The sequence below is a fragment of the Phoenix dactylifera genome, chromosome 14, assembly GCF_009389715.1.
Source record: "Phoenix dactylifera cultivar Barhee BC4 chromosome 14, palm_55x_up_171113_PBpolish2nd_filt_p, whole genome shotgun sequence".
In the NCBI taxonomy this organism is placed as follows: Eukaryota; Viridiplantae; Streptophyta; class Magnoliopsida; order Arecales; family Arecaceae; genus Phoenix; species Phoenix dactylifera.
The window spans coordinates 18,251,703-18,395,881 of record NC_052405.1 but is presented as its reverse complement, the minus strand read 5'-3'; the positions used below and the strand labels follow the sequence as shown (position 1 = coordinate 18,395,881).

At 39.2% G+C, this 144,179-nt stretch overlaps 8 protein-coding genes and 1 pseudogene across 13 annotated transcripts in view; 2 read left to right on the top strand and 7 right to left on the bottom strand.

Annotated features, from left to right (window-relative positions):
* Positions 1 to 289, bottom strand: part of LOC103720455 (tryptophan N-monooxygenase CYP79A68-like) — a 1,973-nt gene extending 1,684 nt beyond the window's left edge. Inside the window, exon 1 of the mRNA XM_008810161.3 lies at positions 1 to 289. This exon is cut by the window's left edge and continues 695 nt beyond it. Coding sequence (XP_008808383.3) covers positions 1 to 289 — 289 coding nt within the window.
* Positions 290 to 34,410: 34,121 nt separating this feature from the next.
* On the bottom strand, positions 34,411 to 36,393 carry LOC113462733 (annotated as a pseudogene).
* Positions 36,394 to 41,294: 4,901 nt separating this feature from the next.
* LOC120113095 lies at positions 41,295 to 57,704 on the bottom strand. The gene is made up of 6 exons (XM_039133859.1): positions 57,324 to 57,704; positions 54,683 to 55,869; positions 42,617 to 42,808; positions 42,365 to 42,550; positions 41,780 to 42,047; positions 41,295 to 41,647 (listed from the first exon to the last, which is right to left on the bottom strand). The coding sequence occupies exons 2-5, from the start codon at positions 55,836 to 55,838 to the stop codon at positions 41,812 to 41,814; spliced, it is 1,770 nt and encodes a 589-aa protein (XP_038989787.1). The 5' UTR covers positions 55,839 to 55,869; positions 57,324 to 57,704; the 3' UTR covers positions 41,295 to 41,647; positions 41,780 to 41,811.
* A 5,918-nt stretch (positions 57,705 to 63,622) lies between these two features.
* Positions 63,623 to 76,484, bottom strand: LOC103707259. Of its 3 annotated transcripts, none has more exons than XM_026804731.2 (6): positions 76,090 to 76,484; positions 75,167 to 75,430; positions 70,739 to 70,912; positions 70,547 to 70,653; positions 66,016 to 66,350; positions 63,623 to 64,561 (listed from the first exon to the last, which is right to left on the bottom strand). In XM_026804731.2, the coding sequence occupies exons 1-6, from the start codon at positions 76,246 to 76,248 to the stop codon at positions 63,909 to 63,911; spliced, it is 1,692 nt and encodes a 563-aa protein (XP_026660532.1). In that variant the 5' UTR covers positions 76,249 to 76,484; the 3' UTR covers positions 63,623 to 63,908. The 3 variants fall into 3 exon arrangements, with proteins under 3 accessions (XP_026660532.1, XP_026660533.1, XP_008789898.1); XM_026804732.2 differs by having other exon boundaries at positions 75,167 to 75,427; XM_008791676.3 differs by having other exon boundaries at positions 75,167 to 75,433; positions 76,090 to 76,483.
* A 4,537-nt stretch (positions 76,485 to 81,021) lies between these two features.
* On the top strand, positions 81,022 to 82,209 carry LOC120113180. The gene has a single exon (XM_039133995.1). The coding sequence runs from the start codon at positions 81,022 to 81,024 to the stop codon at positions 82,207 to 82,209; it is 1,188 nt and encodes a 395-aa protein (XP_038989923.1).
* Positions 82,210 to 117,119: 34,910 nt separating this feature from the next.
* Positions 117,120 to 120,673, top strand: LOC103707256 (probable folate-biopterin transporter 2). The gene is made up of 5 exons (XM_039133994.1): positions 117,120 to 117,495; positions 118,284 to 118,543; positions 119,272 to 119,367; positions 119,450 to 119,620; positions 119,685 to 120,673. The coding sequence occupies exons 1-5, from the start codon at positions 117,120 to 117,122 to the stop codon at positions 120,279 to 120,281; spliced, it is 1,500 nt and encodes a 499-aa protein (XP_038989922.1). The 3' UTR covers positions 120,282 to 120,673.
* Positions 120,674 to 120,737: 64 nt separating this feature from the next.
* Positions 120,738 to 127,526, bottom strand: LOC103707258 (sister chromatid cohesion 1 protein 3-like). Of its 3 annotated transcripts, none has more exons than XR_005514942.1 (14): positions 127,272 to 127,526; positions 126,479 to 126,740; positions 126,338 to 126,384; positions 126,200 to 126,249; positions 126,037 to 126,104; positions 125,567 to 125,961; positions 125,345 to 125,456; positions 123,117 to 123,253; positions 122,589 to 123,019; positions 122,398 to 122,434; positions 122,194 to 122,236; positions 121,969 to 122,099; positions 121,486 to 121,626; positions 120,738 to 120,999 (listed from the first exon to the last, which is right to left on the bottom strand). XR_005514942.1 is itself a non-coding variant. In XM_008791675.2 (14 exons), exons 1-13 carry the CDS (start codon positions 127,393 to 127,395, stop codon positions 121,528 to 121,530), a joined length of 1,941 nt encoding a protein of 646 aa, XP_008789897.1. In that variant the 5' UTR covers positions 127,396 to 127,526; the 3' UTR covers positions 120,738 to 120,999; positions 121,486 to 121,527. The 3 variants fall into 3 exon arrangements, 2 of the variants coding, with proteins under 2 accessions (XP_008789897.1, XP_038989786.1); XM_008791675.2 differs by having other exon boundaries at positions 121,969 to 122,104; XM_039133858.1 differs by having other exon boundaries at positions 121,969 to 122,104; positions 126,338 to 126,381.
* A 5,295-nt stretch (positions 127,527 to 132,821) lies between these two features.
* On the bottom strand, positions 132,822 to 137,990 carry LOC103707255 (ubiquitin C-terminal hydrolase 22). Its single transcript, XM_008791672.4, has 4 exons — positions 137,829 to 137,990; positions 136,176 to 137,722; positions 134,116 to 134,231; positions 132,822 to 133,757 (listed from the first exon to the last, which is right to left on the bottom strand). The coding sequence occupies exons 2-4, from the start codon at positions 136,952 to 136,954 to the stop codon at positions 133,072 to 133,074; spliced, it is 1,581 nt and encodes a 526-aa protein (XP_008789894.2). The 5' UTR covers positions 136,955 to 137,722; positions 137,829 to 137,990; the 3' UTR covers positions 132,822 to 133,071.
* A 178-nt stretch (positions 137,991 to 138,168) lies between these two features.
* The window catches only part of LOC103707254 (ER membrane protein complex subunit 4-like), an 8,622-nt gene continuing 2,611 nt past the window's right edge, over positions 138,169 to 144,179 (bottom strand). Inside the window, exons 4-6 of one of the 2 annotated variants that reach the window (XM_008791671.4) lie at positions 141,767 to 141,864; positions 141,605 to 141,670; positions 138,169 to 138,518 (exon numbers count right to left, since the gene is read on the bottom strand). In XM_008791671.4, the coding sequence (XP_008789893.2) occupies positions 138,489 to 138,518; positions 141,605 to 141,670; positions 141,767 to 141,864 (194 nt within the window). In that variant the 3' untranslated portion in view covers positions 138,169 to 138,488. Of the gene's footprint in view, positions 138,519 to 138,807; positions 139,092 to 141,604; positions 141,671 to 141,766; positions 141,865 to 144,179 lie in introns of those variants that run through there. The other variant, XM_026804730.2, reaches the window with a different exon arrangement.

Sequence of the window (144,179 nt, the reverse complement as noted above, 5' to 3'; positions counted from 1 at the left end):
AGTTCACAACAATGACATGAGTACTGCCAAGGCGGATGCATGTGATGTCCTTTCCCTCAGCAATTTTTAAGATCCAACGGAAGTGAGGCTTATGGCGGAGCATTGTGAGGAGGCTACCAAATATTGTCCAAGATGTCGAACCTGGAGGAAGACGACAATCCTTGAAACTCATAAGTATGGTTTGGACGGAGGGGTGGAGAAGAAAAAAGAAGAATAGAAAGGTGAGGAAGAGGAGGGTGGGGCTGAGGAGGGTCTCGACAGTGAATTGGCTCATTGAAGGCATGCCCATGGTAAAGAAAGTGGATGGCAAGAGTTTGGTGGTGATCATATTGTTCATTGTAGTTGTACCTATGGTACTAGAAATGGAGGTTGTCTTCAACCAAAATCGAGGAAAAGAAGAAATGGAGGTTGTTTGGGTGCTTCTGGATGGAGGGGAAGAGAGGGATGGTGGTCTATTTATCTCCAATAAAATGGGGTTTGAGATAAGTACAAATATAAAGAAAAGATTTACTCAGATTCTGTATGGTTATATTTTACAAATCTAAAGAACATTTCACTGAGATTCTATTATGGTATTCTCAAATATGTCATGGTATTTCATATTTTAATAATTAATTACTCTCAAAAAATTAAATCCTCTTCTTTTTAAAAAAAAGAAAAAGAGAATAACTTTCTTTATAATATTTAAAGTTTTTAGAAAATATTTAAAAATATCGATAATTTATTATATTCCTACAAATCTACTTTTTTTGAAAACTTCTTTAGAAAAGATAATTCATGATTCTTTTCATTCATACTATAGTTAGAAAGTAATAATGGTATTTACCGGAAAACATTGAACACTTTGTATTATATATGTTATGTTTTAATTTTTAATATATTTTAAATAGAAATCAGATTAGATAAATATTCAAATTCTTGGTTTAATCCATTTTTATGTAAGTTTTATAATTATATCGTAGGTAATAATTACCTAAGGTGCATCAGATGCAATGTGGATTTTGTATCTATCTTTTATGGCCATGTCATCTATTTAGCTTTTATTATTGTATTTCACTCGAGATCTGAAATATATCCAAAAAGTATCAGACTTATATCCATATTTAGATAGAAAAAATATAGATATAATTAATATTCAATCTCTATCAATTTTTTCTTAAAATAAATATGTATAAGCTTTGTGTACGATTAATTATCCTATCTATTTAATATATTTATGTGGATCATAATACAAACATGTTTGATATGTCATCTACCTTTCTTTTTAGGGGCATATTATGTGGATCAAGTATTATATATTTTTACATGGGTTTTATGCATGTGTTTTGTTTATATAGTCTTTGATACAATGGGTCCTTCATAGCTGCATGTGGCAATGCACATTTATTCCACGTACATGTTCCTCAAGCTTCATGTTGCATAGTATGTTGGCCACACGGCCATAGAATGACCATTTAGTAGTGTTTCTGGCTACACCACAAACTAGGACTATTTACAAGTGTCAATGTGCATGGGCAAATGTATCATTTACAGATCTAGTTATGCATTAATAATTATACATTTTTTTAATTTCTTGATCAATTCAATTGTTTATTGTTTTTCTATATTTCTCACCATGCTAACTTTTTGAAACAATTGAAGTATGCACATTTGGAGAATTACCTCCATGAAGCAAGCGAGGAAGCTCATAGTAATCAATGTGCTGCAGATAGAGGGGACTCATAATGTAATACTTTGCATACCACTGTAGGAAAAATGTATAGTTTATTTGAAAGATTTTACAGACTCATGGTGTTCTATAGCTCTTTCTTTGGCTAGGTATTCTTGCACAATGTTTATTCACGTGAACTATTTTTGGTGTTAATGCCACCATCTTTATAATATTTGTTTCCACTCCATTGGATCACACCGGCTGAAATAAATACATAGTGGTCTAGCCTAGGGCTGCGGAGAGAAAGAAGGTAGCGTCACATCCTATCTTATGAAAAATGAGTATTATACTTGAATGAGAACGAAAAAGGTATGAGCATTGTTCCGTCCTAGTAATAACTCTGTCTTTTTTTTTGGATATAAAGATGGAGAGGCTATTGTTGATGGCGGATTTCTGGATATCAAGATCCATACCGATCCAACGATGATAGAGGCAACTGGATTTAGGCTTGGCTACACTCCAAATTTGACTCCCTCTTTGTAGTATAGACGTATAAAATATGAGTGATTATGGTTGTTTGGAATATAATTTTGGTTGTTTGGAACAGATGCTGGTTATTTTGAATTTGCCAAGAAATATAATATAAAATTATATTTTCTTTTGTATGGATGATGTTGAACAATTTGATTTCTGAATGAGAGGATTTTGACAAGACACGTTATAGATTGCCAGTCACAGAATGAATTGTGACACATTGGTTTGCCATCTTGGGCTGATATATAGATATTTTTGTTTGCCACCATAGCCGAAACACGATATTATGGTTTGCCACTACGGGCCAAAGCACGGATATTCTGGTTTGCTACAATAGACTGAAGTGCAGAATTGTGCTTTCATAGTCACACGCCGAAGTGTGACCATCGATAGTCCAAATCAAAAAGATAATTATTAATTAAAAATCTGATTAATAATGAAAAATAAGTTATATGAAATCACCGTTGAATAAAAAGTTTTAGTTTGATGATATGTCTGATATATTTTCTTGAAATGAGTTCTATGTTTGATGATTTACATTTATGTGTGCATATTTATATGGATATATTTGAGCTATGTTGAATAATCAGCAAAATGTTTTGTGATTTTTCTGCATTTTGATATGGTTTACAGCTAATCTCTATTTTAAATTTAGTTTATCAATATTGGTATGAGTGTAGAGAATTCTGATTGGGATATAAAGCTTGCACCATCTCTTTTGTTTTTTCTTTTAGAGCTACAGGGTGCTTAGCCTCTGATAAGTCAAACATAGAGTTCGAGTCTCAGAGTTATTTGTTAGATTATTATAATTAAATTTATAATTAATTTAATTATTCTAGTTCTATTTAAAATTTTGATATTCCTAAAGATTACTTTAGGGGTTATATGGTAAAAATCACAATGTTATTTTGATGTTTACAAAACCATGAAGGCCATAGAAAAGTACCAATATAATTAACAAAGTTAATCAAGTAAATAGATACTCAATGAAGAGAGAAGTGATACACTCTCGATACATCCAACGAACTTAATACATTCATCTACAATGTTTAATATGACCTTCGAGAACTCATCCAATGATAATTCTACTAGAGGAACTTGAGAGAAAATATAATTTTCAGTTTGATCAAACTAAGAGTGAAGTTTCTCTTGATAAGGTATTTCCGTATTTCTGTTAATTAAAGAAATGAAACTTGAATGTGCCATACTTCATCACTTTAATTGGAGTATCTTTTTATTACTTCAATGTGCTAAACTAATCTTTAAGTGCAAAAAACAGGGTTAGAGTCGACCCCAAGGAGTTTGGAGTCGACCCTGATGAAAGGTTTTATCATGTTATAATGGGCAGCGGAAGCTAGAAATTTTAAATTTTTTTTAATAAAGTCCCTTAATATGAAACCCTTATAAGCCTAGATCATCTTTATGATAATAATCAAATAATATATAAATATAAATATAGGAATAAAAGAATACCTCTAATGCTAATCCAATATGAATGATCTCCACGAGGCATCCAAGTGTCCGCCCTTCAATGATGATCCACACGAAAACTTGATTTAAGACTTTAGCTCCAAAGACTTTGATCCTTAATGCAGAATTCTTCTAAAGAACTCTAATAGCTTGCTTTCCTTCCTTTCTAATTTTCTTCTTCTTTCTAAATTTGCTTCTAATCCTCTTGTCCTAAAGAAGACCACCTTGTCTTGGCTTAGGACACTAGCTTTAGCAGTATTTTGAATCAGTGATTAGGTCTTATCCAATCAATTCTTGGAAACTACTAGTTTTAGCAGTATTTTGGAGATCTAAAGCCTTAGCTTGTATGTGGTCCAGATATCATCGAGCACCCAAGTATAAATAAGCCTTACAACTCTTTAATAGAAACTTAATGACTTCAACTTAAATTTCATACTGACCTAGAATTTGGGCTAACTTAGTAATTAAAATTTTGTGTGCTTTTGAAATTCTTGGCAATTAATGCATTTGAAATTAGATTTTATAAAATAATAAAATAAATTCTTTCGACAGCAGTTTGTGGGTAGCTGCGCCGGAAACCCTCACGAGACAAAACTTATCCACTAGGGCCACCTAGGAGTTTAAAGCCTTATTGCATATGGTAAATGCAATCGCGATTCCTGCAAAAATGAGTTAGTTTTTTATTTTGCTCGAGGACTAGCAAAATGTAGGTTGGGGGTGTGATAAGTGCTAAATAATGAATAAAGTTATCTATTTTACATAGCACTTATTATTATTTTTAGGTACATATTTTAAATTTAAACATGAGAAAATGTGTTCTCCTTTATCATTTCATTTTAAATAAATTATTCAAGTTTGATTGATTTTCTTTATTTTTATTGGTCGAGTCTAATATGTGCAGGTCAAGTCATCCCATTCACCAATTAGTCCCAACCTGTTCCATGTGTGGATTGCTTTCCTCCACGTGTGCATGAAGTTACCCTTTCACGTGCAAGCCATCCACATGTGAAGTCTCACACATTATCTCCCATGTTCCACGTCACTCTTCCCTCCGATGTCCAAAGAACATAACAAACTTCTCTCATCCATGTTGGAACCCAACCGACCACACCCATTCGCATCTCAGTCATGTGCACGTCCTTCCCTTCCGCATCCAAAGCTTCCACGTCATCCTCCCCTGTTTTAGCTTCAACCAATCTGAGTCTCTCTCTTCAGCCCGTTTGCATGTCACTCGGAACCAAGATAGAGCCAAGATCCCATCTTCTCCGGATTGTTCTCATTCGCGACAGCCTCTTTCCTCTTCTTCGGATCAAGCCAGTGAACCTTCCCAGATTTCCCTCGCGCCCATCCTCTCACGAAACCGAATCCAGACTTTCTCCCGTTCAGATTACAATCTTATCCCCTGCTTCGGATAAGTCCCAAACTCCCTCCCATTCTTAATTCTCCAGCAAATCTAAGATTTCCAGCAAGATCTTCCAGATCTTCTAGATCTTAATTCTCAAACCATCTTCCAGATTTGATCTCCTTCCAGATCTTCTTCCGGATTCCTCCCATCCAAGATCGGCTTCCACATCATCTCGCCCCTATTCACGGATGAGCTCACAACCTTCTCTTACTTCGGAAGAGAGTCCCAACATCCGGATTAACTTCAGCACCTTCACTCCCTGATTTTTATCCAACGCCCAAGCTGCCGAATCCCATGAATCATCTCCTGTTTTCCAGCCATTCCGAGCATCACGGAAGAGTTTTTCTGTTCCCAGCCGAACGAATCTTCCCACTCGAAGCGTTCGAGATCAAATCCCAGCTCACGGCTCTTCACTTCTTCCGAACCAAATCCAAACCAGCAGCATCCATCCACTGTCCGCATGGATCCGACTCCATCCTCCCAGCTGCTCACCCATGGATCTAACTCAAAAAGCCATCCGGATATCCCACTCCCAGCAACCAGATGAGCATCCCGAATAGCTCTTTCAGCCGTGTGCATCGTCCCCGTTATCCACGCCCCAGCAATCTTCCGGATTGATCCTAGCCAGCTGCAAGTAATCGCCCGAGCTAGCCAGCCATCCGCAGCTATAGCGATGAACTTCTGAAGCCGAATCCCATGATCTTCGCTCACGCGTCTTGCCCGCGTGCATCCCAACATCCGCGGATATGATCAAGCCTCCACTGGGAACAACCACAAAGGAAACAGGGGAGGAGAGAGGAGGAGTTGGTAGCTTATAAAATGGGGAGTCGACGTTGAACAGGGGCAGCAGTTTTGAGAGCATAGAATATTCCATCAATTGTTAGTTCTGGAGAAGAGAAAAGCCAGTGGGGATGAGGTAGGGTGGAACCCGATCGTGATGGCCTTCTGCGTCGCTGCTGCTACCCCCCATACCATGGAAGGCTAAGCTCTGCACTAGGGCTGGATGCAGCCCTAACAAAGGCGACAACGGTTCTTGTATTTTTTTTATTTTATTTTTGAAATTGTATGAACCTAATTGATCTTATTGAATATCCTTTTACCTCATACTTAGGGTCTGTGATTTTAAGTATGATGTTTATGCAAGTATTCTTCATGATCACTAAGTAAGAATGAGATAATCCATGCTTAGGAAAGATGCGGTATCCTACCACTTTAGTTTAGGGTTGACATCTCATGCCAACTGAAGATGGATTTTTCTTAAATTGCTTTTGTGAATTTCTATTTGAATGCTTATTAGGCTTGTAGCCAATTTGCATGTTAATCCAAGAATAAATTAAAAATATCATTAATCTTTATTCCTATGATAGTGGTGAATTCCTTACCCTAGGTTTCCTCAAACTGATATCTTTTTAATTGTATTTCTTATTAAATTGCTTAGTATAGTATTCTTCACAAACTCTCCTTTTCAAATATTTTTAAGAAAACAACTGACTCCAATTTCTGTGGATCGATACCCGTAATCACTATTCTACCAGATACGTGCTATTGCGTGGTCTTTAAAGTTGACTATCAATTTTTGGCGCCGTTGCCGGGGATTGCTAGCATAGTTGTTTTTCTCTTCATAAAAAAAAATTACTTTCAAAAATAATATATATCTAAAATAAAATAAAAATATTTTCTATTTTTGTTGCTTTTCTTATCTCTTTTTTTTTCTTACTAATTTTTGATTTTTCTCTTGGTATTATTTGATCAGGAATTGAAGAAGAAATCTAGGACGATCAAAAAGGGAACTGCTGGAAAAAGAATGCTGTAGAGGGTTTGCCTATATAAAAAAAAAATTGCTGGAAAAATTCTCTTTGGTAATTTCTAAATCTTTCTTATTTAAATTGATTCCCAATTAGCTTGAAATTTTGTGGTGATTGTTTGATTTTAATTTCAGCAAAAGTGTGAATGCATGCTTGATACACATACACCAATAAATCCGCACATAGTAAGGGCAATCACCCCAACAAGATAAGAACTGAATTTCATCACCAGATTCTTGCCTAAATTAGATGAACCAATTCGCACATAGCTATCACTTTAATTAAAAACAATTAGACGTTGGCCCCTAGGGACATTCGAGCTCAATAGGACGAAGATCACCGAAAGTTGTACCAATTTTGCTTTGTGGCTCAGTTGATGTCTAGGCAAGGTTTATCCCTATAAGGGAGACAGTTCATCTGTTCGAGGCAAGTGGTTTTTAAGTGGGACCTTTGCAACGCATCGTAACCCCCCCACTTACTTGGGAGCTTACCTGGTCAACTCAGTTCATTAGACCGGATTGGAGGCTTAGGTGCCCTCTTCAAACCAGTTAGGAGCTGTCTAGTGATTTTAGGGCAAATACAAGGATTTGATGTATTTTTCTTTTAGTGCATGCTTGACTGTACTCGACTGATCCAAAAAGTATTAGTGTATGCTAGGGTGTCGTTCTAGATCTCCTGAATAACCTTTTGATTCTAAAATAGAGCGTTATATTAGAGCCCTTCGAGCCGAAATCCGCACCTATAGAACCATAGGATCTGCTCCACCTGTTGAGATAGCTGAAGAACAACCCAAGTTGTTAAAGGAGTACTTTACTCCTTCCATTTATACCGCTCCATCTTATATTCGACTACCTGATACCACTGTTGCTGTACAGTTTGAAATTAAGTCTAGTGTCATCCAAATGCTTCTCTCTTTTTATGGACTCAACAATGAAGACCCATACAAACATTTTGATGAGTTCCTTGAGATCTGCACCACTGTCAAAATTCAGAACTTCACTGATGATGCTCTGAAACTTAGGTTGTTTCCTTTTTTTCCTTAAGGATAGAGCTAAATAATGGCTCCATTCATTAGAAGCCAATTCTATCCTCTCATGGGCCCAAATGCAACATGAATTTCTAAAGAAATATTTTTCCATAGGAAGAACAAATCAATTTAGGCGTGCGATCACAAGCTTCTTCCAATCTGACGGAAAAGAATTTCATGAAACATGGAAAAAATTTAGAGACTTACTCCAAAAATGCCCGCATCATCAAATACCTAAATGGCAATTAGTGCAATGCTTTTATGATGGATTGTATGAACGAAACCCTCAGATGGTTGATGCTTCTTGTGGAAAAACTTTCATGCTCAAAAGTGACCATGAGGCATGGCAATTGTTTGAAAATCTCAATAAAAATTTCCTCCACCATGCCTCCTCCACTCGTCAAGCACCCCCGATGTTGTCCAAGGTGACAAGCCAAGAGGGGGGGTGAATTGGTTTTTCTAACTTTTTGATTCCTTAATCGAGTTAATTGATGAGTAAGTAATTGTAGTAAAGTAAGACAATACATAAAGCAAACACACAAGAAATATAGTGGTTCGGTGCTCTCCTAAGCACCTACGTCCACTCCCCAAGCGACCCCTTGGGAATTCACTATAATCCCGCGGATTACAGTTGGATTGTTTTTCGGGCTCACAATCCAAAAACCTTTACACTTTGGTTTTTCGGGATCACCAAAAATCTATGTTGGTTTTACGGGTTCACCAACGAACCTTCACAATTGGTTTTACGGGTTCACCAACAACCTACGTTGGTTTTACGGGCTTACCAACAACCTACGTTGGTTTTACGGGCTTACCAACAACCTACGTTGGTTTTACGGGCTTACCAACAACCTACGTTGGTTTTACGGGCTTACCAACAACCTACAATGTTGGTTTTACGGGCTTACCAACAAATCTTACAACAAGAATAAAGAACAAGGAACTAAAGCTCCTAAATGAGCAAATAAAACAATTATGAGCAACAAAGAAGAGTTTAGAATATAGTTATCCCTTTAATAAGGCTCTTTTCTTCTTTGTCACGATTGCTTCACTCTTCAAGGGTTGGTGGAGCTCTTAATGTCTCTTGGAATCTGCTCAACCACTTCCTTTTGGCTCTTTGAATGAAGCAATTGAATGAAGCTTGCCTTGCTAGGGTATTCTCTTGAATGTACTTGATGTATTTTCCAAAGCTTACTTCCTCTGATGAATACTCCCTCTTAAATACTTCTCCAACCTCCAAATAGTCCTTCCTGACCGTTGGATTGAAGAAACTAGCCGTTTATAGCCGTTGGGAGTCCAAAAAGTACTTCTGCACAACTAGCCGTTATGCTTCTGCCCGTGCTTGGGTCGACCCAAACTTTTCTGGGGTCGACCCAAACCACTGTTCATCAGACTTGGGTCAGCTCAAGCTTTTCTTGGATCGGCCCTCTCAGAAAATCCAGAACCTTGTATTTCAGCCTTCCTTCACTTGGGTCGACTCAACTCTTTTTGGGTCGACTCAAGGATCAGTTGGGTCGACTCAATTTCCACTTGGGTTGACCCTCTCAGGGATTCCAGAGACTTGTTTTCTTGACATTTCAATCTAGGGTCGACTCAACTTTTTCTGGGGTCGACTCAAGGTTGGGTCGACTCAAGGTTGGGTCGACCCAAGGTTGGGTCTACTCAAGTTCAGTTAGGGTCGACCCTCTCAGGGATTCCAGAGACTTTATTTCTTGAGGCTTGAGGATGGGGTCGACTCAACTTTCACTTGGGTCGACCCAAGTACTGTTCATCCGTGCCATAAGTGCTAGAATATGCCAGAATGTTTCTTGATGTGCCGGGATCGACTCCACCTCTTCTAGGATCGACTCCTACTTTGTGCCAAGTGTTCCAAAGGCGTGCCAAACGTATCGGGGTCGACTCCAAACTAATTGGGGTCGACTCTAACCATATTTTTCTGCACTTTGAAGGTTAGTTATGCACATTGAAACAACAATATGATATTCCAAGCAAATTATGATGCATGGCACAATAAAGTTTCATACCCTTAACAGTAGAAATTACCGAATTGCCCTTTTAGGTATTTTTAACGTGAAACTTTGTCAAAATGAATTCTTAAGCTTTCTACCATTCTCTATTACAAATTTATATCGTTTATCAATCTTGAGAGTGGTTTTGACCATATAATCCTAATGTATCATGAGTGTATCGAGGGTGTGCCATTTATCAATGATGTATCAAGTTAATTTGCATTTCTAATTTGATATAGCCTCAATAGTTGTGTTAATTGTTCGTCCTTTCCTGTCTAACTAAAAATATGTTAGACAAATCGTTGTTAGAACCGACGAACAGAAGTTAAATTTAAATTTCTACTCTTACCTTTCCTACTCGAAGAATAGTGGTTGTAAGAGGTCGATCCACAGGGAGGCGATTGGAGTTGCTTAAAAATAAAAACGTTCACTCGGATTCAAAATTGATTTTTGAATGATCAAAGGAAAACATTACGTCGGGGATGTTTGAATGATTCTCTGGTCTACTAGAGAATGTTTTCTACTTGAAGAATAAACAAAAGAAAGAAAGAAAACTTTGTAATTGAGAATGTAATGCAGAGTAGCAGTCAAGCAGCAAAGAAAAATATTTAAATAAGATTTTCAGTACAAATAAAATAAATTGCAGGAATTAAACTGAAACTTAGAACATAGATTGCATAAAAGAAAATTGATGGATTTTATAAAAAGAAAACTGATTACAAATAAAAGTGGAGATTAGAGGCCTAATACTCCCCTATTTTGCAAATAAAATAAAGAAAAGAAAACAAAGAAAAAAATCACTTCTCTTTCTCTCCCACTCCCACGGTGGACTTCCAACATAAAATAATTTTTTTATGTTCTTCTTCTTCCCAAGAACAGAGCACTTGCTCTGTTTCTTCTTCTCAACACCCAGCCGACTCCTCTCTTGGCCTCCACCTCCAACCGAGCTCCCCCCTCTTCTCTTCCTCCTTCTCCTTTTATAGCCGCGGACGGGCCTGATGCGGAAGGAAGATGGCAGACGCGGTGAGGACGCGGGGAGGAGTCGATCACGGACGAGATCCGGGCGCTGGGAGCATGTGGATTACGGGATGCCGTGGATCCATGGGTGCAGAGGCGGGATGAGCTGGGATTCGGATCGTGGAAGGAGTGGATCACGGCTGGGATTCCGATGCAGAGGAAGGAGATCACCGGATTGGAAGCGATGCTGGCACGGGATCTTCAAATGGAGAAGGAAGATGGCGACGCGGTGCGGGATCACCGGGAGGAATGCTTCACAGATGGAAGAATATCCATCTTCTTCTTTGGCCCACAGACGGTTGCTGGATGCTTGATGAACGCGGACGGGCTGATGCGGAAGGAAGGCGCTGGGATCTCGAATCCGGCTCGGCCGCGATGCTGGGAGCTGAGATTTGCTGTGAACGCGTTGATGGCGTGGAGGCTGGGATTCCGGCTCATGATTCCTTCTTTGGACCTTGGTTGAGAGGCGGGCTGGTGCGGAAGAGAGGTTTCCTTCTTTGGGTCAATGGATTGGGGCGTTCATGGCATGGGAATCACTGGAGGTATCGCGGAGGAAGCGGTGCGGGATCTGGCACGCGGTGGAACGGGAGATGGACAGCTGCTGGAAGCTTCCTACTTCCTTCTTTCATTCTTTAGCACGGGGTGAAGCTGGAATGTGCTGGGATGCTGCTGTGATCGCGGTTGAGGGGCTGGAGCCGCGTTGGGTGCAAGAAAGGAAGGCATGGATGATGCTGATCTGGGTCATTGGATGCGGACATGGAGGTGCTCGCGATGTTGTGATGTATAGTGGGATGAAGTCAGGATGTGCAGGCCCTGGAAGATGCTGGCTTGACTTGAGCTCGGGCTGCCGGGCATTGGGCTCAAACCTAATGTTAATTGGTTTCTTGGATTACTGCACTCAAACACAAATACCACGTTAATTAGTTAATTTTATTATTAATAATTAGCTAAAATACTAATTAAAATGGTCAGACGATTGCACTTTTGTGCTCTCATCACACCCTCCTACCAGCTTATTGCTAGTCTCTAGCAATTTAGTGCGACAATGATAAAATGAGAGTGCAAAAGTTTTATTTATTACATATATATAAATATACATGAACTAAGATAAATACTCACTTTCGTAGAGCATTACGACTGCACTTAGCACGTGCAACAAGCCGTTAAACCCCTAGGTTACCCTAATGGACGAGTGTTGTCTCGTGAGAGTTTGCAGTGAAGTTACCCACAAACTTCAATCCCAAAATAAAATTTGGTTTGTGAAATGAAAGTCTAATTTCAAGTACATAACTGATAAGAATTTCAAAAGCACACAAGGTTTTAATTACTAAGTAGCCCAATTTCTAGGTTAGTATGCAATTTAAGTTGAAGTTATTAGGTTTTCCGTTAGGAAGTTGTAAGACTTATTTATACTTGAGTGCTCAGTGAAGTTTGGACCATGCACAAGCTAAGGTTTTGGATCTCCAAAATATCGCTAATATTAGTAGTTTCCAAGAATTGGTCGGACAAGACCTATTTGCTGATTCAAAATCATCTTTTCTGCAGGATTTCGAGAGCTGTGGATGTTTACTTTAATACCTCATGGGATTTATCTGTAATATTCCAATTTACTCGAATTTTTACAACGACGGCTTTCACACTATTGTCTTTCTTAAGGTCAATATACATTTTTTTTTTTCATTTTCATTTTTTTTTGTTTTTTTTTTGTTTTTTTTTTGCATTAAAGAGAAATGATAATGTATATATTGTGCACTTTTACTCCTGTGATGATTCCTCCATGTAGCGAGCAATTAGTCGACAATTCTCACACCAATTGGCATGAGGTGTCGGGCATTAAGACTCCTCTACGGACCTATGCTCGGGTTCCTCATCACAGGCCTGCTGACCTTTGACAGTAGGTAGCCCTTTTCGATGTACCTGACTAAATCCACCATTTTTTTTTTTTGGATCAGAAAAAGATGGTTCATCAGGATTCGAGGTTGCTACCATATTCTCAACACAATATCGAACCTATACCTTAGAAAATGCAGGCCAGATGTGTTGTGAAATTCAAAGCACTAATTAGCTTACAACTCACTAAAAGGAACTTAATAAAAAGAACTTACTTTGCACTACTTCCAACTAGTCATTGGGCTCTTAGATTTTATATACCTTGTGTGTTGTATATATTTTTTTTTTTCAAAAATTTTAACTAAAAACCTTTTTTTTTATAAAATGCGTAAAAATACCCCCAAACCTAAATCTAACATTGTCCTCAATGTTAAAGAAAATTTAAAGCAGTAAGAGGACAGAGGAGAAGTACCTGATATGGGTGGGTTAATTGAAAGTTGGGGCAAAATCCTCCAAACCTGCATGTTAGTAATTTATTGATGTTTTTTTTTTATAAAAGAAACTTACATGTTGGGTTGCCTCCCAAAGAGCGCTAAGTTTTATGTCTTCAGCCAGACAATTATAATTCATTCATGATAAACAGGGTCGGTCAGAAGTGTCTCCTCGACTTCTGGACTCAAATACTCAAGGTATGGTTTTAAACGATGTCCATTAACTTGAAATGACCTACCATCTTTAGTATTGCATATTACTACTGCACCATGCGGGTGTACTTTCTCTACTGTGTATGGGCCAGTCCAGCGGGATTTAAGTTTTCCAGGGAATAGATGTAATCGAGAATCATATAAGAGAACTTTTTGTCCTTGGTAAAACTCTTTACGAGTAATCATTTTATCATGCATGACTTTCATGCGATCCTTGTACTTCTTAACACACTTGTAAGCATCGTTCCTAATTTCTTCAAGCTCGTCGAGCTGAAGCTTTCTATGTTCTCCTGCCTTGTCGAGATCGAAATTTAAGCGTTTGATTGCCCAATAGGCCTTGTGTTCTAACTCGACAGGTAAATGGCAAGCTTTGCCATAGACAATCCTGTATGGGGACATTCCAATTGGTGTTTTGTAGGCCGTACGATATGCCCACAATGCATCTGTTAACCTAAGGGACCAATCCTTTCGAGATGGATTGACAGTTTTCTCAAGGATGGTCTTGATTTCTCTATTGGAAATCTCAACTTGTCCACTCGTTTGTGGATGATATGGTGTGCCGACCTTATGGGTGATGTTGTACTTCCTAGCAAGGGCTTTAAAAATTCTATTGCAAAAATGTTTCCCCCCATCACTAATGATAGCACGAGGGGTGCCAAAGCGAGCGAAGACAGACTCCTTAAGAAACTTGATCACTACTTTGTGATCATTGGTCTTACACGCGATAGCCTCAATCCACTTAGATACATAGTCAACAGCTAGGAGTATGTACTGGTGCCCAAATGACATGGGAAAAGGACCCATAAAATCAATACCCCAAACATCAAAGATTTCTACAATTAAGATTGGGTTCAGGGGCATCTCATTTTTTCTTGAAATTTTTTCTAGTCTTTGACATCGGTCACATGATTTGCAATACTCGTGTGAGTCGTGAAATAGTGTGGGCCAATAGAATCCGCACTGCAAGACCTTTGCAGCCGTCTTTTTACCACTGAAATGACCACCACAAGCGTGGTCATGACAAAAGGAAAGGACATTCCTTTGATCGTGTTCAGGGATGCATCGTCTGATGATTTGATCAGGACAGTATTTGAACAGGTATGGTTCATCCCAAAAATACCATTTTACACGAGCTAGGAAGCGAAATTTCTCTTGTTTGGTCCAAGAGCTGGGCATTTGCTCAGTAACAAGGTAGTTGACTACATCAGCATACCATGGAACATTGGTATGGAAAATCATCATTAATTGTTCATCAGGAAAGGTCTCGGACACAGGCATGGATTCTCCAGATGATTCAACAATTAATCTGGACAAGTGGTCAGCTACAACATTTTCAGATCCTTTTTTATCTCGAATTTCGAGATCAAATTCCTGGAGCAATAGGATCCAACGAATGAGCCTTGCCTTAGCATCCTTCTTTGTGAGAAGGTACTTAAGGGCGGCATGATCGGAATAAACAAGAACCTTAGATCCTATCAGGTAGGGACGAAATTTATCTAGGGCAAAAACCACTGCCAACAATTCTTTTTCAGTGGTAGAATAGTTAAGTTGGGCGTCATTCAGAGTTTTGCTTGCATAATGAATCACATGGGGAAGCTTCTCTACTCGCTGACCTAAGACAGCACCTATGGCATAATCGGATGCATCACACATGATTTCAAAAGGACGACTCCAATCAGGACTCCTTATGATGGGTGCTGAAGTTAGTTCAGACTTTAGTCTTTCGAAAGCAGTTATACAAATTGGCGAAAAATTAAAAGTAGCATCTTTCGCCAACAAATCGCATAAGGGTTTCGACAATTTACTGAAATTCTTGATAAAGCGGCGGTAAAAACCCGCATGCCCTAAAAAAGATCTGACTTTCCTAACAGTTTTGGGAGGTGACAATTTAGCAATTAATTCTACTTTGGCCTTATCCACCTCAATTCCCCTTTGTGACACAATGTGTCCTAAAACAATACCTGATTCTACCATGAAATGACACTTCTCCCAGTTAAGAACTAAGTTTTTCTGTTTACAGCGTTCTACAACAAGTGTCAAGTGGTGTAGACATTCCTCAAAATTGGATCCGAATACAGAAAAATCATCCATGAAAACTTCTAAAAATTTCTCCACCATGTCGGAGAAAATACTCATCATACACCGTTGGAATGTAGCTGGTGCATTGCATAGCCCAAAAGGCATGCGACGATAAGCAAAAGTGCCATAAGGACAGGTGAATGTGGTTTTCTCTTGATCCTCACGTGCGATAGGAACTTGGTTATATCCAGAATAACCATCGAGGAAACAGTAATGGGAGTGGCCAGCTAGCCGTTCTAGCATTTGATCGATGAAGGGTAGAGGAAAGTGGTCTTTCCTAGTCATGGCATTAAGCTTCCTATAGTCGATGCATACTCGCCATCCCGTTTGGACTCGAGTAGGGACTAACTCATTGTGATCATTTTTTACCACAGTGATGCCAGACTTTTTAGGTACGACTTGAACTGGGCTTATCCACTGACTATCAGAAATAGGATATATAATCCCTGCATCTAAAAGCTTGATGACTTCGGCTCGAACTACGTCCTTCATGATTGGATTAAGTCGCCTTTGTGGTTCTCTAGAAATTTTTGCATCTTCTTCTAGATGGATTTTATGTTGGACCACAGAAGGACTAATCCCCTTAATATCAGCTATAGACTAACCGATAGCTTCCTGATTCTTTCGAAGGATACTTAACAGCTTCTCTTCCTGTTCTTTAGTTAGATTCGATGCAATTATAACAGGTAAGGTCTTGTTTTCTCCAAGAAATGCATACTTCAAGTTTTCGGAAAGGTCTTTAAGTTCTAGTTATGGAGGTTTGACATTGGATGACACTAGCTGAGATTCCAAAATAGGCAATGATTCAAACTTGGTGGCCCATCTGCTAGTATCCATCACAGGAATGGAATCTAACAATGCATTAACCTCTTGACTTGACTCACAATCTTGACCAAAATTAGCCAAACATCTTTCTATGGGTCAGAATAACTCAACTCTTCAAAAGAACTGCTAATTATATTCTCAATCATGTGAATTTCTTCCAAATCGTCCATCTCAGTTGACTGACTACTACTATGAAAAACATTGAGCTGGACAGTCATGTTTCCAAAGGCTAGAGTCATTATTCCATTTCGGCAACTAATCACAGCATTTGAAGTGGCCAAAAATGGTCTACCTAGGATCACCGGGATGTGACTTTCTGGATTTTTTACTGGTTCAGTTTCAAGGACTACAAAATCCACAGGGTAGTAGAATTCATTAACTTTTACAATCACATCCTCTATAATTCCTTTGGGATACTTCACAGTCCTATCTGCTAATGACAAGGTAATGTTTGTGGGTTTTAATTCTTCCAAACCTAGTTCGATGTAGACAGAATAGGGTAATAGGTTTACACTTGCTCCTAAGTCTAATAGGGCTCTCCGAATGATGGTTTCTCCTATTTTAATTTCAACAGTGGGGCAACCAGGGTCCTTGTATTTTGGGGCAACCTGTTGTTGAATAAGAGATGAGGCTTGTGCAGCCATCACAGCTTGCCTAGGAATACTGGTTTTCCTTTTTACCGTGGTTAGGTCTTTTAAAAATTTTGTATAGGAGGGAATCTGTCTGATGGCATCTAGGAAGGGTAAATTTATCTGGACATTTTTAAAGACTTCCATGATTTCATCGTACTGAGATTTTTTCTTTGAGTCTTGTAGTCTACTAGGAAAGGGAGCCTTAGGTGTGTAAGTTTCTATTGGTTTCTCCCCTATTCCTTGTGTTCCCTGTTCTTGTGCCTTTTTCTGGGTGGGGTTTGGTTCATGCTTTTCTTCTTTTTCTTGCACAGGAAGTTGGACTTTGTTGTCCACTTGCTTGCCAGATCGTAAAGTGGTAATTGCCTGGACTTCATGGGTAGGGTTTCCATTAGAATCAATCTGAAACTGGCCTCTCGGCCCTTGATTCTGTTGTCTACTAGGGTTAGGTACTGGCTGACTGGGCAATTCACCTTTCTTCCTATCTCCTAGAGAGTTGGCTATTTGGCTCATACTAACCTCAAGTTTTGCAATCGCTTGCGCATGGAATTGGTTAGTCTGGGTTTGAGCCATGTTGGTCTGTTGTTGCTGTTGGATGAAGTCTTGTTGCTGTTTCATCATGTTAGCCATCATGGCTTCCAATGATGTAGTTTGCTGAGGGATAGGGGCATTATATGTAGGAATAGGTGGAGCCAATGATTGGTTTATTTGTGATGGACCTATCCTGGAAAAATTTTTCTGAAAACCTGGTGGACCACCTTGATGCTGAATAGGTTCATTTTGCTTGTATGAAAAATTTGGGTGGAACCTATTATCAGGGTGGTAGACTAGGCTGAATGAATTGGGAGTGGGCTTCTTGAAGGCACTATATGAGTTAAGAGCATTTGCCTGCTCAGCCTTAATGTTGGGTAAACTGGGGCAACACTCCACTAGATGCTCAGAACTATTACACAAGATACATAAACTATGTGACTCGTGATCCACTTTCATGATAGGATTTAACTCTTTATATGAACTCGGACTAGTGGAAACAGTGAAAGCATCAAACTTCTTGCTTAAGTTGTTCATTCCAGTCACCAGATTGGACATGACATTTTTTAGTTCTGGGTCTGCTTTCATTTCATAATTACCCAGTTTTCTAGACCCGAACTCATCTCTATTTACTTCATCACCATAGCTACTCCAATTTTGGGCGTTCTCGGCTAAGTCAACAAGAAATTCATAGGCTTGATCCGGGGTTTGGTCCATGAACCTACCTTTGTGCATGGACTCGATCATGTTTCTATATGCCGGAGGTAGTCCTTTGTAAAAGAAATGTACTAGATCAGCCTTGTCAAGCCCATGGTGGGGGCACTTGACCAAAAGATCATGGAATCTTTCTCATAGTTGGGAAAATTCCTCCTCAGATTTTCCTCTAAAAGTTCTGATTGCATCCTTAATTTTTTCAGTTTTTACCATGGGATAGAACTTAGCCATGAACTTCCTAGATAGTTGTTCCCATGATGTGATGGAATTTGAAGCTAGGGAATACAGCCATGCAGCAGCACGATCCTCTAAAGTCATGGGAAATAACCTTAATTTAATACCCTCTTCATCTAAATTTTGATTTCTAAATGTTTGACAGATTGTCAAAAATTTGTTTAGATGAATGTAGGGTTGTTCACTCTCGAACCCATGAAACTTGGGTAACATGTTTATTGTTGCAGCCCGAATCTCGAATTGGGCTGCATTATTAATTGGTAATACTATGCAAGTAGGGGGACTAGCGGATGCGGGTGCGAACAATTCATTCAGGGTTCTAATATGATCGCCCATTGTAGAGATTGACGGTTGGTTTACAGTTCGCAGGTTGTGATGAAAAGTTCTGTCAATCTCAGGATCAAATGGGGTTAGCTTATCCCTTAATGACCTTCTACCATGCATACATTATCAACACTTCATTATATTTGACTCCTAAAATGAACGAAATCCTAAGAGAAGAGAAGGGCTAGACACAGATGACCACAACCAACACCACACAACAATTTGACCCTATTAGTCTTAGAACTAAGTGAGGTTTAGCAGCTTCTTAAATCTAGTTGCACAGAGATGTATCAGGTTAAAAAGTTCCTGAAATTCTCTCCTAGATTAGACAGCTCCTAATCTCCCTTTCAGATTAAGCTTGAGCTTACCAGTTAAGCAATCCAGTAATCAGTGACCAAGAAAGTCCCGGAGTGTGTGGTGGTGCCAGAAGGGATACACCGATACCACAATACCCGTAACAGTTCTCACTGTTGTAAAACTTTCTTAGACATCACCAATTACTAAATTCTCACTGGAGTGGCTTTCAGCCGCTTCTTTCCAAGAGCCTAATTGAGCTCGAAAATCCTAAGGCCAATGTCTAATTTGATTTTAATTTAATTTGGCTTAGGATAAGTATGCAAGGTGGTGATTTTTGGGCTAAGGACAGGTAATGACTTCCCGACCTTATCTTTTTAATGGATTTTGCCCTTAATTACTTTATGTAAATGCTTAATACTAAATGCAACAAATAATCAATGATTTTTTAAAGTTTATGCAATGTCATTAGGTTGTACTGATTAAATGAGCAAGCAATTTTTTTTTATTTTTCTTATTTTTTTAAAATTTTATGTTGTTTTTTTTTCAATTTTTATATAGGAATAACTTGAATGTAAACTAAAACTAATCCTTATGCGTCAGTCAATCTCCGAATGCCCGTTGAATAAGCTCTGGAGATTACTCCGTGAGGAGTCCCAATAGAGGTATGATCACCTCGGGGGATTGCACCCTATCAATTACTAGCAAAAATAATATATATTTTTTGAATTTTTTGATTTAATTAATTTTTTAAACTTTTTTTTTAAAATTTAAATTTAAATTTCAAATTTCGAATCACAGAATTCAAATTTTGAATTTAAAATTTTTTTTTGAATTTTTTTTAATTTTGGAATTGTTTTTTTTTAATTTTAATTTTTTTTTTTAAATTTCGAATTTCAAATTTTAGAATTTAATAACTACGAAATTATTAACTAGAAATTATCAAAATAAGGAAAATTAATAAAAATAATAAAAAAAAACTTACTACCGGAGTGCGTTCACTCCGGGCATCCAAAATCCGATTTGATCTTCGTGATCGTTCTTGCTTCTCGATTTGCCTCCCCGGCAACGGCGCCAAAATTTTGTTCGTCTCTTTCCTGTCTACCTAAAAATATGCTAGACAAATCGTTGTTAGAACCGATGAACAGAAGTTAAATTTAAATTTCTACTCTTACCTTTCCTACTCGAAGAATAGTGGTTGTAAGAGGTCGATCCACAGGGAGGCGATTGGAGTTGCTTAAAAATAAAAACGTTCACTCGGATTCAAAATTGATTTTTGAATGATCAAAGGAAAACATTACGTCGGGGATGTTTGAATGATTCTCTGGTCTACTAGAGAATGTTTTCTACTTGAAGAATCAACAAAAGAAAGAAAGAAAACTTTGTAATTGAGAATGTAATGCAGAGTAGCGGTCAAGCAGCAAAGAAAAATATTTAAATAAGATTTTCAGTACAAATAAAATAAATTGCAGGAATTAAACTGAAACTTAGAACATAGATTGCATAAAAGAAAATTGATGGATTTCATAAAAAGAAAACTGATTACAAATAAAAGTGGAGATTAGAGGCCTAATACTCCCCTATTTTGCAAATAAAATAAAGAAAAGAAAACAAAGAAAAAAATCACTTCTCTTTCTCTCCCACTCCCACGGTGGACTTCCAACATAAAATAATTTTTTTATGTTCTTCTTCTTCCCAAGAACAGAGCACTTGCTCTGTTTCTTCTTCTCAACACCCAGCCGACTCCTCTCTTGGCCTCCACCTCCAACCGAGCTCCCCCCTCTTCTCTTCCTCCTTCTCCTTTTATAGCCGCGGACGGGCCTGATGCGGAAGGGAGATGGCAGACGCGGTGAGGACGCGGGGAGGAGTCGATCACGGACGAGATCCGGGCGCTGGGAGCATGTGGATTACGGGATGCCGTGGATCCATGGGTGCAGAGGCGGGATGAGCTGGGATTCGGATCGTGGAAGGAGTGGATCACGGCTGGGATTCCGATGCGGAGGAAGGAGATCACCGGATTGGAAGCAATGCTGGCACGGGATCTTCAAATGGAGAAGGAAGATGGCGACGCGGTGCGGGATCGCCGGGAGGAATGCTTCACAGATGGAAGAATATCCATCTTCTTCTTTGGCCCATGGACGGTTGCTGGATGCTTGATGAACGCGGACGGGCTGATGCGGAAGGAAGGCGCTGGGATCTCGAATCCGGCTCGGCCGCGATGCTGGGAGCTGAGATTTGCTGTGAACGCGTTGATGGCGTGGAGGCTGGGATTCCGGCTCATGATTCCTTCTTTGGACCTTGGTTGAGAGGCGGGCTGGTGTGGAAGAGAGGTTTCCTTCTTTGGGTCAATGGATTGGGGCGTTCATGGCATGGGAATCACTGGAGGTATCGTGGAGGAAGTGGTGCGGGATCTGGCACGCGGTGGAACGGGAGATGGACAGCTGCTGGAAGCTTCCTACTTCCTTCTTTCATTCTTTAGCACGGGGTGAAGCTGGAATGTGCTGGGATGCTGCTGTGATCGCGGTTGAGGGGCTGGAGCCGCGTTGGGTGCAAGAAAGGAAGGCATGGATGACGCTGATCTGGGTCATTGGATGCGGACATGGAGGTGCTCGCGATGTTGTGATGTATAGTGGGATGAAGTCAGGATGTGCAGGCCCTGGAAGATGCTGGCTTGACTTGAGCTCGGGCTGCCGGGCATTGGGCTCAAACCTAATGTTAATTGGTTTCTTGGATTACAAACACAAATACCACGTTAATTAGTTAATTTTATTATTAATAATTAGCTAAAATACTAATTAAAATGGTCAGACAATTGCACTTTTGTGCTCTCATCATTAATCATCAAAATAACATTATCATCCTCAATCTCCCCCTTTTTGATGATTACAAAACATTGAGTGTAAGCAAATTGGTATTCATATGAAAAGTTAGATTTAATATTCATAAAGTACTTTTGGTTCAAGAGTTTCAAAATCGTCTTATTTAGAGTTTGTATAAATGAACCAAGAGCTCCCCCTATCCTATCCAAATGGATGCCAAATGAGTTTTAGCTTTGCTCCCCCTTACTCTTGTATTTCATTAACACAAAATTTTCAAAAGTTTGTGTCAAAGCAAGAGTTTCAAGTCATGTATCGAGGCAAGAAAAATCTCTATGATTATGTGCCAGATTCAGATTTTCTCTTTGTTAAATGTCTCCCCCTTTAGTGTATAATACATGTCTCCCCCGTAAGTATACAATATATACCTTTTATATGTTCTTCCTTATACGGTCTTTGTTTATAGAATTATCTTTCCTATAGAATTTGCTTCTAGTTTCTCTCTTATACTTTCTCCCCCTTTTTGTCATCATCAAAAAGAATGAATGGCAATGGATAGTATTGTTATGACAATCACAAAGATCATGACTCAAGAGAAACATTGTCTATGCCAAAAGCACTATGTTTTAGAGAAGAAATACAAACTACCACAAAGAGCAAATATAAGTCAAAACAAATACAATGTTTGGAAGATACTTTAAGAACATACTTCATGATAATGCTTTAGAGTTAATCAGCTTTAACATAATCAACATATTTCAATCTAAGCTGATTTATATTCAATTCAAAACATAAAGCATTATGAGCATATACTCAGATATTTTTTTTTTTTTTGACAATATCAAAAAGATTGCAAAATAATGAAACATTAAGCACAAGGCAATATTTCATTCAATGGATGTCAAATTATTGCAAGCATATGAATCACGTAACTCAAGGCAATAATGTCAGGACAAGATAATGAGTATAGATCAGAGCCAATTAAGGTAGTTTCAAAATTATGACGAGATCACATCAAATTTGATGATTTTAACATTCTTTTAAAGTTCTTTTACCTTTCTTTCAAAAAAAAACATTAAACCTGAAACAATTTCAGGGGTAACAGATATCATCAAAATCAAGAATGAAAAGTTTGTCTTTAAGAATGAGACATTTAGGATGTGAGCCAGAAGTGATCTCTAAATGTAGATTCCAAAGATAGTTTTCAAACCAAGTGTAGATGGAATCTTTTTCAAGTTATTTCAAGAAGTATCAAGAATAATATTCAAAGAAAGCACGAATGAAAATCCAACACCCTTTTTTTTTAATATATTAAGTATATAGCAACATGAGAGCAATCTAATTAATTTTTAGAGTATAGTATAAGAGCAGATAAAGATCAAAACTTATATACTCGAAAAACATAAGATTATGTTGAATCCTTAATTCTTAATGACTTCAAAGTTCTTTCATGATATAAAAGTATTGGGACATAGATACTAAAATATGAATTTATGCAATGTAAGATACATAAAATTCAGGGCTTTGAAAGTTCTTTTAAAGCTTTCTTAAAGACTTTCTTTTACTCCTTTAAAGATCATAGCATCAAAATCAATTAAAATGGATTGGCTCAGGATTGAAACACTAAAGTGAAAGCCAATAAGAGCTTATTCGTAGATTCCAAAGTAAATTTCCAATACTAAGACAAATGGAATTCTTTTCAAGTGATTTACCAATTAAGTACAGATGAAAATCCAACTTTCAAAAGATATTCAATAAATCACAAAGTCTAATACCAAAATATGCTTAAATTTGATATCAGTTTTAGATCAGTTAGATATTAAAAACATACTAAAAGTTCTTTGCCAAATTTACATAGAGTAACCTTTAATGATTTAGCTTTAAGAAAATTCATTTCTCTTTCATTTATGTAAGGCTCTTGATATTAATTCATGCTTTGTAAGTAAAGCGGTTAAATTTAGAAATTGACAAGAATGATTATGAATCAAACATAAAAAATTCAAAGTATGCATCAAATATAAGTGACTTTTGAAAAAGATGCAGAATGCAAGAAGATTGAATATTTAAGGCTTTCCCTCAAAAGATACATTCTTCTTTAAATATTCTTTTCTTTTATTGAATTTCAGATTTTAATGATAAGCATGAATGAACTGAAATTTTGTGATATAGAGTGATCTAGAGTTTTTCAAAATTTAAAGCAATCACTCTTTTAAGTCTTTCAAGAACAAGTTATGCTTCCTCTTAACTTTTGAGAATATGCACTGAAATATTGATCTGAAAATAATTCTTTTGAAGCTCAAATTTCTTTCAAAAGCAATTACATTTTCTTTTCTTTATGAATCATTTGAGTGAGCTAAAATATTACTAGCCTTAAGATCATTCACTCTCCTCTAAAAATAGCTTTTTCTCTTAATGATAGAAGCACTTAATTATGTAGGAGAAAAGCATATAGAAAATCATTCAAGTGTATATTTATAAAATTCAATTTCTTAGTCATGTTTTTTTAGCAATATATACATGTAGCACAATAAATCTTTTTAATATCAAAACAAAATCATATGCTTAGAACTATTTGTTCGCAATCAAGATTATTGAAAAACACATCATTTAGACCAATTTCAGTATACTTATAAGATAGAAAAAGATATATTTCATATGCGTATCGGAGCAAACAACCAAGGCATCAAAATTAATTCTATTTTTCTTAAACCGTAGTTTTCATCTAGGAATCATATTGAGTTATTCTCCAAAATCTTTTTTTTTTAATTTCTTTCTTTAACCACTCAATGAACATTTTGATTATCTTTATTTGTTTTTCGGTTTTACTTTTCTATGCTCTATATTCTATTTGCTCCCTATCCGGTGGAGTTGGAAGGGGCATGAGGTACTACCACTAGCCTCCCTCTTGTGCCGTCCCTAATATACCCTACACCGAATAGTTGGGTCAAATAGTGCCGGGTACTACCACTAGCCTCCCCATTGGCACCATCCCTACGATGAGCAATGTAGAAAGGTTAAACTTTTCTCTTTAAAAATGTTCACTCCAAACTCTTCCTATTATAGTTGATTATGGATTTTATCCCATCCAAAGGAATGCTCACATAATTCTTACAAATGTGCTGAATATATTATGCTTGTTTTGCTTTTACCTAAGATTGGAGTACTTACTTAGTTTTATTATCTTAACAGATTTTTATGAATCTTTTGATATCAATTAGATGTGATTCATTAGAATTAGTTTGATATCTTTGCATATAAGCACAAAATGAGCATACAATTTGGCCTACAAGCTGCATGATATAGTAATACAGCTTCAAACAATAAAATTACCTTGCTCATTATTTTTAAACTCTACAATATGGGGTCATAGATATACCTTTCTTCATGCCAAACTTCTGTAAGAATATTCTTGTGAACTTACTTTGGCCAATGAAGATCCCCTTTCTTATTTATCTTAGTTTGGAGTTCGAGAGGAAAGATTAGTTCATCCATTTTACTCATTTCGAACTCACCCTGCATGAGCTTAGAAAAAAAAAAAACTTTACATAAAGCTTCATTAGTAGCACCACAAATAATGTCATCCATATATATTTGAGCAATTATGATATCAGAATTTTTCTTTTTGATACATAATTTTATCACTATTACTTTCTATCAAAAAGTTACTTAATCAAATAGTATTTTATCATGTTTGTAATGAATATTTTTTAAATATAGATGGTTATTTTTACATAAAAATTTTAATAATATAACCACACAGAAGTTCATTCTACACATTCATTTGACAAAATACAAGTCTCATAAAACAATCAAATGAAAGTGGTTATCTTTGGCTTCTAATCATGCAAAGATTTCATCAAGATCTATTTCATCTTTTCTGATTAATTCTTTTAGTAATCACAAATTCTTCTTAATTAAGTGTGTTTCTGAAAAACTCAGTTTTGTTCCAAATATAAAAAGTTTTCAGATTCTTCAATAAGATTTCAAATTTTATCCCTTTCAAAATGATTTAGTTTAACTTAACCAATTATCATCTTGTTCATTCTTCTTAATGTCTTTTAAATAGAAGCAAAATGACAAACTATATTCTCAATAAAAGATCTAGTTTTAATAAGAATAATATGAATTGACATTTCTACAACTAGTATCTTTTCATTGAATATTCTATATACATTGCTTAGAGAGTAATATCCAAAGAAACACTTATTTTATCAGATTTGGCATATATTTCATTCTTGAGAACATAACATGTATAACTGAAAAACATGAAGGTATGCACCATTTGATTTTCTATTTTTCATGAGTTCACATGGGGTTTTCTTCAAAAATAGATTTAATAGAAACCTTATAATATGACAAGCTGTGATGATAACATTAATCAACTGCTATCACAAAGCATTGTCCTTACATAACAAAGGTTCTATTTTTATATTTTTATAACCCCTATATGTAATAGTATTCTTGGTGCAAAAATAATTGTATTCAATACCGTTTTCTGTGCAAACCTTATTAACAAATTAGTTTTCAAAACTGTGCCATGGTACTTTCACAGTTTGCAAACCCTTTTTATTTGAAACCTTTTGTAAGTTTGTGCCAAAGCAGAGAATATTTCAATTTAAGTGCCAAGAATAAAACCAACGTTAGCTTTGAGAAATCATCCATAATTACAAAGTCAAGAAGCTTATCTTCTAGGCTCACTATCCTAGAGATCCAAATAAGTTCTTATGGAGAATTTTCAAAGACTAAGAGGTGGAAACAATGTTTTCAGATATCGAAATGATTCTAGTTTGTTTTTCTAGATGACATGCATAGCAAACTTTGACCTTTTAAAAATTAATTTAAGTAAGCCAATGACAAGGTCTTTTGAGATTAAGTACATACTAGTATGAGTTGATTTTATATGCCAAAAGTGGTTTCTTTAATCTTGGTATTCATAGTGCATATATTTAAAGGCATACCAAGTAAACATACTCATGTCTATTATCAATAAAAGATAATACCATTGATAAAAACTCTCAATCAAGCATATAGAGAATTCATAGAGTTATTCTTAATAAATTGATTAATCATTTAGCAACTTATCCAGCAGTAAGTAAAGCATACTATAAAATGAAGTGATTTGATTATATTTTTAAAAATATTACCTATATCACAGAATTGATTAATACCTGCAATTTATGTTTTAATTGGATACTAAGGCAAAGAGAATGATGAGATGCAAGGATTACTAATTTCATTATTTTTTTCATTTTAATTACTTTTCTTAAGTATATTTTAAGTTTTATTCTTTAATATATGTTTAGAGCACCCAATATCTAAATTAACATCTTTTGTTGGAGCCTTGAGTGCTAGACACACCTACAGAAAATATTCAGATTTTCAACTTAGGAACCCAAGCTCTTTTGGGTCCTTGTAGGTTAGCTATTATTGTTCCTTTTGGAACCTATATTTTCTTAATAGCTATTTTGTCCATAGGCTTGCAGATTTTAGGATTATAAGGAATGTATTTCTGCATACTCTTATTAAATTTAACAAACATCGATTTAATATAAGTAGATGATGGATTTTTAATTTTCTGTTTTTGTTCATTAGGTTCATCAGATAAATTAGAATCCGTTTTAGGATAAATAGTGGAGGATTTAACACATATGTCAATAAGGGATTTTTGTATGTACCAAGATTGATATCCTAATCCAGCCTTTTCAAATTCAGCTCTTTGATTATTTATCATTAAGTTCAGTTTTTCAGAGCTGATAGTAAATTTTTCAACTATAGGCTTAAATTTGTTAACTTCTTTAGTTAGCCTTTCATTGTCTTCTGAAAGTAATTTATTATTTTTCTGAGTTATATCATAGCTTTCAGCAAGAGATAGATTTTTCTGATTTAGCTTTTTATTCTTTAAACTAAGCTTCTTATATTCTAAGTATAGATCAGAAAAAGCATCATGAAGTTCATCAAATGTAAAATCAGATTGAGTTTCAGCATGTACTTTATCTTGAAATGAGAAATCACTTTGTGTTCCAATACATACCTTATCTTCATGTGCCATAAAGCAAGGATTTTTAATTTCAGTTTGCTGCTCTTCTTCTTCAGAGCTAGTTTCAGATTCACTAAAAATATTAGTGCATTCATATTTACCTTCAAACATATTCCAGATTTTCTTAGCAGTTATGCAAAAAGATATGCTATTAAGTTCACTATCATCTAATGCACAATATTGAATATTCATGGCTTTTGCATTTTGCTGAGCCATTTTCTTATCATGATTAGTGTTTGTGTGTAGCCCGTTGACTATGATACTCCGTAAATCATAGTTATGTGCTTGAATGAAAATGCGCATGCATGCTTTCCAATGTGTGTAGTTTATGCCATTAAATAGTGGAGGTCGATCAATTAACTGTCCCTCTCCTAGAAAACTGTCTATTTGAATTGTCATGATCTTTGGCTCTTTGACGGTTAGGTCAAAATCAAAAAGGCAAGGAATTATAGAGCACCTGCTCTGATACCACTTGTTGCCCAAGGTGACAAGCCAAGAGGGGGGGTGAATTGGTTTTTCTAACTTTTTGATTTCTTAATCGAGTTAATTGATGAGTAAGTAATTGTAGTAAAGTAAGACAATACACAATACAAACACACAAGAAATATAGTGGTTCGGTGCTCTCCTAAGCACCTACGTCCACTCCCCAAGCGACCTCTTGGGAATTCACTATAATCCCGCATATTACAGTTGGATTGTTTTTCGGGCTTGGTATCAGAGCCATAGGTCTCGAGTTCGAAACCCAGGCATCACGTTGGGGGGAGGATTGTTGGCGGAGGCCTGAGGGGCCGAGTCAACGTTGGCGGAGGCCTGGAGGGCCGAGTCAGTCCCGCCGCCTGCCAACGTGGATGCGCTGGAGGAGTAGGGTGGGTTATACCATTAGGGGGTCCCTGAACCTACTGGCAAGGCCCTGTCGGAGTCCGGAGTTGGGCGAGGCTTGGTCGGAGTCGACTCGTGGCGCTATGGGCCCCTGCGCTAGTTTAAGGAAATAAAGTTGCGCCTTCACTAAGACCTGCGGGTTTTGGTGTAATGGTAGCGCTTGATCCTGACACCCGAGTTCTCAAAGGAAAGAGACCATATATGAAGTTAGCCAGTCCATAGGTCTATCTAACAAAGTCGATGCACTGTCCTGCAAATTGGATCAGCTAATGTCTAGAGAATAGCTGCCAAACTTTCCCCAAGCACAAGTGTGTGCTCTCTGTTCTAGCCCATCTCACCCTATTTTTGAGTGTCCTTCGGCGGCTCAATTTCTTGAATTTGTGCAAGAATAAGTAAATGCTGCCCAAACACAATTCCGACCGGGTAATGATCCATATTCTACCACTTATAACTCGGGATGACGCAACCATCCAAACTTCTCTTGTAAGCAGCAGACTCCCAATACCTCCCAGCCTTATTTTCAAAACTTTCAACCCTTCCAAAATGTTCATCCGAACTATTCTCCTACTCACTATTCACAATTCCAGCATATCTCTCCTCCAGCACCCCAAAGAGATATGGCTTTTGAGCAAAAAGTATTGACTGCCCTTCAAGGACTAGAAGCCACAATTGTTGCACTCCCATACCCAATCTATTGCCAAATTAGAAACCCAGCTAGAGTAGCTAGCTAGTGCACTGAATAAGAGAGAGGAAGGCAAGCTTCCAAGCCAACCAGTGAGTAATCCGAGAGGGCAGTACATGGCTCAAAAGACTCACCCGAATGATGTTCACCATGAACAAGCTAATGCCATGACTACCTTAAGAAGCGGACGTGTAGTGGACAATAAGGTTGGAGAAAAAGAACATAAGAAAAATGAAGACAGAAATATGACTGTGCCTAAAGAGAACCTAAACCCTTCTTTGTCACCATCTAGTCCAGTATCGACCACACCTTTTACACCGAAGGCTCCTTTTCCTCAATGTCTGAATGCACCTTCTCCCTTTGGCACGAAAGGAACTTCGTTAGAAGAAATAATGGAGGTTTTCAAACAAGTCAAAATCAACCTCCCTCTCCTTGATGCCATAAAACAAGTTCCATCTTATGCCAAAATTCTCAAAAATCTTTATATCCAGAAACGAAAATGTAGGACACATGTGCCTAAAAAGGTCTTCCTAACTGAACAAGTGAGCTCCATCCTCTAGCATAAAACTCCTCCTAAGTTCAAAGATCCTGGTGCTCCTACCATCTCTTGTATCATAGGAGATAATCTTATTGATCAGGCACTCTTAGATTTAGGAGCCAGTGTTAATATTCTTCCTTACTCAATTTATGAGAAATTTGGACTTGGTGAATTGAAGCCTACTTCCGTGTCCCTGCAATTGGCTGATCGATCTGTAAAAACACCACGAGGAACAATTGAAGACGCCCTAGTCAAGGTAGACAAATTTTATTTTCCAGTCGATTTTATCGTCCTTAATATAGAGCCTGTGTCTAACTTTAGGAAACAAATCCCTATAATTGTAGGTCGTCTCTTTTTAGCTACAGCCAACAATGCGTGTATAAATTGTAGAACTGGGATGATGAATTCATCTTTTGGGAATATGAAGGTCAAGTTAAATGTATTCCGTGCCTCTGATCAACCCTCAAAGGAAGTTGAGTGCTTCCTAATAGATAAAATGGACGATCTTATAGAAGAAATCCTTTCCTATATTTTGGCAGATGACCCTCTGAAAACATGCTTGGCCTATTTTGACTTTGATATAGACAAGGCCATAGAAGCAGTCAACTCCTTGCTCGATAATCAGTCTTCCACAAATTTTCTTCCTTGGAGAACTCGGCATGAACCCGGTATGATTTGATAAGGATGCGCTGCCTCTGGCTGAAGACGTTAAACTTAGCGCTTGTTGGGAGGCAACCTAATTTTCGTAGGTCATTTTTGATTTTTTTTATTTGCATTTTTCAATGTCTTAACAGGATCCCTCATATTACTGATGCAACTACGGTAAAATGCTACTATCCTTCATATGCATCATATCTTCATCCAAACTAAAAAATAAAAAAAATAATATAATAATAATAATAATAATATATTATTAAAAAAATATTGAGGACAATGTCTGATCTAGGTTGGGGGTATAGGATTCAAATTTTTGAAGAAATTTTTCGAATTTTTGATTTGTAAATAATTCGAATTTTTATCTCAAAAAAAAAATCTATGCATTAGTGCTGAAATGATAAATGCACAAAGTATATAAAATCTAACAAGCCCAATGATTAGTCAGAAGTAAGACAATTTGAATTCTTTTTATTAAAAGTTCTTTTAACGAGTTGTAAGATAATTTTTACTTTGGCATTTCACAACCCATATGGCCTGCACTTATAAGGGTTAGGTTCAACATTATGTTGTTAAGTCTGGTAGCAACTTTGAGTCCTGATGAATCATACCTATCTAATTCACTATTATCTTCTTTTACTCAAATAAATAAAAAAAAAATAAATTTTGTCAGGTACATCGAAAAGGGCTACCTATTGTCAAAGGTCAGCGGGCTTGCGATGATGAACCAGAGCATAGGTCCGTAGGGGAATCTTGATGCCCAACACCTTATGCCATCTGGTGTGGGAGTTCTTGACTGAATGCTCGCTATACGGAGGAATCATTACAAGAGTAAAAGTGCATAATTTATTTATAAATACAAAATCACAATATATATAAAAAACACAAAAAAAAAAGAAAGAGAAAATAATATTGACTTTAAAAAAGACAATAGTGTGAAAGCAGTCGTTGTAAAAATTTGAGTAAACTGGAATATTACAGATAAAGCCCATGAGGTATTAAAGTAAACATCTACAATTCTCGAAATCCTGCAAGATAGGATAATTTTGAATCAGTGATTAGTTCTTATCTGATCAATTCTTGGAAACTACTAGCTTTAGCAGTATTTTGGGGATCTAAAGCCTTAGCTTGTGTATGGTCCAGATATCACCAAGCACCCAAGTATAAATAAGCCTTACAACTCTCTAATAGAAACTTAATGACTTCAAGTTAAGTTGCATACTGACCTAGGATTTGGGCTGACTTAGTAATTAAAACTTTGTGTGCTTTTGAAATTCTTGGCAATTAATGCATTTCAAATTAGATTTTATAAAATAATAAAATAAATTCTTTCGACAGCAGTTTGTGGGTAGCAGCGCTGGAAACCCTCACGAGACAAAACTCGTCCACTAGGGCCATCTAGGGGTTTAAAGCCTTATTGCATATGGTAAATGCAATCGCGATTCCTGCGAAAGTAAGTTAGTTTTTTATTTTGCTCGAGGACTAGCAAAATGTAGGTTGGGGGTGTGATAAGTGCTAAATAATGAATAAAGTTATCTATTTTACATAGCACTTATTATTATTTTTAGGCACATATTTAAATTTAAACATGAGAAAATGTGTTCTCCTTCATCATTTCATTTTAAATAAATTATTCAAGTTTGATTGATTTTCTTTACCTTAATTGGTCGAGTCTAATATGTGCAGGTCAAGTCGTCCTATTCACCAATTAGTCCCAATCTGTTCCATGTATGGATTGCTTTCCTCCACGTGTGCATGAAGTTACCCTTTCACGTTCAAGCCATCCACATGTGAAGTCACACACATTATCTTCCATGTTCCACATCACTCTTCCCTCCGATGTCCAAAGAATAGAACAAACTTCTCTCATCCACGTTGGAACCCAGCCGACCACACCCATTCGCATCTCAGTCACGTGCACGTCCTTCCCTTCTGCATCCAAAGCTTCCACATCATCCTCTCCTGTTTTAGCTTCAACCAATCTGAGTCCCTCTCTTCAACCCGTTTGCATGTCACTCGAAACCAAGATAGAGCCAAGATCCCATCTTCTCCGGATTGTTCTCATTTGCGACAGCCTCTTTCCTCTTCTTCAGATCAATCCAGTGAACCTTCCCAGATTTCCCTCGCGCCCATCCTCTCACGAAACCGAATCCAGACTTTCTTCCATTCGGATTACATCCTTATCCCCTGCTTCGGATAAGTCCCAAACTCCCTCCCATTCTTAATTCTCCAGCAAATCTAAGAGTTCCAGCTTCTTCCGAGTGGCATCAAACCATCTTCCAGATTTGATCTCCTCCCAAATCTTCTTTCGGATTCCTCCCATCCAAGATCGGCTTCCACATCATCCCGCCCCTATCCACGGATAAGCTCACAGCCTTCTCTTACTTTGGAACAGAGTCCCAACATCCGGATTAACTTCAGCACCTTCACTCCCTAATTTTTATCCAACGCCCGAGCAGCCGAATCCCATGAATCATCTCCTGTTTTCCAACCATTCCGAGCATCACGGAAGAGTTTTTTTGTTCCCGGCCGAAGGAATCCTCCCACTCGAAGTGTCCGAGATCAAATCCCAGCTCACGGCTCTTCACTTCTTCCAAACCAAATCCAAACCAGCAGCATCCATCCACTGTCCGCATGGATCAGACTCATCCTCCCAGCTGCTCACCCATGGATCTAACTCAAAAGGCCATCCGAATATCCCGCTCCCAGCAACCGGATGAGCATCCCGAACAGCTCTTTCAGCCATGTGCATCGTCCCCTGCATCCACGTCAACGGTTTCCACGCCCCAGCAATCTTCCGGATTGATCCCAGCCAGCTGCAAGTAATCGCCCGAGCTAACAAGCAATCCACACCTATAGCGATGAACTTCTGAAGTTGAATCCCATGATCTTCGCTCACGCATCTTGCCCGCGTGCATCCCAACATCCGCGGATATGATCAAGCCTCCACTGGGAACAACCACAAAGGAAACAAGGGAGGAGAGAGGAGGAGTTGGTAGCTTATAAAATGGGGAGTCGATGTTGAACAGGGGCAGCAGTTTTGAGAGGATAGAATATTCCATCAATTGTTAGTTCTGGAGAAGAGAAAAGCCAGTGGAGATGAGGTAGGGTGGAAGCCGATCATGATGGCCTTCTGCGTCGCTGCTGCTACCCCCCATACCATTGGAAGGCTGAGCTCTGCACTAGGGCTGGATGCATCCCTAACAAAGGTGACAACGGTTCTTGTATTTTTTATTTTATTTTTGCAATTGTATGAACCTAATTGATCTTATTGAATATCCTTTTACCTCATACTTAGGGTCTATGATTTTAAGTATGATGTTTATGCAAGTATTCTTCATGATCACTAAGTAAGAATGAGATAATCCATGCTTAGGAAAGATGTGGTGTCCTACCACATTAGTTTAGGATAGACATCTCATGCCAACTGAAGATGGATTTTTCTTAAATTGCTTTTGTGAATTTCTATTTGAATGCTTATTAGGCTTGCAGCCAATTTGCATGTTAATCCAAGAATAAATTAAAAATACAATTTATCTTTGTTCCTATGTTAGTGGTGAATTTCTTGCCCTAGGTTTTCTCAAACTAATATCTTTTTAATTGCATTTCTTATTAAATTGCTTAGTATAGTATTCTTCACAAACTCTCATTTTCAAATATTTTTAAGAAAACAACTGTATCCCAATCCCTGTAGATCAATATCCGTAATCACTATTCTATCAGATACGTGCTATTGCATGGTCTTTAAAGTTGACTATCAGACAGCCGTATCGAATGAGATGAATAGTAGGTCTGGTTCAGCAAGCCCAACATCGGTTGAGCCATTCTTCAAGTGCTGGCCTAGGTTGAATCAGGGTGCGTCATCCCAGACCTTTTCATTTCGGCCCAGCCCAACCCGATTCAGCAGAACTTGGCTCCCCTTTGGTTAGAAGTAATTGGCAACAGTGGCATCAGCCAAGGCAACATGCAATAGATTGAAGGGGGACACAGGGTGGAGACGAAAGCCTTCACGAGCACATGCCCTAAGGTAAGAAAGTTGGGGAAGGTCAAACTCTTGGAGCTGCTTGTCCTTTCCAACCACTCGGTCCAACTCTTCCATGGCTTTCTGAAGGATCACAGGTCGGTTCAGTAGCTCGGCCAATAACCATTCGGCTATGTTGGATGTGTCTACAATTGCAAAGACTAGTTCCTGCAAGGTGAGATTGTTTTTCCATTCATCAGCCACAACAAATTAAAATTCATCATCTACAAGGTTATATAAAAAATCAACAAGGTTATGGAAGATCGGTGATTCTAAAAACAAAATGTGTAACAAGTAGGCAGTAAAACTATTGCTGGTCTATCTTCAATTTTACTCAAAAATAATCCAATTAAATATTGTGAAAAGGAATCTTACCAGACATTGAGCCTTGACCTCCTCCATTGTCAGCAAAGGTCTTCCTTTGTTATCGTTCAAAGAAATGAAAACATCAAGGAGGTCCTCCACTTCCCTCCTAGCCCCTTTAACCTCTTTCTCCCTCTCACCTCTCCACTTTTGCATCTTTCCTCAATAATAGGATCGTGATATTTGTTTATCACCCTTATGGCCTCCTTCATGATCCTTTCATGCCCATCAATGTCCAACCACCTCAGCCATGGCATAAAATCTTATGCACAAAAGGCATAGATCAAAGATAGCACCTTGAATGCCGCATCCACATGCTCCATCTCCTCCTTGCCCGGTCCTCCATACTCTCCACCCTTGCCAAAATGCCTTACTCCAAATATCATCCTTCTTATAGTGTTGCCAGTGTAGTATCATGTTGCAAGCCTAACATTGATAATGGGTTCCTCTAATTTCTCGCATTGGTTATGTATATACTTGACAATATAGTCGATCTCCTCAGTGCGTAGCTTTAATTGCCAATGGAGCCTTGAAGTGTTGAGGATCTCTGATGCCACCACCCTTCTCATTTTTTTCCATTGCTCACCCCAGAAGCGATGACAACCGAGAGAAAATTCCGACCAGAGTACTCAGTGGCCATGGTTAGCAGCCTTGATGCAAAATTTGCATCTTGTTTTTTAAGAAACTCACGGCTATGCTCTGGAGAGTTCACAACAACAACATGAGTGCTGCCAAGGCGGATGCATGTGATGTCCTTTTCCTCAACAATTTTTAAGATCCAACAAAAGTGAGGCTTATGGCAGAAAATTGTGAGGAGGCTACCAAATATTGTCCAAGATGTCGGACCTGGAGGAAGACGACAATCCTTGAAACTCGTAAGTATGGTTTGGATAGAGGGGTGGAGAAGAAAAAAGAAGAATAGAAAGGTGAGGAAGAGGAGGGTGGTGTTGAGGAGGGTCTCGACAGTGAATTGGTTTATATAAGGCATGCCCATGGTAAAAAGGGTGGATGGCAAGAGTTTGGTGGTGATCATATTGTTCATCGTAGTTGTACCTATAGTACTAGAAATGGAGGTTGTCTTCAACCAAAACTGAGGAAAAGAAGAAATAGAGTTGTTCGGGTGCTTATGGATGGAGGGGAAGAGAGGGATGGTGGTCTATTTATCTCCAATAAAATAGGGTTAGAGATAAGTACAAATATAAAGAAAAGATTTACTCAGATTCTATATAGTTATATTTTACAAATCTAAAGAACATTTCACTCAGATTCTATTATTGTATTCTCAAGTATGTCATGGTATTTCATATTTTAATAATTAATTACTCTCACAAAATTAAATCCTCTTCTTTTTTTAAAAAAGAAAAAAAGAATAACATTCTTTATAATATTGAAAGTTTTTTAAAAATATTTAAAATTATCGATAATTTTAATATATTCCTGCAAATCTACTTTTTCTTAAAACTTCTTTAGAAAAGATAATTCATGATTCTTTTCATTCATACTGAAGTTAGAAAGTAATAACGGTATTTACCGGAAAACATCGAACACTTTGTATTATATATGTTATGTTTTAATTTTTAATATATTTTTAATAGAAATCAGATTGGATAAATATTCAAATTCTTGGTTTAATTCATTTTTATGCAAGTTATATAATTATATCGTATATAATTATTGCCTAAGGTGCTTCAGTTGCAATGTGGATTTTGTACATATCATTTATGGCCATGTCATCTATTTAGCTTTTATTATTGAATTTCACTCGATATCTGAAATATATCCAAATAATATCAGACTTATATCCATATTTAGATAGAGAAAATATAGATTTAATTAATATTCAATCTCTATCGATTTTTCCTTAAAATAAGTATGTGTAAGCTCCATGTACGATTCATTATCCTATCTATTTAATATATTTTTGTAGATCATAATACAAACATGTTTGATATGTCAACTACCTTTCTTTTTTGGGGCATATTATCTGGATCATGTATTATATATTTTACATGGGTTTTATGCTTGTGTTTTGTTTATATAGTCTTTGATACAATGGGTTCTTCGTACCTGCATGTTGCAATATGCATTTATTCAACGTACATGTTCCTCAAGCTTCATGTTGCATAGTATCTTGGCCACACTATCGGAGAATGACTATTTAGTAGTGTTTTTGGCTACACCACAAACCAGGGCTATTTACAAGTGTCAACGTGCATAAGCAAATGTATCATTTACAGATCTAGTTATGCACTAATAATTGTGCATTTTTCTGATTTCTTGATCAATTCATTTCATTTGTTTGTTATTTTTCTATATTTCTCATCATGTTAACTTTTTTAAAACAATTGAAGTGTGCACATTTGGAGAACTGCCTCCATGAAGCAAGAGAGGAAGCTCATACTAATCAATGTGCTGCAGATAGAAGGGACTCATAATGTAATACTTTTTGTCCCACTGCTGTAATGCATAGTTTATTTGAAAGATTATGCAGACTCATAGTGTTCTAGAGATCTTTCTTTGGCTAGGTATTCATGCACAATGTTTATTCACCTAAACTATTTTTGGTGTTAATGCCACCATCCTTATAATATTTGTTTCCACTCCATTGGATCAACCCAGCTGAAATAAATACAAAGTGGTCTGGCCTAGGGCGGGAGAGGGAGAGAAGTTAGCATCACATCCTGTCCTATTAAAAATGAGTATTATACTTGAAAGAAAAGAAAAAAGGTATGAGTGTTGTTCCGTCCCAGTAATAACTGTCTTTTTTTCTAGATGTAAAGAAAAGCTGTTGTTGATGGCTTATTTCTGGATATCAAGATCCATACCGATCCAACGATGATAGAGGTAACCGGATTTAGGCTTGGCTACACTCCAAGTTTTACTCTCGCTTTGTAGTATAGAGGTATAAAATATGAGTGACTATGGTTGTTTGGAATATAATTTTGGTTGTTTGGAAGGTTATTTTGGATTTGCCAAGAAATATAATATGAAATTATATTTTCTTTTGTGTGGATGATATTGAACAATTTGATTTCTGAATGAGATAATATTGATAAGACATATTATGGATTGCCGGTCGCAAGTTGAATTATGACACATTGGTTTGCCATCGTGGGCTGAAATATGGATATTTTTGTTTGCCACTGCGGCCGAAACACGGATATTATGGTTTGCGACCATGGGCCAAAGCGCGGATATTCTAGTTTGCTACCATAGACTGAAGCGTAGAATTGTGGTTTGATAGTCACAGGCCGAAGTTTGACCGTCGATAGTCCAAATCAAAAAGATAATTATTGACCAAAAATCTGATTAATAATGGAAGATTAGTTATACGAAATCACGGTTGAATAAAAAGTTTTTGTTTGATGATATGTCTGACATATTTTCTTGAAATGAGTTCTATGTTTGATGATTTACATTTATGTATGCATATTTATATGGATTTATTTGAGCTATGTTGAATAATTGGTAAGATGTTTTGTGATGTTGCCTACATTTTGATATGGTATATAGCTAATCTCTATTTTAAATTTAGTTTATCAATATTGGCATGAGTGTGGAGAATTATGATTGGGATATGAAGCTTGCATATCTCTTTTGTTTTTTCTTTCAGAGTTACAGGGTGCTTAGCCCCTGTTAGGTCGGATGTAGAGTTTGAGTCTTAAAGTTATTTGTTAGATTATTATAATTAAATTTATAATTAATTTAATTATTTTAGTTCTATTTAAAAATTTAATAATCTTAAAGATTACATTGGGGGTCATACGGCCTATCAGGCAGCTGAGTTGATTACCGGGTTTGAGGCGTGGGAGTTTGAATTATAGTTGCGTGGGAGTTTGAATTATAGTTCTGTGTGCATTGGTGGAGTTGATGAGACTGAGGACGTGATGGCACATATTTCAAACTGGTTGCAGAAGGCGACAAAACAAATGGTCTAACAAGAAGCAATTAGGAGAGGATGAGACCCAATCATGTTGGGGGGGGGGGGGGGGGGGGGGGGCGGAATGCAACACTGACAATGGCATTGGATGGTAGGTTGAAAGGCTTGCAATAATGGTGTTGACCCTAGTATGATTTTGATGTTTATAAAGCTATTGAGGTCATATAGTAGTACTAATGGCATTAAGTCAATTGATCCAGTACATAAATACTTAAGAAAGAAAGAAACAATGCATTCTTGAAACGCTTTACATGTACGATTGAAATAACTCTCAAGAACTCATTTTAAGATAAATTCATTGGAAGAACTAGAGGAAAAGCCTAAATTTTCAGTTTGACAAAGTTAAGAGTCAAGTTTTCTTAGTTAAAGGGCAATTTTGTCTTTTTCATAGTTAAAGATATGAAACTTCTATGTGCCAAGCATCTTAAATTACTTACAATGTCTTTTATTAGTTTCATGTGCAAATCTAACTTTAAGATGCAGAAAATCAGGGTTAGAGTCGACCTCAGAAAGTTTGGAGCCGACTCTGGCACATTTGGCACACTTGGCACAAGCCTAGAGTCGATCCCAGAAAGTTTGGAGCCGACTCTGATACATTTGGCACACCTTGGCACACTTGGCACAGACCTAGAGTCGACCCCAGAAAGTTTGGAGACGACTCTGGCACATTTGGCACACTTGGCACAGGACTCGGATTGACCCCAGAAAAATTGGCACAGTACTCGAGTCGACCCCAACCAGTTTCAACAAAAAATTGCTCTTTGGAATTTTCTATCAGAGTCGACTTCATCAAGCTCGAGTCGACCCCAACCAATTTCAACAGAAAATTGTTCTTTAGAATTTTCTACCAGAGCCGACTCCATCAAACTCGAGTCAACCCCAACAAAATTCGAGTCGACCCCAACTAGTTTGGACAGAAAATTATTCTCTGAAATTTTCTGTCAGAGTCGACCCTAGGCCAACTCGAGTCGACCTCAGGTCAGCTCGAGTCGATCCGAGCATGACTAACAGCTTAACAGCTAGTTCTGCAGATGTACTTTTTAAGGCTCCAACAGCTATAAACAGTTAGTTTCTTCAATCCAATGGCTAAGAACTGAGTTTTAGAGGTTGGAGAGGTATTTAAGAGCTACTCTTCATCAGAAAAAATATCTTTGTGGAAAATCAAGTGAGCATTCAAGAAAAAGAGAATATTTAAGAGAGTTCAATTGATTGCTTTAGCTCAAATCCAAAAGGAGGTTGCTGAGCAGAATTTAAGTGCCTTCAAGAGCTCAACCAACCTACTGAGAAGTGAAGCAATTTCAGCAAAGAAAAGAAAAGCATCTTCAAAGCGATAACTATTCTCTTTTTCTTTCCTTAGTGCATAATTGTTTATTTGCTCATTAAGGAGCTTTAAACTTTGATTCACTTATTCTTCTTGTAAGGTTTGTTGGTAAGCCTGTAAAATCAACTGTGTAGGTTTGTTGGTGAGCCCGTAAAACCAACGGATAGATTTTTGTTGGTGAACCCGTAAAACCAACTGTGTAGATTTTTGGATTGTGAACCTAGTAAAATAATCCAACTATAATCCGAGGTATTATAGTAAATTTCCAAGAAAATGCTTGGAAAGTGGGCGTAGGTGCCTTGGAGTGCACTGAACCACTATACGTGCTTGTATTTGCATTGTATTTACTTTGTGCCTCTTGCTTTATTTTCTTTATTATATTGTGTAATTGCTCGAGCTTGAATTCTTAAAGTGATTTAATTATAATTGACTAGAGTTTAACTAGAATAGTGGTATTTAGGCACTAATGCCACCGATGGTTAATAATAGTAGTTTTTGGCACTTTGTGCAACACATGCCACCGGTTTACGTGGCAATAGCCTGATGTTGGATTTCTAGTATCAATTTATAAGAATAATAATAATTTTTTTAAAAAAATATGTATTATTGATAATTTATTTTTTCATCATTATTATGTATTTTAATTAAATATCTGGCATGCTTTGAACCCACTTTAGGATATTATGTTGTTTATTTGGCAGTGTAGCTCATTACTATATTTCTCTATTTTTCAGATTTAAATGCATAGACGCATAATCGCTCGGGACTTGGAGAGTGCGCTAAATTTTCTGAAGATCTTAGTTACTTATCATTCTTGCTCAACACAATTATTTCTCATCTAAAACTAATCCTTGTATGATCTTAGTACCTCTAGTTTATATTACTATATCTCACAACAGTCCTGTTTGCATATTTGATTCTTATATATTACAAATATTAGAGTTTTGACTGCGTCTATGTGTAGTTATGGATATGGTTACTCCACTGATGGCTTGTTCTTCAATTGAGGGAGTCTCCGTCATTGAAACAGATCGACGTATGCATGTGAAAAACCAACAACATAAAGCAGCAATATGTCTTTCCAGGTCAATTTAACAATACAGTAAATTAATGTTGGAGAAGAAAGCTTCAGCTTTTGCAAACTTGGATGACTCCTGACATCATTATTATAATACAAATTGAGCCAAATCCATCTCTATGAACTGATGAAACTAAACTACTGCAGAAAACTAAGAATTTCTGAAGAAAAAAGATTCCTTCAGCACAAATATGATCACCACATGTTTGCAAACCGACCTTGATGTATGCTCCTTCCTGCCCACAAAAACGAGATGCATGAGCTCAAGTCATTTCACGCATCTTAGCAATATCATCAGCTCCACCACTCTTTTAAAGTATTCTTAGAAGACTCAAAAGAAAGAAAAGGTTAAGAAGAAACAAACTCACAGAAGTAAGAAGAAGAGCCAGATGATGGGAGTTTAGTTCCTCCTTTCCGCTCCACCCTCGGAACAGCAAACGCATGGAGGATTTTCATTTCTGCCTACGAAACCATGTACTTCTTCAAAGCAACTACTATGATAGGAATGACCACATGGTAAGACTACATGCACCGGAACCGCATCATTACTGGACCCCGTTGGCTTGAGTGCTAGGTCCATGTTGCAGAGCTGACACTTATAGCCTAGCAGTTCAGGCATATCATCTCCGGAGTCCGCTATAACAAAGATGAATTACTTTAGCATTTTACAGCAGCACCATATTCTCATTTCTATTGCATATATTACAGAATTAGCTGCATGTACGCGTAGTTATGGATATGGTTAAAGCCACCATCTCCTCAACTTGCTCCCTCATGAGCATGCTTATGTTCTCTGGATATCTTACCATCCGTGTTCCAACTATCATGACTACAATGACGGAATAGAAATCATGCCACGCCTGCTGCTCTGCTTGTAGAATTCTTTTGTTTGACCTGAATCTTCTGAAAGCTAAAATGCTGTATGAGAGGGAACAGAGAAGCTTGAGCCATACCTCTGATCCTGGTGTGTCGGAGCGGTAGCTGCAGGTCAGATGGTGTGAGGTCACTCTGGTCATGCCTTCGCTTTAATCGTCTGCTAGAGCTGGCTTGCTTAGCAGACCTCTGAGGAAGTAGTGGCCTTCCGAAAAGTAAAAAGGGTTCTTCTTTGTCATCAATTATGACCGGTTGGTCTCGATGCCCTGCAAGGCGAGACATCGTGAATACTGTTACAAACTGCTGCATTAGGAAACTTTAGCATACAATACCTGTGGCAAAATGAGGAGGGATAGCCCTGGGAGAAGACCCAGTTGGTGTTACTCTTATAGGCTTCGGGAAAGCACTGGAACTGCTACCACCAGCGTCAGCTCCGGCGACTTGGCCTGCACATGCTGGAAACCAGGATCCTTGGCCGCTTTTAGTTGGGTCTCGTAGAACAGCCTGGTCGCTAATAGTTTGATCTCCAAAAGTGCGAAGATAACAGCATAAGTATACCAGTCAATTGAAAGAGTCATAAACATGCATCCATAAGGGACGTGTGGAGTATAAGTTTGTGTATCAAAATAGCTACCACATATGGAACTATATCCATTTGGGAAAGTTAGATCAAAGAAAATGGACAAACATACTTTCGCTCACAAAAAATGAAAATGGACAGACATACTTGGTAATTGTCACGCCCCCGCCTGCACGGGGCACGTGAGGCACCTAGTGCCCATGTGGGGGCCACATGAGGGGGGAGCACAGGGCTTCCCTCCAAAACGCTTCTGCAGGATAATGCCCATGTGGGGGCCACATGAGGGGGGAACACAAAGCTCTCCTATCAGATATTGTCCGGTTCTGGAGCTTCACGCAAGCGTCCTTCACCCCTCCCCGATTTTGTTTTCCACCCAAAACACGTCTGCAAGATTAGGAGACACCCGCCTCATAGGCTCAGGCTCTAGAATAAGTCTTTCCAATGTGGGACTATTGGGCCTCACAGTAACGAGCTAATTAGGTAACATATTTATCGTCGAAAGTGAAAAACATAGCATCAAGGAGCACCTTTGTTTACTTAATTAGCTACCTGACTTAATTGTATATATTATGTCTTCAGCAATCTCTCCATTCTTTTGCATACTAAAAATTCAAACACTAAAAGAACAAATCTGATGGTTGCTTATTGCTTGACTGGTAAAATTTTCACATGGCCTCATTGCACCATAATTGTTTTTATGCTAGATTTAAACCTTTGTCCCTCTAAAACTTTCCGTAGCATTTAACTTTGAATTCACATCATTTATATCTTTATGTCATCTGCATATAACATGCATCATGGGTTTTTAATCCCCTAAATTGCAATAGTAACTCCACATACAACCAGTTTAAAGATATTAGAAATTTGTGCCGATTAATCCTTGAGTAGGTCGCTATAACTGAAAATGCAATTATCTCACAACAAATACTTGATCCTAGCACATGTAACGCCTCCTTCAAATATGTCAAAGTTTCATGTACCCATCAAGTGAGCTTTTCTCCCTTAAGTCATAGCATATGTCTCATATGATATTTACATATATTAGTCTTTTTCTTTTTGGATAAAAGATTTTATCGTATCTTAGCCAGTAAAAACCAAGAATAGATTTTTATTTTCTCATGATAGCCTAAACTTTCCATGAGTATAGCTAGAAAATGGTCTCATATTGCTGACCTTCTTGACATCAAACCTAATCAAGTCTTTGAAATGGTTGCCATTATTTTTAACCTCTTTCCACCTACTTGTCAATTTCGTAATGTGGCTATGTTTAATTCCTCACTAGTTCTTTCTTGTATGTTGCTTTTATTTCTATAAATGGATATCTCTTGCAATCAATTCACAGCATATTGAGGTCTTATTGCATAAGTTAAATTCTTATCTTGGATAGCTTAATTATATTACGTGACCCTAAAACTCCCAGTTGGAAAATCCCTAGGAAATGGACATGGCATAAACCTATGCAATCAGGCAAGCTCTTGGTATAAAAGTATATTGTTCGTTGTTTCATCTATTTCATATGAAACTTCAATTTAAATTATCTATATTATTCTTCAATGCTATATGATTTTTCTTTGTCGTCTAGTTTAAATGCATCATTTGTTTCAAAATATTCACTTATTGACTTTATTGATCACATGATCTGTGTGTATAAAATCTACAAAACATATATAGATTTTGGTCATTACGAATTTTAAACATTATTAATTAAGCCTAAGGATGCAGATTCCTAATTTAAATGTTACACTAATAGTTTTGCACCAATAGATCAAGACATCAATCTTAGCAGCAAGAATCTAGATCAATTCTTTGTACCTATATATGATATATAGTTGTATATACTTATAGTGTAATGTTGTTTCTCTTTGAATTCTAACCCGATGCATGTCTCTTCACTTTGGTCCTCAATACATTTCCAATGTTACATAGAGTATAAGCTAGATTCAGTCTAGTAGGATTGAAAACTTAATCCAATCAATAAAAGATCATTGATGTAATGGCTAAATTAAATATTTACACTAGTCTAACTTAGAAGCCAAAATCAAAATATGTTCTATAGATCACTATATTATCAATCATTGATTATGAATTTTCCCTCTCTGTAGAATTTTGCTTTTGTTTTTGTATAAAAGATCCACGAAATCCAAGCAAGGCCTCACTTAACCGATCATCTAATGATTGGTTCAATAGATCCAAGTGAGACTTGTCAATCAATCTAGTCTTGGGTTCTTCACCATTCTTTACTGAAGGGGACTTTCAATTTTGTTAGGCAATTGAAAGTCAACTACATAGGTATTTCCAATTAAATGGGTAGATCGTGCATGTAATTGTAATAAGTGTATTAGATGATGAAAAAATACATATAATTAAAGAAGATAATCAAAAGCAAGAATAAAATAAATATAAACTAAATAAGAAGCCAAAGAGGCTTGAAAGACATAAATGGAAACATGTTTGATGAGTTTTTAAAGAGCATTCATTAACAAGTCTTCTAAAGCAACTATCTTGACAATGAAAGTTTCTGAACATACAGACAAAGGTTAGTTTAATAAATTCCAGGTGGCGAAAGCCTCCCCTTTTACATAAATAAAAGATAATGAAAGTTTCAATGACCCTACTCTCTAATTGACCAAACAAAAATGAAGAAAACTTCTCCATGAGGTGAAACTCATGTTGGATTATTCTAGCTTTCGTAGGAAACTTTCCATCATCCGATGACAATGCTTGAGACTTGTGCAGATATATGTTTAATCCCTTATTGATTATCTATCAGAGAGATCTTGGGCACTTATATAGAACTAAGGAACTCAAATAATACTTTACTACTAGAATTTTTAGGTGAGGTCCTGAGTTGTTATAAAATAGCGTCAGAGCAGATCCAATCTATGGCCCAGATATATAAAATAGAGAATATTACAATATAGATCTAGATTAAATTTGGGGTACTTATAGTTTAATTTGAATTGATTTGGATCCTTAGCCGAGTGAGGACACCAAAGCTTAAATCTAGGAAAGTATGTGAGGACTCATGCAAGCATGTATTTAGTTCTATATCAATTATTTGCTGGAAATACAAGACTAAGAAACCCAAATAATATCTTTTGGCTTATCTTTTTGGGTAAGGTCTTGGGTTGTTACAATGTATAAGCATTAAGTATAAGAGGTTAAATTTATACTTTTCCTCCATAGAGTCTCACTTTTGAGAACTTGTTGGGTTTTCAGCTTCTTTGTATTATCTTTTGCACAAAGATCACTAGAATTTACATGTATATACTATAAGTAATATAGCCATGTAGAACAGAATAACTATGTTGATGAATGAATGACAAAAGCTTATTTTCCTTCTTAAAAGATGGATTTCTTCTAATTATCCCTTTTCTATGCTTCTCGGTGGATTCCCAAAGGGTGGGTGGCATTCCTCTCCTTCTTAGTGGATTTCTTGAAGGAAAAGGCATAACATTTATGTGCTCTTGTATTACCTCCTTTTGCCTAACTCAGCACCAATTCTTTTTGGCATCAAATAGTATTGGAGCATAGGTAGTCTCAAACATGGTTTTGTTGACTTAGGGATAGAATATTTGGCGAGATTAGTGCAACTTCTAAAAGTGCATACTGCACACTATGATACTTTGGGATATAATAAATCACATTTCAGAGTATGGCATCCCAGCAATGATGAGCAAAGCCTTCTCATCAAGTCATTTTAAGGGTCAAAATACCTCAGATTTAACTCAGCTACCAATTTATGATTTGGAATTATTAGAAGAGATCAATTTCATGCCTTAACATAAGGCACATCAAATAAGAAGATTAGCTGGACGATATCATCATCAATAGATATGCAAGTTTTTTTGCAAGCATCCTACACTTCCAAGTTGGGACAATACTATGATGATGCTTCTCTCTATTTATAATGATTTTATTTCCATTAACAATATTATCATTGCACCTCTCATTATTTATCATGACATTATTTCCATCCTTATGATCCCATCAATACTAGTAAAGGAAAATGCTTTGGATCACACATTAATGCATGTGAGAAGATCATAAAGTCCACCTAATGTTGGATTAACTGATCCACCAACTCTTATGTGACATGCTGATTCCTTATGTCATGTTGCAAGAGAAAATTTTTGTTTGCAAAAAAATGTCACGCCATAGCATTATTCCTATTACAAAGTGAACTATCAAGGTCCTAGTTGACCAAACAAGTAAATCTCTTATAGTTGTACCAAAAGACCTAGGTTCAAATTTTGCTCTCACTAAGATTCAGAGATTAGGGATATTTGGTGGAGGGTAATACCCCATTGAGTAGCCCATTTTCTATGAACCTTTGTTACCCAAAAAATAAATAACAATAGCGAACTCTTAAAACATTTGTAGACTTCGTGATTTGGTGCTTACCCTGATGATCACACCCTTTTGCTTAAAAGCCAAACATTCCTAATTCCAATCAAAGATGGTGTATCTCCAAAATTTTGGATCTAGGTAATTACAACACTAGTAGGTCTCTCAGCCATTCTTTGAATAAAGAAATATATATATATATATAGCCTCTCATCCAAACCAGATAGTTAATGTATCAAGTAATGACTAATTTGAGAGAATAAACTATGAGAAAGATAAATAAGGATCTCAAGAAAGATGAGCAAGACTCTAAAGAAATGGTTCAAGAAAGAAATGGTAAAAGGATCATCATACAGTGCATAAGATCCACAATCCCATCATAAACATATGCTTCATTTAGTATATACCTTGATCCAGAAGGATTACCAGACTCAATGTGGACCACTTTGGCCACTACAGAAAGCGCTGAATAAGGTTCAAGAGTAAAAGAAGGCCATATCTTAGTCTATAATGTTTAATTGAGATGATCTTTTTTTTTTGAATTAGATTACTTTTCAAGATTTATGACATGGAGCCAACCCTTAAGGGATTGAAATGGATTGAAATTATATCGTTTAGGCTTTGAAACAGGCCGTTCAAACTAAAAATTATCCTTTTGGAAAAGGCTTTGATCAGACATATTTTTCAATCAAAGAAGAATCAAGTGGAGCGACAAAAGATAAAGTTGATGTAGGAGTTGGAATCTACCTTTCATAAAATTTTATTTTTTATATGCTTATTTCTATTAGTCATGTTTACTTTTGGAAAGATAGTTCTATTCGAACTAGGAGAGGAATTCAACATAATTGTGCAAGAAAGAATCTCATTATTATTATAAATAGAGGCTATGTATCTTAGTTTTGATTTATCAATCAAATCATCAATTGATCAACAAAAAAAATGAAGATTTAAACCCTACTTTCATCAATTTTCTATCTTTTTCTTAATTTTTTTGAGTGATTCAAGTTGAGCTAGTTGAGAAAAATATTCTTTCTCTTTGATTAGATCAAGTTGGTATCAAAGCTTCAGTCCTCTACATCTATGGAAGACTTAGTCTATGGAGCTTTAGTCTCCAATTAGATGCACAAGCAATACAAGTAGATAGGAGAAGGGCCATCCATGTGTGAAGTATATTGTAGGACAAAAGTGAATATGGCTGCTAGTTTTACCTCGATGGATGATAAGATGAAAGGATATCTTGTATAATTATATAAGAAGATTGCCCAACTTACCAAGAATCATATCTTGGTTGGGAATGCCTTCATCACAAACTATAGAGAAGTTGTCTTCCAAATCTGGAGATGAGGATCTACCATCTAGCACAAAAGATTAAGGTTGAAAACTATCTCCAAGTAAAGCGAAGTAATTCAGTCATAAGGCGAAACATTTCTCCATCATAAGTTTTGATTTAGTAAAAGCGTAATTCTCTAGATAGAGGGAACTCTAATCAAGAAGAATCACTAGATTTGATATAGATCATTTTGACTACTATAGGTAGGGCTGGATAGGGTCAAAGAGTGAGATCTGCTATATTAGAAAGCTGAATTGCATGCCATAATTCTATAGACTATATTTTGGTCATATGATGCTTGGTTAAGATGATTTTTTTTTCAAATTGGGTTCTTTTTGAGATCTAAGTTATAAAGCCAACCCCCTAGGGGATTCAATCAGATTGGACTTCTGCTGTTTGGACACCAAAATGGTTCGGTCAAATTAATTTTTTTTAAAAAAAGATTCTGACCAGATATATCTCTCAATGCAAAAAGAATCGAGCAGAGCAATAGAAGGCAAAGTTGATGTAGGAGTTGAGATCCACTTTCTGTAGGATACTAGTTTTTTAATATTTATTTCTACTAGTCATGTTTATTGTTTGGAATGCTAATCCTATTCAAAATAAGAGAGAAATCTGATCTAATTATTAGGGAAGGACCTTGCAATTATTACAAATAAAGGCTAGGTACTTCAAATTTGATTCATCAATTGATCTATGAAAGAAAAGAAGACTTAAACCCTACTTTCACTAATTTTACAACTTTTTCTATATTTCTTTTGAGAGATTCAAATTGAGTGGGTTGAGAAAATTTTTTCTTCTCTCTAATCGATTCAACCCTCAACAAACATTCGAATAACAAGACCATCAAAGAGTACATAAACTAAATTAGGAAGTATATCTATCAAGCTATTGTAAGTTTTTTTTTTAATTTACTAATGGGATCACAAGCATCTATTAGACGCTCTTTATTGAATAAATCATGCACATTGAATGTGCCAAGATTAGTATGAATTATGGCACTTAATTATATTGAATTCAATAATGATTATATGATGAAGCATTGGGTTAGATGTTATATGGATGGATGGCATCCTTATCTCTATTTATTTCCATCATTCAACATAAGCATTCATTTTATGGAGTTAAAAGTTTCACAAAATGTGAAAATTCTCACATAATGAAGAATATGATCCTTAGACTAATAAAAAGAAGTCAAAAAAAAAAAATCATCAAACTATCATGTTATGAAATACTATTGTTGGATTCAAGGTTTGTCGTATCGTATCGATACGCAGTATAGGAGGCATATAGATACTCGGTACACCAAACCCTACCTGACGTGCTGATACTATAATAGGATGGTGCAAGTATAGGATCCAATATTGAGATGGTGAAACTTAGTTGGATTTCATCATCAACTCAAACATTGATACTCCTCAATTAGGAAAGTCTAAAACTTGAGCTTTCCATGCACTTGACTCCAAGTCAACCCAAATTTGTTGAGAATTTTGGGAAGATAAAAGTGAAGCCAACATATCCACAAAGTAGAATTAATGATCGATTCTATTAACATTTGGAGAGACCCTTCCATCTTCTGGTAAACCATACATGAGCAGTAAATATGCATTGTTATAGTTAGTTTCATAGAGACTAAGTGGTCCTTCCTCTTCAAGCTGTAGCCACCACTTATCCTCTAGATTGATTTCCATCTCGCTAAAAAGAACCTAGCATCTGTAGGGATGCGGCCTTGGTGAATGATTGGTCCAACGGCAGCTCCGGCGGTCTTGGAACATAACATAGAGATCTACCCAGTTGATCTTCAGCTTAAAGAGATCAAATTCTTTTTCATTCTTGGGGTGCTCTATCTTCTAAAATCTTCTCGCAGAGTTGTTGTTATCGATGGCTCCTTCATCAGGTCAGGAGAGGAATCTTGCATGCTTTATGTTGATAGTATGTTGGTTGGCAATGGCATTAGTTATAATGTATCACATCATACTATTTCATTTATGTGTTCGTGCTTACCACATGCATGCCTAATAATATGCCAAGTACAAGCATGTAGGTAATATGTCAGATGCCAATATAATGTGCCAGTAGGGTCTTGGCACAATATATACGCATGCTATACTGACTAACTTCAATTCATATATTGTTTCCAATAATAATCTTTTCTTCTAGACATCTTGATGGATCCTCAAAGGTTAGTGACGTCCCACACTCCCTTCTTGGTAGATCCCTTTAGGTAAAGGGCATAACATTTACTAGATCTTTTGTTACCTCCTTTCCTCTAACTTGATTTTGAGGCAGGCTTCAATATTTGTAAGGCCACATTTATTCTAGGTTCTACCTTGTGTTTCACTTACTAAGGACTTTCCTTTACAATCTTCATGTGATACATGGCCATGCTAACTATGTTGTCCAACCTTGATGCACCAAACGTCTTTCTTTGTGTAAACGAGATCGTCTCCAATAAGTATACGAGGATTGGAGAGGCCCAGTCTTTAAATTAAGGCTAAAATATTTCGTTGCTTGCTGCACTCTTCGTTGTCTCTAGGTTCCAAAGTATCCTTTCTTTCTTATTTACTTTTCATTCTTTCTTTTAATGAGATATCTTTCTTGGTGCTAATGCTCTACAAGTCATTCTTTTGGATAATGGTGTCGGAATGCATTTTATGATTATCTTTGACCACTCACTTATAGATCCTCTGTTATTGAGAAGGAAGATCTCGCAATTCTTTTAGCCTGTGATTCTTGTATTAAAAAAAAAATACCTAAAAACTCCATTCATTAGAATAAGCCCTTCTCTTCACCAACTTTTGGACATTAGAAGCTATCTTTGATGAAACTTTATTGTATGGAAGTAAGATTACTTTGTATAGTGCATCTAGTAACTTTCTATCGTGGGTTGAAATTGGGGCCTTGCCAACTTCTATAAATGCCACTAAGTATTTGACCACCTTCTTTATGTAGTTTGTTTGATGGAGTACATGCATGTGCTATAGAATTGTTGGGGTCTATTCTAAAAAGAAAAAATATCTAATCTAGGCCTCATTGCCTTTCTATTAAGGCAAATAGTCCAACTCCTTGTTGCTCATAGGATTAAGGGTAAGCAATATTCCACAATAGTAGCTCTGAGATACTAAGCCTAGGGTGCACATCCAGCGATCAATTCAATGACTCAGAGGGCTTCCCTCAACTTAGATTGGTGTTGTCACCTCTTCTTAGATTGGAATGATCATTGCTTCCCGACAACTCTATATTCATCCCAAAATGATCAGCTCCAATGGATCAATTGACTAGTAATAAGATATTTATGATGCCGATTATAAGTGGTATAGAGTGGGGTTAGAAGTTTCGAAAAAAATCAAATGGGAAAAAATATGCACTTTTGCTTTTTTTGATGTGACGACTCAGAAAAGTTCCTTGTCGAAGCTTTCCATAAAAAAGGAACAATCCAGTAAGTCAATGCTGTCAAGCCAGTGAGTAGGGAGGTCCGGCTTTGCAGTCTGGCGGGTCAAGGGATGAGAGCGAAGAAAGCAGTTTTTCCTCGATGGATAGGCTCAGTTCAGCTCACAAAGCCAATCAATAAGTTTGGGTCATTCCCAAACCTCTAAGGGTGCATTGGTCTCCCAATCGATTTACCAACACAGCAACAGTTGATTGCTTGGAAGGGAGATATCAAAAAATCATGCTCGGTAAGGTCGGTTCAACTCTGTATATAGATGTATCGTATCGACTCCTCCACCTAACTTCAATATCTCGGGAGTAGGAAGTTGTTATAGATTTTTGGGATATCAGCCCCTATCAAGTAAGGCCCAGCTCCTGGACTGGAATGGCCCTCAATTAAGTGGAAAATAGTGCCTTAAAATCGCCATCCAACATTTAAGCTGTGATCTTTTTAATCAGAGGCCATCCATGTAATAATCGGACGGCCCAATTTTAGAAAATAGATCTCCCTAGTCACATGCAAACTCGATATGAGCCCGCCATAATTTGGCCCAAAATTTTAGTAACAAAAAAATTCTATCCAAGATGTTGTCTTTAAAATCTCTTGAGAAGCTTGCTCTTTGCACTTGCTTCCTAAACTCTTCTTTTTGCAATCCAAGATGTTGGCTTCAGAATCTCTTAAGAAGCCTGCTCTCGCACATGCTTCCTAAGCTCTTCCTTTTACTTTTATTCTTAATAATCCACTTCACGTGCCCAAATCAAAACAAACTCTTGCAACCATTCCCACTTAAGTACCTAGTTGGAAACAAATTCTTAGAAAATAGTCCAACCTGCTATTCTACATATGCTTTTATTTTTGTTTCCAATAAAATCCCAATCATGGTGCATATATAACCACAAACAATTAAGCAAATTACATTAATAAGCATGTCATTATAATCCAACATCCTAGAATCAATAATAGCATATCTAACTATTTTACATAAATTCACGGAGCAACATCGATATCCTAATCCCTAAAACATCTGGAAATAGCATTTAACTTATGAAGGTATATATGATGACATTCATTCCTTTTTTAAGGCCTTGAAAAATTAGGTCCCTGTACACATTAAGAGAATGAGGTTTTTTAGTGCAAACAAATTACAATGATAAATGATGTTCTGAGTGCAATCAACTTGATATTCATTAGCTGTCATTAGTAGTGCTAATGCATAAAAGTCATACTATTCCATACCAATAAGATATCAGTACTTGTGCTCCTATCAGTACCATATTACACTAACGTATGGTGCATCTCCTCATTTTTGTTGCACTATAGCTAAGAGGCATACCATGGGCTGATAAGGTACTTTACCGACACTCTACCACTAAAGGTAGTACTTCTATTGTTGGCCATCAAGCTTTAGCTCATATTCCTTCCCATTAGGGACCTGTTTGGTTGTTAGGAATGCAAATCATTAATGACTTTTGCATTCCCAAAGTATGTACTTCTAGGAATCATTAAGAATGATTGGTTTTGATTCCTAAACTCTTGGATAATTCCAAAGGCCTTGAGCAAAATGACATCTGCAATGGTGCTACTTACTGTATCTTCAATTTGCATTTTTTTTTCTTTAAAGAAAGGATAGGCAAGGCCTCACTTATTTTATTAAAATGAAAAGAAGATATAAGAAGTATCAGTAAAAGAAAGACTAGAAAGAACAAATGAGAAACAGTTCAGAGGACAAAAGAAGGGGGGAGAAGGCCGGACAGGCGCTGGAGCTTGAATTTCTACAGGAGAGGCAAAATGTTAAAACTTTATCATATTCATCTCACAATAAATTAGTAGAAGTCGTTTTAATTTTTGAAAAGAAGTGTTAATCACACAATTTATTATATTTTCAATAAGACTAATAATTTATAATATATTATAATAATTATATGTTTTATTATTCACACACATATTTAACATCTATGGAAGTGCGATAATACCGTACTTGGTATTTTTTACTTTCTACTTTTGTTATGTTTTTTGCTTCATTATCTCAATTAATTAGGTTTTGCATTTTGTTTCAACTCTTTCCCGCAGAGAGAGTGAGAGAAACTAAAGACTAGAACTATAATATTTTTTCCAACGTATAAAAGAATAATTTTTGAACTGGTTTTCATGCAGAAGGAAATGGATTGGTTTCATCTATGATGATGATAAGAACTTCAATATTTCGCTATCTAAAACTTTATAAAGCTAGAAGATTCAATATCTAGTAGAAATATCTGTGAGTACTCGGAATATTTTCAAGTAAATTCAGCATCGACCACCAGGTCAAAGAAATCTATCAGAACCAGTTTGGATATTCACACATGAATATCTTGCAGGAATCAGACCTATTGGCCACTCGACCATCATCTTCTAAAGATTTGATCAAGTCCTAGTCTAAGTTCTGGCCTGCAGATTTGTTAGTCTGCAGAAAAGAAGAAATATCTATATAGATCTTTTTTTTCTTTCCATAAGGTTTAAGCTGGTAGGTATTGGATCGATATGGGCTATGCTTAAATAAGCACCTCAATCCACCAATCCAGTAGAAATTTTAGTCCGATTCTACTAGATTACCCAAATAGACCCTCAATAGGAAAAGACCAGCACAAAATAAATATAATCTAAAAAACAATATATCTAATGTTTAAAAATTTGCTATAAAGAAACAAAGATATAGAGCATCCATAACATACCATAGTAACTTTGAAAGCTACGAGCCCCTCCTGCCTCATTATAAGGAGAAAACATCAGATCCCGAGTCTGCCTTTGGAAACTTGGTGACGCTTTTGGCAGAAGCCAAGGATAATTAGCCGTTGGCACACCCTGTTCGATACTTTGCCCTTGTTCTTGAGGTTCCGGCGAGCTGCCATAAGGGATGGGCGGCGCAGAAGAACTAGCGTGCGCGGCCGGCGACGGCGGACGCCCATGCGCTATCCAGTAATCAAATTCGTAAGCTCCTCTGACAGCATCTTCCGCAATCCTGTCGTACGCATACGGTGCAGTCTGCTCGCTGGCTTGTCCGCCGTCATCCAACATGGTCCCATGAGAATATATATTATCTACTCCGGGATTATTATTATTATTATGAGATTGATATCCTCCTGTCCAGTTGCCTCCTAACCCAGTTTCCAGCAAACCCGCATCAAGATGAGGAGCAATGGTTTGATAACTGTGGCCACCCACATCTCCTCTCTGATCATGAAACCAAGTTCCAAGAAGTGTATTATTTCCAAGACTAGCACTCAGAAATCCTCCATCAGTTGATTGATTTTGATAGCTCCAGGGCTGGTATAAACTGGGCATGACACCGTACTCTCTCCAGTGGCGATCACCAGCTGAACCGTCCAGCTGAAATGCATTCTGTCCGGCGTTTGTGTTGCTCATGCATCCCATCGGCACATTACCGGCCACGTCGAGATAGCTTTGCCCAAGTTGCAGCGAAGGAGAGTGACCAAGCCAAGTTCTAGCTCCCACAATATCACTGCCAGAAATTGGAATGCCATGAGAATGCGACGGCAAAGTTCTACTTGTATCTTCTGCTGGTGCTTGAATTCTTCGGTCCTGGAAACCACCCCAATATCCTGGAGGCACGTTCCAACCAAAATGATGGCTCTGCGTATTAGTTGGCAACACTACGTTCTCCATGTCATTAGGAACCTGTGACCGCATAAGTCCAGCCATTGTGCTGTTTGATGGCGAGGAATAAGCCATGCTACCTGCAGATCCACTAAGAAAATATTCATGGGTTGCTGGCAGCGAAAAGCTGCGTGCTTGGCCCGAATCAGATACTGAGCGACCCTCATTCCTATGACGGTACCTACTTTGAGATCCAGGGACCATGTCATCCATTGTCTTCACAGGAATCTCGTCAAGGTTGCACCTGCCCAAACCAAGTGGTGATATATATGAGCGTCGGATGATGTTCCGATAGCAATGGGTAAGAGAGATTATCAGAAGATCAGGTAGGGGAACTAATAAAAAATATGTAGAAGTACTAAAAAAAAAATCATTCCTGGTTATTATGGATCCAACTCGCAGAGTAAGAAAGGCAGGGTATGGTTATTCAGATTGAAGTCTATATGCAACTTTTTAGATGGACAACGAGTACATCATGCAGGATTTGGTATGGCAAAAGTAAGAATAATGCCAGGAAAAAAAATCTCCACATTATATTTGATTTTCAAATACTGTTTTTGATATTTCTTCTATTTTCATATGCTGATTTCAATTTTCTTCAGCTCTCTGCATGACATGATCAGAGAATATTCCATATTAGTATAATCAGGGAAGAGCCTTGCAAGATTAAAGTCCTATCGACATTCTTGAAGAGACTGGGACCATATAATATTATGGTGGTCAACTTTTATCCAGCCATTTGAAACTTAAAACTTACAAATAGTGTGTCAATCCCTCATGTTCGCTGATCCTTAGCATTATAAGGAGATGCTTTATGCTGAGGTTGTCTAAAGTTGAAGATTTTCAGGTTTATCCAACTGTGCTTGTCTATAGCCACTACATGACTTTGCGAGTACCATCAAAGAGCCATTGTTTCTTTAAGAATTCATTGTGTTTTATATGGGTACTTTCTGTAAGCGATATTTAGTGAATTTATCCATGTCTAGGAGAAAAAAGAATGAAGGAAAAGTATAACTCCAGTATAGTATACACTATACTTGTACACTAAACAAATAATTAGGTAATTTTCTAAAGTTCTAAAAAGCAACCTATGATCCAAGATAACAAATTTCATGATGTGTCAAATTCTTCAAAACTTGCTTCCAAAATCCAAATGGACAGAACAACCAGACTGCAAAGGACAGGAGTCCGCTATTTTCTTCATTGTTTACAAGCAAGGAAGTGAATTGCAGCTCAAGTAATTATATAAGAAAGGTCACAAAAAATTGACCATTTATTAAGAATCAATAAACAAGAAATGAGGGGAATCTTATTTCTTCCACACATAATTGACAAGACAACCTCAATCTCACAAAAAAATAAATAAAAATACATAAATGACAAAACAACCAAGAAAATGATTATGGGAATCTTCCAATAAAACTTCCAATACCAAATAAAATAGCAATGCTCAAATTTATGCCCGTAAACCTTTTTTTTCTTACAGCTTAGCAGGGTCCAAACCTATATCCATCATTAGTTATAGTAATAACATTTTTCATAGAATAATCATCTTAATATTTGCTCTCTATTTTGTAATTTCCTCTTAGAAAGAAGCAAGATGAGCCTTGAAAGAAGCTCTGTAGAAATAGAAGTTGAAAAGATGATAGAAAAACATAAATTCTATAGTAGCAAAATATCAAAATATTACTTTAGTACCTTCACAAAGCCTTCAGTGGAATCTAATATGAGTGTTAGATTGCCTCTTTCCACCAAGATTATAGTATCTTGTAGAATGAACTCACCCTATTATATGCCAAAGCATCTAATCAGTTAGGCAGAATATCTAGGTATAACTGTTCATCTTACGAAATGAACTCTCCCATTTACCAAACCTGCCAAAGTACAAAACCAACAGCACAATATCATATGTCTAAGAGATGAATTGGGGAAAGCACAATCTTATTTTCAAGGCCAACTACATAATGTCAAGATCTATTTTCACGTTGCAACTTCAATTTCTAGGCCTCCCTTGTTCGTATCTTTTGACAAGAAGTCTCACGACTAATTAGATGATAACCCATTTCTTTCTTAACCTTTACTGGATACTAAGAAATTTAACTGACTTTTTTTTAAAAAAAAAAACTTTTACTGAATAGTACCTTGACACAAATATCCTAAATTTGCGCCACATTTGTTAGATACATGAACATATAGAACACATGTATTAAAGGAGCCCAATACCTAATCTATTAATGCATCACACCAGCATGCAACCAATATACACCTCAAGATTCGCTTACGAAATATAGAAAAAAGATATATTTGAAGGTTCACTAAGGAAGGAGAGAGAGAGAGAGAGGCCGGGGGGAAAGATATATTTGAAGGTTCACTAAGGAAGGAAGGAGAGAGAGAGGGGGGGGGGATACTTGAAGATACACCTATTTACCAACAGGAAACCTAATTGATTTCCCTGATGAATCAATTAAAAGGAAAGAAATTTAAAATTTCAAGGAAGGAAATTTAAAATTTCAACAAGAAAATATTGAAGAGAACCTGGCTAAGCAGAAGAAGTATACAGATGTGGGAAAACATATTTAGAAAGATCAAAAATGCACATAAGAATGTAGAATATATGAGTCTACTTATAATTAAGAGATCCAAATCCGAAATAGAGGTATAGATATTAACGTACATATATGCATATATACACACTTCATACATATATGAATATATAAGGTAAAGTTATCAGGGCCGTCCCAGTCCAAAAAAGGCCCACCGCAAAAAAGACCTCAAAGTCAAAATGGAAAAGAAAAAGGCCCGTTTGTGGGTTCGCCTTAGACTGGCCTACTGTAGGAAAGGCCTCAAAGACAAAACGGCCTTAGGCCCTCACATACATTAGACTGCTCCTGAAAGTTATAACAGTCCCACCAACCATCTTTGAAAATTGTTCCTACCAAAAAATAACAATTTTACCACTATGTGTTGGCATCAATGTATTTTTATCATTTTAGCTGTGCACTTCATGTATGAAAAAGTAAAGCATTTAATGCAAAAATAAATGCGCATTAGGTGCATGAATTAAATGACCAAAACAATGAAAAAGAAAATATGTCATTCTCTAGTGGAAAATATGCATGTACAGATGCATGTATCTACATATCAATCAGATGGTTGAAAGAGTCATAATAAGTGAACGATATAACAAATCCCTAATGCTATCTGAATCTAATAATGAAGAGTTACTTAAATGGATGGGCAATTGATGATTTGAGGCCATATTTTTTGTCAATATCTGATATAGATAAATATACTGAAAAAGGAAACATTAGACATGCAGGTTCTCAATTCTCACATTATATTAACTACAAAATAAAGACATTAGTAAGAAAAGCAAACAATGAAAACTTGAATTTCAAAAAATATAAAAAACACAAATGAACAACAAGAAGAGCTGGAATTGATTAAAGAATCAAATAGAACTGTAATTGAAGAGATATCTAAACATGGTCTGGATCCAAAAATGACTCCTTATCATCATAGAATTCTTGAAGGCTAAAATAGCGGGCTACAAAAATTCATTTTGAGAAACGTAGTTCAAATCCGCCTCCTCAAAAAAAAAAAAAAAAAAGAAAAAAAAAAAAAAAGAAGGAATTCTGATCAGTTTATTTGAAAATTATATAACAGGATTTCAGATACAGGCTTCATGGATAAAAACATCATCATGCACATAGCAGATCGCTAAAAAATTGAAACATCCTAGTGAAGATTCAAGAGCCAAATAGAAAGATAAAAGAACCAAAAGAAGAAGAAAATGTTGCGCGTGAGAGAGAGAGAGAGAGAGAGGGAGAGGTTGCATGCAGAAATAATAGAAGACCGAGATCTCTGATCAAAAACTCACTTTAGAAGAAAGGACTTTTATCGATTCAGTGAAAATCATAAGCAAACAACAGGCTTCTGTATGAGATAGGAATGGTTAAAGCATCATTTTTCACATAAAAGAAACTGTAAAAATGAAGCATCTAATGAAAACCCACATCAAGAATGTAGAAGTTTGATCCAAACGAGAACCAAATAGGAAGATCAAACAACCATAGAAGGAGCTGAAACTGATGAAGAAAGAACTCAAGAAAACGATTCATCCTCCCATTTACATCAAAAGAAAAAAAAAACACAAAGAACTGAAGAAAACCAAGATGGAAGAGATAGATATGGGTGCCGATTACCGTCTACCAGCTGAAGGCCGAAGAGTTGTTGAGGGCTGAATTGGGGCAAGGAAAGACTAACGGGAATTGAGAGATTGAGTTCTTTTATTGGAGAAACAGAAAAAAGTTTCAGAAGAGCGTGACGAGTGTGACAAGAAGACAGACCGAGGCGTCTGGCTTCTCCTTTTCAAATGGAAAGGAGTGAGACGTTTGGCGCTTGGCTGGTGAGGTTGGTATATTACTCTGGGAAAGTTTATGTTACTGTTTTGGTGATTCCTGCGGGTGGTGTTCCGTTCCAAACATTTAATCACAAATGACAAAATACGTTTTAACGCGCTTAATTAATTAATGAGTCAACATTTCAAAACATTTTTTCTCCGTTCCAAACATTTTTTCTCCTTTCTCCAACTGATTTAGTTGGTAAAGTCACTGAAAATTGGATATCGGATACCTCAGCTTTTAGTCCTATAATAAGTTAGGAAAACTTTATTCACTGATCCCTCGGTGGACCGGATTCTAACAATAAGCTCCTTCTGATCTTTCTAGGTATTTTTTAACTCTCGGTCTCACTCAACTGTATACAGCCCAAGGTAGTGGTGAGCAGAAGAGGAACGGCAAATTAAGGGACCAATCAATAGGCCCTTATCCTTACATACGACTCTATGGAGGGGGCATATGTTAAAAAATCCTAAAATTCATTACTATACAAATAATAAAATTAGGAATGATGTCATTGTATTTAAATTATATTATGCCAACTCACTTTTCTTTTTTTTTTTTTTGGTACAACGGTCACTCACGCTACTCTGACATAAGTCCAACCAATAGAATCAAGAAGCCAACTCACTATTTAACTTGCAGAGAAGTCATATTTAATAGAAACATGGATTTACACCCGATTCATATAAATAGGTCATGGTCCCATGAATAGGTTATAATTGAGTGTCTGCAATATTTTAAAATAGAACAGGTAACTGAATTGGAACTATAAATCCAAATTTAACTTATTTAATTAACAAAATAGCAAACCAACTTGAGTGCAAACAAAACGTGAATGTCAAACGAAAACCTATTGAATTTATGCCAGATTGAGCCAAGTTTACATATTGTATCAAGTATTGCTGTCGCTTTTTTTGTTGTTAACTTTGTCATGTATGAAGCCTTTTGATATTTTGAAATTTCTAATAAGTTTAACTTTTTAACAAAAACCTTCACTTTACATCTAACCGCCAAACTTTGTCCTTTCTATATGAGGTCACTCTAGTAATCCAATTGATGGCCAATCAAAATCATCGAAATCATGACCTGTAGAGGGTGGTCTAGAGCTCTTTTATGAATGACAATATGAAAAAGGAACTAATACATAACTATTGTAGATCGATTAAAACACTTCTCTCCCTCTATCCAAAAGTTACAAGAGAGAACAAATTTTATAAATGCAAACAAAATAATTTGATTTCTAATATATAAGATGAGTTCACATGGTCTTGGGCTCAAGCTCGAGCTTGGCTAAAAATTTTCATAGATTGATCATGAATTTTAAGATGCATCGATGCATTGGCTAGAGACAAACCCTAACTTGAACCTAAATCCCGTACATTATTCTTGGTGCTCTCCAAGTCTTAATCATTATTGATGACCAAAATTCATAATCAAATACCTAAACCCTTTATTAAAAATGATTCTTAAATGTCTTCGACTTGCTAGACATTGGATGGTAGAAATTGGATGATAAGCTAGACATTGGATGATGACTGTACGTGATACATGGGTTGGATTTCCATGGGACAAGAATGGTAGAAATTGATGTCATCTTTGTCCTAGTTGATCCAAGCACTTGTTCTCATGAAACTTCTATAAATGGATGCATCACTGAATTGACTTCTATAAGGTAATTGCATTGAACTTGATGATCATTTAAAATAAGTTAAACGGCCAATTGAGTAACAAGTAACTTTTTCGTGTTTGTGTTTGTCTACATCTTGTTCGTGCATGTTGTTCAAACGAGCTCTTGAAGATACATGACCAAGGAACAATTTTTAAGCTAATAAGTTTAATAATATCTAAACGAAACCTATGCCCTGCCCGCTCCAACCTGCAGCCTTCTGGGCTAATTTTGGCCCTGGAGGTTAGGCCCAAAGTGGACCTTGCTGTGCCCAGGTCTAGGTAACTTGAAAGCCCAATGCGAGCAAAGCTGGGCTTGTATGCCCAGGTCTCTTAAACAGGTCTAATCTCAACTACATTAGTCTCATATCTGCAGTAAACTGCCCCTTGTTGGGCTTGGCTCCAGAATTAATCATTCATTTATTTTTTGGCCTTTTTTGCCTATAAGAAACAGCCTTGTATGGAGAATCCTCATGCATTAATTTCTATCTAATATACTAAATAGAAGATAGAGATCACTACTGCAACCTACCTTTGTCACTCCAAGTGAAATTACAATGTGATATGTGGAGAAGTATATAGATATATGCAAAGGTACTTATCCACTTGATAAGTCCAATTCCAATTACCATTATGCAACTCAAATTGTATTTTTTATAGATGCTGCCAGTGGCTACTATGAATATATGAAGTATTTTCATAACCTAAGTGTATCAACCCTGAATCCATTTATTTTTTTTATACCCATTTCTTTCATAAATCCTGAATCATAATAAAAGATCAACTAAAGCTCCCATCTATTTTCAGGAAAATTCCATTAACTAATTATGACCAATAGTTTCATCCATTCCACATTTAGAAAATATATATCCATACATGCATATATAGTAGGGATTAATTGCACATTAATCCCTACCATCATAAGGTTGCAATTAATCCCTACCATCATAAGGCAAACTGCAATCTCATGGTTTGCACATCTCCACCACCATGAATAATAATAAAAAAATAGGCAAACTACTTTATAATATGGATTTCTTTTGCAAAACACCACCATGAATAATATAAGTATGTACTCCAGAATCATCATAATTTAAGTACATTCAATAAAAATATTTACATTGCAACTTTGAGACACCGTGAAAGCAAAAGAACAATTACTTCAGCACTTTTGACTCCTTTAATTTACATCAAAGTGCAAATGCTTGTAAACATGACAGAAATAGATCGAAAATATTATAATACCTCGTCTACCACTAAATCCGATTTAAACCTGGAGCAAAACCTCCCATTTACAATGAGAGATCTTGCTGATTCTCTTAGCTAGTTCATTGCAACAACCATTACTACTACTATAATAATAAGCATGGGACAAGTGAATTTACCAATCAGTATGATGGTTGCATCATTAAAAAACCACGGCTCTTCATAAGATCACCATCATAACTAGCAGCAGATATGCTGTAATAATGCGAACGCTCATAACAAAATAGGAAGGAATCGAGCTGCTACTAATAGCTGTTCCGGTTTCTACAACTATATCTGATTTTAGCTGGGAGAAAGCTCCCCAGATGCTTAGAAAGATCTCATTCTTGCTGATTTTCTTTGCTAGCAGCAGCAGCACAACAATAACAACGGCAGCAATAAGCATAGGATAACTGAATATACAATTAGAAGTAAATACGTGGGTTTGGAAAAATGCATATAAAAAGGAAATATAAACAAATTTCGCACCCGTGCCGAATACCAAGTATTTTGTTCGCGAAATGGAAAAAGCAACCCCATGTATGGACATCGTAATTCCCACATCAAAGTTCCTAGACAGAGTTAGCAAGTGAAATGAGCATTAAAAGTATCTAAAATTAGATAGCTGCTTCTGTGTTTGTAATCCTGCACTTTCTCCAGTGTCGGAACTCTTTCTAACCATGGTGAAATAAACCAGAACATAAGCATTAAAAGGAGCATCTCAATTTGATATTCCGAGCATAATTTACATGAAGACATAAGGCTCCTAAAGGATAAATTTTCACATCAGCATACAGAAACAATACTCCAGCAAATTACACCATTATCCAATGATGTGAAGTTTATCACATCATCAATATTTGAACATTGACACTCTACCTACATTGCTCTGTATACACTACAGAGAAAAGGAGAACGGGCGCAGAATGAGAGACTTCTTGTAATTTTACTTGACAGATTTTCAGTTGCATTATCTGGCTTCGTTTTCAGCATCTTCTGAAATGTTGAACAAGAATTGAGGCAATGAATCAATGCGAGGAAGATGCATCAGCAGCTCTCCAAATGATTCTTTTCTGGAGATGTTCGCTTGCTGCTTGCAGCCAGAAGCATCGTTAGACTCTCCCTCTGTAGCTGGAAAATCAAACAATGGCTTCCTCTCGGATGTTGAACCTAGCTTTGAAGTAGCTGGAAAATCAAACAATGGCTTCCTCTCAGATGTTGAACCTGGCTTTGAAGCGTTATCTGTGACACCATCACCTGCAGCATTGTCGCCATTGTTTATCTGCAGGCTTTGAGCTGTGCCTCCATCCTTCTGAATCAGACAGCAAAGAGAATTGAAATTCAACATGAGGGAATTTTCATCAGAAGTGGATGAAATCTGGGAATCACTGAGGTATTGGGTTATCTCTTCCAGCACATCTTTGGTTGGTAGACCATCACCAGCTAATAGTGGATTGCCTGAATTAATCTGTTCGGAAATGCAATGCCCTATATGGTTTACTAAATCACTCATGGACATGGATGGCCATATCCCAGGCACTTTGAACTGATCCCAGTGGCCAGGATCCTTGAACTCTTTAGTTTCCCTAGTAGCAATCTCTTCAATCACCCGAGTGTCCATCACTGAAATAGAAGTTATGTAAAAAACCAATGCAAAAGAGCAAAGCTGGATGGTCTTGGCCTCACAATTATAGCACAAATTGAGTTAGATCCATCAGCTGGACCTACTCCAGATTCCAGAAATATACTGTACCAACTTACACAAGCAATGAATATCTATAAACTGATGAAACTACTGCAGAAACTAACTACAGCTTTCAAATCAACCAGATTTTATCTGCCAGGACTGAAGGGAAAATATATAAAGATTTCCTTCAACAACACATATATCACCAAAAATTCAGCACATATTCAGTGCTTTGGACCTCTGGTGATTGAAATGGCAAGCAAGATCAGATGTAGACCTATCCGAAGGATCAACAGTCAACCTCAATTGACCATGCCAACTCATATATAAACTATAAGTAACATGGGGACATTACAATTTCTGAGCAAGTGTCGATTATAAAGAATCAAAAGAAATCATGCAAAAAAATCAGATTGGCTTTAATAGTGGTCAAACAATAAAAACCAGATAATGAGCTGAAAAAAACCATTAAGGAGAAGGTTTTTATTAGCACCAGGTCCATTGACCCAGTATTGTCCAGCTACAAAATCTAACATCCATTTAACAATGATGCCGTTTTAGAAAACAAGATGCCCATCTGTACAGAGTATTTTTTTTTTTATGAGATCATGCAGCAGAGTCCCATAATCACAGAACACTACAGTATTACTGGTCTCTGAGCATCATGCTCCAACATCTAGGTTTGAATTTACAATGATCCTCAAAGGACACTTAGATTTAAATTTGTATGGTAAAATCATACTAGCTAGACAAGAAGTATTTTGATTACCATTAGAAAAACACATTACTTCAAGTAATCCAATGTATTTTTGAGAAAAAAATGAAAAGGATGGGATTTTCTTTATTTCAAAACCCCTTCAACCAAAACCAAGAGAAATTACAACCAACGTTGGCGGAATTGATCCGAACGGGCCGGTTCCGTCCGTTTCGAACCATACCGGTGAGCAGTTCCGCCTTCGAAAACGGGACGTGTTCCCAAAGCCGGAGAAGGAGAAGGAAGAGAGAGCAAGCGGGGGAGGGAGGGAGGGAGAAGGAGAGGACGCCGGTGGAGGGCCGGCGAAGGCCGCGAGGGCCCTTCTTCCCCGACTCCAGTGCCCTCGCAGCCTCCGCCGGGCTCCTCCGGCCCTCCACCAGCGTCCCTCCCTCCCTCCTCCTCTCTCTCTCTCTCTTCCTCTCTCGTGCTCCCTCTCCCCCATTTGTTCTTCTGTGTCGGTACGGGCCCGGCACGGGCCCGTACTGAGTTGTCCCGCCGAAGAACGAGTACGGGGTCCAGTATTGGTTCCTCCAACCTTGATTACAACATACACACGACACAATCACATGCAAATGCATGAACATATTATGTACTTATGCACATCCTACTTGTTATGAACTGGTACAACTGGGTTACCTGAGCTAGGTGAACAAGTGTCCTGTGCCACAACATCTGCTGCCCTACCAATAGGATTCTTTACTTCACTCTTAATGGTTATTGATGAACTAGAACGAGGTGATACAGACTCTTGAAATCCTTGCACTGGGGATCCGTAAGCATTCCTTAGATTACCGAAACCATGGCATTCAGATTCAACTTGGTCCTCAAAAACAGAGCATCTTGGTTCAAAGTATGGATTTTCTAAAATAATATTTGGCTGCCGACTCAATGCATATAGACGTGGATCGCATTGGATAAGCTTCTCAATATGCTTGCTTAACAAGCCTTGTGAACACTGTAGACAATGCCTCCTGAAAGAAAGAACTTCACTATTATTACAATTTTAAAATCTTCATTTCGTATGAAGAAATTGCACTAAAAAGTCAAACACAGACACGAAAAAAAAAGAGGAGAGCAGGCAAGTAGAAACGAGACTTCGTTCTCTATAGACCAAGCAAAGATTTCAAGCTGCATTTTATGGATGTCAAATATAATGCAAAAGGTAACAAAAACATATCCCCCTCCCACCACTCCCCCACAACCCTCTAGCGTCAAGCTTCACATAAAGGCATTTAACTTAGAAAATAGTGATAAGTTGATATTGTGAATGCTGTAACTAAATTGCAGGCTTAGTTTGAATCAAGGTTCGCCGTACTAGGTCCGGTAGGCATACCAGTCGCCTACCAGACCAGTACGAATCCGGTTTGTTGCAGAACTAGCCGGTACGAACCGGCCAACTTTTCTCTGTCAGAGCCGGGGAAGAAGAAGAGAAGGAGAGAGAGCGCGGGGAAGAGAACAAGGGAGGAGACTCGTGGCCGCCATCGGAGAGCCGCAGGGGGCGGCGGAGGCAAAAGGCCTCGACCTCCGCCGTGCCCCCGCGGGCTCCGCTGCCCCTCCGTGGCTCTCCGATGGCGGCCACGAGTCTCCTCCCTCCCTCTCTTCCTCACGCTCTCCTTCTCTTTGTCTTCTTCGTCTCCGGCACAGAATCGGCCTGTACGGTTCCACTGCTCCGGCATACCGGTTACAGGCCAGACCAGTTCGAACCGGCCAGTACGGGCCGGTTCGTCAAACTTTAGTTTGAATTGCCAAAGAGGGTCTAAATCTTATAATCAGAATTGCAGGCAAAATTGGCCATAGCTGCAACCTCAAAGGATTCCGCTCGCCACTCTCCAACCATTGAATTTTAATATTACATAATTTTAACATTTTAAATGAATTAGTTATTAACATTTTAATAAAATTTTGATATACATAATTAATATAAAATCAAATCAAATAATATTATTTTTTTATGAAATTAATGGTATAGTTATTATTATTATGATCATGATATACCTATTTATTTACAAATGTGGTATCATATACCTATTTATTTACAAATTTAGTATCATAATGACTCTTATAATCTATATAATATAATAAGAATACTTACATAATAATTTCTATTATATAAATAACTATTAATTATTATAACCATGAATATCGTAAATATATAGCAATATATGTAATTATTGCAATATCAAATTGTTTTATATTGGTTTAGTTATTATAGTGATTACTTATAATATTCTGATAATAATTTAAAATTATATTATGTTTTCTATTTAAAACTTGAAAATAATATGATTATCTTTATAATGTAGTACAAACATATATTACCATATTATTTTTATAACTTTATAATATTTATTTAACTTATATTATATTTATAACAATGGTTTAATAATAGAACTATTACTGTGATGTCCTTATTTAATAATAATTATTATTAGAGATAATGACTCTTACTGTAATCTTATAATTATTATATTAATAATTACATGATTATATTATAATATATAATTATATATCATCCATATTTATAATTATAATAGCACATCTAATTATTATAGTACAAAATTATTTCATAGTAAATAATACCCTATTTACGAGGAGGCAAACTTACCACATTATTTGCAACGCTATCGTATCTATTCCAGCATCATACCTCCAAACAACTGTAGTTGAATTTACATTTTTTCAATTACAAACAATCAAACAAAATAACTTTCGTAATTGCAATTTCAATTACAGCATTTTGAATTGCGATCTATGTGTGAATTGCATGGAATTGAATTGAAGGCAAATAAACATCCCCTGAAAACATATGGGTATAAAAGGACAATTGGCATGCTCAACATCTATTTTTTAATATAAAAATCTATAGAAGAGAAATAAGCCAACCACAAATTTCCAAAATACCTCATCATTCTTTCAACAATTCAGACTTTATTAACATCTTCTGCAAGTTGCATTTAATATTTAGGAACTCAAATTAGATAATTTAACAGTCAAAACATATGATAGGCATCCCATGCACAGAGAGTTAAGCAGCAATATAGGCAGGTTGTAAAGAGAAGTTCTGGTCGGGTAACAATTGGCTCTGTTGATGTAAAAAATATAAAAGAGAGCATTCAGGAAGAACAAGAAAAAAGGATAATAAAGAAGATTAAAAAGAAAAGGAGTAACTGAATCAGCCTTTTTATTCAAATAAAATTCTGTCAAGCTTACCAAGCAGACTTATTCCCTCTTTTTACAATGTGGTTCTATAACCAAACTTGCTTATTTGATTACCTTTAGGAATCTTATGTTGAAACTATTAATAACCTTCCATTTATCATATCTCACCTAAACATATAGAAAAAAAAGATACATCCCTGAGTGGTTCGCTGTTAATTTTTTTCCCTTAAACAGTAAAAGAAAATTAAACACAATAGCATCTAAATTCTATTCTGTTCCAGCACACAACTTGACTGCTTGAAACCTTTTCAACCCCTCCAGTAGATGGGTTCCAAAGATTCTTATAAAATTAGGTACTGAATGTCCAATTGGTCTATGGGTTTCAGAATTCCAAATTAGGTGTAATCCTGAATACAATTAGAAGATCAGCCAGCCTTGATTAGGTAAGATTATACTTGGTTGTATTATCTTCTTCTTCTTCTTCTTCTTTATATCAATTCAGCTGATATAAAGTTTGCATCCAAACATTTTAACAGAAGTCACATTGCCAAAGTCCAGAACTCAAGCTTTTTATTCTCTCTCTTCTTGATGATAAAAATCCAATTTTGACTTCAGAATGGTAGCAGACTGGCAAAACAACATATGGAAAATCGAGAAACATCAGGAATTAAACAAAATCATAAGCAAAAAACTTGACAACAAAAAGAATAACAGAAAATTCTATCAAAACCATAAGAAGTGACTATTAAGCTATAGGACCAGATCCTTATTTATTCTACAAGGCCCTGTTTGGTACAAGCATTCCAGGCCTTGTGCCAACCAAACACCTTTAGCAAACCAGGCAAAGATCTGGAATATGCTATGCCTTCAAGATATATGCCCCAAAAGAAATATATCCTTATGCCTATTTTAGAGGGCATAACTATTTCACGTCTACCTGGAATAGCCTTAAACCCACCTGTATGCCAATTTCTTAAGCCTGTTTTAAACTGTGCCCCTAATTTTCTTCTCTCCCTTTATCTCCCAAGACCTCTTCTCCCTCTACCACCCAATTGCACCATGCAGCTCCACATGCAGCCACCCCATCATCAACCCTGTTCCACCCACAGTCACCCTCCTCTGCTCCACTCAGTATCCAGCACCGGTGATCTGCTTTAAGCACCATCCCTCAAGGTGGTGAGGCTGCACCCAAGCCATCCTCTTCAGCATGGTCTGTTGCTTGTTTCATCCTCAATTTGTGTGTGTGTTTTTTTTGGTGTTTGAATCTTTGATTGCAATGAGCTTATATATACATATACATATGTGTGTGTGTGTGTGTACCAAACTGGCTGCTATATTTATCATCATCAGATATACACAGATGATCTTACTTCTAACTTGGATCATATTGAATTACTATGGTTGACGCTCATAAGTATGGAATAGTTAACAATGCTAATCTCACTACTTATGTACCATATTATAATGATTGATTTCAGGTCTAATAGTAATTTAAGTTAGACTCACATCATACAGAAATCATCTGGACTTGGCCATCTTTGCATAAAATTTAAACAGCCGGACAGAATCTCACAAAAACACCTGGCATAGAATGCCACCTAGCATAACTTTCTTTTCTCCCATTTTTCATTTTATTGTACAAAATGGGGCCCAAGGGTAAAATGAGACCATGGATTTGTCATTTCAAGATAACAAGATAAGTGCAGGAAAGAAACAACATGCACAAGATATCATGCTAAGGTGTTAAATAGCTCCAGTTCTGAGAATCATTTGTCTATTCAGCAGTAGTCTAGAGGTAATGGAACTAAATACTTACAATTTTGACTCTTTAAGATGCAGGAACTAGCAGGGAAAGAAAATATTAACATACCAAATAGAATATTTATGCACAACTTGACAACATTAAAATACGCAATAAAATGTCTAGCTTAGCTTGAAAGCCTTCTAATGACATCATCAATAATAGGGATTTCTAAGCATTAAATAGCATAAGAAGAACTGGCTTTACCTGTGTATGCTTGCTTGCCCACCAGTGAAATCTGAAGTTTCCTGCCATAGAGTATGCTTCCTAGGCTGTGGATTAGTCTCTCTGAAGAAAAGAGGCTGCCTAGCCAACTAAACAAAAAAGGAGAAATATGTTAGCAGAAAAGAAAGCACTGAACCAATTTTATGCCATGTAAAGGTTCACAAGTAAACTTACCATTATGTCCAAGGTCCCTGGCCCATTTTCAGGGCAAGTTGCCTTCAAAGCTGTAATATCTGACCACTGGGTCTCAATCTTGCTCTTCAGACCACCATCGAGAATTTCCCACACAAGCTTGTGTTTTGCAAAATAACACTTTGCTACTAAATCGCCTTCATATGTTGATGCATACTGTTTATCAATAGAAATCACTTAATTATGTCCTGGACCCGACTACAATAACAGACAAAAACTTCACAAAACAGAGCTAAAATTCATCTTCTCCCACATGATGACCGTGAATGGTTTTCATCCCATATCATGTGAGGTGAAAATAATGATTGATTTAGATTTCAGAACCAATTGCATATCACTCAAAATAACCAATCCTCAAAACTTATGCCAGCATTAGGACACAACAGTTTTTGAACAGTTCTCTGCATTAATATAAAATTAAATGCTAAAGACAATAGCTACAAGTCCCTGTGCATATGCCTATATTCTAGATAATTTATTAGGATGTTGAGACAATTCCACTATATGTCATATCCCAAAGCAAGGAGATGAGTACAGGATGCAGACACAACACTACATGAATATGGTGATGCAGCAAACACCGAAACTGTGGGATAGGAGACGGCAAGGATACAAATGTGTATATAGCTGGACCACACACTTTACATTAACTCCTTGTAAAAACAGTTAAACGAATTTAACATCGATGATAAGCTATCCAAATTGAAGATCCAAACCATGATCTACAACACCATCCCTAACTATTAGGTTCGGGGCGTCCTGAGCCGTATTAGCGGTGGACCGGGATGGTTCCGGCAACGAAAACAAGACCGGCGATGGAGGGAAAGAAGTAGAAAGAAAAAGAGGAAAAGAGAGAGAGACAGAGAACGGAGGAGGGAGGGAGAGGAAGAAAGAGAGAGAAAGGAGAAGGTCGGCCGGCGAAGGCCGGAGAGCTGCCACGCGGAGGAGGCGGAGGCCGAAGAGCCGCCACACGGAGGAGGCAGAGGCTGAAAAGCCGTGGAAGAGGGGCTTTGTCTCCGGTCCCCTATTTCGTTCAAAACAGGGGCCTGGAGGGGGCCTCTTTTATTTTTACAATTTTTAAGTGAAAGTCGGCAAACCCATTGTCGTCCACTAGCTCTCTGTCGGCCTCCCCCTTTTCTCTCTCTTTTCCTCTCTCTCATTCTCCCTCTCCCCCGCCTTTTCTACTCTGTCGATACAGACCCGACATGGCACGACACAGGCTCGTACCAACCCATGTCGCCAGGCAACCGGTCCGAGACCTAGTACCGGCATAGCAGACACTGATCCAAACCATTGAATATGATTTATACTACAAAAAAAAGTCCACAAACTAAATTCATATATGTTGATAGTTTCTAACCTATGCATCAAGTTGATACAAAAATGAACCATATCAATTACGCTAATGTGGTAAAGTACATGATGAGGTATATAAATTAAAAATTCACTTTATGGATCATGATCTAGACATCTTAAAATACGAGCAGATTTAAACTTCACCATATTTTGCCAATTAGATCATAGTAAAAAATAGTATCATCCTATTAAAACCATCAATTTTGGCATCTATTTTATGATTATTAGAGACCACCGAACACATGGATTTTGTTTTTTAAATATCTTTTATAGTATAGATCATGTTCATCGGTTTGAATCTTGAATTTGGATGGTTTATCATTGATTTGAATCGTCAACTCCTTTCCAAGAAGTTAACATAAAGTGTATAGTCCAACTCATATGTATATATACACATATATGTATATATGTATGTAGTATGTACTATCTACAAAGCATTAGGGGCTATTAACAACATACTTCATATTTTATACAATAGAGTTAACATCCATAAAATCCATCATTTAGATATCATTCCAATCCACATACTACAAACCACACTTTATACAATAATATCAACATCACAAACTCCAAAATTAACAATTCATTATTAAGAGGTTAAGATTTACTAAAAAGAAAAGAATGAAAGAAAATAAAGCCTTAACCTCCATTGCTAGAGGTAACAGGAAACTATCTTGGGTGTACATGAGAAGCATCCAAAGCCTTGTTATAATTTTTAAAATATAGAATACTTAAAATAAATATGGATATGGTACGACAAGTATCCAACAAGTATCAAAATCCATACGGATACTGCATACAAATTTAAGTATCCATGCTTCCCCAGACCACACCATGAATAGTTTGAATGGGATAAATTTGCATGAAAGATCAAATCATGATACATGTGGTTTCAAAAAGAAATAAAATGATGAATATACCATTAAAAATAGTGGCAAATCCAAGGACAGTAAGGGACATGGACCATCCCTAACAAATTTTAATTTCTTTTAATATAATATGCCTAATGCCCCACCCCACCCCCCCAAACCCAGAAAATCCCAATTAACATGCTGTGGATCCAAGGTAGCAGTAAGCGCCATGGCCCCTTCCCTAAAAATCTGAATTCCCTTTAATATAATATGTAGCTGTCAAACTCCCCCCACCCCACCCCACCCCCTCCTAAAAATAATAAGCATGCGGTCCCCCATATTTCAAGCATGGCCCCTTTAGGCCTCAACTCTTCCTTCTTTTGGTTAGTGAGTTTCCCTAGAATTCTAGTAGTTATGGGCAGTGAACTCCACTATCACAACTTATGTACTATCAAAAGTTAAGATATTTAAAATTTAAACAGATTTTCATTCACCCATCTATATGGATTTCCACACATCCTTCAAATATCATCAATCATCTACGTTATCCTCCATATAATTAAAATAATATTTGCTCTAAATATAGGTCCTATAATAAATAGGAAACTTCTGCTGCATACTTGTTTTGGTCTATTTAAAGTGGAAGAGTAGACTTGAAGGATTAATAGGATGGCAGACTCCAGTCCTAAAACTCTTTTGCAGATAGGGAAAGAAGCAGAGAGAACTGCTCTAATCCTTCATGTATTCAAAAAAGGGAATCGGAAAAGGATCATACCATATGTAAAGAAGAGAACTATTTTGTCATCATCTACATGTCTATATGACCAATTCCATTGTACTGATCTCATGTTGACAACTAAACAGGAGAGGTTTTCAAATTGATCTTACAATGTAGCAATGTGTTGCTCTGAGAGCGAGAAGAAGACCATCTTTTGATTCCATCAAGCACACTATCTTAAAAATTAAAATTTGAGATCAACAATAAACAAGGTATGTGCAATGGGTTGATTTAATTGTAAACTTTTATATATTTCTGATCAAATATATATGTATACATATATATGTATATGTATATATGTATATGTATATGTATATGTATATATGTATGTATGTATATATATGTATGTATGTATATACCTAGATATGTATATATTTGTATGTATGTATATACCTATGTATGTATATACCTATATATGTATATATATATATATATATATGTATATGCATGTATGTATGTATATACCTATATATATATGTATGTATGTATATATGTATAGATATATCTATGTATATATGTATGTATGTGTGTGTGTATAGATATATATATATATATATATATATATATATATATATATATATATATATATATATATATATATATATATATATATGTATGTATGTATATATATATATATATATATGTATGTATGTATGTATGTATGTATGTATGTGTGTGTATATACATATATATGTATGTATCTATATGTATTGGGCCTAGGAAAAGATGAACTGGATGTGATTCAACAAGCAATGTCTATCAGAATGTGGATCCAAATAGCAGATATTTGGTTAAATTTGAGCAATAAAATTTCATGGATGGTTTTAATTTGACTACATGTTGTCATTGTCCCTGATACAAGATCCACAAATTAACACATGATTTCTTTTTACATGCAAACAATTGATCAAACAGAACATCTTCTTTTATATCATCTATGGATGGTCCATGTTCAAGTTTAAGCCTATGTCTGAATTATGGCATCCAAATTTCAAGATTGGTTGCACTTTGCACTATATGTCATAGGTAGAAGTACTATATTCATTTTTCTTTTCCCACACTCTCAAGTATGTATATGCATAGAATAATTAGAATGTTCTCTGATTCTCAACATACATATATAGAATAGTCAACACGTCTTTAATTGTTCATTCTTGACTATGAATATCACAAAAGCTAGAGTTTAAAATAAAGTGGAACATGAGTTCCTCATAGCTTATATGCTTGAGTTTATTGAAATTACAAATTCAATCATAGATAAATTCTACTGTACTAAAGAACACCAAATGTGGTTAAAACAAATTTTACTACCTTGTTCCATTGACAACAATATTTTTTTTAATTATTTAATGTTTTTATCTTCATGTTACATCATATTGGCCCCCTCACTTGGATCTGCTCCTGACTAAACATGATTAAGGTTACCTCCCAAGTCCCTATTCTCAAAAGGGAAGCAGGAAAGTTTGAAGCCTTCATCTTGTCAGTAGTGGATGAAGCACCAATACACCCAGAAACCTTCTTTTTTCCAACATCAGAACTCTCTCCACTTGTATTGGCTTCAGAAAGCCTCATCTGAATCAAATCCACTAAAGAAGGGCTCTTCCTCAAGCGCAGTCCCAATGGACTTGGCTCGTTAAGTAAATTACACTGCAGAGCATGTGGTAAGACCATATTTGCACTTGTGTTCTGCTGCTGCAAAATATTAAATCAAGAAAAAAAAAATCAATATAGCTAATATTAATGGACATAACGTATAAGACAGGCCACACAACTAATGAATCAAAACAATCAGCTGATTTCAACAACTATCAAACTTGGTTTCTATTTATATCTTACTATAGAATATATTACAGTCACAGCGCATTCAGAAAAGAAAATAAGGGAGTATATATTGATCCAAAATTCTTAATCTATATACATAGCATGATCTTTCATCATCAAGAGGACCGTATTTTTAAAACAACGATACATGGCATATAGCAAATCAAAGAAACCTTCCATTCTCTTCGACAACTTGTCAGTGCCGAAAACAAAAGATGAGGGGGTTTTTTTTTCCATTAACTATCAGACTTCAATCCATCAAAACAACAACTTTTCAGCAAAACCTCCCAAAAAAAACTTTCATACAGGAAAAGCACAAAACATCCGAATTATTTTCCAACAACTCCAACATAGTAAGTATTAAAAGAATCTGCCTTCCCTCACCCCAAAAGTTTCCAATAATGGAATTCTAATCGGGATCGAGTAATATTAATAATAAGCAGGTAAGCATGATGAACAACCAAAACTTGAGATTTGAACTACAACCAGCTGAATCCAAATAAAAGATCAAAGTGAGAGAGATTTGCCTGCTGAAGAGGAGCGGTAATCTTGGATCTCTTGTTGAGAGGCCCATGCTGCTCATCCAACGGGTCTTCGATCTCCAACTTCACCGGCGGCGGCGCCGGCTCCTTGCTCGGCAGCTCCGATTCCGGCCGGAGAGTTCCGAAATTCGCCAACTGAACCATACCGCTTAGAGCACGACTCCACGAAATCGGCCCCTCCTACTCCTCCTCCCTCGCCGGAGACAGCAACCAAGGAATCGAACAGCGGAGGGGAAAGCGAAAAGAAGTCGGTAAGAATCGGAATCGGAGAAGGTGGATGAGAGGAATTGGATCTCTGCGCTTTCAGCGGGGACAAACGAGAGGGAATGCTGAAGGGACGAAGAGGGAATCCTTGATGTAGGCTTTCTATTTTCCTTTTTTATGGGAAATAAATAAATAATATACGGGGCAAAAATTGTTAAGACGATTCCCGATGTAAGGCACGCATGCCAACCAGCTTCTGTGCACGTGGCAACACGTGGAACATAAAATTACGAAATTACCCATAAGGCGGTTACAGAATCCTTCTTTTAAATGTGCGACGTCGGACATTCTCTCGGTGCTTTGGATTTGATCTGGTGCTGGTTTAGACATTTGTGACGGCGACACGAAGCTCGGAAAAAATATCTTATCTTGTTTCTCGAAATCTTTGACCATTGTACAAGTCGCCAATCTGCTTGGATTCTCTTTTCAGCTCGAGGGAAAAATCCAGAGCCCTTACGGAGGTGGTAGCTCAGTAAAATTTGAACCTTTACTTTCATCCATATGGTTCGAGTTCGAAATGTACGAACGTCAATTAAATTCGGAGATCGAATGCTTCCTGCTCGGATACGTTGGATGGAAGGGCTTATTGGTTCTCTAGTAGCCTCGATGGTACCATATGTAACGTACTCATACGAAAAATTTGTGCCGAAGTCTAGAGGGATAACCGAGCCGAGCCCACGGATAGGAAACGTATGAGTAAAATCGGCCGAAGTACCCAATATTCGGTCATTTCTGCCCGCATCGAATATTCTCCTGCCGGAGTGGGGCCCAGTGAAAACTGCTACACGGGGATGGGCTTGTCCCTTCCTCCCCCCTTCCTCTTTTCCTAAATAAATAAATAAATAAATAAATAAAAATTCAGAACCCTCCTACTCCATTCTGACGGTGGGCTTTTGCTCTCTTTTCCCTCTTTACATCAAATCTAAATTCTTTAATCGTTTTTGATAATATCTTTTTTATGTTAGATTATGATGGTATGTAATTGTTTTTTATTTTCTAGAAGAGATCCATGGACAGTAGGCTGCCTTATCCAAATACTTCTAATCTCCTGCAAGTACAGTATAATTAAGGTATCAAAACTTTGGGAAGGATCACATGCTATATGATTCGGTAATCCATCAGTAGCAAGAGACGAAGACGGGGCCAGACAAGATAATGAGAGGCTTGAATGGACAGATAAGGATTCCTCAAAATATTAAGACCAATTTATTACCGATAACATATTAAGTGGTATTTACAAATCCTAATAGTGTTTAGAAACTAAAAGAATACTTATTGCTTGAAAAATAATCATTTTAGCTTAAGAGCAAAGTGGACATTCTAAAAAAAAGTAGTAAAGCTACTTTTCCACATAATACAGAGTAAAATATTTTATCATATAGGATAGAGTAGTTTATTTTCATAAGAAATGAACTAGAAGTAAGTTAATTTGTTTACATTGTATTAACTTGTTAAAAAATCAAATTCATGAGAAATAGAGCCACCATTAAGGAACTAATTTGTTCATAAAGATATCCAGCTTAGTTCGATAATAGACTTGATGAGCTCGCTATATTCAGAAGTATGCGAAGCTCAAATTTCATTTAGTACTTCATGAACATGTTGAGTTAGAGCACTTTAGGCTCGTAAAATTTATCTCAATTCAATGACAACCTCTTTTGGCTAATGGCTAATAAACAAGCTAAGCTTCAGCGTCTATTGCACGAGTTTAAGTGTAATTTATATGGTTATCTTATAGAACAAATTAACTAAAAAGAGTAGTAGTAATGGACTGGAAGTAGACGACAACGACCAATAAAGAGAGAATATAAAATCGAATAAATTGGCATGGGGACCACCAGCACCTGCGGAGATGAGCCGGATCCACTTCGGCACGTGTGGGACCCGGTTCGCAAACATTCCGGCTCGGCGGCCCAGCCTCCGGGCCCATTTCGGTTCGCAAGTAGTGGAAGTGGGGCGATGTGTGGAGAGCTGGCACGAGACGGTGGCTGACACGTCCGTGCCAAGCTGGAATCCTATTCCCATGTGGATGATGATTGGATAAGGTGGATAATATTCCTCTGGAGCCAGCCTCTGGTATTGAAACATCTCATGGGCATGGGAGTGGAAAAATACATGGGTGTGTGACTCCATTTTCTTGACTCCATTTTCTTGAAGAGGGGGGGACACCCAACAAAAATGGCTAGGGTTTTTATTTTCTTGTAATTTTTTTAATTTTTCTCTTATAATCGTGCATGAGCTCGAATAATTTTGCTGTTTTGTCTTCCTTGACAAATTGGGGGCTCTGCCTTCACTGATAAGTCACATGTTCTATGCTTTATACCTTCAGATAGTACTCTTCATATGCTATATTTAGATTTGGTAGTCTATGTTTTTCTAATTAGTTAGCCAATGAATTGTGGTAGTAAAGAAAACCCATGCATATGTTAGCTTTTTTTTTTTTTCTTTTTTTTTCTTATTAGAAGGGAGGAGCCTGGATATATAATTGTTGTCATTCGTTAATGTTGGCAATGAGCATAATCATAGTTGTAAGATAATGCTATCATTGAAGATCTAGTTATTAACTTGGGTATGCGAAGTAGTGGAATTGGAAAGAGAGGGGAGAGAGGGGGGGATCTAGATATTAAAATTCTTTTATGTTTTTGAATATAATAAATATCTTGTATTGTTGTTATAAGATGTTGTAGTTAATATAAACACACAAACAATATAATTCGAAAACCAATTACTAACAATTTTAGGCTATCTAATGACGTAATCATCATCATATTCATCATAGTTTTTAAAATGCAACCGCATGCATTATAAGATACATAATTTTGAAGAATGATGATGCTTCCACCAATGTTCTTCCACCATATAAAAAATATCACCCGCTCTATATCTTAACAACAAGCCATTCGTCATGCTATATATTTGGGTTGTCCTCAGAAAATTTTAAATAAAATAATCAATGAAAAAACAAAGATGTTTAAGATGGTTGATAACTTGCAATTGCATAAATATATTGAATAGAAAAGAAGGAATGAGCAATATAGATGTCAATGCGCAAATGTTTCTATTAGCAAAGTTGCTATAGCATTGTCCATTTATGTACACTATCATTTGAAGATAAAAATACAAATCCAAAATTTTATAATTTAGCGAACAATTAGTTGGTTTACCCTACAAGTGAAAATGTACTGACCAACAACCCAATTAAACAACAATAGTTATAAACCTTTTCTTTCTTGCACCCTACTCTATCCTGACTATAAATATGACCATTAATTATAGTGGAAGTGCTTTCATTTATAGTAATTTTTCCTCTCTATAGTTTATGGATGGTGGTTATGGAGGCGCACCTAAAATCATAATCCCACCAATCATCACAGCAAATCACGGGCTAAAAATGTCTCAATTTAATAGCACAAAAATAGTTGGCATGGTAGGTCCTCTTGACAAGAGATTAGTAGACATTGGTTCGAAGAATGTTTAGAAGGAGCATAAGAAAAATATGACTAAGAAAAGCTACACTTGGTGGAGTAGTTGTAATAAGTATTCATGTCAATTATTACTTATCAAAATTTTTGAAATCAGCTCTGTCACGCCCCCGCCTCTGCGAGGCACGTGAGGCACCTAGTGCCCACGTGGGGGCCACATGAGGGGGGAACACGGGGCTCCCCTGCCAGATATTGTCCGGTTCTGGGACTTCACGCAAGCGTCCTTCACCCCTCCCCGGTTTTGTTTTCCTCCCAAAACGCGTCTGTAGGATTTGGAGTCACCCGCCTCATATGCCCAGGCTCTGGAACGAGTCTTTCCGATGTGGGACTATTGGGCCTCACACCCTTCCCACCATCGGACAAGAGCCGTCCTCGGCTCTGATACCAAATGTCACGCCCCCGCCTCTGAGGCACGCGAGGCACCTAGTGCCCACGTGGGGGCCACATGAGGGGGGAACACGGGGCTCCCCTGCCAGATATTGTCCGGTTCTGGGACTTCACGCAAGCGTCCTTCACCCCTCCCCGGTTTTGTTTTCCTCCCAAAACGCGTCTGCAGGATTTGGAGTCACCCGCCTCATATGCCCAGGCTCTGGAACGAGTCTTTCCGATGTGGGACTATTGGGCCTCACACTGTGCCAGGGTTACTTACCTTGATTCGCTCACGAATCTCTAGAACCAGATGACAACTTCACTGTACCTATCATCATCATAGAGGACAGATTATCATTTTCTATTTTAATTTATTTATTTATTGTTATTTCATTTCATTTAAATACATCTATTACCTTAATTCTCTATTTATTTAATTATATATTTATTATTATTATTATTTATTATTATTTTTCCTTTTCTCTCTTTTTTTTTATAATCCTACTGTTGCTCAATTATGGAAACTAATAAACGTTGGCTTTCTAATAGGTAAACAATGAGGAACAGAGAGGAACAAGTTTTGAGGAATATTGCAGCTAGAAGGAGAGGGACAAGAGCACCCTCTCGGAGAACTACTAGCCAACCAGTTGAGCCAGCTCCTACCGCGACCGCCACCCAAACAGATTTTGCTGGAGTATGTCAGGTGATGACTCAACTCCTTCAGCAGCAACAGCAGATGCAACAATTGATACAACAACAGATGCAACAGCAGGTGCAAACCACTGTCCAACCTGCATAACGTATGGACTCTTGCTATGAGAGGTTCCGGAGGCTGAATCCTCCTATGTTTGATGGTGGAGCTGATTATTTAGCTGCCGAGACTTGGATTCGGGAAATAGAAGAAATGTTTGATGCACTACAATTTTCCGAAGATGTCAAGATCAGACTGGCGATACCCATGCTTAAAGGAAATGCCAAGTTTTGGTGGACGGCCATGAAAGCTACATTCGAGGGTGATGATGAACAACTGACTTGGAATGAATTCAAGGATATATTCTATGATCAGTACTTTCCTAAGTCAGTGAGGCTATCAAAGGAGAATGAGTTCCTATCTTTGAGGCAGTCAGAGAACATGACGGTGTTGGAATATGCCAACAAGTTCAATGAATTAGGCCGGTTCTGTCCTCGACTTATGGAGGATGATCAAAGCAAGGCCAATAGATTCGAGCAAGGCTTGAGATACGGGATTCGATCCCGGTTGTCAGTTCTAATTTTTAATAGTTACAGGAATGTACTGGACAGAGCTCTGAAGGTTGAAGCTGAACTGATTAGATCAGAAAGAGAAAGAGGTGGCCAGAAGAAGCCTAGGATATCAGGGAATCAGATTAAACAACCAAGAGACTATGAAGGCCCTTCAAATAAGAAGAGATTTGAAGCTTGTTACTACTGTGATAAATTTCATGCTGGACCTTGTCTAAAGAAAGCAGGAGCCTGCTTCATTTGTGGGCAGCCGGGGCACATGGCACGTGACTGTCTGAATAGAAAGGAGAATGACTCTGGACCTGCCAGACCTGCTGATCAAAGACAGAAGGGTGGTGCACGGGTTTTCGCACTAACACAGCAGGATACTAGTGCCTGTGACGAAGTGGTGGCAGGTATGATTCCCATTAATACTATAGATGCTTATGTATTGTTTGATTCTGGCTCTACTCATTCCTTTATATCCTCCAAGTTTTCTACCTCTTTGAATCGCATACCTGATAAGCTAGATGAGCCACTATATGTTGCTACTCCTCTTAAGAAAACAGTAGTGGTTGATTCTGTTTTTAAGAACCGCATAATTCAGATAGGAGATAGAGAATTGATAGCAGACTTGATACAATTAGATATACATGACTTTGATGTGATTCTCGGGATGAACTGGCTGTCCGAGTATCATGCTTGTTGGGGAGAAAACCCAAGTCATTCCTCCTCAGAGGCGCTCGACTAGAGAGCGCCGACCAGAGGCGCTCGACCAAGGAGCCGACCAGAAAGGCGCTCGATTAGAGAGCGCTGACCAAGAGAGGCGCTCGGCTAAAGAGCGCCGACCAGAGAGGCGCTCGACCAAAGAGCGCCGACCAGAAAGGCGCTCGACTAGAGAGCGCTGACCAAGAGAAGCGCTCGGCTAGAAAACACCGACCAGAGGGGCGCTCGACTAGAAAGTGCCGACCAGGAGCAACCCCGCTACAGGACACTCCGCTAAACAACCAGCTCGGCTCGACACCCGTGCCGGGCCCATGTCTTAGCCAAATATCCAATCTCCGCCTAATCCTCTAAAGGATCTGACAACTAAATACATGACTCCACTACAATCTGCCACCATCCCTAAGTCATCAAAGCACAAGATCTCCGCAGGTATTCGGCACGCCCTATCATTAATGCATGAGACCCCCTCAGGCCTCCGATGCACTCAGTCATTAAATGAACACGGCTCAAGATGATCTCCGGATCACTGAACCATCAAAGCGTATGGCTCTCCCTGACCACCGGTTCACTCAGCAATCAATGCACTTGCCATCTACGAACCCCAGGCCCACCACGGCCGGCGGTTCAACCACCCCAACGGGTCCGATCGACCGTGACAGCTCCCTGACTCCGGCCTGATCCGGCCTTATTCTCCACAATGCCATTAATGAGCATGATCGTGCCCAATAATCACGAAAGAAGACAAATCCCCTTGTCACATCCCAGGTAACGTGATACCTTTCTATAAAAGGGAACCTGGGGGGAAGGAGAGGGGAGAGACACAAATACACACAAAGAAATAGAGAACATATATTCTCCTCCTTTACTCCCCCCACATATTAGCCCCCTCTGACTTAAGCTTCGGAGGGCCGGCGCCGGAAAGCCCGGCCACCGGCTTTCTTGCAGGACTCTCCAGGAGGACGCCGCCAGTCGACGCACCGCTATCCACCGTCCCGGCAGCGGAGCTCCTCCCCTCTCGGTTCGCGGCAGCCCCCGGGTCCAATTTCCAGCAACAGTTGGCGCTAGAGGAAGGGCCCGAGTTGCTGCCATGAAACTAAGAAGTAAGGGGGCTTCCAATGCCTCTCGACGTCCTCCACTTAGTCTTGAACACTCTGTCCAGAACTCGCCGCCTCCGGCCAAGTCAACTCCTCAAGTTCGGCCGGAGCAGTTTGATGCCCTGGTGCAATAGGTGCAGGCCTTGGCTACCGCTGTCCAAGACTTGCAACCCAGGGGCATCCCGACGGCACCGCTTCCTCCAGCTCCAGTTCAAACGGAGCCCCCTATAAGCGGGCTTCCCCTACGAGGTCAGGATTCTCAAGTCCAGGCCTCCTTCTGGAGAGAACGCCCAGTCAGAGGCCCTGGTGGCTGGCCACAACCTTCGGAGGCTGAGTCGGTTTCAGGGCAACTTACACCCGAACGAACCGCTGCAGCGGTCCTCCAGAATGATCAACTCGACAAGAAGGTCGAGAAGCTGGAGCGCCAGATCCAGGCACTCCACGGAAGGAAATCGGGACGTGATGGTGACTTCGAGTTCACCACGAAGTCCCCCTTCTCCCCGGAGATTGAAGACGAGCCGGTCCCGTCGCGGTTCAAGATGCCCCAGGTGGAGCCTTACAACGGCAGGGCCGACCCCCTTGACCACCTGGAAAGTTATCGGGTCTTAGTGGCCCTACAAGGAGCCTCGGAGGCCATGATGTGCAAAGCCTTTCCAGCGACACTCCGAGGACCGGCCCGGCTTTGGTTTACCGGGCTGAAGCCGAGTACTGTCTCCTCTTTTGAGCAGCTCGGCAGACAATTCGCCGGCAATTTTGCCGCCAGCCAGCCCCAGCGGCGGACATCGGACTCCCTCCTTGATATCAAACAAAAGGAGGGAGAATCCCTCAGGGAGTATTTGGACCGGTTTACCGCCGCAACATGGGAAGTCCGGAAACTTAACCAGTCAATCGCCATGTCAGTACTAAAGACTGGAGCCCGGTCTTACAGGTTCCTCTTCTCTATCGAGAAGAACTTTCCCGCAGACCTCACCGAAATGCTTGTTCGGGCGCGGAAGTACGCCAAGGCTGAGGAAGCCGTGGCTGTTAGGCGGAGCGGGACCGAGCAGAACCCCAAGAAATAGAAGAGACGCCGCGAGGAGCGTGGCCAGCCCAGAAGCCCGTCCCCGCGTCGAGCTAGAAATCCGCCCCGCCTGAAGAGTCCACCCCGACTACGGGGACCGCCTCAGCAGAGGTCACCACTCCGCCCGAGGTTTCCACCACGGACCCGTGCACCCGAAGGGAGGTATGAAAACTACACTCCCCTCACCGCTCCTCGAGCCGAAATCCTCATGGAGATTGAGGGGCAGGATTACATCCGGCTCCCACCTCCGAAACGAGACTCCGGAGTTCGACGTGATCCCCGGAAGTATTGTCGTTTCCATCGGGATCACGGCCATGATACCGAGGACTGCTATCAGCTCCGGAACGAGATCGAAGTGCTCATCCGCCGAGGGGTGCTCGATCGATTTGTGCGAGGCCGGCGCGAAGAAAAGAAGCCAGCCGAAGGAGCCACACAGCCTGAAGGTTCAAATGCCAACAGGCCCATCGCCGGCACCATCAACACCATCCGAGGCGGGGCCTCGGTTGGAGAGGCTTCAGGGGAAGGAACCTCCTCGAAGCGCCTGCGCACCTCGGAAGCCATCTCTTTCTCAGACGATGATTTGGAGGGAGTCGAAACTCCCCACGATGATGCCGTGGTCATCTCCATGATTATAAATAAATTTGATGTAAAACGCATCTTGATCGATAATGGAAGCTCGGCGAATATTTTGTATTTTGATGCCTACTATAAAATGGGGATGACAGAAGAGCAACTACGGAGGATGAATGCTCCGTTGGTTGGATTTACTGGGGATTCAGTCCCAGTAGAGGGCGAGGTCGACCTCCTGGTCACAGTCGGGCTCGCCCCCCGTAAAAGTACCGCGGGAATGAGCTTCCTCGTGATACGCCTGCCCTCGGTCTATAATGCCATTCTGGGAAGACCAGGTCTCAACGCCCTCCGAGCAGTAGTCTCGACTCGTCACCTGCTCATGCGATTCCCCACCAGCCAAGGAGTTGGCGAAGCTCGTGGGGACCAAACGGTAGCAAGGCGATGCTACATGGCGACCCACGAGGCGAAACGACCAGCTGAGGCGTCCGTCCCAGCAACCGACCAGCCTTCAACTAAAACTCTGGAGGCACGGGTCAACCCTCAGAAAAAGCGGGTGGAGCCTGGTGAGTTATTAATCCAAGTTCCTTTGCGCGAAAACTTCTCCGAGCTAACCGTGCAGGTCGGCTCTGGCCTCAATGAGTGCAAAAGGGATCGCCTCGTCAACTTCTTGCGAGACAACATGGACGTCTTCACATGGTCGCCCGCGGATATGCCGGGGATAGATCCAGAAATCATGGTCCACCGGCTCCAAGTAAAGCCAACCTGCAAGCCCGTGCGACAAAAGAAGCGAGACGCCGCCCCTGAACGACAACGAGCAGCAGCCGAGGAGGTTGAGAAACTCCTTGAAGCTGGCTTTATCCGGGAGATATCCTACCCGGAGTGGCTCGCCAATGTGGTCCTCGTCAAAAAAGCCAGCGGGAAATGGCGCATGTGCGTGGACTACACCGACCTGAATAAAGCCTGCCCAAAGGACAGCTTCCCACTCCCCAGCATCGACCAGCTCGTGGACTCCACCTCAGGTCACGAGCTGTTAGCATTCATGGACGCCTTTTTCGGATACAACCAGATCCGCATGGCGCCAGAAGATGAAGAAAAAACGGCCTTCATCACCGATGGGGGAACCTACTGCTACAAAGTAATGCCATTCGGCTTAAAGAATGCCGGGGCAACTTATCAGAGGCTGGTCAGCCGGATCTTCAAAGATCAAATAGGCCGAAACATGGAGGTCTATGTTGATGACATGCTGGTGAAAAGCAAGGTGGCGCAAGACCATGTGGCCGACTTTGATGAAGCATTCTCCACACTCCGAAGGTACCAAATGAAGCTCAACCCAGCCAAATGCGCATTCGGAGTCACCTCCGGCAAATTCCTCGGCTTTATCATTACACAGCGGGGAATCGAGGCCAATCCTGAAAAGATCCGAGCCCTCCAGGAAATGACGCCTCCAAGAACAGTCAAAGAGGTACAACGGCTTACGGGCCGAGCTGCAACTCTCGGGAGATTCATCTCCCGCTCAGCCGAGCGCTGCCTTCCATTCTTTGCGGCTCTCAAGAAGCCGAAAAACTTTCTATGGTCGGACGAGTGCCAGCAGTCTTTGAAGAGCTCAAGCACCTTCTGGCTTCCCCTCCCCTGCTCACAAAGCCTCAACAGGGTGAACTCCTTTACCTGTATTTAGCTGTCTCCCCTGTAGCAGTAAGCTCGGTCCTGGTCCGAGAGGAGGGCAAACTCCAAAAACCAGTATATTACACCAGTCGGGTCTTGTAGGATGCTGAAACCCGATACTCCAAGCTGGAGAAGACCGCTTATGCATTGGTCATCTCAGCTCGGAGGCTCCGGCCTTACTTCCAAGCCCATACAATGGCCGTGCTGACCGACCAGCCAGTAAAGCAGATCCTGCAAAGATCAGACCGCGCAGGCCGAATCACCAAATGGGCCATCGAGCTCGGGGAATTTGACCTCGAGTACCAACCCAGACCGGCGATCAAAGCGCAAACACTCGCCGACTTCATAGTCGAGTGCACCATACCGGACGAGGTCGAGCCCGAACCTGAGCCACCAATGGAGCAGACCCCGAGTTTGGCATGGACTTTGCATGTCGATGGCTCTTCAAACTCGGGGGGTAGCGGGGCAGGTCTCATCCTCACCAGCCCGGAGGGGGTGGTCGCTGAGCAAGCCCTATGCCTCGAGTTTTCTGCTTCCAACAATATGGTGGAGTACGAAGCACTCGTCGCCGGGCTCAAGCTAGCCAGAGAGCTAGGAGTGAAGGACCTGAAGGCCTTCAGCGATTCTCAGCTCGTCGTCAACCAAATCATGGGCGACTTCGAAGCCAGAGACCCCACAATGCAAAAATATCTTCAGAAGGTACGGAATCTCGCCTCGGCCTTGGATTCTTTCCACATCCAACATGTTGCCAGGTCGGAGAATCTCAGGGCCGACCAGCTGTCAAAACTGGCGTCCTCTCGCATGAGCGAGCTCCCCAAAGCGGTAGCACTGGAGTATCTCCAAAAGCCCAGTACGGAGGAGCCCGAGCAGGCCCTTTGCATTGAGTCCGTGCCAAGCTGGATGGACGAGCTCATCAGCTATCTGCAAGACGAAGTCCTCCCCAGTGATGAACGAGAGGCTCGCCGAATAAAGCGCTCCACCACCTGGTACATATTGCACGAGGAAAAGCTTTATCGGAGATCTTTCACCTCTCCTCTCCTCAGATGTCTCCGCCCAACAGAGGCTGACTATGCAATGCGCGAAGTCCATGAAGGAATTTGCGGAAACCATCTGGGAGGACGAGCATTGGCCCATAAAATTTTGCGCCAAGGATACTATTGGCCGACACTCCAGAAGGATGCTGTGGACTTTATCAGAAGATGCGACCGATGCCAGAGAAACGCCAATGTCCAACGCCGACCCTCGGCTCCCTTAACTTCTATCAGCTCCCTTGGTCTTTTGCCCAGTGGAGAATTGACATTCTAGGGCCATTTTCTCTGGCTACCGGGCAAAGGAAATTCCTGGTCGTCTCCATCGACTATTTTACAAAGTGGGTGAAAGCCGAGCCTCTTGCCCGGATCACCGAGCAGAAGATGCGGAATTTTGTCTGGAAATCAATAATTTGCAGATTCGGGCTCCCCCGCATCCTCATATCCGACAACGGTCGCCAGTTCGACAACCTTCATTTTAGAGAATTCTGCTCCGAGCTTGGCATCGACCACCGCTTCACCTCGGTCGCGCACCCTCAGACGAACGGAGAAACCGAGGTAACAAACCGTACTATTTTGCAGGGGCTCAAAGCCAGGCTCGACAAATCCAAAGGACAATGGGTCGAGGACCTATACAATGTCCTGTGGGCTTACCGAACCACATTCCGTGTCCCCACCGGCGAGACTCCTTTCAATCTGACATATGGAACAGAAGCTGTCATCCCGTTGGAGATTGGACTCCCTTCTCTAAGAGTAGAACATCACGATGCCAGCTCCAACTCCTCACAGCTCAAGAACAACCTTGACCTAATCGAGGAAACAAGGGAGGCCGTCCGAGTTCGCATGGCGAGGTACCAGCAAAAGACAGCTCAGTATTACAACGCCAGGGTCAAGGTCAAATCCTTCAAAGCAGGGGACCTTGTCCTCAGAAGAGCCGAGGCCTCCCGACCAACTGAGCAAGGGAAATTGGCTCCAAATTGGGAAGGACCCTACCGAGTCACGCGCATCCGCCGGCCCGGAACTTATAAGCTAGAGTCTCTAGATGGGACTCCCATTCCACGAAGCTGGAGTACTGAAAATCTCCGCGTGTACTACCAGTAGAACCCCAAGGGGTCCCCCACTATTCAACCATAAAGTTCATTTTATGACGGTTTATGCACTTGTTCGAACTCACCAATTCTCCTAAATTGTCTCATGATACCAGGCTCGTTCTCCATCGGCCAACGAGCTCGGCTCGTTCTCCATCGACCAACGAGCTCGGCTCGTTCTCCATCGACCAACAAGCTCGGCTCGTTCTCCTACCCCGATCACGGTCGGGATGCCCCGATACTTCGGGATGCGGTCTTCATCGACCAACGAGCTCGGCTCGTTCTCCATCGACCAATGAGCTCGGCTCGTTCTCCATCGACCAACGAGCTCGGCTCGTTCTCCATCGGCCAACGAGCTCGGCTCGTTCTCCTACCCCGACCACGGTCGGGATGCCCCGATACTTCGGGATGCGGTCTTCATCGACCAACGAGCTCGGCTCGTTCTCCATCGGCCAACGAGCTCGGCTCGTTCTCCATCGGCCAACGAGCTCGGCTCGTTCTCCTACCCCGACCACGGTCGGGATGCCCCGATACTTCGGGATGCAGTCTTCATCGACCAACGAGCTCGGCTCGTTCTCCATCGGCCAACGAGCTCGGCTCGTTCTCCATCGGCCAACGAGCCCGGCTCGTTCTCCATCGATCACAGAGCTCGATTCAATCTCCTGTTCGTGATCAGCGAAAATTCCGTGATTGGCTATCTTGCCGGCGTCCCCCAAAGAACGGACTCCGAGCAGAAAAGCGTCTTCAGTCGCCAGGCGAAGTTCTCGGCCTCGGCGTAAGAACGCTCACGGTACCAGGTACCCATTCAATTAATGACATTACATTATCTCATTTATTTTCATTCTTGGATTCTTCTCTGGCCGGCGTCCCCCAAAGAACGGACTCCGAGCAGAAAAGCGTCTTCAGTCGCCAGGCGAAGTTTACGGCCTCGGCGTAAGAACGCTCACGGTACCAGGTACCCATTCAATTAATGTCATTACATTATCTCATTTATTTTCATTCTTGGATTCTTCTCTGGCCGGCGTCCCCCAAAGAACGGACTCCGAGCAGAAAAGCGTCTTCAGTCGCCAGGCGAAGTTCACGGCCTCGGCGTAAGAACGCTCACGGTACCAGGTACCCATTCAATTAATGTCATTACATTATCTCATTTATTTTCATTCTTGGATTCTTCTCTGGCCGGCGTCCCCCAAAGAACGGACTCCGAGCAGAAAAGCGTCTTCAGTCGCCAGGCGAAGTTCACGGCCTCGGCGTAAGAACGCTCACGGTACCAGGTACCCATTCAATTAATGTCATTACATTATCTCATTTATTTTCATTCTTGGATTCTTCTCTGGCCGGCGTCCCCCAAAGAACGGACTCCGAGCAGAAAAGCGTCTTCAGTCGCCAGGCGAAGTTCACGGCCTCGGCGTAAGAACGCTCACGGTACCAGGTACCCACTCAATGTCTTTACGTTCTCATTCACTTTCATTCTTGGTTAATTAATTACCTGAATGAACCCCCGACTGACGTCGAGGCACCTGGTCGGGCCAATCATCGCTCGGCCTCACCCATCCTACATGCACCGTTTTATAGCAAGCTTGGTTTATACCGTCAGCTCAATGAATCCCCATCACGAGCTGACGGGCGTTCAACCCGTTCGTCGGAAAAGGTCCGATCATCCGCCTCGGCAACTCGAGGTCCGGACTCAAAGTTCACTAAAAATTCTAAGTCTTAGTGACCCAGTCCTAGGGCTCGGTCAAATTCTGAGCTAAGCTCGAAAAAACTCCCCCGAGCCCGAACGCATCCTAGACATAAGCGTCGCTATATTACTGATCGAAGGACCGAGCAATGGAAACTCGAACCTGAGCTCGGCATGCCTAGCCTAAACGCAAGTCCAACTATGTGGCGGACGAAGTTGGGGCCGCAGAGCCCATGTCCTTGGAGCCTAAAGTGAATCCAAGCAGAGAAACCTAGGTCTACCAAAGATAAAAACAAGGCATTTGCAAGTTACGAAAAATATACGTATATTCATTTCAAAAAGCCCGTAGGCTAAGTACAAAGCTCGGGCTCGGCCTTAACAAGTGTAGGGGCCATCCCGACTTACAAAAAAAAAAAAAAAACTATACTAAGGCTCGGGCTCGGCAACTTCAGGAATGGCCGGTTCTGCGGTCAAAGCCTCCTCCTCGGTAGCCTCGGCAGTACCGGGAACAGCTTCGGAGGCCATCTCGGTGGCCTCGGGAACAGCCTCGGCCAGACCTCCCTGGTCGGCCTCCGGAGCTTCTGCCTCCGCCTCCGACCTTTCGACCCCTGCTCCTGGTCTGAGCAGGCTCAGGTCAAAGTCCGGAAGGAGCCGCCGCAGTTGGTTGCGGAAGTCCTTGAAGCCCTGGATAAGCCCGTTCACACCTTCCTCTTCTAGAAGGTCACGGAACTCCTCCGACTCGCGGAAGAGCTTAACCACGTCTTGGGCCTGCTCCCGAGCCTCTTGCTCCCGAGCCTCGTGGTATGCGGCTTTCCGCTCGAGGTTTTTTATTTCCCGCTCGAGCTCTAAGGTTTTGAGGCGGGTATTCCCCACCTCCTGCTCACGGGTGGCCAGTGCCAGCTCGGCCTCGGCCAAACGAGCCTCCACGGCGCGCACTTCAGATCTCGCCAACGTGTGCGCGCCCTTCTCCTCTTCGAGCTCGGCGGTCAGAGCTCGAACCTCATCCTCGGCTGCTCCCACCTTTGCTTGGAGCACAAGGCGCTCGACCTCGGACGCCTGGCACCTTGCCTCGGCCTCCTCGTGCCCCCGCTGATGCCTCCGGGCCCGCTCCCGGTAGTCTTGCACTATGTCCATCAGCGTCTCCGTCTCGTGCAGATGCTGTAAAAAAGACGTGAGAAACATGAGAAACTAAAAATAATACTTGCATAACTGTACAAACAGGAAGACTAACTTACCCGGACGGCGGAGCAGAGAGTGGAGTCCATGAAGGCGCCGTAGCTCATGGACCGGATTTTGGCCTGGTCGACCGAAAGTAGCGCGACCCGGAATACTTCACGCGCCACTTGGGGATTATCGAGGGCCGAATCGCCCTCGAAGACCGACCAGACGGGAGCGTAAGGCACCCGCTCCCGTGAGCCCGACGAGCCCGGAAGGCCGACTCGGCTGGCCCGGGCGGAGCCGACCCCGCAGCTCCTTGGCTGCTCCCCGGCTCGGAACTGGAGGGATGGGGTCGGACAGGCGGCCGATCTGACTGCCGCAAAACCGGAGCGGGGCGCGCGAGCGCCAGACCCGCTGAACTTCCCCCCTGGTCGGCAATTGGGGCTTCCTGCCGACCAGGAACCTGGGAAATTGGCGTCGGGCACGGGAGCGCCACCGTAGCTCCGCTAGAGCCCGTGCCCCGACCAGCTTCGGAGCGCGCGGGGCGAGGAGCGCCCACCTCGACCGCTGCGGTCGCTGAGATCTTCGCTTTCTTCCTCGGCTCGGTTGGTTCTCCCGGGAGCTCGGCCGCCCTCTTTTGAAACCGGGCGTATAGGACCTCGCTCTTGCTCACCATCTTTGCGATATCTGCAAGGACGAGCAGGATTAGAACTTGGAACTATAACAAAATGAAAAAGACACCCTACTATTACCCTTACCCTGAGGACGCGCCGAGCTCAGGCCAACGTTCACCAGAGCGTCCTCACTTATGAGGCCGCTCAGTAAAATACCGCCCCCGAGGCTGCGAATGGTGTTGATAATCCCCTGCTCGCGCGGAGAAAGCTTGGGGACTTTGTTGACGGACCTGAGTTGGGTCGGCCCCCACCTAGGGTCAAACCCCCATGTCCGTTCAGAACCTAGGAAGAAGAACTTATTCTTCCAGTCATGAATGGACGAAGGAGCGCCCTGAAAGAGTGGCCGACCCGCCCGAAGGGCGATGTAGAGCCACTCTCCGTCTCCTGGATTCGACTTCAACACAAAAAGTCGCCGGAAAATGTTGACAGAGGTCGAAATCCCATACAGTAAACACAACGACAGGAAACCGACCACTGTCCTCCAGGCATTCGGAGCGAGCTGCGCCGGAACCAATTGGTATACCGTCAGCAACTCGTTCACGAAGCCGTGAAGAGGAAATCGTAGGCCGGCCCAGAGTGACTCCAAATACACTCCAATCCGGCCTACCGGAGGATCGGTTACCCGATCCCCCCGCCTGGCGGGCTCCAAACAGAACCCTTCTAGAGGGAAAAACCACTCCTCGGTCATCTCGACCTCCAATACACTCATAGTGGACTCGACTTCACTCGGACCGGGACCCATTAGGAGGAAGAGAAAAAGATCGAAAGAAAAAAGGACCTGTAGAAGATGCCGGAGAAAGAAAACTTCGGACTGAGAAAAGCTGAAGGAAGAAGACAATAAGAAAGGAACGGGAGGCCAGGTGAGGGTTAATATAGATCCCTCCAACGGCCCCGATCAACAAGAAAAGCGCTGCACCCCGTTCGGATTACGACGCGTGTCGGCCCAAAAGACAGAGCGCCATATTTAATTCGGGCTGACGCTTCGAACACAGAAGCGCCCCGACGGATCGTGCGGCCCCATCATGAGCCCACGACGCGAGGACGCTTCGAAGAAGGCATCCCAATAATGAGACATTTCGGGAAAGAAGAGACGCCGCCTATTAATGGCACCTCGAAGCGCCCGATAATTCGAAACGCGCGATAGTTTAAAATTTTCATAATTCATAATGACCCAACTAAAACTACTTCCCGCGCTCAAGCTGGTAACCAGCTGGAACTCGGAAGTCGGGGGGTAGTATTGGGGAGAAAACCCAAGTCATTCCTCCTCAGAGGCGCTCGACTAGAGAGCGCCGACCAGAGGCGCTCGACCAAAGAGCGCCGACCAGAAAGGCGCTCGATTAGAGAGCGCTGACCAAGAGAGGCGCTCGGCTAAAGAGCGCCGACCAGAGAGGCGCTCGACCAAAGAGCGCCGACCAGAGAGGCGCTCGACTAGAGAGCGCTGACCAAGAGAAGCGCTCGGCTAGAAAACACCGACCAGAGGGGCGCTCGACTAGAAAGTGCCGACCAGGAGCAACCCCGCTACAGGACACTCCGCTAAGCAACCAGCTCGGCTCGACACCCGTGCCGGGCCCATGTCTTAGCCAAATATCCAATCTCCACCTAATCCTCTAAAGGATCTGACAACTAAATACATGACTCCACTACAATCTGCCACCATCCCTAAATCATCAAAGCACAAGATCTCCGCAGGTATTCGGCACGCCCTATCATTAATGCATGAGACCCCCTCAGGCCTCCGATGCACTCAGTCATTAAATGAACACGGCTAAAGATGATCTCCGGATCACTGAACCATCAAAGCGTATGGCTCTCCCTGACCACCGGTTCACTCAGCAATCAATGCACTTGCCATCTACGAACCCCAGGCCCACCACGGCCGGCGGTTCAACCACCCCAACGGGTCCGATCGACCGTGACAGCTCCCTGACTCCGGCCTGATCCGGCCTTATTCTCCACAACGCCATTAATGAGCATGATCGTGCCCAATAATCACGAAAGAAGACAAATCCCCTTGTCACCTCTCAGATAACGTGATACCTTTCTATAAAAGGGAACCTGGGGGGGAAGGAGAGGGGAGAGACACAGATACACACAAAGAAAGAGAGAATATATATTCTCCTCCTTTACTCCCCCCACATATTAGCCCCCTCTGACTTAAGCTTCGGAGGGCCGGCGCCGGAAAGCCCGGCCACCGGCTTTCTTGCAGGACTCTCCAGGAGGACGCCGCCAGTCGACGCACCGCCATCCACCGTCCCGGCAGCGGAGCTCCTCCCCTCTCGGTTCGCGGCAGCCCCCGGGTCCAATTTCCAGCAACAATGCTCATATCGACTGCTATGGCAAAAAGGTAGTGTTCCAGATACCTGATGAACTGAAATTCTTCTACCAAGGTGATGCACCCACCATGAAGCCCTCCTTGCATATTATTTCTGCTATGAGTGCAAGGAAGGCACTAGGAAAGGGGTGTCAGGCCTATCTAGCCTATGTTGTGGACACTCAAAAAGAATCAGGACTAGATGATATTCCTGTTGTGAGGGAATATCCAGATGTTTTTCCGACGGAGCTACCTGGGCTACCTCCTGATCGAGAAATTGTTTTCGAAATTAATCTCATACCGGGTGTTGGACCAATCTCTAAGGCTCCTTACCGGATGGCCCCTGCGGAGCTGAGAGAATTGAAAGTTCAGCTACAGGAGCTTCTAGAGAAGAAATTCATCCGTCCGAGTGTTTCTCCATGGGGGGCTCCTGTACTATTTGTAAAGAAGAAGGATGGAAGTATGCGGCTGTGTATTGATTACCGAGAGCTGAACAAGGTGACAGTGAAGAACAAGTACCCTTTGCCCCGCATTGATGACTTATTTGATCAGCTGCAAGGTGCCCAAGTCTTCTCCAAGATAGATTTGCGATCCGGTTATCATCAATTAAAAATAAGAGCTGAGGATGTGCCTAAGACTGCATTTCGAACCTGATATGGCCATTACGAATTTTTGGTTATGTCTTTTGAACTAACCAATGCACCTGCTGCCTTTATGGACTTAATGAACAGGGCCTTCAAACAATATTTGGACCAATTTGTTATTATTTTCATAGATGACATCTTGGTCTATTCTAAGAGTAAGGAAGAACATGAAGATCACTTGAGAAGGGTATTGCAAACTCTTCGGGAGAAGAAGCTCTATGCCAAATTGAGCAAATGCGAGTTTTGGCTGGACAACATCGCATTCCTTGGGCATGTGATTTCCAAAGAAGGGGTATCAGTGGACCCAAAGAAAATAGAAGCAGTGGTGGACTGGCCTCATCCTACAAATGTGACTGAGATTAGAAGCTTCTTGGGTTTGGCTGGGTACTATAGAAGATTTGTGGAAGGATTTTTTCAGATAGCTACTCCTTTGACTCGTTTAACTCAGAAACGAGCAAAGTTTGAATGGGGCGAGGATTGTGAACGAAGCTTTCAGGAGTTAAAGCAAAGGTTAGTGTCTGCTCCTGTTCTCACTCTGCCGTCTAATATTGGGGGTTTCACCATTTATAGTGATGCCTCCAAGAAAGGGTTGGGCTGTGTACTGATGCAAAATGATAAAGTAGTGGTTTATGCCTCTAGACAGTTGAAACCCTATGAGCAGAACTATCCGACGCATGATTTGGAATTGGCAGCGGTAGTCTTCGCTTTAAAAATTTGGCGACACTATCTGTATGGGGAGCCATGTGAGGTATTTACTGATCACAAAAGCTTGAAGTATATATTTACCCAGAAAGAGTTAAACATGAGGCAGAGGAGATGGCTCGAACTACTGAAAGATTATGATCTAAATATTAAGTATCATCTGGGAAAGGCTAATGTGGTGGCAGATGCCCTCAGTAGGAAGTCAGCAGTGGGCACAACAGCTTTGCTCACTACTCAAAAACAAATTTTGAAAGATCTCCACATGATGCAGATTGAGGTGACTACCAAGGATGCTGAGAACATGCTGGCTAGTTTGATGGTACAACCCACCTTGATAGAGAAAATAAAGGCTGCTCAACAAACAGATGTACAGATGTGTCAGCTCAAGAAAGATGCAGAAAGAGGGTTGCGACCCGAACTCAGGATTCACCCAGATGGTACTCTACGATTTGGGAGTAGACTGTGTGTACCTAAAGATGCTGACTTGAAGAAAGAGATTTTGGAGGAAGCTCACCAATCCTATTTCTCTATTCATCCTGGTAGCACTAAGATGTATAGAGATTTAAGGGAACATTTTTGGTGGAATGGTATGAAAAGAGAGATAGCCGAGTTTGTAGCTCGGTGCTTGGTATGTCAACAAGTGAAAGCTGAACACCAAAGACCTGCCGGATTGTTGGAGCCATTGGAGATACCAGAATGGAAATGGGAACACATCACCATGGACTTCGTTATTGGGCTTCCCAAGACAGTTAAGAAAAATGATGCAGTGTGGGTAATTGTTGATCGCCTCACAAAGTCAGCTCACTTTTTACCCTTTAGGGTTGGCACTTCACTTGATAGGCTGGCGCAGAGGTACATTGATGAGATCGTGCGCCTACACGGGGTACCGGTGAGCATTGTATCTGATCGAGACCCACGATTTGTATCTAGATTCTGGAGAAGTTTTCAAGATGCTATGGATACTGAATTGAGGCTCAGCACTGCTTACCACCCTCAGACCGATGGTCAGTCAGAAAGGACGATCCAGACCTTAGAGGATATGCTGAGAACATGTACAGTTGATCTTGGAGGTTGCTGGGATAATCATATAGCCTTGGTGGAGTTTGCTTATAATAATAGTTACCATTCTAGCATCAAGATGGCACCATATGAAGCCCTTTACGGGAGGAAGTGCAGGTCTCCTCTGCATTGGGATGATGTTGGAGAAAAGAAGTTATTGGGTCCAGAATTAGTGCAGAATGCCAGGGAGAAAATCTTGTTGATCAAGGAAAGACTCAAGGCAGCTCAGGATAGACAGAAGAGTTGGGCAGATAAAAAGAGGAGAGAAGTAGAATTTCAAGCAGGTGATTTTGTTTTCTTGAAGATTTCACCCTCGAAAGGTATCATGAGATTTGGAAGACATAGTAAACTAAGTCCACGCTACATCGGGCCCTTTGAGATTCTGGACAGAGTTGGAGAGGTTGCTTACAGATTAGCCTTGCCACCCGGGCTATCTAAAGTACACAATGTTTTTCATGTTTCCTTACTGAGGAAGTATGTCTCTGATCCCAGTCATGTGGTACAGTATGAGCCATTGCAAGTTGACGAAGATTTGACTTATGAAGAATTTTCTTTACGTATTATCGATCGCAAGGAGCAAGTTTTGAGGCGGCGTACCATCCCATATGTGAAAGTACAATGGAGCAACCATTCAGAAAGAGAGGCAACTTGGGAGCTTGAGGATGAAATGCATGCGAGGCATCCGCAATTCTTCGAAGTCTCAGGTATGTGAATTTCGAGGACGAAATTTTATTTAAGGGGGGGAGAATGTGAGGCCCAAGCCGAAGGAGAGGCCGGAATCCTCGGCTGCATCTTCTCGAGCGTAACGGGGGCAAGATCCGCGGCGGCCATTTGAATGGCCGATGAACCCACACAACCGCCGCTGAAATCGCGGCGGTAATTTAAAATTTTTCTCTCTAAAATCCCCCATTGAACCGCATTTGAGATCCACCAAGCACTCCTCCTTTTCCACCCCACTCTGCCTCTAACCCCTTTTCCCTCCTCCGCTGCTAGGGTTTGGAGCTCGCACCAGTGCCGCCGGAGAGAGTAGCCGCAGCTTCTCTTCATAGCAAGGTAAGCCTTAACCTTATATCCTTCCTACCTTATGATAATGAAATAAAAGAAGAGGAGAAAAAGGCGTATCTGTGATTGTCAGCTTGTCGGCTCTCGGTCGCAGGTATCGTCTGGCTTCGGCCGCAACCACCGCCAGTCGTCGGAGGGGGCTGCAGTCAGATCGAAGTCCTTCCCTTTCTCCCTTCTGGTGGGACAAAGGGGGCGACTCTCGTCTCTTTCCTTGGGTGAACAGAGGAAGAAAGAAAGAAAGAAAGAAAAAAAAAAGGGAGGGGACTCACCGTGGGCGCTGGCCGCAGGCGCGGCCTGCGACTGCGGCGCCGGAGGCCGGGGAACGCCGGCCGCAGGTGCGGCCTGCGACTGCGATGCCGGAGGCCGGGGAATGCCAGCCGCGGGCCGCAGGCGCGGCCTGCGACTGCGGGCGCCGGAGGCCGAGGAACGCCGGCCACGGCCGCAGCCGCGGACCGCAGGTACGGTCACGGCCGCAACCGTGGGTGCCGCAGGCACCGCGGGTGCCGCTAGCCGGCCGAGGGGGCGTCGCCGGCTGCTGCTTGGCCCTCTCGAGCCCGATCTCCCCTTACAGGAGAAGAAAGAGGGAAGGAGAAAAAAAGAAGAAGAAGAAGAAGAAGAAGAAGAGGAGGAGGAGGAGGAGGAGGAGGAGGAGGAAGAAGAAGAAGAAGAAGAGGAGGGGAAGCTTCGGGAATGAAGAAGAGGGGAAGTTTCGGGAGAAGAGAAGCAAAAAAAAAAAAGAAGAAGAAAAGAAGAAGAAGAAAAAAAAAGAGAGAAAAGGAAAAATAATAATAAATAATAATAATAATAAATAGAGAATTAAGGTAATAGATGTATTTAAATGAAATGAAATAACAATAAATAAATAAATTAAAATAGAAAATGATAATCTGTCCTCTATGATGATAGGTACAATGAAGTTGTCATCTGGTTCTAGAGATTCGTGAGCGAATCAAGGTAAGTAACCCTGGCACTGATCTTATTAATTTAGAAATCACTGTTTAATTGTAAGAATAAAATAATAAAAAATATATTGTTATGATGTATTTTCTTAAAAGTAGGATCAAGCATATGATTGCATGTGATTCATGGTTTGGTTAAATTGCATCCTTCATAAATATTTCAGTATAAATTATGGTTATGATAAATTGCATGAAAATGATATTTGTGGCATGATTATGAATTTTATACATTACGATGAATTATGGTTATGATAAATTGCATGAAAATGAGATTTAGATTTGTGGCATGATCATGAATTTTATACATTACGATGCCATTTGTCATTTTCCAACCTATGTATGAAAGTATGACTTACGAAAAAGAATAATGATTTATGAACTCTCAGAATAGCTATGCCTACCTCTAGAAATAGAGGTCAGTCGACCCCTCTGGAGCTAGTTTCCAACGAATATGGCCCTCTGCCAACGGGTTAAAGTTGGTAACGAATAAGAATAAGTTATAAAACTTGTCGACTACGAATACGAACCCTGTCACGGGATTATAGTGACCATAGCAGCACATCTGTCTGAGAGTAAGATTTATAAAGTATGGATGAATGGCAGCATTTTTATAAGACTTGCATTATCATGTTTATGAACTTGCATGGTTGAAGCATATTGTGCTTTATAACCTGTTTTGAATAATTTATCTATGAAATGCTTTATTTTCTGTTAAGTTCTTCAAATGATGCATTGGCATGAGAAAAATTATGCTTGATCTAATAAGATAGTACATGGTTACTTACTGAGTAGCAAGCTCATACCCCTCCTGTTGTTTTCTTTTATTTATTTCAGATAATTAAGGCGATTAGGAGCGGGAAAGAGTGAATGAAAATGGGAGTTGAAGCATAGTTACAGGGACTCTTAGAAGTATCTATGTTAATAAGTTTGGGTTGTAATATTTCAAACTCAAGTATTTGATTTAGATGCACGGTATTTGCTTCTTTATGATTAGTCAATAGATTTGATCGGATTTGGTTTTATTTTATGAAATAAGATTGTTATCATGGGCTGCGTGTTATTGTGGGCAACAACCTATAATAGCACGGCCATGTCATAAACCGGATTTGGGGCGCATAATATAAAAAAAAAAAATCATGTCCGGATCCGGGGCGTGACATGTGACATGGTGTGAGGCCCAATAGTCCCACATCGGAAAGACTCGTTCCAGAGCCTGGGCATATGAGGCGGGTGTCTCCTAATCCTGCAGACGCGTTTTGGGTGGAAAACAAAATCGGAGAGGGGTGAAGGACGCTTGCGTGAAGCCTCAGAACCGGACAATATCTGGCAGGGGAGCCCCGTGTTCCCCCCTCATGTGGCCCCCACGTGGGCACTGGGTGCCTCACGTGCCTCGCAGAGGCGGGGGCGTGACATTTGGTATCAGAGCCGAGGACGGCTCTTGTCCGATGGTGGGAATGGTGTGAGGCCCAATAGTCCAACATCGGAAAGACTCGTTCCAGAGCCTGGGCATATGAGGCGGGTGTCTCCTAATCCTGCAAACGCATTTTGGGTGGAAAACAAAACCGGGGATGGATGAAGGACGCTTGCGTGAAGCCTCAGAACCGGACAATATCTGGCAGGGGAGCCCCGTGTTCCCCCCTCATGTGGCCCCCACGTGGGCACTAGGTGCCTCACGTGCCTCGCAGAGGCGGGGGCGTGACAAGCTCACTATCAATTTTTTTCAAATGATAAAATTACCCTTAATCCATATATTATATTATATACAACAATATTAATATTTTTAAATTAACATTAATATTTTAATAAAATATAAATATTAAAGAGTAATATTTCATACTATAATTAGTATTTACGTAAATACAAGATATTATGTAGTGATATTTTTGTATTAAAAACAATGTTAATATAAAATATTATTATTTTGATACTTCTTTGTAATAATAAATCATTTTACTTTATAAATGCATGTATACTATAGTATACTAACATAATTTTTAAAAGAACTAGTTCATAATGAAATTATATCATAATATTCAGACTAAAAATTTATTAATAACTATAATGAAACATCAACCATGATAATATCATTTTAGTAATATTATATGCACAATATTCATATTATATAACATTATTATTCAAATTTATAGTCATATTAATTTGTTACACTAGTAATATATAAATATTATTATAGTTATATCATAATAATATTATTAATAATTAGTATAGCATAGCAAGATATATTAATATAATATAAAATAATAATATTCTAATTTTATAATAGTATTGATTAGAATTGCAAAGAATGCCTACCTTCTAGCTTGCCTTAGTTATGGGAATAACCGATGCGGCGACCAAAAAAATCAATACCAGGAACACCCATCTTCAGTTCTTCACCATATTATGAGATGGTTGAGATCCTTCATCCTTTGGCAATTTACATGGCGAATCCCAATTTTTAGTTGCATGGACATGCAAATCTAGTGCACCTTCCACTCTAAACAAATCAGACATTGCTTTGATATTTGAATGAATGCAGGTCATGGATTCATAGCTATCCATGCATTTAGTGCAATGACAGGATACCTTTGTTAATAGCAAACTATTAAAATCAGACGGAGGTTTGTGATTCCTTAACAAATTATTTCACCTCTTTTTCCTCCTCATTATTCGTTAAGCACTGTTTCCCTTTCTTTTTTGAAATACTTACTTTATTGTTTTGTAGTTTTAAGCAATATATATTTTAATTTTTATATGTGCAATTGATTTTCATATTCCAGCACAATGCTACAGACTTTATATACTACAATGTTTAGAACTATTCGCATCAAGCTCTTCAAGCCAATTGGATTTATGTTGCATTCCTCTCATTCCTAGTTATTACACCACAATGCTAAATATTACATCTTATTCGTCCCATGCATAGCACGGGGTTTTTTGCTAGTTTTAGGTGTTGGGCACCGGGAGGTAAGGGGATGGTTGTGGAAGAAGAACTTAAGACTTTCATTATATAATTTATGGAAAATAAGAGAGGTGTAAGGGTAGAATTATATGATTTAACCTATATGGATTGCATAAAAATTAACTAAATTGTCAAGTATAGAATGGCTAGCTGAAGTATGTTTTAATTAGCTACGGATCTAGACCAAAATCCTCTATTGATTTATTTTCAAACTAATGTCCAAGCATAAAGTCTACATATCAGTAACCTAGTCTCAATGATGGGGACATCAGAGCCCTTCATCCAGATGATCCTGAACCCCCGGATTGAGTCAGACCCGTTTATTTGCATATTTATTTTATTATTTTATTTCTGGGCTTATTTGCATTCTAGGGTTTATTTGTGGTTTATTTTATTTCTGGGCTTATTTGCATTTTAGGGCTTATTTGTGGTTTATTTGTGTTATTTGTGAGTTTATTAGGATTTATTTCTGTGTAAGGGGGTTTATGCAAATTGTGTATTTGGGCCCTATATATAGGGAACTATTTTCATGATTAGGGTTTAATGAAGAATTAAGAAATTTTCTCCCCACCTATTCTCCTCCTCTCTTCTTCTCTTCTCCCCCTTCTCCTCCTCCTTTTCTTTCTCTTCTCCCTCTTCTTCTGTTCTGATTTAAATCCCACTGAAGTTTTCCTCCAGAATTGGTGCGGCATCAACTTGGTATCAGAGCAAGGCTGGTTTTGCCCCTGCTGCCAAAGCCCCGATCCAACAACAGCCTTCCTTTCCCTCGGTTCTCACGGTGCTTCAAGGAGAACAGGGCCTTTCCCTCTGTCAGTTCTGCTCAACAAAAAAAAAAAAAAACAAACCTTTGCAGGTTTCATGTTCTCGTGACCACCCGTCACCGCTCAGTTCTTACAAGAAGGAACAGAGGGGAACAACCCCTGGTTCACCGGGCTGATCTTTCTTCTTTCCCTCCGTCAGATTCAAAAAAAAAAAAAAACAAACCTTTGCAGGTTCCCTGTTCCCGTGACCACCCGTCACCGCGCTCGCGGCCACCGCTTCCATCCCTCGCCGACGACAACACCAGCGCCGCCGCTTCGATTCGCTGCCGGAGGTCGCCGTGACCCCACGGAAGCCCGCCGTCCTGGTGTCAACCGCGCGGCAACCGTCCTGACGGAGGAAGCTCTCGGCCGCGACCCCTGTGGCCACCGTCCGTGGCCAGATCCGGGAGTGGGACACCGCTCTCCTTCTTCGTTGCCGCCCTAACGCCTCCCTCCGCCGCTACAACCCGGGCCACCCGCGTCTGCCGCCAACCGCCTGCATCGGGTCCATAGAGGGGACCGCCGCCGACCTTCGCCGCAGGCCACGAAACCGTGGCCGTGATCTCGCCGCCGCCGCAGGTCGTGGAGCCGCCGTCGTGATCCCTGCCCCGGCCCGCAGCCGCCGCCGCGAAGATCGACGCCCTCCCGAATCCGTCGGGAGGTTGAAGAAAGAATCAGGGTAACGGGAAGTTCTCAACCCGTTAACCCACAACCCGGTAACCCGGGTCCAAAAAAAAAAAAAGTTTCACGTGACCCGCACGTGACGGGTCCGTAAAGGATATCGGATCGGGTCAAACCCGTTAACCCGAATCCTAACGGGTCTGAGTTAAAACAAAAAAAAAACCTTACCTCTGTTCATCTTCCCCAACCGCACGCTGTGCCGCCGCCCTCATAGCGCCGCTCCGCCCGTGCCGCCGCCGTCATCGCTGCTTCGTCGTCGCCATTCCGCCTCCGCCGCCCAGCACTCACCGTCGCCGCCTCACGCTCTTGCCCGCTTCCCCTCCGCCCGCACGCAGCGCCGCTCTCTTCCTCTACCGCCCACACGCAGCGCCACCCCCGCGCTGCGACCGCCTCCGCCTCCACTGCAGCGCCGCCTTGTCTCCCCGCCGCCGCGCTCCGCCCCTTCCTCTTCCACTGTCGCCGCGTCGCGTCACTGCCAAGTCGCCGCTGTCCGCGTCCACCTCAAGACCCCGCCGCCGCCTTGGCTCCCCGAGCACCACCCTCCACCACCCGTCTTCCGAGCCGCTTCGTCGCCTGAGACGCCGCCCACCTGCAGCCGAGCACCTCCATCCCGTGACCGCCCTCCCGGCTCCATCCCGCTGTTATTCCCCTCTTCCCCACAACCCACTTCGCCCCACCCCTGTGTTCGCACTCACCCAATCCCACCGACCCGCACGCCCCCGTATTTACTTCCCTGAGGCCCAGGTGTCGGGCCCGCGCCAGCTTCCACTTTACAGGCCCCGAACCAGCAGCCCGCAACCCACAAGTTTCGGGTCCGCCCGGCTGCCTCCCCAGTCCCCATAGGGACAACCAGCAGGGGCTATGCCAAACCGAGATCAGATTACTTTCTTCCTTCTCTCCTTCAATTATCAAGCCCAGCAGACTCGCAGAGGCACTGTGAAAAGATCCAAGTAGACGCCAACTGAAAGGGTCCATCAGCTGCAACCGCACTCCTGATCATCGTCCACGAGCACACGATTTTGGTCGACTACTTCACGACAGGTGATAGGTTTCTACTTTTTCTGGCTTGTTCATTTAATTATGTTCTAGTTCTCTTGCATGATAGCCATATTTTGAAAACTTATATTACTGTTATAATTCAGAACATTGAACCTTTCACTTCCGAACCCGTCCTATTACCCTTTAAATCTTGACATTAAATTAGCACACCCTAGTAACAGGACGTTTCTCAACATTATTCGATCAGATTGATTTAGGATCAGAACAACTGTACTACTTGATTGCAATCTAATTTCTTAAATTGAATAATCTTAATCCTTAATTCTGAATAACCGAAGTAAAAATCAGCAATATTTAAATTTTAAGTTATTATTGTGAAGACTTGCTGATTTCTGAAATCATAATAGATTGCATTAGTAGGTTGTCCTGCATCAAATTTGGTCCTACATCATAGTTATTAGGGTTTCATTAGTGACACTGCATTTCACATCATCACCTAGTATCATCATTGCATGTCAACCTGTAGTGATATGGAGTACTATTTCAGTCAACCTAAAACCCCTGTAACTACCATGAATTCCGACATTTTGAGGTCTATCAAGGAACAGATCGTTGCCATGCGGGCTGGATACAAGGAATTCACACAAGAGATCCATGAGCTCATGCAAAATTCTAGGACCCCTACACCGCCAATCCCTGTTGCAGCCCAACCTAAAATCGGTTTGGTTGCACCACCTGTAATCCTTCCCCGTGTTCTTGGGCACCAAACCCAATGCTCAAGATGTCAACAATTCGACCACATAGCATCCCAATGTTCCATTAGGACCTACCTGAGTACTGAACCAGAAGCTAGGAGCCAAGAGGTCGAATATGTCGAAGAAGTCTATGAACCAAATATAGAAGACTATGAAGAAGACTTTGAAGACGAACCTATAGAATTAGATTTTGTCCAAAATGATTTCTAAAGGGAGATTATTGATCTAAGTACAACCAAGTCATTTCACATCACTACTGTGGAAGAGATAGTGACAGATATTGAGAGTCAGTCACCTGAATTGGCACTTGTAGCTAAAGATACCCATGTGGAGTCCAATCTTGAATATTCCCCTATAGTAGTTTCCCTTCTAGAGGAGCTTAATGATGTAGTCCCTGATGATCTTCCAGATGCACTTTCTCCAATGCGTGATATCCAACACGCAATTGATCTAGTTTCCGGAGTATTTCTGCCCAACCTTCCACATCATAGGCTCAACCCAAATGCATATGCTAGGACTTGGGATTTAATTTTACCGACAGTTGAGTTTGCATATAATAGTTCGGTTCATAAGTCCATAGGCATAAATCCATTCGAAGTGGTGCATGATTATAAACCTAGGCAACCCATAGACCTGTTTTTCATGTCTCATCAGTATAGAGTCTTTGAGTCTGCACAATCAATTGCTTCACATCCACATTCATTGCATCAAGAAATCAGCAATTGTAGTCATTTTAACTTAAAATATAAATTTCTTGCTGATTTACATAGACGTTATAAAGAGTTAAGTGAAAAAGATTACGTCATGATAAGAATTAGGCTTGAAACTTGTAGTGCAGAACCGTTCAAAATCTTAAAGAAAATCAGTTCGAATGCATATGTTGTGGATCTTCCTGATGACTATGGGATTAGTGCGACATTTAATATTGAAGATTTGGTCCCATACAAAAAGATAATATTCATGCCTTCTGACCCCTTTATTGATATACCTGCCCATGTTGGACACCCTGACCAATTACCTGCTGTTGAGCCACCACTTTCCAAAGTTCATGCACGCAGAGAACAAATAGAACATATATTGGATGAGCAGGTTATTTCAACCAGGAACGGTGGTTACCAACGTTACCTTGTTCGGTGGAAAGGTCGACCAAAGTCTGATGTGACGTGGATTTCCAGAGCACAGTTGCAGCGCCTTGACCCCGATCTTCTGGAGCAGTACGACAGCCGGCCAGACCTGTACTCGACGGGGTCGAGTTTTTCTCACCCGGGAGGAGTTGATGGGGACATCAGAGCTCTTCATCCAGATGATCCTGAGCCCCCGGATTGAGTCAGACCCGTTTATTTGCATATTTATTTTATTATTTTATTTCTGGGCTTATTTGCATTCTAGGGTTTATTTGTGGTTTATTTTATTTCTGGGCTTATTTGCATTTTAGGGCTTATTTGTGGTTTATTTGTGTTATTTGTGGGTTTATTAGGATTTATTTCTGTGTAAGGGGGTTTATGCAAATTGTGTATTTGGGCCCTATATATAGGAAACTATTTTCATGATTAGGGTTTAATGAAGAATTAAGAAATTTTCTCCCCACCTATTCTCCTCCTCTCTTCTTCTCTTCTCCCTCTTCTCCTCCTCCTCCTCTTTCTCTTCTCCCTCTTCTTCTGTTCTGATTTAAATCCCACTGAAGTTTTCCTCCAGAATTGGTGCGGCATCACTCAATCTACTAGTTTATGCAACAACCTTCAAAACCATCAGCTCAAGGGATTAGATGTCATATGTTAGTCGCAGTGGTGCACCTGATCTGTCCCTCCAAATATAATCCTTTTCTAAGGAGCTAGAATATTTCTTTAATTTCAATAAAATATCTTATATATTGATGCCACAATGCTGTAATAGTCCTAATTTCGTAGTTTTCCTTCAGATAAACTACTGAAAACTGCTATAATAATCGCATATTATGTATTAAAACATGAGAAATACCCAACTACATGGGCACCTCTATCTCTCTTGAAGAGAAAGATACCGTTCATGGCCTTGAAAAGAAAGATAGTTACTATGCATCTACTGCAATGGGGAAACAGGAGATCTTCTTAGATCATCTTACACAGGGATCAAGCAAATTCAATCCAAAACAACTATTTAGATATTCTGATCCATAATTAGTTTTTTTTATAAAAAAAAAGACAAGGAAAGATGAGTAATCCCATCAATTCATTTGACAAAAAAATTTAGTTATCATACAGGTTATCTTCAATAGTGAAGGATTCACTTCATGAGTCCTATATTTTGGGTCTCTCCTATAATGTTATTAGATATGCTTAAAAGCTTCTTTTCTCTGCTCGTTCTAGCAATATTGGCACCTGTGTAGAGTGCTACCTATGAAAAGAGAGAAAAGAGAAGATCTTTGTCTTCAGCTTTTCATATAATCTAACTAAAATGCTTTAATTAAGTTGTATTAACTTTGTTTTCTTTTCTTCTATGAGAATATAAGAAGTCCCTTCTCTCTACTTCTACTTATAAGATCAGCGTATATGGAGAATGTTATATTTGGATATAAAAACTAACTTAAGTTTTTCATACATAAGCACTTGATTTCAAAGGTTTTCATCAAATTTAGGTCTTCCTTGTTCCTTCAATTGCAAATAGAGCCTATATCTTTTTCTCTTTGCTTGCAGTAGTAGCATGACATCTCTAAAGAATGTTACAGAAGAATATTTATGAGACCGTAACTTCAGCTTCTCATTTACATTCAAGGGAAATTCTTGCTGATACTTCTTGTGGCCCTTTAGGTATAACAAGTATTTAATTCTCTTCTATTTGTTGGAATCCTTTTATCTATAGGAAGAGAGAAGGGTGCAACAATACTTATCAAGAACAATCATTTTCTTAAGAAGCTCCTAGTTTCTATTTTTTGATGAAGGATAAGAAGCTCCTAGTTGGTGAAGGTCCAAACATTGAGATTGGAATTTGACGATGGCATGGATCATTTTCTTAAGAAGCTCCTAGTTTCTATTTTTTGATGAAGGATAAGAAGCTCCAAGTTGGTGAAGGTCCCAACATTGAGATTGGGATTTGGCGATGGTGTGGAGGTGAATGTGTATGTCACTGTATCTTTTACTTGTAGGAAATGATAGTGCAACTGAAGTCACACTAGCTCAAAACTGCCAACCACAATGTGAAGAAAAAAAGCAAGCTACACACAAAGGACTCTAAAGATGAATAAGAGTGAACAAGTAATTGAAGCAACTTAATACAAAGATGAAAAATAAACAACTTGTGGTTGTGTTCTCAAATACAATTGATGGGGTGGTATTTTATAGACTTTATGGAGACTTTTAATACATGCATTCACATTAATTACATGTAATTAAGACTGCATAGAAAAATGAACAAATACTATAGGAAGATGTAAAGATGGATAGGTACATAAATATATTAAAGATGTTTGCATGAATCTAGATTAATTATATATCTAGACTATTCCAAAAAATCAACTGTACTAATATTAACACTCTCCCTTAAAGTGATTTTTTAGAAACAAGTCTGAGTTTAGTATGGAGTAACTCGAATTGTCCTTTAGAGAGTACTTGTTAAAAATATCGGCAACATTCTCTTAATTTCGCACCTCCAAAGCACTAATAGTGCTATCAAGAACCTTTAATGAAGTGATGCTCTAACTCAATATGCTTTATTCTGGCATGACATATTGGATTTATTGCAAGCTTTATAACACTTTGATTGTCACCAAGAAGTATGGTTGGCTTGTGGATAGGTGAATGGATATCTTCAACAAGCCTTCGAAGCCAAACACATTCTTGAGCAGCAAGAGCAAGAGCAAGAGCTTCTGTGGTTGATAAAGAAATTGAATCTTATTTTTTACTACACCAAGAAATACTTGTATCACCACAATATATATATATATATATATATATATATATATATATATATATATATATATATATATATATATATATATATATATATATAGCCAAATGTAGACCTTCAAACATCCAAGTCATCTCCCAAATCAACATCTGTGTAGCCAAGCAAAGAAAGATAGCTCCCCTTTTATAGAATAATCCCATATCAAGTGTAGAACTAACATACTTTAAGACTTTTTTGCTGCCTCCAATTGCGGCTTTTATGGTGCTTGCATAAACCGGCTAATCATCCCAATGGAGAAAGCAATATCCGGCCTTGTTATGGTCAAATAGAGAAGACTACCAACTAGAGTACGATAAGGCCGAGGATCAGCCAAAAGGGAACCTTCTTCATGTTTCAGTTTCACATTCACATCAAATGGAGTGGAGCACCTTTTTCCTTATTTGAATCCAAATCTGTCAACAAACTTCTCTACATGACTTTTTTGAGTTACAAAAATTCTATTTTCGGCCTTCTCCACCTCTAATCCAGGAAAAGGACTTAGTTCTCCCCATTTCTTCATATCAAATCGAATAAAGAGTTCTTGAAGATTTGCAACTTCTCCTTCATCATTGCCTGTTATTATAATATCATTTATGTACAAAAGAACAATCACATGTAATCCTTCAGGCTTCTTGATAAACAAACTTGGATCTAAATTAGAAGCAACATAACCACAAAATTGTAAATATTGAGCAATTTTACCATACCAAGCTCTTGGGGCTTGTTTTCAAGTTATTCTAACAGTTGAAAGAATGGCACAGTCTAAAAAAAGTGATGTTATACTATGAAGGAAGAGTCGTAAGGTTTACGAAGTCAGCTCATAAAGGGTTTTCTTGAGCTTATACACAAAATTTGGATGAGTGCTAGAAATATAACCAAGTGACTGCTCCATATAAATATCCTTGTCAAGCTCTCCATATAAGAAAGTATTTTTCACATCATGCTACCATAATTTCAGCCATAGCAAGTGCTAAGGCTAACACAACACGGATTGAAATCATCTTTGCCATGGGACTAAAAGTCTCTTCATAATTTTCTCCATGTTTTTAAGAAAAACCACGAGCAACCAGCCTTGCTTTGAATCTATCCACACTTCTGTCAGCCTTTCTTTTTATCTTGTACACCCATTTACATGAAACAGGTTGCACATCCTTTGGTTTAGGTACAAGGTCCCAAGTTTCATTTTTCATAAGAGCATTCATCTCCTCATCCATGGCATGCCTTCACTCCTTGATACCTTTAGCTTCATCATAGCACCATGGTTCCTCATCATCAATTGGATTGGCAAAGAAACAAGAATAAGTACTCACAAAATTTTTATCTCCATAATGGGCGGGCTTGACAGTTGGTCTCCTTGGCTGTCAATTACTAGTCACCAATTCATAACTTCCTTCTTGTTGTCCATTACTTTGGTGAGAACTTGAGCTTCCCCTTTCACTTTGCTCTCCTAATGATGAATGAGGAGAAGAGTCATGTGGTGTTGTCATTTCCAGCTCCAAAGTGTTGGATCTTCCTTGCTGATCAAATGCAGCTCCATTTAGGACATAATATGAAGAAACTTCATCAAAACAACATCTCTAGAAACAATAAATTTGTGAGTCCTCAGATCCATGCAATTCCAGCTCTTCTTCCTTTCATTGCATCCAGTAAAAATGCACTTCCTTGCTTTTGTGTCTAACTTGCTTCTTTGAGATTCCAGCACATGAACATAACAAATGGAGCCAAAAATTCTTAGATGTTGGACTCTTGGCTTTTCTCCAAACATCAACTGATAAGGAGACTTCATATTTGTTGGGCTAAGGAGCAATTGATTAATCACATATGTTGTACACTTTATACCCTCTGGCCATAAAGCATTGGGTAAATTTTTAGCATACAACCAGCTCTTGCAAGTCTCCACAAGGTGCCTGATTTTTCTCTCAGTGACTCCATTTTGTTGTGGTGTTTTAGCACAATAAAGTTCTCTCTTAATATCATGTTGTCGGCCAAACGAGAAAAATTTCTTAGATATGAAGTCCCCTCCATTATCTATTTACAGCTGCTTGATTTTTATCCCAAGTTCACCTTCTATGGTCTCTTTGAACTCCAAAAATCTGGTGAAAACTTCTGACTTATGCTTTACAAAATAAACCCATGTGAATCTTGTAAAATCATCAACAAAAATTAATATGTAATAAAATCCGAAATAAGAGGGAGTTCTAGTTGGTCGTATTAAATCACTATGAATACGTTTTAGTAGAGCCTTGCACCTTGAAAGAGATTTGTCAAATGAGAGATGATGTGCCTTTCTATTTTGACAACCTTCATAAATTTCTCCACTACCAAAATTAGTTAAATTTGGAAGACCTTTTACCAAGTTTTTTTGTACCATAACTCTTAAATTATTTATATTAAGATGCCCAAGTCTAGCATGCCATATGAATGCATTATCATCGCTACTTAACTTCTCAATATAAGATGTAGAAGCAGACAAAACAAATAAATTATCAACTCTTTTAGCTGTGTGGATAACATCTGCCTTCAACACTTTAATATTTCGGAGGAACTTCACTTCATGTAGACCAAATAACACATAGTTACTAGAATCTACTGCATTCACCATCGAAAAAAGTTTTTTCTTCATACCTTGGCATGAAACACGTTGTTAAGTGTAATAGAATCATCTTTTTTGCCATTGACATACCTTGGCATGAAACAAGTTGTTAAGTGTAATAAAATCAGTAGGATGGATAATATTGTCTGTTCTTACAATAGCATCTTTTCCTTCATAGAGACGAAAACTTGAGAACTTTGAGTCATATCCAGCTAAATGATGGCCACAACTAAAATCTACACTCCAGTCATTATCTAAATTGATTGAAGCCATAGAATCAACAATGGTTGTCTTGTCCATGAAGCATTTTCTCCAATCTTCTTCATTTTGAGTATTATCATGCTTTTGAGTGTCAGCCGCGTTGCTTTCTTTCAATTTGACATGTCAATTTCTTCTTATATGCTCAAGTTTACCACATCGATAATACGTAAAGGTCTTCTTGTTACCTTTATTTGAAGAATTAGTAGCATCACTATTCATGCTTGAATTGTTCTTCTCTTTTTCTTTAAAATTTTTTTTCTAGTGAGCAAAGTGCTTCCTTCTTCATACTTTATTGAAACACCAACCATTTATTTCGTCAAGGACTCTTGTGAGAACAAGCGATTCTCAAACTCTTCCAAGGATGTTTGTTGAGCCTATCCTTGGATTGATGTAACATAAGGAATATATTCTAGTTTTAGGCCACGAACAATATGACGATTCAACCATGCTTCAGAAATTGGTTCCGCCAAATCCAAAAGAGAAATTTTTGAACACAGATTTTTAATTTTCAGAAAGAATTGAGCAATTGAGAGATTACTTTATGTTGTGTTTGCCAACTCGTTCTCTAACATTTGCAGCCGAGCCATATCCTTTTTGTTGAACAATCTATCAAAGGTTTGCCATATTTTCACTTGTAGGATTACATCGTATAATATGATCAAACAACCCATGAGAAATAGATTGCTTCAAGGCAATTTCTGCCTTAACATTTTTGCACTTTCATTGCCTAAGAGCTTCAGTGTTTTGCACATTATTTTCTGGATCTACTGTATCAACTCCACCTACAACCTCCTACATGTCTTCACCAGCAAGATAAGACTCCATACATATTCTCCCTACTCTATAGGTGGACCAGTTTAGAAACTTCAAACCAAGTCCACTAATACAACCACTCAAATCCATCTTAGAGCACTAGCTGTTTTTTTCACAAACTGCCACCCTTGTAGCTCTAATACCATGTAGGAAAACCGAAATCACACTAGCCAAAGACTGCCAACCACAATGTGAAGGAAAAAAAAACAAGCTACACTCCAGCCAAAAAAAAAAAAAAAAACTACATACAAAGGACTCCAAAGATGAATAGGAGTGAACAATTAATTGAAGCAAATCAATACAAAAATGGAGATCAATCAACTTGTGGTTGTATTCTTAAATACAATTGATAGGGAGGTATTTTATAGATTTTATGGAGACTTCTAGTACACGCATTCATATTGTAATTAAGACTGTATAAGAAAATGAACGGACATTATATGAAGATGTAAAGATGGATAAGTACATAAATATATTAAAAACAAGAAAGATTCTAGATTTATGCATCTAGACTATTCCAAAAAATTAACTTTACTTATTTCAACATTACTTTATTGAGAAAGATGCTTCTCAGGTCTGCTTAGCAATTGCTAGGCTCTCATATGAAGATGAAGTCAGGATCATCAGATACTATCAGCAGAAGAATCACAGTGTTGTATATGATACTGCGACTTCGAAATTGGGATTTGGAGTATTGATTTGTAGTTATAGTTGATGAAATAAGAAGTTATGGAGGAAATTATCCATTGCGTATTCAAATCTTATACATGGTATTCTGATTGGGCTGGGCAACTATAAATCTCTTTCTTAAGCTTGATCCTCTTCAGCTATAAGGATTTTAAATAAGGTAGTAAAGAACTGCAGATAAATTGGATGCATTAGTAGTATTTTGTCAATTCTACATCAGTGTCTATATATTCAAAACAATAGATAAACTAGTTTGTTTTGAGGATTTTATGTCAAGAACCTACAAAATTTATTTGCTGTATTTAAACAATAGATAAACTGTTTTTAACTTAACAGGCCTATCTCAAATATCCAGGGTTCTAAAAAGACAAGTTTCTGCTAAGTACTGCTTCTAAATGCTGTGTTTGCAGTGTTCTTAAAAGACAAGTTTCTGTTCAGTACTACTAGTAAATGCTATGTTTGCTATCACCGCAAGGCATTTGCAATCATTAGAATTTACATCCATGTCGTTTAAAAATTCCGGTATTGTTTATTTAAAATCGATTCATAACGTCCTGTATATGCATGAGGTTGGCCATTTTACTGGAAACAGTAAAAATGGACAACAAGGCAGTTGCTTATCATATGAAGAGGATGGATCTAACTTGTTAAGCAAAATTGACAAGAACACCTTCTTCCTCAAGAAAAAAAAGACATGAACAAAGGAATATGTTTGTAAGGAGTGGATGCATTGCTTTCTTTGCTTTGATATTTTTAACCTAACCACCCTCCAGAAAACGAAATAGAGCTATGTTATTTAGTAGAAAAAGGATATCTGAATATTCTGAAGACAATATCAGCTTAAGGGTTCCCAAAGCTAGAGAATCTAGCTCAGCATGCATATACAACCATTTGATACTTAAGTTTCTGTTCCTCCATTAACCATCAAAAAAAAAGGAAAAACAAAACCTTGAGCTTCTTTCAGACTACAAACCCTAGCCAAGATAAAAAAACGTCGCCTTTGTAGGGGCTCTTGCCCCTTGGATCCATGTTATAACTTACTTCTGGATTAAATGAGCATCATGAAGCACTTGGTAGATGAAGCATACAGGAAAAACCAGCATTGACAGAAAGCTAGTCGAAACTATTTGACATGTTAAAATCAAGCAATTGCTCAATCTCTTTTGTTCTTGACAACAGGTTTTAACCATCGATGATAGGCAGGTAGACAATTTTATATGATACTATAGGTAAAAAGCTACATCTTCAAATATGTAAATTTGAAATGCTTCAACATATTGTCATCAGTCTGAAGTGGAATTATCCTCTTCTGCCGACGAAAGGCTCTTTTAAGGAGAATACAGCTTATAAGATCCCTTGGAGCAAACCATGACACTGTAACATAATTCATTTTTGCAATGAGCTAACATACTGAAGAGGATTATGGTCCCTTAAGTCTTAGTAAACTTGCATGATATAAGCCACAAGTGAATTATGCTATCACAAGCCAAAAGTGTGAGGATTCGTGCGGGTGTGTGTTTAGTCCCATATTGACTATGCACTAGGTAGATCTTAGGTACTTATACAGGACTAAGAAACCCAAATAATACCTTCTAGCTAGCCTTTTTGGATAAGATCCTGGGTTGGCATTTTATGATATCAGAGTAATAGGTTTGATCATGGGTAAAGCTTAAAGTCTAGTAATGAGTAAAACTTAAGCTTAGGTTTATAATTTGTAAAGTCAGATATGGGACAAGTATAAAAAAGTTGGTAGAGATCAGGGTTGTGCATTAAGTTTCAAGGATGAACACTTTTGAGAGGGGAAGAATGTGAGGGCTCGGTCCATTGACCGGCCTGCACATAACTTGGGCCACAATCCCATGTGAGCAAGGGCTCACAAGGGTTGCGCACATGGGAGAGGGAGAAGTCGGACTTCGAATAAGCCAAATCCTTCCATGTTTGAGCTGGTTTTCTTCTATAAAAGTGAGTCCCCATCCTCCCAAGTCTTCCACCTCTAAATCTATCCCCTATTTCCCTTCTTCCTCATTTTTTTCCGTTGAGTTCGTGGTTGCCCGTCACGGTAGTCACCGAAAATCGAGGTCGCCGACGTCTCCGAAGCCGAAGTAACACTCCGATCTTCTTCCCCTTTTCTTGTTCTTCTTCCTACAACTTGAAATCACAGTCGCAGACGGAGAAACAAGAATCTTTGTCGATTATGAACATGAGCCCTATCACGGGTATAAAGTGACCATAGCACAAATATCTGTGAGCAATATTTTGAACTATGATATCAGTAAATGACAGAAGGATGATTTATGAATTTATTTGCAAAATGAACTTGGAATTATGTTTATGAAATATAAATATTTTATGCATGCATAATTGGCTTTATGACTTATTTTAACATACTGTACTATAAAATACTTTATTTTGTAATAGCTGTTATTTTTCTTAAATTATGTATTGACATGAAAAAATTTATACTTAATCCGATAAGGTAAAGTAAGATTTACTTACTGAGCTATGTTACTCATATATCTCTATTTTTATTTTTTATCTTCAGACGAAGACGGTTGATAGGAACAAAGGAGGGTCCAAGCTTGAAGTTCGCACTAGCAAACATAACGAGTTTGTAGAAAAATTTTAGTATTTTAAATTGACTATAAATTTATAGTTAATTACTTTTTGAATATTGAAAATTATTGGTTTGGTATTTATGCTTGAATTAAGTTGCTCTGAACCAGTATTAGTTCTATTTAATAGATAATAAAATTAAATTTTTATTTATTATATTTTGTTTAAGATAAATTTGAAAGTTAAATAAAATGTTTGGTTTCATATTATTGTGGATTGTACCCTTCGTCATGTTATATTCCGGATTTGGAGCGTGACAGAAAGAAAACCTCCAATTTTGTTGAGCCCAAAATAACTCTTGGTATTAAAAATTTCATCAGTGTACCATCCCAAGAGCTCTGCACTAAACAAATGGCCGAGATTGATCCCCTTGCTCCACATGAAGTTCACCAGTATATAACCCTAGGCTGTACCAAACAGAGCACAAGTGCCAAAAATATGCTCCACATTTTGCATGTTACCGAGCTGAGCTTCCAACGGACAAAACTGTTCACCAGAATGCCACCTTCTTCCTCCTTTCCTTTTGATTCCCTGCAGCATTTCCTCGAAGATTCTAAGCGATATCGTCCCTCTCTCTGCATGGAAATGGGTTTAAAGAAGTCGCACTGAAACCCACTACAAAACCCCTCCTCGTCTCATAGAATTCAGTCCTTGTGTGAAGAGTATGATTTCTTTAGCGTTCCTTGCTTTCAAATTGATATCTTTGATTAAAAAATCCCTTCTTTCCACCAAACTCTTGTGCTTTTGGTTGGATGGAGCCCAACGGAGCAACCTCTTTCGAGCACTCATGAAAAATCCCACCTCTTGACTCAAAACTCAAACCATTCTGAGGCCAAAACAGAGAAAATCCATTCAAAGTCCCTCCTTGTGAAGAAATTCTATCTTTCTGAGGCCCAAACAGAGGAATCCAATTCAGAGATCCATGAAAAGTTTCTCCACTTGACACAGAATACGACCATTCTAAGTCCAGCATAGAGGAATCCTTTTCAGGATTCCATGAAAAAATCCCATCTTTTAGCACGAGAAAATCAACCTTCGTGAGACCAAAGCCCGAAAAAAAAAGGAAAAAAAAGAAAAACCAGTTCAAGAGACTCTAGGCTCAGAATGGAACCTCTGCCATCCTCTCCAGTCTCCGAAAACAAGGAGACCTTGCTGAGGGAGAAGGAATTACCTCAGAATTCGCTTCAGGTATCTCTCAGCTCCCCTGTGCATTGGTTCCGAATGCTTGCAAAGGAGATGCACTGGAGCTTCGTGTACGGCATTGTCGCTGTGAACGGGATCAGCCAAGGCCTGGGCGGCGCCATCTTCCGGGTGGCCTCGGACTACTACTGGAAGGATGTTCAGCAGGCGCAGCCCTCGGCGGCCCAGGTGTACCAGGGGATCACCTCACTTCCATGGATTGTGAAGCCTTTGTGGGGCCTTCTCACTGATATTCTCCCAGTGGCTGGTTATAAGAGAAGGCCTTACTTTATTTTAGCAGGCAAGCTTCATCCCATATCCTAGACCTTGCAGTTAGTTCAGTTGGATCATGTCTCTATTTATTTCTCATTATATTATGTCAAATAGACTATGAAATGAAGCTAAATAAATGAAGTACTGTGGGCCTAAAGTGGCAATCAGGTCTCGACTGGGTTTATGCATGACCCAAACTTTTGTTAAGATTTTCAGCCAATATGTAATCCAACTAGAGATTTGATGTTTTGAGTTGGGTTGGTTTGATTTATTTGGATTTTATCTAGCCTCATTATTTTTCCCTGATGTGTTTTTTACGGCAGAATTGAGCAGATTTGTACTTTGTTTGGCAATAGTCTAATATATAGCATCAACAGATTTTCTTTCTTTATTTCTTTTTAATAGCTTATACTTAATCCAAATGGAAACAATTCAGAACAGGTCATATTTTTTCACTTTAATTCATCTATCTGCACCCTTATTATCCTAGATGCGAGACAGAGTTGACCAAGTCTAAGTTAAGCATAACATTTTATGTGAAGCAAGCTTTCTAGCAGTTCAGTGCAATTGTGGTCCCTCTGTTCTCTCATATTTTTTTCTTTTGGTCATGTATTCTTAATCTTTTTTTAAAAAAAAAACAATAAAGAATACCTAAATCATTTTTCTCTTCTTTGTTTTCATGCAAGATTATATATCTATCTCCTAGATGTCTACCTTCATCTTCTTTTATTTCCTGTAACTGTGTTTATAGTTTCATTTGTCATCTTTCTCTCCAGAGGGAAAAAAATCTGAAAACTTCTGTATCTCTAAATTCAGGTCTTTTGGGAGCCATCTCAATGCTTATAATGTGGTTGCAAAATGGGATGTGCACGGTGCTTGGTTTGTTGTTGCTGACTGCAGGGAGTGCAGGAGTGGCCATAGCAGATGTGACTATTGATGCTTGTGTTGCACAAAATAGCATAAATCACCCTTCATTGGCTGCTGATATGCAAAGCTTGTGTGGGTTTAGTTCATCTATTGGAGGTCTTATTGGGTTCTCTATAAGTGGCCTACTTATGCATGCCATAGGTTCTAAGGTTAGCATCTGAGCATTTACTAAACTAAAAATGTATATGTGATCTTGAGGATCTCTTTACTACTATAGAAGCATATTGATATAAATGTGGGCATCTACCTTTTCAAGTCTTCCATGGATATAAATAATTACAAGTTGATACTTGTGAGGCATCCTTTTCTGATTACCTTAACTATAAGGATAACCAACCAACTTTATTCCAACTTTCCAGTGTTAGCTCATAAATCCTCTACTAGTACATAAAATTAATAACTATATATCTGCTATTATTGTCATTATTATTTGAATTTCTTCTCTGACGACTCTCATTCATATTATTTTAGGTCTTCTTCCGCTTCGATTTCTTTATCATCTCACGACAATTTTCTATCGTCTCTTGATCAAATCTCCATGGATCTTTGTTGCACGTGCCCATATTATTTCCAAGTTCTTGTCTAAGTTATTCATACTAAACACACTTTCTTCACTTAGAAAATACCAATTTCTAACCCTAATCTTCTTCCTTTTACCACAAAACTACCGCACATTCAAAACCCTTTACCGGTAACTTCCTCTATTTGTTTCTTTGGTTGTGTGTAATAGCCCGACAATACAAAATTAGGGCGTCTATTAGCCATCAATTATAACTTGTCCTTGCTTTTCTTTTAATCTTTTAATAAATTAGACTCCCTGCACTTTATTTTTACTTATTTTATTCTAACAGTTTTTTTGGTTATTACATACTTAAAGGGGGTTCTTGGCTTGTTGAGCATCCCAGCTGCATTGGTACTGTCAGTCGGAATGGTGCTGAAAGAACTACATGTGCCTAATTTTGCGTATAGACAAGTAAGACCGGTATAATTAGCCTTCATGATCCTCCATTGATTTCATTTTGCTACTCAGCACATTCCAAACTTCTTGTCATCAGATTTATCAGAAGCTACTGCAAGCAAATCGCACCGTGTGGGCAACATTAAAATGTTCTGAAGTTTGGCGGCCATGCGTCTACATGTTCACATCACTTGCTTTGAACCTGAACATCCAAGAAGGAATGTTCTATTGGTACACAGATTCAGAATCTGGCCCATCCTTCTCTCAGGCAAGTTTCAAACTCTAGAGTCACAATTCCTATCTCAAGCCTGTAACATTACCTTTTGATGCAGGGAACCATTAGCTTCATTTATTCCATCGGCTCCGTGGGTTCACTGCTTGGTGTCTTGCTCTACCAAAACTTTCTAAAGGATTATTCCTTCCATGGGTTGCTCTTTTGGAGCCAATTACTTTCAAGTTTCACAGGAATGCTGGATTTAGTTTTGGTGCTACGTCTGAACTTGAAGTTTGGCATGCCGAACCATCTATTTGCTGTGTTTGATGAGAGTGTTTCTCAGATGATTGGGCGCATCAAATGGATGCCTCTCCTTGTGCTCAGCTCCAAGCTATGTCCCTGTGGAATTGAAGGCACCTTCTTTGCTTTGCTTATGTCGATCGATCATGCCGGCATGCTCGCATCGTCATGGGGTGGTGGCTTACTCCTTCAAGTCTTAAAGGTTTCTCGATCAGAATTTAGCAATCTCTGGGTTGCCATCTTGATCCGTAGCTTGTTAAGAGTGGTGCCACTTGCTTTGTTGTATCTGGTGCCTAAGAGCAATCAACATTCTGTTATTCTTCCTGCTTATGTCTTCATGAAAAATGGGGTCTCAGAAGCAGTTGAAGCAGGAGGCGATGATGTCGAACGGGCCTCACTTCATGAAGATACCTAACGGCTTCAACTTTGTCTATCAGATACCATTGTGAAACTTTCAACAGAACACTTATTTAGAATCTAAGCTCAGAAGTGAAGATTAGTTCTTTCCCATGCTCTTCACAACAATTTGGCAAGCACGTTAGAAAGTATTATGACTGCGTTCGGTTCATTTCAGCAGCTCGCAGAGAAAAGAGTTTGCAGCTCAATACAAGAATCTTGGGATTCACTATATGCCAAGGATTCACCATATGCCTAGATGCTCTGAAAGAACGGATTTGGTCTGGATTGGTTAAATGCATCCTATAAGCTTGTATGTTAACCTGTTAAGCTTTGGAGGCTTATATGCAGCCAGGCCCACATTACTTAGGCTTGGGCTACTTTCTCTATTCATTTTAGTGTCTTTTTAAACTACTCATTTTTCTTTACTTTTTTTAAGAAAAGAATAGACCCTAATCTTATCATTTATGATTCATTTCAACAGAACACAAATTTCAAAATTTAATTTACACCAAAATTAGTTAGTACCAAACTTTTTCACCTGAGGTGACTATTACATTCCAACTTCCACATGCTGATGAGATAGCATAATTAAATGATAATTACAATGGTTACCCATAAACACTGAAGACAGGCTGTAATATACACAAGAAGCATAGCTGAAATCAACATCATTAAGTTAATAACCCTTTGGACCTATGACCAATGTATTCGCTGGTGGATGGCAACAATCCAAGCTGCAATTCATAGGCAATGGTGTCAGTCTTATCAAAGCAAACCAGCCATTACTTTAGTTATTGAACACAGGATTCAGTCGAACATACGGTGAAAACAATAACAATCCCCCCTCAAAATATTGCATTTCCATCGATGTACTTGCAGAGATAAAATCCTTAGCTACAGGGATAAGGATGGACTTGCTTTTCTCCTGACTCGTCTAATGATATAATTACAATTTCTGTGGTGAAGACTGCATCATATTGCAATATGACCAGTTATTAAGGGGAAAAGGCTTTAACTAAGTTTCTCTCAAATTTGAATCCCAATTACACAATTTGTTATGTCATGTTAAATGTTATCAACGAGGAAAAGCTTGGGCTAAGTTTATTTTCGAATTTCCAACAAAGAATAAAACAATAATCAGCCAGGCTGTGATTGAAATGGGGCATAGTTGATATTAAAAGATGTTAATTATTAAGCTGCTGATAAGCAAATGTTTTTACCTTTATATGGTAAGGCCAGGCAAAACACTCAAAGAGATTGGTTCAGAATTTGGCTGTTGAGAGCGCAGGCGTAGGAGAAATTAGAATATCAGCATAAGCTTCTTCCTGTTGCACATCAATAAGCCCATAGCTCTTCAACACCTGCAAGTAGAACATAATTTCTAAGAAGCAAGAGGGAAATGCTCAAGTCCGCCAATATGCTGCTGCAGGTAAGTAAACAAACTATATACGTAGTGGCATCTGATAAATCCAATACCACATCAATCTTGCTAATAGACATATATACCATGTACAGAACCTACAAAGAACTAAAAGTAATAACACAAGATATGAATCCATGCATCATGATACATTCACATGTAAATACACATGCATAAGCAGATGCACAGAAGTGTATGTATATACAGGGAGAGATATTAATCCAAGGCTACAGGCTACTGCAGACTTACAGAAATTAAAATGCAAGATCTGTTAACATTTTACCATAGTTTCAAAGAACATCCTTGCGCATTGCTTCCTTGTCTTCCCTTCTAATATCTCATTCAAACTTACATTTCCTGACCCGTCTATTGAACTCTTAGTTGAAGGTGAACGTTCCTTCAAATATTGCGCCACTGCTCTGAACCCAACAAAATTATCATTAACACGTGATCTGTAGGGGAAATAAAGAATGCTCAATTCATTAGAGCACCATAAATGATCTTTTACCTAGTCCTAGCAGACATATTTTCAACTTCAGTTGTTCTATAACCTGTGGAAAAAAGAATATATCTAGTCAGGATTCTAAAAGTTGGAAGGTATCGATACTAACAACCATCACCAATTCACCATCAAGCAAGCAAAGCACCCACTAAGCATCACCAATGACATCCAAAATAACAAAGTCCAATATAGCCACAACTTAACGCTTACCAGATGACACATTACTTGCTTCCAGAAAATTCAAGTCCTACAAGAGAAAAAGCGCTTCGTGGGTAAAAAACATAGTCATTCATGCCTAACTATATACTTGTATCTATCACCAGCATTATCCCGTGCTACACCTAAAGGATGGAAAGAGAAGAAGATCATTGGACATTGCTGCAAAAAACTAGTGCTCTTACTTGTCCATCAGCAGAATCTAGCAGGCCAGGAATTTCTGGAGGATTTGTATCATTAAGGACCCATTCTTCCTCTAAGCGGAAGAAAGAAGTTTCAGGCTGAGAACTAGCTGGTTCAGACAAGGCAGGAATCTCAAATGTGGGCAGTACCTCTGTCTCAAAGGTCCTTCCAGCATCAGACACTGAGCCTACATTACCAGTGTCAAAGGGAGTCATCTCTTCCCTCTCTGATGGAGATGGCACTCTGTCAGGTAGATTTCCCCCAGTGGGGCTGCCAAACCGGGGCCGCTCAGGTTCCATATCAGTGTCAGGCCTGGCAACTGGAGATGATGGATGCATGAGCCCAGGAGAAGCATCCATGGGAGCAGAATCTGCATGAGGAAACTTTTGAGGAAGAATTTTCTCAAAAGCTTCCTGGAGATCAGTACAAATCCCTGCAGATAAACAAGTTTCCACTCCATGAAACATTTTCTTACAGCAAAATGCAAGAGGAGGCAAATATGTGATAACAGAAGGGGAGAATTAGCTCACCAGAGAGCAAAGGCTCATGAAAAATGTGTTCATTTCGTAAGGTTCTGCGAAGCCTCCACGTGTCCAGAGCTGAGCAAGGGAGTTTCCTTCGCTTGCATACTAACTTATTAGTGTCTTCAAGCTGCCTTTTCATGTCCCTATATAACAAATATCGACCAAGAAAATTCATGAAACTGCAACTGCAAAAAATCTAAAACCATTAGACATACAACTGAACAAAGAACAGGGTTATTGTTACTAAATTCACTTATATTACAGTAAAAGAATAAGTGCCTCAGTATGTATGGAAATGTCACTGAAAACAAGGTCATTGTACTAATTATTCTACCATATTTATGTTCTTAATTTCAAAAAATATAAATTTTACCATACGTGACAAGCATTATTCTAACAAATCCTAACATGCACTTGATGCAATGGAAGATACAGCACACGAGATAACCTCACAAAAAATAAGTGCCAACTGTTGGTCACCAAAGAACATAAAAATATATAGCTGGGCTCCAAATATGCTCATTTTATCACATACTCAGACTTAACTATTAATCCAAAAAACTTAGAACACAAAGCTTGTAAGGCTCCTTATCAGCTTTATTAAAGCAGCCATGTGTGTATAGAATAACAGTTATCTACAAGGTAAATGACCCATTTGACATGAAAATTGATATTTTTCAATAAGATTTCTAGTGTACAGTTACTAAGTAAAGCTGATCCTCAATTTTTGGCATTCACCTGGGCTCACTAAATCCTCAACTCCAAGTAATAACAAAAAAAAATCAACAGGTGAAATGTAACATGAAGATAGGTCAATAGAGTCCATGTATGTCTATCATTGAGGATGGCACATGAAGATAACAATGAGTATTGAATTTGTCAACATGAAGATCTTAATCAGATTATAGCTAAACTTGGTGATTTGTAAAATCAACAACAACGTGATGTTAAACAAGTCCCATATGTTTTTCTCATTTACTTAATTAAGGACGTCTCTTTCTTCAAAAGCCTCACCTTGCAATAAAGATTCAGATGAGCGCTCATGATTTATTAGTTATTAAATAATCTTGAAAATCTTGGGAAAACTTTGAAAATTTTTAGTGTCCTTCCACAAGGTGAAACGTGGGCATATGGATCGATAAGGACAGCATAAGTCTATAACAATTACCTGTTCTATATTATTGTCAGCATAGATATGGAGCCATGTCAATCTCTTTCCAATTTCTATCTTTAAACCTTTGAAGAGGAGAATTAAAGGGAAAGAGGAAGACCATAACCTTGATGATTATCCTCTATAAACCAAACAAATGTTTTCCAAAATCATGGAGATGGTTTGAAAGACCTCTGGTAATGATGAAACTTAGCAGCTGTTCCGTGGCTTTTATGCAACCATTATGTACCATATAAATGATCATATGGCCAGCTGAAACTTAGAAACACACTTCCAGACCAAGAGAAGAGTCAAACTTGAAAACCCCATCTTTTTTCTTCTAACTCACAACCAAACAAACTTCCATCAGAGATGAGAGTAGATCCTATCAGTTCTTCTTTATGTGATATTTCATGCCCATCCATGGCAATGTGGCCAGCTAAAGCGAAAAAATACACTTCAAAAACAAGGGAAGAGTGAAACTAAATTTAAAAGGCAAAAATACCAAAAAAAAAAAAAACTCTCTCCTAATGAAGCACTGGATATTATCTTTCTAGATTTAACAACAAAATATACATTTTAGGACTTGGGTGTAAATGCCCCATAAAAAGAGCCCAAAACAAAAGCAAGGCCAACTAAATTACTTGCCAAACAAGCTACCACATACCAAAACTGACCAGGACTATTTCATGCCTCCTTCAATCCATCTGCTCACCACATTCATCATAACTATTATTGGGTCTAACCTCAACAAACATGACAATAAGGAGTTGCAATATTACATGTATTGTATACTCTCAATATCCAACTATTCTCCTTTATACAAGTCAGCATATCTCATACTCATCTAATTATAATCAAAACAAATTAGTGGATATAGGTTGATAATAGGGAAAAGATTACCAAAAAATGCAAAAAAATCAATCTTTACATAAATTTGCTTGGGAAAGGTTCAAAAAAAGTGCAGCAAGCTGATCAAAATTTTAATGACATCAAATTTCTGAATATTCTAATGAGACTTATCTATGAACTCCTCAGAATATGACAGAAGATTGTATCAAAATCACTTAATTGAAACACTTACACATTAGTCAACACGAGAGACTCATCAAAGTACTGCTTTTTCTTTCTCTTCTTTGCCTTTTGCCCATTGACAGGAGGAGACGGTTGAAGCTCCAAGTCAGGTAATGGTTGCCCTATATCATTAACAAATCAAGGTGACAAAAAGAACGGAATTTAGCATAAAACATAAGAGATGACAGACTCATAGTATTATCATATAAGTTAAGAGAATGCAAGAACCGACCCAAAGAAAGTCCCATGTTTTGAATATCAAGATCATCCGCAGATGCAACTGTTGGTGCTTTAGCGCGTGAAGGTGAGGGCAAGAATTCCCCTCCAGAGACCAATACATGTTCCAATATTGGAGAAAGATTTCTGTTCATCATGGGAACAGAACCTTCAAGCAGTCCACCAATGTCATTGTCCGTATCATCCAACTCTGGAATGTTTCCAGGCTCAAAATTGCGCTCAGCTTTACGCATGGTCTCAATATCTGGAAACTCTTGAACAAAATGACTCTCATTAAAACTCTGAAAAGAGCCTTCTGTCTGGTTGCTTGGACCAGGGTCTCTAGCACCTCCAGCATTCACATCAGGAGTAAGAATTGCTTCGAAGCCGCCCTCAAATGGAGGCAACACACTGCAAGGAAATAAATTATTTAATAAAGTTTAACAAAGTAGTTTGAAGAAAAAACTTGTGATATGGAGAGCATACTCTTCTTCCATTGGTCCTGCACCAGGAGTAGGCATCTCTAGCTGAGTCGATGAATCCGTCCTGTCATCCTGAACTAGACAAAACCAAATAGGAAAGCAAGCATTTCAGTTTGAATAGTGGGAGAATAGCAAACAGATAGAATAATAGCTAAACAAATTGAGACCTCATTGATGAAAAATCTTATGTACTGTTCTCTTCCACCTGGGGTTTCATCTGCAAACATAAAAAATTCAATGTAAACAAAATTTTGGTAGTTACATGCTTCAGTTACTCCAAAATAAAATTGAAATCAATTGAAAACCTGTCATAGTAATTTCCTCATATGTTTTACGGTGGTCATCCAGGCTACTGTCGAAAAGCATTAAAAAAAATCAACGTAGTTAAAAACAAAAGGGACTGATAGGCTTCCAATAATTTAAGATGGGCACGGAAGAATCCATACTCTGTCTGATAGATCGAGTCATCCAACTCCAAAGCATCAAGCTCAAATGTTTCTGGCAATGTCACAGACTCAAATGGTGCTCGATCTGCTTCTGCTGGCAGATTGACTTGTATCGAGGCAAATGCCATCCTTATATCAGTCAGCATCCTGTTGCAATCCTGGAAGAGGTAGTTGACTTTCCACGAGTATATCCGGACAAGACCCAGCAGAAGGTGCCCCGACAATCTCAGAGCAATGGGGACTTCGGGAAACATGATGAATTCTATGGAAATCACACGCCAAATCCCAAACAAATCAACATAAGGAACTGATTACGGCATAGTATCAGCCACTCACAAGTAAGAAAGAAACCAATCAAAGTCTGGTAACACCATCAACTGATGCCAAAATCCACAATACAGCACATTAAAACATATAACTGACTACAGCCTCGGATTAACCATGAGAGAGAAAGAAAGAATAAACCTGACTCGTACTCTTTGTGAAATAAAAATATTTTAAAATTATATTTTGGGTTCATGCTATGCAGAAGATTGATTCAAAACACCTTTTTTTTTTCTATAACATTGTCCACTTCATAAAATTCAGTGCTCAAAGCAAAAAAATTAGCACCAACAGAGATAGATCACAAAAAAAATCAAATATAACTACAAAAATTAAAGAAATGGGGAACTGCCCAAGAAAGTAGATATCAAAAACCCAAGAAGAACAAAAGGGAGTTCCTTTACTACAGATCAAGAGAGTACAAACTACAAACCCCAATAATACGGAAAATAAGAGCAGATTTACCCACCAGCGTAGGACGGAATATCGATTACGTCGATCTGAGGCTTCTTGATCCTCCGCTCCAGGTGCGCCGCGATCCATACCGTCCCCAGAGGGCTCTTCCTCGCCAGAAACGTATGAGAATAGAACATCTCTCTCACTCTCCCTTCTCCTCTTCTCTCTTCTATGACAAAAAGCTTTTCCGCCCGGTTCTCTCTAGGGTTAGTGTTTTCAGTGAGAAGAATTTGGGGCAGAAAAACCCGTACATTGAAGGCACAGTCGAAGCGGCGGGAATGACATTGGCGGGAGGAACTAAAAGAAACAAAAAAAAACCGCGCCGTTTCCGTACCGTAAAGCTTTTATTCACACACCCAATTTTAAATATGTAAAGCACTATTTCTAGCCGCCTCCTCATTCTCCTTATTTTTTTTTTTTTTTTTTCTCTCTCTTTCTTCTCTCTTCTTCCCTATAAAACATGGCCGGACAGGACCGGGCCTGAGAACTTTTAAAAATGGCCCTATCCGGCCCGTGTTTTATGTATAAAGGTAGAAAAATACATCCAATTTTAAAGAACCCATTAAGCTGTTGGGCCATTCTGGCCCATTTACAAATTTCAAACAAAAAAAATAATTGGACCTACTGGGTCAGATCTGGAACCAACTTTATAAAGTTGAGTCGGGCCTGGACAGAAATTTAAGCCCGACAGTTGGGTCGGGCCGAGTCTGAGAATAACCATCGGATCTAATTTCTGCTGTAGAGCCCGGTTCGGCCCGAATTTTGATCAGCTCTAGTTGTAGGGCATTGCTCGAAACGATGCGTCCGGTGCCAAATCGAAGAATCTAACCCAGCTATATATGGTTTTTTTTATTGCGGCGGGCAGCAGGTGACAGCTGCCCGGCTGTTGCCCGTCTGCTGCCCGAAACCCTAGACACCAAAGCCAAGTCCGAAAATCTTCAATAAATAGGACGAGGAGGTAGGCTGCCACCGTCGCGGCGTCGCCCACCTTCTTCTTCGCCGTCGACCTCTACGCGTCGTTCCTTTCTTGGTATTTTTTCTTTCTCTTGGGGTTCCATTAACGGCTGCTTGCTGTATGATGCCCTGCAGGGGTTTCATGTTTTGTTATGTTACGTGTGCAAAAACTTCCAATCCGGCTGTGACAACGCTTGGTGGGCAGTCCGGCCACCTTTTGCACAGATCGAACGTGCTTGAGCGCTAGCTTTATTGGGTGGCCATGCTCCATCCAAATAGCCGAGCCATGCAAATATTTTCTTTTTTGAGACAGCATATGGGAACATTTTTTTTTACCTTTTTTTTTAAAACTTATAATGCATCACTTTCATAGATCTCGTTTTGTCTTCTTCTTTTTTTTTTTTTTTTTTTTTTTTACCTTTGGTAGTTTTAATGGAGCATTTGTCCTTTTAGATTTTTTTGAAAATCTTTTTCTTCTTTCCTACCATGGTAGGTTTTAATAATGTTTTTTGCTATGAAAATTATTGATTATTTTGTGCCCAAAGATAAGAAAGAGAGTGCTGAAATTTTAAAAATGCTAATTTGGTTTAAAAATTTTAATTTTCTTATTTGCATATTTTTTATGTTCTATGGGTAGATTGCAACCTTACCCTGTCAACACTTTGCTAACACAGTAAAACTTGGACGGTGATATTGATGTTTGTATGAAGAAATATGCAAGCATGCTTTTGTTATCTTCTTGAGAAGAGTAAAGATCAAATCAAGAAAAGGTATATTTGGCAAACAAGTTTAATCAGTGTAATTAGGGCAAAATCCTACGAACTTGTGCTAAAGTATATATATGAAAAAATAATCAAGATTTTAAAGTTTTTTTCCAATCTATTTAGGGCTGGTTTCACATATCCTCAGTTAACAAGTGTTTTCACTTAGGATTATTTTTAATGTTATTTCTTTTTTTTTCCAGATTATATCTGTCTTCTTTTAGTTATTCCTCTTTTTATTCTATATTTTCCTCAACAAAAGTTAAAGGATATCTCTTTATTGGAGTCCAATCAAATGTAGTATGTAGATGTTTACATTATTTCAGTCAATTTTTGATCATTTTGTTCTTAGTATATGTAACCTTCACAGCTTTCCGAACAGCTGCTAAATATGCATCAAGAGTATGATTATTATATAATTTGAAATCATATATATACACACACACACATGTATACTAGTATTAGTAAAATAACATACATAAAATTATAATTTTGTAAACATAGAACAACATAAGTTCCATATAAATTGTACAGGATGTGGTTCCATGGATATTACAGTCTTTGTAGCTGTCAATATAAGCTGTTATAACATGGTAATTTTGAAAGTTGAATTGAAAAGTGCTATCTGGCTACCATGATGATCAGGCATAACTCGTTCATGGGTACCATTTATTTCCGATTCTCGTGGTGCGTCTCATCCATCTACATGCTAATAAGATAAATCATGATACGTAGAAAAGTGCTTATATTTTTTAAAAGTTTCCATGTCCCGTTTGCAATAGGCAAAGGGGAGTGCCGGGCAACCATTACATATATTGGCTTGCACAAGAAATTGTCATGTATAGACCTGAATAGTCTTGACAGTACACAACTGAACATCAAAATGTTTGATAAAGCTCGTGAAAATTATAACTGAGGTTCAACGTTACACAAAATCTTCCAAGAACACAAACTCCAGTCTGATCCAAAACATGGATTTAAAGCTAGTTGAATCTAGCTATGGTTGCGATGGACCAATCCAACCCTACTTGTGAGGACTTAGAGGAAGAAATCAAGATACATTTGCAGTTTTGCACTCGTTATCCACCAATGTGGGAGGAAACTCTATGTTTGTATATTGGTGTTTTTTTTTTTCAAGCATTCAACCAAGATAATTCTAATAGATAGCATTTCTACTGGAATAAAAAAGAAAGATAGCAAAATACCAACCGGAACAACCTTTTTTTAATCGTGGTGAGAGCAATTAACCCAGGGTCCTTTGTTTAACTGTCATTTCACATTGAGGCCCTAACGTATCTAGCATCTTATACATAATCTACATACATAGTTAGGCCAGTGATTGGTACACAATTATGCATTTCTCTACACACGGTTATATTTCTTTTAAGCATGGTTATGTATAAATTATTTGGCATAACTCAGGATCTCATTCAAAATGGCTAATCGGAAGAAATTTTTTTTTGAAATTCTTTAATCATAGATAAGTACTCAAGATCTCTCTGACAAATAATCAATGTGGGATTAAATATATGCCTGCATGAATTTAAGTCCCAATATCTTTGTCAAGCTAAGGGTTTAGATCCATTTAAATCTAATCACAAGCATCACAATCGGCCCATGGTCCGTCTTAATAACCCTGTGCTATAGTGTCCCCCAGTCCATATAGGCCATAGGTCAAGGTCCGCTCTGATACCATTTGTCATAACTCAGGACCTCATCCCAAATGGCTAGTCGGAAGGTATTTTTTTAGATTCGTTAATCTTGTATAAGTACTCAACATCTCTCCTACGAATAACCGATATGGAACTGGATACACACTTGCATGGGTCTCATATAACTTATGTCATGCTCCGAACCTGGCATCTAGATCGACCATGTGACATGGCCACATGAACTCTAGAGCGGTGCCCTAAAGTTCATACAAGGCCTAGACAAACAATTTTTTTAATGAATTCCATAAATTTAAATCAACATATTATAGCCAAAAAAGATCCCACTACTAATTCTACATAATCAAATAATTTAAATAGTCAAATACAAAATTTTGATTGTCCATTGGCATCAAAAAATAAACTAGCTAACTAACTAATAATTGTTGTTCAAACTTGATGCCAACCCATCCAAAATCTACATGTCCTGTGACTCTGAAGAAAAATATGCAACAAGAGATACAAGCTTTATAGCCCAGTAAGAATCCCCACACACCCGCACCATCATAATAATATATAATTTTAAAATAACATGAATATCACAAAATCATATTCCGACTATTAGCAATACTCAAAATAAATAAATTTCATATATACAATCAAATATCTATATTAATACCCACTCAAAGTGATACATCATATAATATCTAATTAATTTTTTAGCAGTGATTCCAATAGCTTATTATCAAATTTTCTGCAATCTAATCTAGGTCCAGAACCCTATATCCTTTCAATAACGAGATTAGCCTAAAGTCTACATAGGTTCATTTTAATTGTTTTATGTTTAGCTGTAGACTAATCATGGTCACGTTTTCTGCCCGTTGTAGTACAATCGATAAGTGTCACGTTTTCCGCCCATGACAGGGCAATCAATATAATATAGTTAGTCCAGAGCACCACATCCATTAGCTAATTATGCAAATGTAAGTTATACTCATACATTCATCTATCATACTATCAATCATAAGCATACATGATCAAAACATAATTTCATATAGAAACCGTTATAAAACAATTCTTGCATCTTATTTATATGTGGACAAAATATCTATAATCATATAGACAAATATACAAGGATTCTTACTTCTATGCCGACAACCCAGATAGACTAATCATCTGCCCACATCGCGATCTACGAACCGGAGTGCGCAGAACCTTACTCGACGTCCTCTTATCTAGAAGATTGTTCTTCTTCGATGAGCTCCCCCGATCAGATGAGCGACGAAATCCTTGAGTGTTTCTGGTGGAATAACTAGAGATCTATGACGGGAGACTTAAAATTGCCTTCAAAATCGAGAAGCAAGAATAGTTTTTTTTCAGTCAGCAGAAATCAAACATCGTGATAGTTAATCTAGAGGACAGACTTCAATTACTTTGAGGATCTGATTTTGGGTTTATAAAGGGCTCTACAAACTTGTCAACAAAGCATTCTCCTTAACTTTTCTGCCGCATACTATTTTTATGCTATCATTCACATCAAGTTGCCGGTAAGTTTGGAAGTCATGGAAAACACCAAATGCTGGACCAAGGGTTCCTTGAATAGCCTGCACAGAGAGAGAGAGAGAGAGAGAGAGAGAGGGAGAGAGTAAACGAACAAGAAGAGGAAGAAGGGGATAAGGGCACAGATAAAAGATGGGCAATTCGCATTTTGTACAGCAACAACAATGAAAGCAGTCAGAAATAGCATTGCCTTTTAGTGGGGACTAAGCTGGAAATATGATCTTTATAGCCAACCCAAATAAATGGAATAAGAAATATTTGTCCATGTTAGGATTTAATGAATCATTAAGTATTGTTTAATCCTAGCGAATAATAAGAGCGTTCTTGGTGGCAAAAACAAGGGACCCTAGAGCTTTCTAAAGCAACCAGTCTAGAGCGCTCTCCGCAAGGGAAGCTGGCTGACAAAAACAAGGGACTCCGGAATGACCTTTCTCAAGCAAACCAGTCTACTAACCTTGGACATTGCTTACCATTTGTGAAAAATACACTAATTACTATGGCACAATCCCATTAACAGACTAGTATGGCATAGATTTCAATTTTAAGATGATCATGGTGATACTTAAGACTGTTTTCTTTCTTCCTTCTGATACAGTTCCACTACAGAACATGCCAACCCTGAATCTGAACAGAAGAATGTGACGCAGAAGGGATGAAAGAATTGTTATAAAATACTTTAGCAATCAAAGAATCATCAATGGTAACCAAAGTATTACATTTTTTTTTTATATGTATGTCATCACCTTCTCTTAGTAGAGAAAGGTCTTCAGTCACTTACTTCTACTGTTATTCTTTGCAAGCAACCAGGAGAGCATGGTTCCCATGGACACCGGCCGATCGGCTCATCTCCCACAACCTGAAGCTATAAGTAGTTCTCCAGGTGAATGGTTCACTTTCCATGCTTCTGCAAGTAATACACCATGTAGACCTGTGAAGCTCGCACTACACCTTCAGTCACTTGGGTGATCCAAGCATCATCACACTTATACCATTGGTCTCTTAGCCGAAGATAAGTGACATAATGGCCTGATTCCAACCTTCCGCTGTGTGTAATAACAGCAAACACCTCAAACTCGGAAGAAAATTCACTCGACATGTCGGATTCATCGCCTTCGAAAGCAAAGATCCTGTTGCCGAACCTGTTCCTTATGATGGATGAAGAGAGGTATGGCATCATGCCGAGCGAAAAGGGGAATTGCAAGTTCTGGTCTATCTTTTTTGATGTTCTTCTGATCAAGGAATGCTCAAATCTTTTTACGTGGAAACACAGGACATATGGAAGCCTTCGGATGGACATCTGCTTCACCGAGTCTTGCCTTACTTCACAGTGTTGGCAGTATAGCTTCTGGTCGGAGCCCAATTTCTCAGGCCTTGTGAAGAGGTCCAAACATCCCATTAAAGTAGAAATTCTGGAATTATCATTAGATTTTACTCCACAGCATGGCTCCAAGTCAAGTGATAGGTCAACACAAGGATCATAAGTGGTAGAAGTGAAACCACAGACACTGCAAGTAACATCCGACCTCAAGACCCCAGAGAATACTCTATGTGCAATGCAATGACAATCTCCAACTCCTGCAGCAGTAACAATAATTATCTAGCAGCTGAACTCTTGAGAAAATCAAAAGCTAAATTCATATAGAATATTTTTTTCGTTTTTAAGGATATGGTACATAATGGCTAATGTTCAAGTCACTGAATGAAAGTGACAACATTCAGATATCACAGTAATGGTAAGCAAGCAGAAATTTCATCTTGGCCAAGAATTTGGCACCAAATCAAAGATTTGTCAGGTCAAGGGCCGTTTGTGAAACATTGTCAAACTTTTCTGGATCATATATTGGTCCATAAAGCTGTCTCATAAAATTGGGATACAACTTGTTGGTTGGATTTGGATACACAGAAAAATTTACTTAGTTATGGTTTCGCCTACCTCTGTTTTGGAGGTCAGGTTGCTCCTTTTCATGAATCCTGTCGAGCATTGCGATGAAAAACTCATGGGCATCCTGCTGCTCATAGCCGGCAAGGTCTGATGAATGCTGCCACCAACTGCAACAGAACCAGGTAATTACAAACACTGCCCTTAAATTTTCACCATCGTGTAATCCAAGGAAAAAGGGAAAGGAATATGTTTATACAGATCATATCAGAAATAAGTCTGAAATGGAGGATGGAGAACAACTCCAAAATGATTTATCTGACTAGGCTACAGCAATCTAAGTGTATGATTCAGTATAATTGATTGGAGATAATAATTAAATAAGTTTTCCTTGATTCCTTGAAAACGAGTTGGCTGTTTTTATCTAGAATTTGTGAACCCCCATTTTAACAGAGCTTTATTCATTGTCAAATGCCTATTTTGTGTAATCTATGCTGTCCATTCATTAAATACCTGAAACAAAAGGAATTAACATGGAATGAATAACAAAAGCAAATCGCAAATAACTTTGAAAGACATTCCAATTTATTGATTCAACAGTGGGATTTCCTTCAGATTACTAATATGGGTAGTCTAAGGTCCTGGTCCTGTACAAATGACTGACACAGTGATTTCAGGTGTGTATGCAGATCATGTATTCCACGAATTTTACTTTTTCTCTTTCCTTGCACTAATCTAGCTGCATGATGCTGTTAGTAATTAAAGCGTAACCTTAGCTTCAAAGCTTGCTAGAGTATCCATATTTATATATATAGCAGAAGATTGTCTATGCACAAAAAAATTACTTAATATACAGGTACACACAACTTTGACATGGGTCTTTCTAAAAAAATACACCCCATTATAAAGTCACAAGAGCTTAAATCCCAAATTGTTCTCAACAGGGAAAGAAAAGAAAGAAAAAAATGATGATCAAGGACATTAGACATCAATATTTAGTTACTTGTTTTGTCCATTTTTATACCCATTTTTCTTTGTTCTCGTTTATATTGTCATGTTGGTGGTATTCTTTAGTGTGCTTACTTTACCACACCAAGGTTCCACAGCGTAACTGTTTTAATTAATATTTTCCAAGAAAATATAACGACATAAAAATCGACTTCCACAAACTCCAACTAGTTTTGAAGTTTTCTCCACTGTTCCATTTCATATTATTAAAAGGTTATTCCTCTGCTAAGGGACCTGCATCAATCAACAAGATGACATCTGAAACCTCCAAACCAAGAGGAAAATGGAGGAAAAGATCAGCGAAGGACGCGGTTATGTAGTTACAAGAGAATTGCTCAAAACCATTAGCTGGTATACAAAAGGCCATAGACAGAGATAAGCAACATGAAATGAAGAAATCAAATAGTTTACAGTGTAAGGGCATCAAATGAACCTTACTAATGGCCGAGCCAATATTGAGTTGGCATGTTCCCTTCATCAGCAAGCTTGTCCAAAAATCCTTTGAGTGCAGCAGGATTATGCTATCTAGCGCTATGCATTTTGTCACTAGAGTTTCAATTTACGGGCAGAAAAAAGGAATAGCGACTGAAGAATAGCACAACAAAAAGAGCATGTCTTCAAATCTTGCAGAGTGAATCGAGAGAGAGCTTAAGATACAAGATATAGTCCCAAGAGGGTCATTTGATACTATAGGCGGTCTACAAATGGCTATATCCAATAGAGATGAGAAGGATATACTAAGAAATGCAAAAGGCTTGAAGCATAAATAGATCAAACAGACCTTTTAAACTCCTCGATGCTTAACATCAATTATATCAAAGCTGTAAATTATATCAATTGAGCTTCTCAATTTAGAAAATGGAATGGAAGTGCTGAAAATCCTCAAGAATCTGCTAAATGATCAACCAGAATGCTAGCTTACATCATTAAGCAACACATTTACATCCTATATCGATAAAATTCATTCTGTTTTCATCTCTAAAGAGCCTTTGAAAAAACCACTACCATTACTAAATGCTAGCTAATGAAACTCTCGGCATATCCAACACTCGAAATCCATCAATTACGAAATAAAGCATATAAATGCAATCAAAAAAATGCCTCACCTGTACAGAAACCGAGCAGGGCTATACGGCGTCCGATCCCCAGAAAATACCTCCGAGAACACGCCAGCTACATCACAAGCCAAACATGGCAGCTCCCCTGACACCATCCCCCGCCTCCTCGTCCTCCTCCTCCCCCGGCAGCAGAACTCCCGGCCATGGCGATCACTCAAGAAGTAATCTTTCAACGGCGGCGTGTGGAGCAACGCCTGAAGAACGGAATTCATGGAGCAAGTACTACCCAAATTATTCAACCCTCTGAGCCCCCACGGGTGGCAAGGTTGGATCTTTACCACCCGGCCTGCGCCGAAGCACTCCTCCCTCAATCCCCCGTCCTTAAAATTCACCGGATCCGCCCTCCTCTTCCGGCCGCGGCCGCTCGCCCGGCGCTCCGGCAGCTTCACGATCTGCTTCACCATGACGGCGATATCGAAGTCGGGATCGTAGACCTGGTCGGCGCAGCGGCAGCAGAAGAGCTCGGCTCGGTCGACGTCGACGGCGATGTCGTGGCCGGGGTTGGACCGGGGATGGGCGGCGGCGTGATCGGAGCAGGAGACGGAGGAGCAGATCAGGCAGAGGTAGAGGCGGCCACGGCTGAGGGAGCAGAGGGCGCACCGGTGGATCAAAGACGGGAGCTTTCCGATCGCCGTGCGGCCGCTGGGGGCGGTTCGGAGGTGGGCTTGCAGGGAGCTGTAGCCCTTCAAGCCGTGGGTTTGGCGATACTCGGCGAGGTGGGAGCAGGGGTCAGGATTGGCGAAGGAGGGGTTCCGAGTGGAGGTCATCTTCTGGCGGGGAGAAAGAGGACGGATTTGGATTGGAGAAGGTATTGATATTGAGGAAAATGGAAGAATTGAAGGAAAAACGAGGAGAGGTGGGAGCTTTTTCTTCGTTAGGGGTCTGCGTTTTGGCGGAAGGTTTGGGTTTTTGGGGATTTGGCAGGTGATTGGAGGAGACAAGATGGGATCTTTGGTTCCGTAATTCCGGTTAGGGGCGTTGGATTTGGGGAAGAGAGAGAGAGAGAGAGAGAGAGAGAGAGAGCCTTTGTGATGACCGACTTATGTTTTTGGGTCTTTCTGAGCCTGGGCTTTGAGTGGACATTGGGATTGTTTAAGATTAAGGCTGCGAGGAGAGAGGCATAGTGGACCAATAAGGTATTAAAAAAATCTCTGTAATTTAATAGAAAAACCTTTTCCGGCAACAAAAGGAAAATTCTGACGTAATTTTTGTGCAAAATTCTGCACGTAAACTCCTTGGAATCAATATTTTCACCCATAATTACAATTCTTTTCACTCGTTTCCATGGTTCCAATAGCAAGCAAATGCTTATGAGACTCCATACAGCACAGCGATGGACAGAGAGGAGGATTAGATTGCAGTCTCATGGAAAATGGCGCTTTCAGCAAATCCAATTATTCTCCATCCAGAAATTTCTTAAGAGTAAAATAAGTGAAAATGGGAAATATTAACAAACCAACATTCCTCATTAACTTCCCCTGTTCAAAGGCCAGGCAGCAAGTTAATTATAACACAAAGCAGTAGCCTTCCTTGCCCTGGAAGAAAGTAAAGAACAAAGCTAGATGGTGAATAGTTGCAATAAGTGAGACACTCTCAAGGAACAATGAATAGAAATGATTCTAGATCATTGCCATCCACAACCTTGCACGCTACACCTCATGACTTCATAATGCTTAGACCCAAAGTAGCAGCCATTATCATGATGCTCCAGTGACATGCTGGCCGACCCTTTAATGGCTTTTACTCATCACCAAAATATAGGAAACACCGCCATTCTCGAAAAATATTTACTTCTTGCCAGTTCAGGACCATCATTTGGGCGAGTTAACTATAAGCCAGATAATCAATCAATACCAAGAACACATCCTGCAACGAACTATTCCTGGCTAAATACTTCTTTGAACAGGAGTATATCAACTCAGAAATCTAAGCAACACTCTTGTAACTGATATTTCTTGCACTACTGCAGCAAGTCAGAGAATTATGTAACCACAACTATGAAGAATTATGTAATCAGAAACCACAGTTGAAATGCATTGGTCATGAAAATACAGATCTCATGATAGGATATAGTTCCCTGAGGGGTTCCCCAAAAAGTGGAATAACGCCATGTGGGAAAAAACATACATAAATTTTGTTACATCACAAAGATGGAAATCCATATAGAATTATTGAGCTGATGTTTGGCTTGAGAGCAGGAAATTGCAACAGCACTGACATTGGCATCCCAAGTACAAAAAACTGCAAATTCTGAACTGGTCGGGCACATCAATGGATAAATGACATCAGGAATCAATGGATTCAAATATCCCCACTAGAGAATTCAACCTCCTACAGTAGAAAGTACACACTCATGAGCAATGGCTACTAGAATACTCCTGTGAGAGTTAAACAAGGAAGTAAACATGATTATTGCACGCTCAAATATAAAATGTTCTGACATTTGGTCCTCCAGCTATGTTAGCAAGCACAGGTTAAGTTTGTGCTTTTGTACAGTTAATTGACATTTCTATGTATTCCATGCAACGCAGCAATGAAAATATTACCCCAACGTGGTGCAGATGCGACACAAAAGAACATGGGTGGAAAGACCTTTCCCTAGGATAGGCATATCCACATGGATGCTGGTACATCATCGTACTATTAAACATGCAATAAATCAAAGTGTATTATGTCTCACACCTACTGAGCTTATGAACTCCTAACCCCTTTTCCCTAGATATTTTCTTCCCAATGTGCAATGCATACATTAAATATTTTACTTGCATACATTAAACATTTTACTCAGCAGATAATCAAGATGTTTGCTAACATCTGCATCACAGTGAAAATGATCAAGATGCAGCCCTTGTGTGATCTCCATATGGTTCGTTACATAACTTGCTGGCTCTTGGTATGAACGCCCTACAAAAAATTGAGAAAATATTAAATGCAAATGTTGAGTTGATGTCCTTCATTTGCACAACTTCGTCAAATAGCCAGCCATCCATTGCGTCATGCCACGTCAAATGGATGGGCTCAGTCAAGTATGGATATTCCCAAGCCCATCCCATTCACCTTATGCCCAAGGCTGGCCTGCTTAAGCCTGGATGTGCCTTACAATTTTGGCGAAAGCACCAAAGTTTGGCCTTTAACTAACAACATCAAGCCCAAACTCTATACAAGATCAAACAGGTCTTGCTATGTTTGGCCAAATCCAGACAAGGACTGCCTACAATGAGTTTATTGAGTCTCGCAATAACAAGTAGGGCTTCAGGTAGGAACAGATTCGGTTTAAGCCTATTAAGAATGAGACAATGTCTACTCCTAACTGTATTTGAAATTCAAATATTTTAACAACTTTTGAGGATTGAACGGGCCTAACAAGATATTTTCCTTTATCCATATTTTAATGAGGCCCATAAAAGATGGGTCAAAAAATTGATCCAATGGATAGTCCTCTGGGCTTGACTTTCAGCCCAAGAAACAAGATTGCATCAGGCCTGAAAATGTCATGCTAACCAGTACATTGGCACGTTTCCATGCCATCTTACACAAATCTGGACTAATTACGATATTGAAACATGCTACATAACTTACATAAAAAATTCAACTATTCACCAACAATCAAATGTATTCTAAATGAAGCAAACTCATATATGAAGCATTTCTTGTTATCTAAGATATCTATGATATTCTAATTGCTGACATGAAGAATATATAAAACAACACATTTTTTTAATTTCTGTCAAAAAATATGATTGCCCGAATTGTTATATGTTTCCACGCAAGAAAAGTTTCAAAAGAAAATTTTACATTGCAAAAGAACTGCAAAGGATGGTATGCAACAGATGCAAAACATGAAAGAGTAATTTATTTCGATCTTTAGAGCTCAGGGATTTTCTTCTGGAATGAAAAATGCACAAATTTCAGTGGACGTACCCATTAATACTGGATATGTGAATCCAACATTGCCATAAATTCATAATATTGAAAACGATTCAAAATAATGGACAAATAAGAATCTAATATAGAATAATTACCATAATTATAAAAATCATATTACGATTCTAAAACCAGAATTGATTCTTCAACTGCATTAATATAACTAATTCTTGAGGTCAGTGCCAAACACGTTTAGAAGCAGAATGAAGGGAGAAGGGAAATGATGCAGTTTGTGCCAAACTGTAAATAGATCATACTCAAAGTGATCTTCATCCAAACTAGTAAATAACTTAGACAATGATTGTAGCACAACAAACTTCAAACTAGAAATATCTCACACTATGTTTGTAGCACAACAAACTTCGTGTGATGATATAAAGCCATGCCAAATTAGTACAAACTATTTGATTTGGTAAGTTGCCTCATAAGATACAAGCAGCGCGGAAAGTGGGTCGAAAAAAATCCAATTGCATCCAGATCTATATCGCACTCGGATAGAAAAACTACCATCCAATTCGGATAGAAAAATCACTATTTGATCAGATTTAGATATAAAACTATGAATTTTTCAAATACAATATGGAGATGGATTTTAAGTACTTTTCTAAATTTGGATTCAGATATCCGAATGGTAGCTTTTTCTGGATTTGGATTCAGATCTTTTTCGGATTCCAATTCGGATATTTCGATTCAAAGTATTTTTTGAATTCACGTATTCACATGCTTAACATTAGTTTAAAAAGTTCTTTTATTTAAATTATGCATATGGACCAGCTTAACATTGACATGGATGATCTACATTTTTTATGACCAAGAATAGAATTATTAATTATACAAAATTTTTCATGTAAGATACTCATCATTTTCCTACTTCTTTAAAATTATCAACATGTTTAAATTATATAATGTAGAATTGTCCTTTAATTTTTCTCAAAAAAAATATTGTAACCAAATTTTGCTCACAAATCTGATTTGTATCGAGAGTAATATCCGATTTATATCCACATCTATTAGAAAAAATAAGGATATCATTAATATCTGAATCGTATCCATATCTGTTTAAAACAAACATCGATACAAATTTTAATATACATTTAATATTCATATTAGCATTCAGATCTACAAAATAAATATAAATACGGATGTGGATATGTGTGTGCATCCATATCTAATCTGTTTTCAGCCCTACACGTCACTCTAGTTGGGTCAAGAACAAGCAAGATAGTACATTAAGTCATATGATATGTAACCATGCTTCAAAAACTGTGACCAAGCTGAAAAAGAATATTAAACTCGGTGAAAATATTTATATAGAACTATTTTTGAAATTAAATAAACTGGATATTGATGGTAGAAACATGTCTTAATGTGTGTACAACATTCCCCATTAGCCTCTGTGAGAAAGAAAGGACAGATGAAATACAGGGAGAAAAGTGGCCAACGGCAACAGAATCCTACTAACATCATAAATGAACATGAGCATGAAGTCATACCTGAGCAGGGGCTAGAGATGAAACCCAATCTGATGCATGTGTCGGAAGAAGACCCAATGTATTCAGCTGCCATATAAGAAAGACGACCATAAGATGAAGAACAATACACAAGAATCTAGATAAAACAAGTAATGCACTAACATTATCATTAACATGACTCACCTTCCACACACCCAAAGCCAACCCGGCCATGTTAAGGGCAAGGAAAAGCAACTTGGGTGCAAGAGTATCTACCCTTGAATCCTTGTAAGGTTCAAATACTGCAAGAAAAATTGCAAAAACAAATGCAAGGGGTACAAAATTAATCATCGGAATCAAAGATATAAATTATTAAGAAAGAAGACAATGCCAGTGAAAAAAGAGGAGAATGAGGAAAAAAAATCCCATCACCTTATAAATGTCCCAAGCCACCAACTGAAAGGAGGGCAGGGACAACAAAACAAAGGGAAATTCTTCTAATAGCATTAATTCCAGGCTTAAATCCCATTAGGTACAAAAACAAGACAAGGTTGTGCCTAAGCGGGCATTTTGCATTCTTTTTGGAGAAGTGGTGTGTGATTTATTAGCATTCAAGTGTGTAGGCTTGTGATGTGCATGATTTATTACCTATACCTGGAAAGGAACTCATGCTGAAAGCAAATATGAAAATAATGCACTCCTTCCATGTTGATTGGAAGAAAATGAAGAATAAGACCTGCATGTAAAACTGAGTCGCAAAATGGCATGATGTAAACATAAAATGCACATCTATTTCACATTATTTAAAGCCCTGATGTCAGTGACCTATGAAGAGCATATTCATGTCTTAAAGTAACAGGAAAGTAAAAAAGAAATGAAGAGTAGGAGAGGTAGTCAAGAGAGACAGAGAGAGACAGAGAGAGAGAACAGGGAGGGCAAAGGATGAAAATAGGAAAAACTTAAACCATTTTCTGTCTCATTGTTCAAGAAACTTTAGTGCCTATTATCAGTCAATCAGCTAGCCAACTTAAAAAAATTGTTCACACCAAGAACTTCAGTAATAAAATAAGAAAAGAGCAAGACAAACAATCTCATGGAATATTCATTTAAATATATTCCCATAGAAAAATATCTCACAGGAGATTCATTTAAAAGAGAGGGGAAAAGATTGACCAGTTTTCCAGCTGGTGGTTTCTTATTCTCCTCAATAAACTCAAATAGGCCACCTTACCTTCAAAGAGACACTGTTTAACACCACAACAAACAAAAAGACTCTTTAATGTTTCTGAGTGCAATGAATGCCCAGAAAAGGCACAAAGGCAGCCTGTTTGTACTCTAGCAGATGATCGCAACAATAACTGAGTGACTATCAAATTCTCTACTTATCATTTTGAACTTATATAGCTATTATGTTTAACATAAATTATCGATCATTCAGTTTCCTCTTTGACTAATCTGCATCTCTGTATGATCATAAGTTCAAGGCTTTGATGCAAAATTTTGGTGTTATAAATTGGCCTCTAGTTTTGGGGTTCTTTTGATTGCCCCTTCATATTAAATCAGTTCAATTTAGGTGCTATATTATCATAATCATCTCAGTCCCTTATTTTAATAATATGTTACCTTAACATTCTACACATTGAGTATTGCCAGAAAAAAGCCTGCCTAAATACATTTGTTTTTTTTGTGGTGGTTCTAAATATATTTGTTTTATTCACATTACCATTTCCTTGACTATGAGAAGTCAAAGTTATTATCTGGATAATTCTAGCCTGAACTATTGCTTGCCTCATACTCTTCATGGGGCTCTACCAAGAACATATATTTATTATACAAATCCAAGAAAATTCATATTTCAACCAATTACCTCAGATTGTATGCTAATATTAATTGGGAAAAGTAAAGAATGAAACATAGAAGTTGTAATTTTCCCAATTTCACATTCAATTAGTTTCACCCAGAATTTTTTATACATCTTAGGAATAAGCAGCAATTTTTCAAGTTTGGGCCAATTATGTTTAGAGGAATACCATGGCTATTTATTATATGATTATATTAATATGATTAATTATTACAAAGAAAAAAAAAACTTTACCATGTGAAGAACAAGTCTAACATGCAATACTAAGGATATTTTGATAATTAGACCTCAAATTTCGATTCAGCTCAATGTTACTTGGCTTATTACCTGTGCCTTAAATATTGATGCACTTCCAGACTTTCCTATATCAAACATCACCTTCTCCCTTCTTTGCTGAAACATTTTCAGTATCTAAAGGATCTTGAATGGTTGCTCCACTGTTGCCTGAGCTTTGTAACTCATACGTAGGTCTCCTTACTTACCAATTGATCTGTCATGCATTATGACAGCCCCTCTTTGACCACAGTAACTTTGACCAAGGATTTGACAACAATCTACAAAGGACCGATGGATTCTATAGACCCCTATAGATTGTATAATGTAGCAATTAAGATCGAGAATTAAAATGGACTGACACTTAACCGATATATCATTGATTCACATACTAAATATCTACTGCAATTAGTTTTTACAGTCAAGGTCCACAATCTTGGTACTGAAAATCGTATCGGTACCTTATTGATTCGGTACGGTAAG

What these genes read in the sequence shown, in the direction of transcription:
- LOC120113095 (XM_039133859.1), bottom strand. Translation starts at nt 55,838, where the DNA reads ATGGATGACATGGTCCCTGGATCTCAAAGTAGGTACCGTCATAGGAAT. An exon ending in CCCTCCTCATTTTGCCACAG is followed by an intron (nt 42,551 to 42,616) that starts GTATTGTATGCT and finishes CTCGCCTTGCAG; the next exon opens with GGCATCGAGACCAACCGGTC. An exon ending in CCGACACACCAGGATCAGAG is followed by an intron (nt 42,048 to 42,364) that starts GTATGGCTCAAG and finishes TCTTTGTTATAG; the next exon opens with CGGACTCCGGAGATGATATG.
- LOC103707259 (XM_008791676.3), bottom strand. Translation starts at nt 76,248, where the DNA reads ATGGTTCAGTTGGCGAATTTCGGAACTCTCCGGCCGGAATCGGAGCTG. An exon ending in TGAGAATAGGGACTTGGGAG is followed by an intron (nt 70,913 to 75,166) that starts GTAACCTTAATC and finishes ATTGATAAACAG; the next exon opens with TATGCATCAACATATGAAGG. An exon ending in CACTTGTTCACCTAGCTCAG is followed by an intron (nt 64,562 to 66,015) that starts GTAACCCAGTTG and finishes CTTCTATTTCAG; the next exon opens with TGATGGACACTCGGGTGATT.
- LOC120113180 (XM_039133995.1), top strand. Translation starts at nt 81,022, where the DNA reads ATGGACTCTTGCTATGAGAGGTTCCGGAGGCTGAATCCTCCTATGTTT.
- LOC103707256 (XM_039133994.1), top strand. Translation starts at nt 117,120, where the DNA reads ATGGAACCTCTGCCATCCTCTCCAGTCTCCGAAAACAAGGAGACCTTG. An exon ending in GCCTTACTTTATTTTAGCAG is followed by an intron (nt 117,496 to 118,283) that starts GCAAGCTTCATC and finishes CTCTAAATTCAG; the next exon opens with GTCTTTTGGGAGCCATCTCA. An exon ending in CTAATTTTGCGTATAGACAA is followed by an intron (nt 119,368 to 119,449) that starts GTAAGACCGGTA and finishes TCTTGTCATCAG; the next exon opens with ATTTATCAGAAGCTACTGCA.
- LOC103707258 (XM_008791675.2), bottom strand. Translation starts at nt 127,395, where the DNA reads ATGTTCTATTCTCATACGTTTCTGGCGAGGAAGAGCCCTCTGGGGACG. An exon ending in GACTCGATCTATCAGACAGA is followed by an intron (nt 126,385 to 126,478) that starts GTATGGATTCTT and finishes GCTTTTCGACAG; the next exon opens with TAGCCTGGATGACCACCGTA. An exon ending in TCTCTCGTGTTGACTAATGT is followed by an intron (nt 123,254 to 125,344) that starts GTAAGTGTTTCA and finishes TTTGTTATATAG; the next exon opens with GGACATGAAAAGGCAGCTTG.
- LOC103707255 (XM_008791672.4), bottom strand. Translation starts at nt 136,954, where the DNA reads ATGACCTCCACTCGGAACCCCTCCTTCGCCAATCCTGACCCCTGCTCC. An exon ending in CCTGCTCGGTTTCTGTACAG is followed by an intron (nt 134,232 to 136,175) that starts GTGAGGCATTTT and finishes GTTCTGTTGCAG; the next exon opens with TTGGTGGCAGCATTCATCAG. An exon ending in ACCTGACCTCCAAAACAGAG is followed by an intron (nt 133,758 to 134,115) that starts GTAGGCGAAACC and finishes TTACTGCTGCAG; the next exon opens with GAGTTGGAGATTGTCATTGC.